Raw genomic sequence first — 130,673 nt, 5'->3', positions numbered from 1 at the left:
CTGAGAAGTAGTGGCATTCCTTCTAGAATCCAGGTCTCCTTTCTTGCCTTGGGCAGCCCTCCTCCTTCTGCTACTTTCTGCCAACTGCTGAGGCTTCCTTCTCGAAACAAATGACTCAAGGTAAATCACTGGTTGGACTTCCCCTTTCTCAAAACACAGGAAGTCTGTGTTGTTTGCAATCCCTGTGGGTGAACAGTTTCAGCTCAGTTATGAAGTAGGCTGGGCCACATAGAGGACTGGGTCCTGCTGGGGCAGGGCTCCAGGCTACTGGGGCTGGCACAGCTGCATTTTTCCTTCCTGAGGGTCATGTCAGTGTGTCTGTCAAGTCAGGTTTGATGTCTTACCCCAAAGAGCCGCTGTACTATTATGAAATTTAGAAAAATGAGCCCAAGAGGGAGGGGCCTCTCAATAATTAATAATGACGACTACTATTATTTCATGTTTATGGCACATTAATCTTCCAATCAGGCACTGTGCTAAGTGGCTGACACGTGAACCCATTTGAGCCCCGTAACAGCCCTAGTGATAAGGTTCTATAGCTTTGGAGCCAAATAACACTAGCTACAAATCACAGAAATGCCACTTTCCAGCTGTGACAACAGGGACATTATTTACATTCAGTGAATAAATACTTTTGAGTGCTTACTATGTGCCACGTTTCAGTGAACAGAACAAAGATCCCAGCTCTCTTGTGATGTTTACATTCTACAAGGTAAAGCAAATTGTAAACATAATAAATAAATAAATTATAAATAAGTATAAATACATTGTGTTAGAAACTGGTAAGGGGGGCCAGGCACGGTGGCTCAAGCCTGTAATCCCAGCACTTTGGGAGGCCGAGACGGGCAGATCACAAGGTCAGGAGATCGAGACCATCCTGGCTAACACAGTGAAACCCCGTCTCTACTAAAAAATACAAAAAAAAACTAGCTGGGTGAGGTGGCGGGGGCACCTGTAGTCCCAGCTACTAGGGAGGCTGAGGCAGGAGAATGGCGTAAAACCGGGAGGCGGAGCTTGCAGCAGTGAGCTGAGATCCGGCCACTGCACTCCAGCCTGGGCGACAGAACGAGAAAAAAAAGAAAGTGGTAAGGGAAAGATACAGTAGAGCAGGGAGGAGACAGGGAGGGCTGATGCAGCATCAGTGCAGGCAAGAGGCAGGATGAGTTGTTAAATAGTGGTGTCAAGGAAGGTCTTGCTGAGAAGGTGCTATGCATACAAAACTTTAAGGAGGTGAGGTTAGCCATGCAGGTAACTGGGGAAACCCTTATTAAGCAGAAGGAACAGCCAAAGCAAACGCCCTAAGCGTGCTTGGTGGTTTCAAAGAGTAGCCAGTGCTGGGTGCAGTGGCTCACGCCTGTAATCCCAGCACTTTGGGAGGCTGAAGCGGGCGGATCACAAAGTCAGGAGTTCATGACCATCCTGGCCAACATGGTGAAACCCATCTCTACTAAAAATACAAAAATTAGCTGGGCATGATGGCACGCCCCTGTAGTCCCAGCTACTCGGGAGGCTGAGGCAGGAAAATCACTTGAACCCGGGAGGCGGAGGCTGCAGAAAGCAGAGATCGTGTCACTGCACTCCACCCTGGTGATAGAGCAAGACTTTGCCTCGAAGACAACAACAACAACAAACAAACAAACAACAAAAAAACAAAGAGCAGCCAGGAGGCTAGTATGGCTGAACAGTGGCCAGGGAGAGAGTCCTCCCTACCCACAATGTTGCCCCAGTCATTCTTTCTTATACCTTGTTCTGTGCTTCCTTCCTTGCTCTTCTCATAATTTCCAAGTATTTAATTTACTTGAGTGTTTGCTTATTTCTTGTTCATTTCCTCCACTAGCCCTAAGTTCCTTAAAGTCAGAGAACACGTTAGTTTTACTTGGTGTTGACCACAGAGCCTGGGACATAGAAAACACTTAAAGTTGAATTAATGAGTAAACCATCCATCCATCCATCCATCCGTCCATCCATCCATCCATCCGTCCATCCATCCATCCATCCGTCTAGTCACAGTTATGACAGAATCTTCCCATAATGTAGAATACTATTTCTCAGGGTAGCACTGGTTACCCTGAGAGTTCTAGTTCAGGACATTAGCAACACAGTTAAACTGCAATGGGTTCCAGTTCTGGTTCTACTGTTTACTAGTTGTGTGATCTCAGGCAAGTTAAGAAAAACCTCTCTGTGCATCATATCTATCAACTGGCAAAACAGTAGTATCATTGTCTAAAGGAGGGTTGTAAGCAGTATAAACAGCACCAGGGGTATAGTGCTTATGTATGTGTTTTCTCTATGCAGTCTAGCCATGAGCGTGAGGAGACCACTTCCTTCCTCCTGTACCAGATCCTAAAAGGGCAGAGAGAAGGGCAAGGGGTGCTATGGTGAGGCTACAGAACATCCCTAATGTGTGCTGCCACATCTGTGCTGTGTGTTGGCAACTGGGATTGGCCCTAGGGTCTTCACTGAAGTGACATTCTGGGGATACTGTTCTTGCTGTGTAGCCCCTGCAGCCTGATCCTCTGGCCTTTTTCTGCTAGACAACCTTTAGTGGAATCTTATTGCTTGCAATTGAGAAAGTTAAATGATACAGATATTAATACTGAATACCTATTTCTTTTTCTTTTTTTCTTTTTGAGATGCAGTCGGGCTCTGTCACCCAGGTTGGAGTGCAATGGCATGATCTCAGCTCACTGCAACCTCCACCTCCCAAGTTCAAGCGATTCTCCTGCCTCAGCCTCCCAAGTAGCTGGGATTACAGGCACCTGCCATCATGCCTGGCTAATTTTTGTATTTTTAGTAGAGACGGGGTTTCACCGTCTTGGCCAGGCTGGTCAGATCCTGACTTCAGGTTATCCGCCTGCCTCAGCCTCCCAAAGTGCTGAGATTGCAAGTGTGAGCCACCACGCGTGGCCCTGAATACCTATTTCTATGCCTGATACCTTACATTTTATTTTATTTTATTTTTTTGAGATGGAGTCTTGCTCTGTCACCCAGGCTGGAGTGCAGTGGCGCGATCTTGGCTCACTGCAAGCTCCGCCTCCCGGGTTCACGCTCTTCTCCTGCCTCAGCCTCCTGTGCAGCTGGGACTACAGGTGCCCGCCACCACACCCGGCTAATTTTTTGTAGTTTTAGTAGAGACGGGGTTTCACCGTATTAGCCAGGATGGTCTCATCTCCTGACCTCGTGATCCGCCTGCCTCGGCCTCCCAAAGTGTTGGGATTACAGGCGTGAGCCACTGAGCCGGGCCTCCATTCATTATTTCATTAACTCTTTACACAGACCTGAGAGGCAGACATTAACCCCATTTTACAGATGAAGGAACCAGCTCAGAGAGGTGGAGTAACTTGATCAAGGTCATGTAGCCAATGACTGGCAGAACCAGGGTTCAGGCCCAGGGTGACTCCTAAATTGCTCTCTCAATGTGATTAAAGGCCCCGCAGGATTTTCTCCTCCAGCACTTGCTGTCAGTGATGACAAAGCACAGCTCAGTTCAGCCGGAAGCGAGGAAATCATGTGAATCTGGTCCCTAAGCAAGAAAGAGAAATGGGTCGGGGCAGCCTGGGAGAGTTCTAGAACCTGGAGGGGAACATAGGCCTTGCCTAGGTAAGTGCTTCAACATGAGGAGTCCTGTCCCTACTGCCCCTAAGACCAGAGACATTTTCTCTGTGAGGTCTGAGCCCAGCTATCGTGGAATGGCCTGATTCTCATGAAAATGTGGAGATAGAAAACATCTGGGGGGGCTGTGGTTGCCAGGCAACAACCAGCCATTCACTCTCTTGCCAGAATCAAGGAGGCTGTCTGATGCTGACAGAGATAGCTGGATCTGAGGCCTGGAGACCTAGATTTTGGTTCTGATTTGCTGTGTGGTCTTGGGCAAGTCCCTGCCTTTCTCTGAGCCTTCGTTTCCCATCTTTTATGTAAAGAGCAGTCAGACTTACAAGTGACAAGATGAACAGGCACCAGGTGGTCAGAATTAGAGTGATAGTATGGCACAGGCAGAGGACCGGGGCAGGTCATGGGTGAGGGAAGACTCAGTTCTCCTTTCCATCCTGCCCTAGGCTATCCTGACTCTGGTTACTAGCTAGGGGCAAGGGACATTTCCTTTCCCACCCTGAGCTAATTCAGGCCACCCAGACTCCATCCCAGGCTCAACCTTGCAGCTCAGAGTCTAGGAATTGTCTTCACACCCACAAATTAGCACAGCCACCACCTACTCGGCCAACTTTTCCCCATGGGGAGTTTCCTCAGTTCCTGCTGAAGTGAAGCCACCCAGCTTTGGGTGTTTCCCTGGACACCCATCAGAGGACCTTCTGACAGTTTGCAGGGATTGCACTGATGGTAAACCCTGAGGGTGGTGTGTTTCGCAGCAATCAGAAGAGTTAACATTTTCTGTTTCACATCCATTACAAAATATGACAGCAGCTGTCATTTGCTGGGCCTGGCACAGCCTCAAATGCTTTATGTCTGTAATCTCATTTAATCCTCATATAATTCAGGGGGATAGGAATGAAGGTCCTATTGTACAGATGAGGAAATGGAGCCTCAGAGAGGAGAAGTGATTTGCCCAAGGTCCCAGTAAATGGTGCAGACAAGACTCCCACTCAGGGCCACAGCCTGGGGTTTAACCACTACAGGTCACTGCTTCCTCACAGTCCCACCAGACAGCATCAGAGCTGGAAGGGTTTCCACCTGCTCCCAACTTTACAGATGGATAAATCAAGGCCCAGAGGGAAAAAGTGACTGGCCCAAGGTCATGTAACAAGTTAATGCTAGAGCAGATTCTAGGACCACTCTGCTCAAAGGCTCACCACACTATTCCAGAAAACAAAAAGTACCCCAGGCAGAAGCAGCGGATAAATCAGAAATCTTATTTTAAGAAATCCATAGCATTTCCTAGGAAGTCAAACAGTGCAGGAGGTTCACAAGACAAGGATCTCACAGAGGTTCTTGAGGTTAGGGCAGAGTCCCAGCATTCCTCTAGGCAGTAAGGGGCCTGTGGGTGTCACTCTTTTGGTCCTACAGATGAAGCTGCAACTGCAGCTACTGGCGGAGGTGATATGTATGTCCAGAATGTCCTCAACTGCCTCGCCTAGCTAATGACTACCTGTCTTCAAGTGTTAGTTCGAGGTTACTTCCTCTGGGAAGGCCTCTGTGAACCCCTATAGATTCTCATGGCCCTCGCTCTTTTCCATAAGAGCACTGACCTCGGTTTGCCCTGTGGACTCATATCAGAGGCACATTTAACTAACACCAGCTTTACAACTTATCCTCCAACCACTGACCTCCAAAGATGCCACCCCAGAATTTGGTATTATCCTCACAAAACCAAACTCATCTTTTAGCATGCGCTAAGCTGATAGATGCTGAATATAGTAACAAATTGGAGTCACCCCTGCAGATACCAGGAGCACTCCTGAATTCTCTGCTCAACCTCAATGCATCCCTAGAGATGGGGTCATTTTCTTAAAGGCAGAGAGGCTTCAATGTCCAGGTATCTCAAGACAGCCTTTCCTTTAGTTACTTATTTTAGCATACAAAAGAATTTGAAGATGGAAGAGGGGACAACCAGCCCAGGAATGCAGCCCAAGAAGCTGGAAAAGTTATGAAAACCAATCCTCATTGAGCACACAAAAGAAGTATTATGCAGTACAGGTAATTTAAGGGCTTTATTTTATTTTATTTTATTTTATTTTTTGAGACAGAGTCTTGCTCTGTTGCCCAGGCTGGAGATGGTGTGCTCTCGGCTCACTGCAACCTCTGCTTCCCAGGTTCAAGCAATTTTCCTGCCTCAGCCTCCCGAGTAGCTGGGATTACAGGCGCCCATCACCATGCCCAGCTAATTTTTGTATTTTTAATAGAGACGGGGTTTCACTGTGTTGACCACGCTGGTCTCGAACTCCTGACTCCAGGTGATCTGCCCACCTCGGCCTCCCAAAATGCTGGGATTACATGTGTGAGCCACTGCACCCAGCCCTAAGAGCTTTAAATGTAGTTTTGGGTATGTCTTTTCTACCTGACTGCTGACTTTAAAACTGAACCCCGTTCAGAGACACCCCCATTATGATTATAAATATGAAAGAGTATTGAATTTCTACACACACATCTCTCCACAGACCCAAAGTCCCATGATAACTTGTTTGGCTCATCTCACTGTAGCCACACCTAGCATCATGCTGGACACAAAGCAGGTACTCAGTAAATGTTTACTGAAGGAACAACTCAAACATGCTTACTTGTGAAAATAAGACCAGAGTGGTTTGTGTGGGTCTAGGTGGCTACAGGTGCTCTCACTCTTCAAGACAAGAAGGCACATAGGCACCACTGTGCACCTGTTCCTCCAAGTACACCAGGCCAGAGGCAGAGTGAAGGTGAATGTGGATTTGTATGTGTTTATTCACTCTACACTATGTGAAAACTGGAGCCAGTTTTCTATAATATTTTTGGCAATTACATCTGTATCAGTTTCACAAATTACCACAAATTTGTGGCTTAAAACAAGACGATTTTATTGTCTTACAGTTCTGGAAGTCAGAAGTCCAAAACGGGTCTTATGGAGGCTAAAATCAAAGTGTCAGCAGGGCTGCATTCCTTCTGGAGGCTCTAGGGGAGAATTGGTTTTCATAACTTTTCCAGCTTCTTGGGCTGCACTCCTTGGCTGGTGGTCCCCTCTTCCATCTTCAAAGCCTGCAACACAGCATCTTTAAATCTCTCTTTGTTCTATCTTCATACATTATCTTCTCTCTTATAAGGACCCTTGTGATTACATCAGGCCCACTAGGATAATCATCCAGGATGATCTCTCCATTTTAAGATCCTTAATGTAACCATATCTGCAAAATCTCTTTACCATCCGAGGTAACCTTCACAGGTTCTGGGGATTAGGACCTGATATCTTTAGGTGGTCATTACTCAGCCTACCGCAGGATATCATATTTTGCTTTGTTGAGCAAGATGCTCAATACATGTTTGGTGAATTGCATCGTAACAGAAAGAAAAAGTACTGCCCCAGCAGAGAGCCCACAACCTGAGTACCCTGGAGCTGTAAGAGCTGAGCAATCATGGGCATAGCATAACCCAAAGCTCTCCCAACATACGGGGGAGGAGCTGAATCACTAAGCTCCCCAACACTCAGGGCATTGCTGTTTCTCTTTCCCTGGATACTGGTCACTCCTGCTCCAACCTCTTCCAGGTATCAAAATTTCTGTTCTTATATCTTGAAGAAATAACTTGCATGTGTTATTGTTATTAAACAATTTAAATCTTTTTTTTTTTTTTTTTTTTTTTTCTAGAGACAGAGTCTAACTCTGTTGCCCAGGCTGGAGCGCAGTGGCGTGATCTCAGCTCACTGCAACCTCCACCTCCCAGGTTCAAGTGATTCTCCTGCCTCAGCCTCCCGAGTAGCTGGGACTACACGACTGGCTAATTTTTTGTATTTTTAGTAAAGACAGGGTTTTACCATGTTGGATGGGTTGGTCTTGAACTCCTGACCTCAGATGATCCGCCCACCTTGGCCTCCCAAAGTGCTGGGATTACAGGCATGAGCCACTGTGCCCTGCCTAGAATCTTTATTTCTATTTATTAATTGAGAAAAGGAACCAACTGTTTTAGTTAAACATGAACTTCAGAGTCAGAAAGATCTGGGTTCAACTTCTTCCCTGAGAAAACACCTAATGGCAGACGACTGGTGCAGAGAGTTGACTCAGACACCCTGGGGGCCCAGGAATGGGAGGTCATAGTGGTTTCCATGGAGGCTTTGGCAGTGGCGATGGGGCCTTGGGGTAGTAGTTGGGGTCAGGGTCTGGGCCATGGAGCTTGCAGAGGCAAGGGTGAAGACAAGGAATGGATGCCTGTCACCAAGTTGGGCTACCTGGTCAGGGACATGAAGATCAAGTCCCTGGAGGAGATCTAGCTCTTCTCCCTGCCCATCGAGGAGTCTGAGATCATTGACATTTTCCTGGGGGCATCTTTCAAGGATGAGGTTTTGAAGACCACGCCTGTGTAAAAACAGACCTGCACTGACCAGCACACCAGGCTCAAGGTGTGTGTTGCCAATGGGAACTACAGTGGCCACATTGGTCTGGGTGTTAAGTGCTCTGAGGAGGTAGCCACTGCCATCCGAGGGGCCATGACCCTGGTCAGGCTCTCCATTGTCCCTGTGCAGAGAAGCCACTGGGGGAATAAGATCAGTTAGCCCCCACACCATCCCTTGCAAGGCTGCCGTGGCTCTGTGCTGGTGCGCCTTATCCCTGCTCCACTGAGGCAATGGCGTCACCTTGGTCTCTGTGCCCAAGATGCTGCTGATGGCTAGTATTGACCAGTGCTCCATCTCAGCCAGGTGTATTCCATCGTAACAGAAAGAAAAAGTACTGCCCCAGCAGAGAGCCCACAATATGAGCACCCTGGAGCTGTTAAGAGCTGAGAAATCGGCTGGACACGGTGGCTCATGCCTGTAATCCCAGCACTTTGGGAGGCCGAGGCGGGCAGATCACAAGGTCAGGAGGTTGAGACCAGCCTGGCCGACATAGTGAAACCCTGTCTCTACTAAAAATAAAACAAATTAGCTGGGTGTGGTGGCATGCGCCTGTAGTCCCAGCTACCTGGGAGGCAGAAGTTGCAGTGAGCCAAGATGGCGCCACTGCACTACAGCCTGGGCAACAGAGACTCCATCTCAAAAAAAAAAAAAAAAAAAAAAAAAGAGCTGAGAAATCATGGGCATAGCATAACCCAAAGCTGCACTGCCACCTGGGCAACTTCACCAAGGCCACCTTTGATGCCATCTCCAAGAATTATAGCTATCTGACCCCCAACCTCTGGAGAGACACCATATTCATCAAGTCTCCCTATCAGGAGTTCACTGACCATCTCATCAAGATCCAGACCAGAGTCTCTGTGCGGAGGACCCAGGTTCCAGCTATGTATACAAGATAGAGTTTTGTTTTGTTTTTTGAGACAGGGTTGCCCGGGCTGGAGTGCAGTGGCATGACCTCCAGGGCTCAAGCAATCCTCCTGCCTCAGCCACTCCCCAACCCTAGTAGCTGGGACTACAAGCATGCACCACCGTCCCCAGCTAATTTTTTGTGTGTTTTTTGTAGAGACAGGGTTTGCCATGGTATCCAGGCTGGTCTGGAATTCCTGGGCTCAAGTGATCCGTATGCCTCGGCCTCCCAAAGTGCTAAGATTACAGGTGTGAATCACTGCCCCTGGTCAACAGAGTTTTTACACAAGAAAAAATAAAATGAATTAAGCCTGCTTAAAAAAAAATCTGGATTCAAAGATCTTGGTTCTACCACTTACTAGCTATAAATAGTAATTTTAACTCTGAGAAGCCTCAGATGATGTTTTTGTTTCATTTTTTTTTTTGACCTGGAAAATAGAGATAACAGAACCTCCATTATAAGGTGGGTGTGACAAATAAATAAGATCATGTATATCAAAGTGTAGTCTCCAGACCAGCTGCATTAACGTCACCTGTGAAGTAGCCCCACTTCTGACATACTGAATCAGAAACCCTGGGCATGGGGCCCAGCAATCTGTGTTACAACACACCCTCCAGGAAATTCTGGTGTAGTTCAAGTTTGAAAACCACTGATATCTATGTAATACACCTAGTACCCAATTGGTACTCAACAAATGATTCTGTCACCACTATTGCTTACTACTGACAGTTCTAGCATATTCCCTCTGAGATGTTAAGTTGGTTATCTTTTCCCCCTCATGTCCTACAAACGCTGTCTGTCTTAATATTTGGGTTGTCTGCTAATGCAGTCTATCACCCACACAGCTGCCCTTTAATATAAGGTAGTCTTCTGGTCTTTCCTTGCGTACTTCCAGTAATAGGTAGCTCACTATTTATCTGGGCAGGGTAAACCCCCTGGTCAAGCCTGTTCATACAGGCATGCCAACTGCGTATGCACTGTAAAGACCTTCCCCTAAAGGCCTCTTCTCCAAGGTCCCTCAGCTGTGCTTAGGTCTCTCTTCAGCTTTAGGGTAGCTCCCCTGTACGTCTGAGCCTCAAATGAAGCTTGATCAGCCCTGAGGAGCAGGGGAGGTTTCCTTCTCAAATCTGGGACCGTGTTTCTACTTGCTTGCCTGGTGTTTTGGCAGCCACTTCACCCCGCTGACTCACTCTGGTTTGAGGTCACCCAAAACCCCCAAGCCTTCTTCTCAGGAACTGCAGGCACTTGCGTCGGCTGGGTCACTCCAGTCCTTGATGTGTGCAATTCATTTCTTAAAAATAACATTACTTTCAAATTATGAAAGACATACTTGATATAGTAAGTTAGGAAAACACAAAGGGGAAAAAAATCTCACTGGTAATGGTCATCCTAAAATTGACATCTGACTTTCAAAAAAAGGATCCTGTATTTTTGTATTCAAGAAAAAAAAAAACAAAACACCCACTTAGGCAATTTCCATTTCTGGGGCAAAGAAAAGAATCAGAGAAAATGAAACTAATGTACCATAGGAATCATTGTGAATTCCAGCATATGTGGACATCTCTTGTCTCATAATTCAAATGTACATCAATGCATAACAATGTAAACTCATCCCCCCAGAGACTACCATTGTTAATCTTTTGGATATAGCCTCCAGTCCTTTGCAGTTACCATCCTGTATTTTTTAACTTAACTCTAGGTCTAAATTTAACACTGAATTTGGAGACAGACAAACCTGGTTCAAATTCTGGCTTTTGTGCTTTTGAGTTATACCACTTTGGAAATTCATTTAACCTCTTGGAGCCTCAATTTCCTCATCTGTAAAAAGGGGCTGATAATATCTGCTTCCCAGGTTTGTTGTAAAGATGGAAATTAATGAGGGCCAGGTGAGGTGGCTCATGTCTGTAATCCCAGCACTTTGGGAGGCTGAGGTGAGAGGATCAGCTGAGGTCAGGAGTTCGAGACCAGCCTGGCCAACACGGTGAAACCCTGTCTCTACTAAAAATACAAAAATTAGCTGGGCATGGGGGCGCATGCCTGTAATCCCAGCTACTCGGGAGGCTGAGGCAGGAGAATCACTTGAACTTGGGAGGCGGAGGATGCATTGAGTGGAGGCCGTGCCACTGCACTCCAGCCTGGGTGACAGAGTGAGAGTTATCTCAAAAAAAAAAAAAAGAAAAAGGAAAAAGAAATTAATGAGAATAAAGCTTCTGGCACACAGTAAATGCCTGCAGAGTTTGTATTGGGGTTGCTACTATTAACTCTTCATCTGGCCAACTACTGCTCCCTTCTTCCTCCAAGGCAGATGCTGTCCTCCTTTGTATCTTTCCCTGCCTTGCTGCTCCCATACATCACACTCCCTCTCTGTCTTGCTGCTGTCCCATGTCTATCTTTGTGTTATAGTATCAGACACATGACACAGTGCCCCTCTACCCTCTAAGCTCCTCCAGGGCAGGACCATGTCCACCTTATTCATTTCTGTGGTCCCAGGGTCCAGCAGAAGGCATGACCCAGTGTGGCTCTCAGGTTAGAAGGGGCTGGATAAGAATTTGCGATGGAGGCCGGGTGTTGTGACTCGTGCCTGTAATCCCAGCACTTTAGGAGGCTGAAGTGGGTGGATCACCTGAGGTCAGGCATTTGAGACCAGCCTGGCCAACATAGCGAAACCCTACCTCTACTAAAAATACACAAAAAAAAAAGAAAAAAGAAAAAAAAATTAGCTGGGCGTGGTGGTACGTGTCTGTAATTCCAGCTACTCAGGAGGCTGAGGCAGGAGAATCGCTTGAACCCACGAGGTGGAGGCTGCAGTGAGCCGAGATAATGCCACTGCACTCCAACCTGGGCAAGAGAGCCAGACTCCATCTCAAAAAACAAACAAAAAGAATGCGTTGAAGGAATGAATAAACTTAGAAGAGATTGAATGCACGAATGAGTCAGTAACAGCAGATATCATCCACCAGCAGAATCCTCTTTCTCCTAAGGATAGAATCCTCCACCTCCCAGACTCCATCTCAAAAAACAAACAAAAGGAACGTGTTGATGGGAGGCCGAGGTGGGCGAATCATGAGGTCAGATCGAGACCATTCTGGCCAACATGGTGAAACCCTGGCTCTACTAAAAATACAAAAATTAGCTGGACGTGGTGGCATATGCCTGTAATCCTAGCTACCTGGGAGGATGAGGCAGGAGAATCACTTGAACCAGGGAGTCAGAGGTTGCAGTGAGCCAGGATCGTGCCACTGCACTCCAGCCTAGCGACAGACAGTGACTCGGTCTCAAAAAAAAATAAAAAAACAAAAAACTGTTGATTGAATGAATAAACTTAGAAGAGACTGAATGCATGAATGAGTCAGTAATAGCAGGTGTCATCCACCAGCAGAATCCTCTTTCTCCTAGAGACAGAATCCTCCACATCCCAAGGTGGGTCCTGCCACGTGTGGGATCAGGGCTTCTGCCTGGCACAGGCTGGGATGAGAGGCTCTGCCCCTCATAGCGAGAGCGTCGCTAGGGGCAGAGCCATCCTGGGTCAGGGGTGAAGGGAGGGGGCAGGGTGGGGCTGGAGTGGTGGGAAACTTGTAGCAAAGGTGGGGGGTGCCCTTGCCTAACTAGGCGGGGCTGGAACCCGAGTACTGATGCAACCAAGATCATTTCCTACTGCAGCCACACTCCGGCTCCCACAGTCTGTCACCCCATCAGTGATGACTGAGGCGTGACCTCCAGGAGGGCCTGGCCTACAGAGCAGAGAAACAGAGGCCTTAGGGATAAAGGGTGGCAGCCTGGCTGGCCGGCCTATGAATCCAGGTCCAAGCTCAGCGGGTACTTCCTGCCGCCAGGTCCAGCACCAGCCAGTTCACCTGCTGTGCAACTTTAGCTAAGACATGTCTCCTCCCCGCTGCCTCAGTTTCCCCATCCTGGGGGACTCTTTCTGCTTTGGCATCATTAGAAGTCTTACCTATTTGCCAGACATCTTCAAAAATTTTTCTGATAGCAAAACAAAAACCAAAACCTGATACTCAATACCGTTTTTGAGTCCACTGAGCAGCCGCTTAAGAGAAGCAGACAGCTCAGAGTCAGGCTGAAAAGCTGTGTCACCCTAAGTTACTTCCCTGTCTTCAGTTTCCTTTTCTGTAAAATGGCCATTGATAATGACTATTTCCATCCCCACAAAACAGCTGTGAGGATTAAGTGAGCTGTTGGATGTAAACTGCTTTGCAGGGGTTGGGAGCATTACTCTTACTCTGAGAGAGGCGGTAGCTCCAGGCCCAACCTTACTGAGGCTAGTCCCCGACACGCCCTCAGCTTGTGGCAGCAGCAGAGATGGTAGGGCCTCCTGGGACATTCCTGAGCCTGGTGTGGCCACAGCTGAAGAAGCAAGTCTGCATGTACTCTGTGGTGAGAGCCTGGCTGGTCTCAGGGCTTGCAGGGAAGGGAGTTTTTAGAGAAGGAAATGGTTGTGGTGAGACAGAATGATGGAGCAACTTCTTGGGGATCTGGGTGGAAAGCCCCCACTCCTGGTGTGTTCTCATGGTGGGATGTGGAGCAGATAATGCAGCCCTGCACCAACCTCAATCACCATCAGAAAGTACCTGGTGTTCACCGACTGCTGGGCTAGAGCAGAAACAGGTTTTAACGTGAAACCTCAGACCACTTGCCATTTCTAGACCTCAGAACCTCCCTCCCTGCAAGCAATTACTAGGGTCATCTGGAGGCTGGTCCCACCAGCCAAGTCTCTATTCCACTACTGTAAGGGATGGGCCAGGAAAACAGCCTTTGGAGTTAGCTCCTGATTTGCTGGTGACATGGGATGTCCTTTCCCCTCTTTGGACCTTGGTACTGGATGTGATGAAGTTGTATCTGGTTTGGCAGTGGCATAACCTTGAACCCAAGATACTGTGGCCATGCCAAGTATTTTGTAAACTCTGGGCTGTTGGACAGTAGAAAGGCCAAGTGCTGCGGAGGAATGAAGAAAACACCCGGGACAATTGAGGGCTTGATCACTTTTCACTGAGCAGCTCGAAGGAGACCCAACCTTCTGTGTTTCCACTTCCTCATCAGCAGAATGGGGACATTTCTTTTTCGTGGTGGTTGTTTGTTTGAGACAAGGTCTCGCTCTGTCATCCAGGCTGAAGTACAGTGGCACGATCATAGCTCACTATAGCCTCCATCTCCCGGGCTCAAGCGATCCTCCAACCTGTGCTTCCTGAGTAGCTGGGACCACATGCATGCGCCACCACGTCTGGCAATTTTTGTTTTTGTAGAGATGGAGTTTTGCCCTATTGACCAGGCTGGTCTTGAACTCCTGGACTCAAGTGATCTGCCCACCTCAGCCTCCCAAAGTGCTGGGATTAACAGGCATGAGCCACCGTGCTTGGCTAGGACATTCCTCTTTAGGTCTCTCCTCCTTTCTCTGTAGAACAGGAAGAATGTGAGCTTCCAGGGTCCTGGGCCCTGTGATTCTGCTTCTCAGCCGTGACCTTGGGCAAGTCACTTCACCTTCACCTCTCTGCATCTTGGTTTCTCCATCTGTCCAATGGGTATTTTCCCCCGCCCCACTCTCACAGTTGCTGAGGTGAAATGGGGTCATGAGCACTAAGGTGTTTTGAACAGGAAAAGTGAAAAGAGATTCTGCAGGGCAGCTCCTTTGAAGCCCCAACCTCCTTGCCCTCACCTGTCCTCCCAAGAAGGTGTAAAGCCTTTTGTGGAGTTCCACCTAAAACAGAGACCCCTGGTTAGCTCCTTCCTCAAGCCCTGCTGGGTTATCTGACAGGCCCATAGCCTAACCTGGCTGGTGTGGTGACTGGCTGCTTCTCTCTAGCTGGCACAACCCTGGAGTCCAGGCTAGGACAGAAGAGGCCTGGGTCTCTGCCCAGTGGCTTCTGCAGCAAAGGGTTTTCTAGTCAGATAGAATGGGGTTTGAGCCCCAGCTATGCCACTTTTTAGCTGTAGTTTTAGCCATTTCACAATTTGATGGTGTCAGTTCGACTGCACCATGGGATACCCAGATAACTTTGGACTTGGACTGGAACTAAACCACTCTCCTGGGTCTCTAGCTTGCAGACTCACTCTGCAGATCTTGGGACTTGCTGGCCCAGCGTGATATATATAGAGCCTATTGGCTCTGTTTCCCTGACTGGTAGAGAGGCCTTGGGCAATTTGCTGCTCCTTCTGAGTCTCTGTTTTGAAATCTGTAAAAAATATAATAATTTCTAGCACAAGGACCACTTCCCTGCTTTAGAATTCCCATTATTGGCCGGGTGCGGTGGCTCATGCCTGTAATCCCAGCACTTTGGGAGGCTGAGGCGGGCAGATCACAAGGTCAGGAGTTCAAGACCAGCCTGACTAACATGGTGAAACCCCATTTCTACTAAAAATACAAAAATTAGCTGGGTGTGGTAGTACCCGCATGTAATCCCAGCTACTCAGGAGGCTGAGGCAGAAGAATCGCTTGAACCTGGGAGGCAGAGATTGCAGTGAGCCGAGATTAGACCACTGCACTCCAGCCTGGGCAACAGAGCGAGACTTTTTTTTTTTTTTTTTTTAAGAATAATTACCATTATTTACCGAAAAGAACTCTAAATCTTCTTTGCAAGTATTTCAAGGCCATGCTCTGCTCTGCCCTGGCCCACGTTGCCAAAACTGATTTTGTCCATCACTGACTAGACACTCTCACTGGACACCATTCCCTTTCCAGCCTCCATGACTTTGTACAAGCTGTTCCCTCCCTTGAAATACACATACTCTTTCGTCTACCTGGTAAACTTTCACATGTCCTCAGGACGCATCTCCAATGTGTGTTCTTCTCAAGGCTTTCCCTGACTCCCCTAGGAGTTGTCTGTGCCCTCACAATGCCTGGCACATCCTTTGGCTATTGCATTATCCATGTCACATTGGGGCTTGGGGTCTGTATGTCTGCCTCCCTCCAAACTGTGACCCCTTGGAAGGCCTGGGTCCAAATCACTCATCTCTATATAAAACAATAGAGTGGTAGTTTCCCCTTCCTCGTGTTCTTTCAACATTTTTCAGTTTCTGGAGCACTTTTAAGATCCTTGATCTCACTGAAACTCACTGCAACTCTGGGAAGGAGACAGAGCCAAGATTAAAGCCCCCAGGCCTTCCTGGCCAGGGCTTTTTCAGAAAGGAGATGTCCAGTGGGGAGTGGGGGTTACTTCTTTGGTATCTAAGGTTTCCAGTTCAGCAGGAGGTTGGGACCTGCAGGTTGGCGGACGGTGCAAGGGCAGATGGAGGCGACAGGAAAGAGTCAGGTCTAGGGTAGGTAGGAAAGGGCTGGATCTGATTTCAGATGTGTATCTCTCTGTGGGGCCTTAGGCAGCACTCATTTCTTCTTTTCCTTTTCTTCTCTCTTCCTCCTCTTTCTTCTTCTTCCCTTCCTGCCTCCCTTCCTTCCTTCTTCCTTCTACTCTTCATTTCTTCCTCCTTTTCCTTCTTTTTTTTTTTGGGACAGGGTCTTGCTCTGTCACCCGGGCTGGAGAGCAGTGGCGCGATCTTGGCTCACTGCAACTTCTGTGTCCCAGGTTCAAGCGATTCTCCTGCCTCAGCCTCCCAAGTAGCTGGGATTACAGGCATGCACCCCCACACCTGGCTAATTTTTGTATTTTTAGTAGAGATGGCATTTCACCATGTTGGCCAGGCTGGTCTCAAACTCCTGACCTCAAGTGATCCACCCACCTTGGCCCCCCAAAGTGCTGGGATTACAGGTGTGAACCACCGCAGCCGGCCTTCTTTTTTATTTTTTTGAGGCAGGGTCTTGCTCTGTCACCCAGGCTGGAGTGCAGTGGCACAATCTCGGCTCATTGCAACCTTGACTTTCAGGGCTCAAGCAATCCTCCCACCTCAGCCTCTCAAGTAGCTAGGACTACAGGTATATGCCACCACACCTGGCTGATTTTTTACTTTTTTGTAGAGATAAGGTCCCACTATGCTGCCCAGGCTGGTCTTGATCTCTTGGGCTCAAGCAATCCTCCTGCTCTGGCCTCTCAAAGTGCTGAGATTACAAGCGTGAGCCACCGTGCCCAGCCTGCAATTTTCATTTCTTTTTTTTTTTTGAGACGGAGTCTTGCTCTGTCGCCCAGGCTGGAGTGCAGTGGCCGGATCTCAGCTCACTGCAAGCTCCGCCTCCTGGGTTCACGCCATTCTCCTGCCTCAGCCTCCCGAGTAGTTGGGACTACAGGCGCCCGCCACCGCGCCCGGCTAGTTTTTTGTATTTTTTAGTAGAGACGGGGTTTCACCGTGTTAGCCAGGATGGTCTTGATCTCCTGACCTCGTGATCCGCCCGTCTCGGCCTCCCAAAGTGCTGGGATTACAGGCTTGAGCCACCGCGCCCAGCCTGCAATTTTCATTTCTATCTTCCATCTCTTGAATTGTTTTTAGCTCCATAAAAGGCAGCTCTGAGGGTCAAAGTGGAATGTATAATATAATCAAAGTGTGAGTGCTCTGGGAATGAAAGGGACTGAAGAAACTATAGACATGGCAAATACATGACCCTAAATATATTCAAACACTTCAACTGCTCCCAGCTTGCTGACGAGTGATCTGTTATTGTTAGAACCCCCTCCCAGGTCCTCTAAAAACTCGTCACCAGAACCCAAGTCTTTTCCTTAAGGGCTTAGAGGCCCTCCCAGTACCACAAAAGCTCTTGAATGGGATCAAGACCCTCTTAGGGCCCAAAGATACCCCCTCCCACTTCAGGGCTTCAGGATGCAGTGTTGAAGGGCTTGGAGCTTCCTATAGCTTACAGGTCTCTGATGGTGGCACCCACATCCCTTAGAGAGATTAGAGGGGCCTGCACTGCTTGCCTGGAATGGGGCTCATGCTCCATTTCATCCAAAAGCAGTTCTGTTTGCAATCTCAAGTGCAGAAATACCATAATTTGCTCTGAATGTCTGCTGTGAGCTCTGGGGACCCTGGGCACCCTCCGGATCAGAACAGGGTTGCTCTCAAGTCGAACATATCTCTCAGGCCACTATGGTATTCCTCCAGGAAGTTGTTTTCCAGGAAAGTCCCTGGGAAACAACTGGGAACATGTGTCTGTCATTCAGGGGTAGCCTGGCTCAGGGCAAGGCTGGGAAAGACAGCAACAATTTTCCTCCATGATCTCACCAGGTTATCCTAGAGCCCAGAGATGTGTGTTCTCATCCTAGTTCTGACCTTGTTGTAACCACGGATGAATCACTTAGACTTCCCAGGTCTGTATGCCTCTGACTAGGGAGAGTGGGCCCTATCTCACAGAGGATCCAGCAATATTAAAGATATGAAAATTCCTTGCTGTTGACATTTGAATAATGGGAGAAAAATACCAGTGGGAGGGAACTGCAAATTAGTGGGCCTTGAGTCAGACAGATCAGAGTTTTGGCCTCAGACCTCCCTTACACTGGCCAGATGACCTGAAACAAGTCATCTCGTACTTGATAACACTCTTTCTGTGCTGCTTCAGGAAGCCGGTCCTCTAGAACCTCATGTTCAAACTCAGGGATACCTTCCCTGTCTGTGCAGGGAGGTCAGCTTATTGGTATGATCACATCTTTAGCATTTGTCTTCCCAGCCAGACTGAGGGCTCCCAGCAAGAATTTTGTCTGACCTGTCCTCCAGAGGCCAACATGGGGCCTGGCCCATAGGTGCTCCCTGTTTCTGTATCACCTGCAAGTTCTTTCAGTCTCGACTGCCTCGCTAGGCTGCTGGAGAAACCCAGAAGGTAGACGATGAGACCCACAAATATGAGGCATATGGAATGCATGGGCTACCCTGTGAAGAACTTTACCTGAGGTTGGAAGGGGGCAGAGTGCCCTGAACAGGAAGGCACAGGGTGGCCTTTGGCCTCCAGGAAAGGGAGGAAGTATGAGACACGGGGAAATGCAAACAGCAGGAGGAACAGTGTTACCAAGCTGGGACTCCAGAGGCTCAAGGCCCTCCCCAGTGCCTGTGAAGCCTGTGTGTGGGCTCTGCTCCTTGTAGCCTTGTAGCCTTGAGCTGTGGCTCAGGAACTTGGTACTCAATCCAGTCCCTGCTGCCTCCCACCTGCCCTGTAGCCCCATCTCCTTGCACTCACACCCTCTCCCTACCATCTGCAACACGGAGCTCACCCTTTCCTCAACGCACCTGGTCTTTTCTGTCTCCAGACCATTGTGCAGGTTGTTCCCTCAATAGGAATGCACATCTCCTTTTCTACCTGGAAGATGCAGTAGCTCCATGTCCTTCCTATAGGGAAGCCATCCAGGACATTGCAGGCAGTCAGCTGCTCTCCCCATGGAGCCCTGCAGCTCCTTGGGCATCCTTCTCGCTACGCAGTGCAGTACTTCCTTCTCTGTATGCAGTGCAGCATTTCCTTCTCTCTATGCAGTGCAGCACTTACCACACTGGGTTGATGGCTCGTTTTCCTGTCTGTCTCGCTCCACCCGCCCCCTACCCCCAACTCCTATCACCCCCTGACAACCAACTGGGAGCTACTTGAAGGCAGGGATCAGCTCAGCTCCTCTCTGTGGCCCCAGTGCCCAGCAGGGTTTGGTACCAAGGAGAGATCCTAAATAACCTGGGGCCTGTGTTCTATGCAGGAGGGACTACTTTGTGGTATCCCAAATGTCCAGCCTCTCATAGATAATATGAGGGAGGAAGGTCACGGACAGGAGCAATCTTATTCAACTGCCTTCCAGGAAACTGAGGCCAATGAAGGGGTAGGGATTTGCCCAAGGTCCCGCAGCACATCAGCCATGAAGTTGGGCCTGGAACTCAGGGGTCCTGGTGCTTGGTCCCCAGCTCTGGCTGCAGCAGCCTTGAACAGTGTCCAGGCATTGAGCCAGGGTGTCTGGAGGCCCCAGGGGCCCACCTATGCAGCTGCTCACTCCACTCTGGCTCAGCCCCTCTGACCTGGCTCTCAGCCAAAGGCAGCACGAGGCTCTGGCTGCCCCTGCCAAAGGTCATGACATCAGCAATTTGAGGAGGTGGCCAGGCCACTTCCCTATGGGCAGCTCAGACACAGCAAGACCTGGAGTAGCGTCTCTATTGGACTGTGGGCTCTGAGGCTGGTCTCCCAGGTGGACAGTGTCCTTGCCAACCTGATTAGAATCTGGTTAAACCCGAGGTAACAATCTGCAGCCCACAGAGCAAAACACAGTATGGAATATGAGTTCGACAAGTGTTCATTAGCATATCATTATTACTGTGACGATGATGAGATCCTACCCAGCACAGTAACTAAAAGCACAGGCCCTGAAGTGCGCCAGTCAGAGTGCAGTCAGGCCCGCCATTTACCAAGTTATGCAAGTTATTTAATTTTTTTATGCCTCAGTTTTTGAACCTTAACGGGAGAATAATAGTATCTGTCTCATAGGGCCCTAGGAGAATGAAATCATTTAAAATGCGTAAGGTGGCTGGGCATGGTGGCTCATGCCTGTAATCCCAGCACTTTGGGAGGCCAAGGTGAGTGGACTGCTTGAGGCCAGGAGTTCGAGACCAGCCCGGCCAACATGGTGAAACCCCATCTTTACTAAAAATATAAAAATTAGCTGGGCATGGTGGTGTGCGCCTACAGTCTCAGTTACTTGGGAGGCTGAGGCATGAGAATCACTTGAACCCAGGAGGTGCAGGTTGCAGTGAGTGGAGATTATGCCACCACACTCCAGCCTGGGCAACATAGTAAGGCTCTATGTCAAAAATATAAAATAAAATAAATGCATAAGGTAATTAGAATGGGGCCTGCAGAGAGTAATCAGAGTTAAGTGTTAACTGTTGTTAATACTATTAAGTGGCCAAAATCCTTGGGCTAACAGAACACCCCTGGCCTCTCTCTCCTACTCCACATTAAAACACAAACTGACTACATCATCCCTTCCCTGCTTGAAAAGCTTCAATAACGGGCTCTAAAATGTGTCCAAACCCTTCGCATGACAGTAAGGTCTGCTCTTCCTTGTCCTCTGCCTGCTTCCCTAGCTGCTTCTCCCACCCACTTCCATTCTTCCCAAGTTCCTTCAGCCATACGCATACTGACCCTGGAACCTGCTGTGCTTTTTCATGCTTCCATGCCTCGTACAAGCTCTAGTGTCTTTCTTTCACCACCTAGCAGATTCCTGCTCAATTTCCTGTGTGCCCAAAGTAGTTGATCTCTCCTGTGTCCCCTTCATGCTCCAGATATCCTTTCATCCCAGCACACATCACCCAGTATTACAATGGACTGTTTACATGTGAGTTTCTCTCTGGACTGTGAATGCTTCCAGGGTTGGATTGTACCCTTTGCTTCCTGAATTCTTTTTGCCTGACTCGATGCCAGCAGGCCTGTGGCAGAACCTCAATGTTTGTGGAAGAAGTGAGACTCCTAACTACCCATCCCTGCATCAGAGATGCAGCCCTGATCAGTCGGTGCTAGGCATGGCAGGGTGGAGACTGGGACCTACTCTTTGTCTTTGAAGGAGCCCCAGTCCCCTGGAGAAGATGAGTCCATGTATTTACAAATAAAAGAGTGCAGAGGCTGCATGAATGGAGTGTGGGCCAATCACATTTCCAGGAGACAAATTAGAGGTTGCCAGGTGGGTGTGGAGAGGAAGGAGACATAGGAGGAGAAACAGGGAGGTACTGATTTCATGGAACTCTAGGTGGTTGTTTTGCGTGAACGTAAAATTAAGAGAAACATGAAGCCAGACAGGCCTTGTGTGGCAAGATGATGAGCCTAGACTTTAGCATGCAGGCAAAACTCTTCCCCGGTCCCTAATTCTAGGAACTCTTGGCCCAGGGAGGGGTTTCTAGGGCATTTCTTTGTTTCCTACAGCAGCAATGCAAGCTGAGGTATGAACCTAGAAGGGAAAGGCAGCCCAATTTATAAAACACATTTAATTTGACACAGCTTATCTGATTCTCACAAAACTCTGCCCTCAGTGGCTGCCTGGCAAACTCCTACTAACCCTTCAAGGTGTGGCTCAGATGTTCCCTACTTTGAGGCCTTCCCAGATCCACTTAAGCTAAGTTGATCACTTCCTGATCTGTTTTCCACTGCTCTCCACAAGTCTCTCCGATTTTATACCCATCTCCTCTGCTAGACTGAGAGGTCCTTGGGGGCAGGCAATGTCTCATTCATCTTTGTTTCTTGGTCTCCCAGGCCCAGCAAAGATAAGGCAAGAGTAAATCTGTTGAATACATGTGGTATTACTGTGTCTATTTTGCAAATAGAGAAACTGAGGCTCAAAGAGTGTGAGTGATACATTCAAGGCCACCTAAGTGAGGAGCAGAACCAGGACCTACACCTGGTCTGAAGAATCCATCTGGTGAGGAGGGAAGGCACAAGGTTTCACATAGTTAAGGTCAGAGTTTGGCAAACTTTCAAAGGAACTGTGCTTTGGTTCTGATCCCTGCTGCCCTGAAATCAGCACAGCTGAGGGAAGAACTTCACATTCTGCACTACCTCTGTGATGACCTGAGGTCAGGCCACTTCCTTCACTAATGCAAACTTCCCAGGTGACCACTGTCTACTTTACCTACCAGCTTCATAGCTCTAGGCACAAGCTTCTCAGCCAGACAGGCTGGGTCCCAGTCTCAACCTCAACACTTGCTATGTGACCCCTGGGTTTCAGTTTCTCATCTGTAAAATGGGGATAATGATGATACCAAACTTGCAGGTCACTGTAAGGGTTAATTGAGATAATGCATACGGAGAATTTTTTTTTTTGAGATGGAGTTTTGCTTTATCGCCCAGGCTGGAGTGCAGTGGCACAATCTTGGCTCACTGCAACCTCTGCCTCCCAGGTTCAGGCAATTCCCCCACCTCAGTCTCCTGAGTAGCTGGGACTAAAGGAGTACACCACCATGCCTGGCTAATTTTTGTATTTTTGTAGAGACGGGGTATCGCCATGTTGGCTAATCTTGTCTCGAACTCCTGACCTCAGGTGATCCACCATGCCTGGCATACAGAGGGTTCAGCATGATGTCTGGCACATGGAAAATGCTCCTTCCTTTCCACCTCCCTACCCCACTGCCCAAATCTTTTATCTCTTCAGGGTTTGGCTCCAGTCTCTCATACTCCTCCATGAAGCCTCCCTGCTCTGACTGCTGCAACCTTCACTCATTGCCCTCTAACTCCTGCAGCCCTTATTTATGCCACACAATTCAGGGTATTCAATCGAGCTGGATTCCTGTTGGTTACATCCTCAGGATCCGGACTGCTTTCCCCTTCCCCAAAGTCTCAGTTCCCAATAGGAATCCATGTAGTTTCAGGGAAGCTGATTCTACTTTCTCCCTCCCCAATCCCCCCAATTATAAGGGCAAGGCACATGATCTAGGCTAAGCCAGTAAACAACCCTTGCCACTAATTGCTGATTCAGAGGTGGGCATGTAATCTTATTCAGTTCAGTGACTCTCAGGACTTTCGCTGGGAATTCTGTGATACAGGGTCTCTGTATTTTCTCTCTTGTTCTGGATGTTGTGGAGTACTGATGTGACGTCTGGAACTGCTGCAGTCATTTTGCTACCATGAGAGAGACAAGCCTGATGATACCAAGGGGGCAGTCATGAGATTGGCACATAAGTGAAATCCTGACCACACCATGCCTGACTGCTGGGCTCCACTAGACTTTCAGTTGCATGAGTCAACAAATGTCCTTTATTAAGCCAGTTTTCTGTTATTTACAACTCAAAGCATTCTGATTTAAACATCTAGTTAAATGATTTTGTTTAGGTCACCAAAAGATGTATATATTCACTTATATGTTGACTAGGTCCCTGCTATATACAAGTACTGTGCTGGATGCTAGGATTTAACAATGAATAGCATTAATGTGGTACTATTCTCATCAGGGAGCCCAAGCATGATGTATAGTATGGCAAAAAGAATTGGAGATTAAAATGCCTGTGTTTAGGGGATGGCTCTGATGTTGTATTTAACTTCCTCAGTATCCATCTTACCTCCTTTGGATAGCAGAACCCTGACTTTTCTTTGAGAAGCCATCTAAAGGCCTGGTCAGTGGACCCAAGACTGGCCAAGAGGCATATTCCATGCACCTGGCCACAGCAACTAATTCAGCGATGGGCATAAAAGTCAGCCCTGAGACTGCAAACTTTAAAAACAGGTCCTGTCCTGCTGGGGTCACTAAACTGGGGAAACATAAGCCTGGGTTTCCTTAAGCTGTAAAAGAGTGCTAAGACTAGTTAATCTCTAAGAGTTGGTAGCAATAAACTCTCTGACTTCACCCATTATTGAACTAGACATTATCAGTGCCTCCTCCCATGCCTGGCCCTGGGCTGCATGATAGGGAAAGAGGGATGAGGCAGACTTATTGCCCTCTTTAGCTGAGTCTTGAAAGGACTCAGCTAAACATACACAGTATAGCCATACAAGTGGTAATCAGAGGGCACCAACTCAGCCTGAGTTGTTAGTTTTGTATTTTAAAAGTATGTGACATGTTAAACACAGAAAAATTAGAAGACATACTAAAAATTTTAAAACAAAAATGTCCCTTAGTTCAACCACTCAGTTATGATCATTGTTAATATTTTCACCTATATGTACCCAGATGCTTTTCTATGTACATAAACTTTTAAATTTAAAAAAAAAAAATACCAAATGCAATGGAGCCTGGATGGAAAAGACATTAGTGGAAAAGCTAGTGAAAACCAAATACTGTCAGTCTAGTAATGTACCAATGTTAATCTCTTAGTTTTGACAAATGTACCATACTCAAGTAAAATGTTAACATTAGGGGAAACTAGGTGAAGTATATACAGAAACTCTCTATACTATTTTTAGAACCTTTCTATAAACTTAAAATTACTCCAAAATACAATGTTTCCTTTTAAAAATAGATCCATTCTTTACCCAGACATGGTGGTGCACAAGACCAGCCTGGACAACATATGGAGATCCTGTCTCCACGAGGAAAAAAAAAAAAGCAAATTCCATTCTGTATTGTTTTAAAACCTTTGTTTATTCACTTAATACATTTATCATAAAATCTTTCTGTCTTAAAATGACTTATTTCGTGATCACATATGATTCCATCCCATGAATGAATCAGCCAATCTCCCCTTTTGTTGGAAATTTAGGTTGTTTCCAATTCTAACCCTGTTATAAAGAATGCTTTCTGCACATACTTAGTCATTTCCTTGGGGTACATGTACAAACTGGAATTGCTGAGCCAGAGCTGCTAGCTAGGAAACACTTACTGAGCACTATGGGCATCACTGTTCTAAAACACCTGATAGACATGAACTCATCCTGTCAACAGCACGAAGAGAGAGGCACTGTTCTCATTCCCTTACCACAGGACAATTTTCAAAAATTTCCAAAACATGAGCCAACATATTCTCACTAAAGACTCTCTCGGCCCACTCCAGCACCTCACTGGTGTTGAACATGTACCCCATCATGATCTTTTGTGCTCCCTCCTATTTTGGCCTCAAGATAGGAGCAGGTACAGCTAGGCCAAGGTATGGTTTCAACAGTTGAAGGTGTGCCCCTCATCTTCAACTACAGAATGTCCTACTCTCAGTAAGCTTTGCGGGTGACAAGACCATCGCTATCTGGTTGGCTGCCGTGTCAGGACCACAATGTCTCCTGCCAGCCTGGAGTAGAATCAGCATCCCTGGGGAAGATAACACTGATTCCCATCTCCACTCAGGGGCACATTTGGTAGCTCAGGAAACACCTCAGTGAAAAGCAACCTGTTCGGGTTTGGTACAGAATTCCAGGGGGATGAGGTGCCACTGAGGAATGGGAATGGGTAAAGATACCTATTCTGAAATAGCTGGTAGCCATGGTAAGGTCCTTTTTTCCTCAGCAAATGGCCTTGGGAAACGACATAGAAAGGATCATTTATTGGGTAGCTGCTATTTCTCAATTCATATGAACTTCACCACTCTTCTAGATGAGTGCTATGACCCTCATTTTACAGATGAGTTCATTGAGGCTTACAGGTTAAGTGTCTCCCTCAAGGCACACAGTAAGCTACTGTCAGGGCCAAGATCTAACCACAGACCATCTTTGTCATCCCCAGAACTCATGCCCACACCACTAGACACATGACTGGAAAAGAGAGCCGACAGTAAAACTGAGGCACTTCCCCCACTTCAGCCCCACAGCAAAGGATTGCCTGATTCACGGTCAAAGCACAGACTGTGGTGTGTTTAGGGGAGGGAGGAAGAGTGGCACATGGGATGAGCTTAAAGCGGCCCATCAAATCTCTATGTACATATCCTTGTCTTTTGCTCTTCTGCATTCTTGACATTATTCATGAGTTGAAAAGCTTCCCTTCTACGGTCACTGTGCTTTGTTTGAAAACTTATCTCTAACCAGATACAGATTTCCCAAGAACTCTGGTAGGGGTTCTCTAGGTCAGCAGTCCCCAACATTTTTGGCACCAGGGACTAGTTTCGTGGAAGACAATTTTTCCACAGACCAGGATGAAACTGTTCCACCTCAGATAATCAGGCATTAATTAGATTCTCACAAGGAGCAGGCAACCTACACATTCCTCGCATGCACAGTTCACAATAGGGTTTGTGCTTCTATGAGAATCTAATGCCACTGCTGATCTGACAGGAGGTGGAGCTCAGGCGGTAATGCTCACTTGCCTGTCGCTCACCTCCTGCTGGTGGTAGTCGTGGCCTGGGAGTTGGGGACCCCTGCTTGAGACCCCCGCTTGAGGTTAAAGCAGCCCAGAGCACCAGTGGCCGCTGTACCTTCCCTTGTGCTGTGCCCTCAGCTGGAATGCTGCCACCCTCTGCATGGAGTCACCCAGATCCCACCTCCTTCACAAAGCTACCTTCTTCTCTGCAGTGTGACCTCCTGTACTGCATAACTAGCCCTTCCTTTACACTCTGCTTCTCTTCCAAAATAGACTCAAGGCAGTTTACAACACACATGAGTACAAAAATGCTAAACACAGAACTAAGATTGGGCTGGCGTTGGAATTTCATTAAGAAACCATGGCTGAGGAATGATTAACAACTGAACACAAGACATAGTTTTGAGTTTCCTCACAGCCAGGGCAAGAAGGAAAACAGTAGAAAATGAAGCATTTCTTTTTTTTTTTTTGAGACGGAGTCTCACCCTGTCGCCTAGGCTGGAGTGCAATGGTACGATCTCAGCTCACTGCAACCTACGCCTCCCGGGTTCAAGCAATTCTCCTGCCTCAAACTCCCGAATAGTTGCTATTACAGGTGCATGCCACCACGCCCAGCTGATTTTTTTGGTATATTTAGTAGAGACAGGGTTTCACCATGTTGGCCAGGGTAGTCTCAAACTCCTGACCTTGTGATCCACATACCCCAGCCTCCCAAAGTGCTGGGATTACAGGCATGAGCTACTGTGCTCGGCCAAAAATGAAGCATTTCTTATCTAGTAGAAGAAAGAAGACCAGCTAAACAGGAAGCATAATGAACTCCTAGCTAAGCTCAGAGGAATTTGTCTGGAAAACCCTTACAGAACACCACACAATCAAATTATTTGCTCCATAGCAACTTTACCCCCAAAATGCAGATCTGTTTGGCTTATTGGCTTGAGGACTATCTGCACAGGATCTAGACCCATGTTGTCTTGCCCTTTGATACTTTGTCTTTCCATTCCCACCTGCTTTCTGCTGGGGGCACCTCAATCTGGACTGGGCACCTGGAAGGGGTCCTCTGTGAGAGCAGCTCATCATCACACTGCCATGGATGACTCTAAAGACAGAGCTGCTGCATTCCCAAGACATCAGAAGCACACTGCTCCCTCTGGAGTTATGAATAATGCAACACCATCAGCCACACAGAGCTGTAGTCTGAGAGAGCTGCCTGTGCCTCAAGAGCCTGCATACACACCCTCCCCTGGCCACCTTTTCCAGAACCAGGAGACAGTCGTGGAGGACAGGGGATGGGAACCAGCTCCTTTCCCCCAACATAACTCGCCCCTCCGGCCTTTCTGGAATATGGGTGATTCTAGGAGCTATGCAAATCCAGCACATTGGAGCTTGAGTACCAACAATAAGGAAACAACAGAGGATGACAAAATAGAAAAAGGTCTTCTTACCTGTGGCAGGTCCTTCACTGTAACACAGCAAACCTACTCGAGTTTCTCCTTTTGTTTAGATCCATGGCTCATAGCCTTTTCTGTATCATGAGTGTCTTTGAGATCATTTCCTCTCTCCCCAGCAAAGTGTCAAAGCAATTGGTACAGTGGTAAGAGGTTGGGGTGTGGAGCCAGACTTGGGCTCATGCTCTGGTTCTGCCATTATCAGATGTCTGAACCTCAAAGTCCACAGACATAAAGATAATAGCAGTACTTACCTCCATGGGGTTATTGAGAAGAATAAATGAGATAATGTATGCAGAACCTCCCACACAGTTAAGCATTTAATACGTTAGACTATTATTAATTATGAAAACACATAAAGAATTCTGCATATAATTTCAGAGGTTTGATTTCTAGGCGATCCTTAGCCTGGTTCCAGATGGTCAGTAAGACAACTTTCATCAATGCCTACATTTTCCCTCTGAATTCCATCTGTGTTTACCAAGCATTTGCTGTGTCCTGGGCAGTCCAACCCACATGAGTATCTTGGTCACTAATGTCATCAGCACCTTTGAGGGATAGGGATCATTCCCATTCTACTGATGAGGTGAGATAACTTGCCCAAGTTCGCATGGTGAAGTTGCTGTTGAAATCTGTCTTCTGACTCGCTCTGTCTTCATCTGAGGGAAGACTTGTGAGGCTTCTGAAGAGGCTGCTTTCCATCCTGCTGTGTTCTATCAGTGACACTTTGTGCACACAGGAGATCCTAAGACACATACCCTAGGCCCTCAGAGCCGGCAGTGACTTCTTTAAAATCAGTTCTGGCAGTGCTGAGTGTCCATGGAAAAGAGCTCTTATTCAGAGCAGCCCTTCCTGTCTGCAGAGCTATGCAAGTAATTAAATCACTTCAGCAACAAGGTCAAGGGGACAGATAAGTGTTAGAGACTGTGTTTCAGTCCTGACTGCCTCTTATGCATGACCTCAGGAATGCCACTTCACCTCTCTGAGTCTGGTTTCCTCACCTATAAAAGTGAAGGACAGTTCTGACTCCACAGGGTGCTGTGTGAGGGTTACCTGAAGTCGAGGGTTACATGAAGCCTTTGCATAGTACCTGGCATAACGTCAGTCTTCTGGGAGTGGTAGGACTAGTCTGCATTCTTGGTTTGCAGATTGGAAGAGGAAACCCAGGCCCAAAGAAGCAAACAAACAATAGTTCACCCAGTCTTCTCTGTTTATTCTTCTCACTACACCATGCTGCTTCGCAGGCTGGTTTGACAAACATTTCCCCGCAATTGGATGCATGATGACCGACGGAGGAAAGAAAATTTTCATAGGGCATTTAAAAAGCTCAGGGAACAAACAGATCAGTGCAAATCAGTAAGGTTGACACCTGAAAATGACTCTGCAGAGGTGAGGAAGTGGAGCAGAAGAAGGAGGGGCTGGTTCAGGGAACAGGATTTAATATGTCAGTGAAGATCCTGCCTCTCTCTGTAACAAGATGCCTAAAGAAGAATAGTGGTGCTTCCAGCCAGCTCCCTCTTGTTTTGGGAACAACAGTCATTTCTCAGAAAACTCACTTGCAAAGGCAGCCCTTCCAAAAGCATAAGAGCTTTAGTTTGGACAAATGATTTAAGCTCACTTTTGCTGGAGAGGAAATGAATTTAAACTAGGACACACAGAGAAGCAACAAAGAGTGCTAAAGAAGCAACTGAAAAGGTAGTCAAAGATCTGGCTTAGGGATTAGAAGCACTGGCTTTCTAGACTATGGACAAGTGCCCATTCAACAATTATCCAGTCTGGCAGGAAGCAGGTATTTTTCTGTGTATATCTGGATCCAACTAACATTTATCCATTGTCTGTTGCGTGCCAGGTACTGAGCAAAAACCTTCTTCCTATAAATTTCATTTAATGCCATTAAGGCCAAGAAGGTGGCATAACCAACTTCCTTTTTCAGCTGAGGAAACAGGAGCAGAATGAATAACTAACTGGCTGGGATTTGTCCTAGGTCCCCTAAACTCCAAGCACAGTGCTAGCTCCACTAGACCAAGCTGCCTTGTCTCTGGGCTCAAGAAAAGCCTGCATAGGAGCTGAAGGTCCAGAGGTTGCAAGCTTATCTTATGTGCACATACTTGGACCTCCCTACCACATAGCTGTCAGTGACCATAAGAAAGGGCTTCTTTTCCTTCCAAGCCAGGTCCAGAATTCAGTATCATTTTTCTAGCTTAGATTATCTTAAAAAATGCCACAACAGGGGATACAAATTTTAACATTTTATTGATTTAGGGGCCAAACAAGGCAGCATTTGGTCAGTTAAGAAAGGCACCTCATTGAAAATAATACATCACAGTGCTGTTGAGTGATCCCAGTCACAGGATTTGATAATGGAAAGGACAATCTTTGGATGACATAGCTTAGGACACTTGCTCATTTATTTAAAAGAGTCCCTTCACACACTGCAGATAAAAGAAGGCAAGAGCATAGGATTGTGGCATGTGCTGTGTAGCTGTGAGAGGTTACTCATGAGAGTAGGTAGCCTAGTAAATCAGTGGTAAGTCAGGGGAAGGGAATCAGCCTCCCTTTCCATTCCATTCCCTTCCCCCTCCCCTTGATTCCAGTATGCTTGATTTGTTGAGCCACCATCCCTATGAATACACCTTACATCTCTTTCAAATGTGGAGACGGTTTTTTGATCTTACAGTGTGTGGAACCAGGGTCAGTAATCAAAGCCTCCCTGTTGCAAGCTATAGACACACAGGACAACAATTTGATTTCCTGTACTCTTGGTCTGGAACCCATGGGGTTCTGAGATAAAAGCTGAGGTCTTAGTGCACTGGCTTTAAAAAATATTTTCACCAGTCCAGAGTAAATGAAAACCCGATTCCTTAGAAATAATACTGTATCTCTCTATTTCTACCCCCACCCTCCAAGCATGGTATTTTTTAAAAAATTAATTTTTCCCTTACACTTTAAAAACTCCCGCCTATGTATAAAAGAAACTGCCACACTACAATAACACTGCTGTTGTTCCAACTATTCCTTTGAGCCCCTCACCAGCCCTCCCTCACCATCCTCACCCTGACCACCCTTCCCTTCTGCCCAGCACCTAAGAGCAGGGATCACGCCGCAGGGTGATGAGCAGTGGTGTAGTCTCGCCTGGCCTTCTGATACTAGGCTGAAATAGAGAGGAAACAAGAGAGAACAAAATGGGTTTTTAAAAACCAAGTACATATCAAAGGAGGCTGGCATGTAAGCCCCAGCAACCAAATGCATTAAACACTGGACATTTCTCTGACAGGTAAAAGCAGAACCTGCTGAGGCTAAGACTCTGGAATTAAACAAAGCAAAAACAGAATTCTAACCATTCTGAGAAGGGTATATGCATTCCCTATGAATCTTCTAGTTCTCATGGGCAGCCCAAATATTACTTGCACATGTTGTATGCACACATGAATCTATGTGGATGGATGACAAATATTTGGGCAAGGATCATGCATATTCAATTAGCAAACATTCAGGGACCTCAACTTTGAGGCCAAGTGCTTACAATTGTCCCTAGTTCAAGGGGAGGAGCTGATTCCAAGATTCATGATGCCACTGTCACCCAGAGAAGGATCCCAGGCCAGGCACACATCGCTGACAGTTTTTGTTTCACTCCTCTTCCTTGCCCATTCCCAGAAGTCATGTGCTTCCCAGAAACACACAAAGCCAGACTGAGTTTCCATTAAGAGTGGGTGGAGTTAGTTTAGAGCCAGGAAGACAAGGCAGGACAGAGGCAGCAGACATTCACTTGGACCAGGCAAAGAGGGAAGCAAGGTGGCCACGTACTCATGCCCAGTTGCTATGTGGACGGCAGATAAGACCTCTGGTAGTCTCACAGATGGCAGGAGAGCTCAGGTCAGAAGGAGGCTGGGCACTTTAGAGCCCACTAAATCGAGTCAGCAGCAGATTATGCTGAGGCAGGCGACATTATTTACTGGATCTGCCACTGACTTTCTAATGGTTTTTCCAGAGGCTGCTGTTTTTGTGGTCCTTCATAGTAGTCTGTTACTTCATCTGTTTGCCACAAATCAAACCAGAGACCAAAAGACATAGCAGGGAACTTAGAAAATGCTCAATAGTTGGGAAGCTAAGGTTATGAATAAAAGCTGGTTACTGTCACAGGTGGTCTTATTTCCGGGTGATCTTTTCTTGGGGAAGTCCATGGCTATAGCCATCATAAAATTAGGGGTGAAGGGTTGGATCTAGAAGGCAGAGGGTTTGGGCTTAAAAAGAACATATCTGATTTCAGTTTTATGTCCTGGAGAGAGACTGGGTTTGAGTAAATACTGATCAAAATAAATCCAAGAATAGATCACACACTGTTTTGTCGACACTTGGAAACAGAGGCAAACATTAAAAATAAAAGCAAATAAACCTACCCTCGTCTCTCTTTGGGGAAGTAGATTTGACTGCTCTCAGATGCTCAGCCTCCATGTTCAGAAGACAATCTGAATTCAAAAGGACCTTTCACCTGGTTTAATTCTCTGGCAACAATTCAGTTTTCAAACCCAATTCCCAAATAATCGCTACTTTTCAGCATCATGATGCAGATCACAAAAACATTCTAATTTGGCCTGGCTCTTTTTATGACGTCTCCCAGTAATTTCTATAACCTGCAACGTAAGCGCCTTTTTCCTTCCACCTAAGGGGAAAAAAATTAATGATCCCTGTTCACATGTTGACTCATGTGGGTTTTCATTATGGGTTAGAAAACAAATGGAATTCTCTGTCCATAATGTACCATCAGGAACTGAGACCCTGCCTGACTTCACATGATCCTGGACTTCTAATCAGCTGCTGGAAATGGAAGAAATACTATGAGGTTTTGGAATTGTGGCCCCTGGAAGATTACCTGGGTTAGTTTATTTTGGTCAAAAAATAAAATCAAAAGTATGGTTAAAGTAAACAGCTGGGCCGGATGTGATGGCTCACATCTGTGATCCTGGCACTTTGGGAGGCCAAGGCGGGTGGATTGCTTAAGCCCAGGAGTTCAAGACCAGCCTTGGCAACTTGGCAAAACCCTGTCTCTGCAAAAAGTACAAAAATTAGCCAGGTGTTATGGCGTGCACCTGTAGTCCCAGCTGCTCAGGAGGCTGAGGCGGGAGAATTGCTTGAGCCCCAGGAGGCAGAGGTTGCTGTGAACCAAGATCACACCACTGCACTCCAGCCTGGGTGGCAGAGTGAAACCCTGTCTCAAAACAACAACAAAAAAGAAGTAAACAGCTGGTAAAGCAACCTAGCCTAAAACTTAGAAAGTAGGAGAGTGAACACATATGTACACACACACACACACAACACACATACACACAGATGAGATGAGAGTAGCACACACGCCAAAGATAAATCAAGCAAGTGCTTTTTTAATCAATACATCAAATGATATTTTTGCTAGCCTGAGGAAGCTTCTCTTTGCCTGTCCTATCATTCCCACCCATTCCCTCACAGAGATAGGAAGAAATTCCTTCTTGGACCCAACATTAGATAAACATAACCAAGTCTTTACATGTGGCTTTGGAGAAGGCTGCTAGGATGCTTGCGAACACGACATCAGGGGTCTGGGATGCATCGATAGCGGAGTGGATCCCCCGTTTCCTGTAGTACTCTATGAGCGGGGTGGTTTGAGTGTGGTAAGCTTGCAGGCGGATTTTCAAGGCCTTCTCATTATCATCTGATCGACGAATCAAGGGTTCCCCAGTGATCTGAGAATAGGAAGACAGCAATGAAAGGCTGGGACTGTTAGCAAGGTTTTCTTATTCCATGCCAGATGCAGATTTGAGATGGGACCATTCTGCCCAGGATGCTGTCTGTTCCCAAAGCCCATCAGAAGCAAAGACAAGCAATCCAGACCCTCTCCAATGAAGAACTTGCTACTCCCAGGAGCAGAGCAGCTGGTGAACAGAAGTCAGAGAGTTTGTCAGAAACACCAACTGTGAGGAAAGGGGCTCATGAGGGGAAGATAGGCAATAACTTTCTCATCTTTGTGCTCAGGTGATCCAGCTTCTAAGATAAACACTTCTAGGGTCAAAAGTAAGGAAGTCAAAGGCCCCTAAGACCAGGAGAATACATCAAAATCAAAGATACATTAGCAGTTGTAATCTTAGTTGCTTAAATATTTAGCATATGTACTAGAGTGTCACCCATCAACATTTTAAAAGTGGCAAGTAAAATGAGAAAGAACTTTGAATGGCAGAATTAGCAGCTTTGCAAAATGTGACTATGTTGCCATAACGGCTCTGGAACCTGTATTTATAGAACCTGGATGACCTAATGAACTTGTTTCATAGGACGAAGGTAAACCCAGGAAATTCTTACTGTTGTCTGCATGCTTTAAAACAGACCATATAGACTCTTTATGGCAAATGGTGCAGTGACCATGTATGAAACCCCAGGACACAGTACAGCCGCAGTAACTATAAAAAGAATATTTTTCTGGAGGACTGGTCATCAAACTTCTCTTCAGTGCCACACTCTTCCCACTCTCCAATTCTAGGCTTTTAAGAAACCTTCTCCTGATTAGCTGATCACTTAGGTGGCCATGATGCCAGAAAGGGGCTGCTCTTGACAGAAGACAGGTACAATCTGGGCACTGCAAAAAGCTGGCACCACTGGTAGCAACCTTGAGGCCAAGCAATAAACCACCTAAGGAGACACTGAACAGATCTGACACAGGCCATGATTTACTTGATAGTGTTATTTTTCATGACTAAGTTAGCAATATTGGTAGAAATAAAAGGAAGATGGAACGAATAAAGGAAAAAGAAAACAGTGAAGAAAGGAGAAGGAAAGAAAAGGAAATTTTTTGTCTGAGTTTACATACGTCATCTTTCATGGGCTCTTTTGGAGGGTTGAACTCCTCATGGTAGGAACGGCCACTCTTGGGGTGAATCAGCCTGAAAGACAGCAAATGAATATGAGTTAGGTTAACTGATAGTACGCGCCTGCACTCCACTCTAGGGGGCTCCGGAATGACAAGCAGAGACAGGGACCCTGGATGCAAGGACCCAGCACCCAACAGAAAATCCAGCTAAATAACTGGGCTTTCAGGAGAGCTTATGCCAGTGGCAGAGTATATTTTCTATTTTGACCAAACATTATCATGAGTATCTGGTTGAAGAGTAAACGGGCTGGCATAACTACCTAATTCAGGACTTGAGAGAAGGAACTCTGGTGCTGGTCTCACACAGCCATCTATTCTATTCACCCATTTACTCGACAAACATTAATAAGTATCCCATTCAAGCCTTAAGCTGAATTCAGAGGCTACAAAGCAATGAGTAATGATCCCTGTTCACAAGTAGTGCTTAGTGGGAGAGACAAATGTGGAAATAAATAACAAACGTGATAATCCTTTAACAGATTTGTACAAAGTGCTATGGGGGACAGAGGACAAATAAATGAACTCTATTTCCTAACCTAGTTTGGTTACAAAACCAGGAAGGTACTAACAGGAAAAATAATTCCCATGGATGCAAACACTGCCAGATAATGCAACACATCTTTTCGATCACACAGATAAAAGATAGGCTAACCCTGATGACTTGAATTTTGGTTGGTACTTGAGACCAATCCCATTTTGAGAACTTGGAGAGTGGGGTTTCTTTCATTTACCAAAAGTGGTATTTGTGAATGGCAAAAGAGCAGTGTGTGGGAGTCATATTTATTGCAGCCTGGCTGCTATGTGCCTGGCTGCTAACCCTAACCCAGGGTTAGCAATATTCAAGTCATCAGGAAAAATGACTTATTAAACAAGTTATGGAATATAGAGTTCAATAAAAGGCATTTATTTGGCACTGAATGTATAGCAGGTAGCTGCATCTCTGCTGAGTCCCCACAGGCAACAAGCCCATGTTCCTGACTGGGAATGGCCACACCACAGGAGCCTAGCAACCTAAGGAAAGGAGGCAGGCCAAGCTCTGCTCAGTAGCCAGGCCTTGCTTCAGTTCTGTGGTTTCTCAATTCTCTGCCAACCAAGTGTTTGTTTGCTTATTTAACTAATGGTTGCTCTTCTCATGAAGGTCTATTAGACTAGAGCTCCCTAATATTTTTCACCATTTGGCAGGCATAGCAATATTTGGGCTGGGCCCAGCAGCTTATGCCTGTGATGCCAACACTTTGGGAGGCCAAGGGGGGCAGATCACCTGAGGTCAGGAGTTTGAGACCAGTCTGACCAACATGGTGAAACTCCGTTTCTACTAAAAATATGAAAAATTTAGCAGGGTGGCAGGCACCTATAATCCCAGCTACTTGGGACGCTGAGGCAGGAGGATCGCTTGAACCTGGCAGTGAACCGAGATCACACCATTGCACTCCAGCCTGAGTGACAGAGCAAGACTTTGTTTCAAAAAAATAAAATAAATAAATAAATAAAAAATCTATTCAATTCTATTTAGGTTATTGAAGTAGCACCTCTGTAAAATGTGCTACTTTCTTTTATGTTAACCACAGCATATTTTGGGGGACAAGATGGTCCATTTATGGCATAAAGTGGCACTGGATTATGGGCAGGAGGGAGGTGACAGTAGAGAAAATAAGCTATACAGTCATCCCTTGGTATCCACGGGGGGATTGTTCCAGGAGCCCCCTCTGTGGATACCAAAATCCACAGATGCTCAAGTCCCTGATATAAAATGGTACAGCATTTCCATATAACCTATGCATATCCTTCTGTGTACTTTATTTATTTTATTTCTATTTTATTTTTGAGACAGACTCTCGCTCTGTCACCCAGGCTGGAGTACAGTGGTGCAGTCTCTGCTCACTGCAAGTTTCGCCTCCCCGGTTCACGCCATTCTCCTGCCTCAGCCTCCCAAGTAGCTGGGACTACAGGCGCCCACCACCAAGCCTGGCTAATTTTTTGTATATTTAGTAGAGACAGGGTTTCACCATGTTAGCCAGGCTGGTCTCGAACTCCTGACCTCGTGATCTACCCACCTCGGCCTACGAAAGTGTTAGGATTACAGGCATGAGCCACCACGCCCAGTCTAATTTTTTTATTTTTTGTAGAGATGAGGTCTCATCATGTTGCCCATGCTGGTTGTCCTGCATACTTTAAATCATCTCTAGATTATTTATACCTAATACAATGTAAATTCCATGTAAATAATTGCTATACTGCATTTTAAAACTTGTATTATTTTTTATTTTCTTCAGCTTTCCCACGTTATATTTATTGGTGGTTATGTTCTGAATTTTTTTTTTTTGAGACGGAATCTCACTCTGTCGCCCAGGCTGGAGTGCAGTGGCGCCATCTCAGCTCACTGCAAGCTCCACCTCCCAGGTTCATGCCATTCTCCTGCCTCAGCCTCCTGAGTAGCTGGGACTACAGGCACCTGCCACCACGCCCACCTAATTTTTTGTATTTTTAGTAGCGACAGGGTTTCACTGTGTTAGCCAGGATGGTCTCGATCTCCTGACCTCGTGATCCACCTGCCTTGGCCTCCCAAAGTGCTGGGATTACAGGTGTGAGCCACCGCACCCAGTCTGGTTCTGAATATTTTTAATTCACAAATGCTTGAATCCATGGATATGGAAGGCCAACTGGACAATGGAGAAAAGGTTCCTGTGACTGCAGTCATGTACTGTGAGGTTGCACTTTCTAGTATTTGAGTGCCTGGAAGGATTCCTCTGACGCATTAATTCAGAAATGGCATCCACTGGGAGACCCACGGAGAGGAGAGAGCAGGCTGCTAGGCTCAGCAGCAGCAACTTTGGGAAGGGCTAGGGGCATGAGATGTGGACCAGGATATTTTTTTTACCTTCTAGAGAGCACAGGGCACATAGCAGCCAGGCTGCAACAAATATGACTCCCATACACTGCTCTTTTGCCATTCACAAATACCACTTTTGGTAAATGAAAGAAACCCCACTCTCCAAGTTCTCAAAATGGGATTGGTCTCAAGTACCAACCAAAATAGCTCCATGGGCCACTGAGTCTGGCTCGGCGGTACCATCAGGGCTGGGAATCTACAATCACTGCTACTGTGAGTATAATACTTTATTTTTATTTTTTTTGAGATAGAGTTTTGCTCTGTCACCCAGGCTGGAGTCCAATGGCCTAATCACGGCTCAGTGCAGCCTCGACCTTCCTAGCTCAAGCAGTCCTCCCACCTCAGCCTCCCAAGTAGTTGGGACCACCAACACAGGTGCATACCACCACACCTGGCTAACTTTCTTTTGCTTTATAGTAGAGACGAGGTCTTGCTATGTTGCTCAAGCTGGTCTCAAATTCCTGGCCTCAAGTAATCCTCCTGTTTAGGCCCCCCCCAAATGCTGTGATCACGGGCATGAACCACTGTGCCCAACATTCAGTGTGACACTTTAAACACCTGTTTTCTCATCCACAAAATTGGGATGGTACCAGGTATTAAGATAATACCAGAGAGCCGACTGGTAGGATAATTAGGATATGAGAGAGACAATATAGAATAAGTTTAAAAACAAAAACAAAAAAACAACCACCAACTATTCATATTCAAGAAACAGAACAATGACTCAAAATTACTAGAAGTGAGGTCAGAACTAATTCAGAAAATTGTTACAATGGGGTCCGTATCATCTCAGACTTGAAAAAGATCCTGTGTGAGGTCTGGGGTTCATTCCCCAGCATCTCCAAACAGCTAACATCTGTGTCCAACCTTGGCAACAGAGTGAGACTCTGTCTCAAAACAAACAAACAACAACAAAAAAAACAAAAATCAAAAAACAAAAACAAGATCTGTATTAAACTGACTAATTCCTGCCTCATTTTCTTCTAACCATCAACATGTTTGACTAGGAGGCAGAAAGCAGGCTTCCAGGGCTAACCCTGCCACTCATCTGCTGGGTAAACTTGGAAAAACACCTTCAGCAGTGACATGCTCTGTGAGGAAGGAGGTCCTTCTCTCCGTGAGGGAGGAAGTTACAGTAACTACCTACTTCCAAATGGAGGGACTGAGTCTTCTCTCTTTTATCCTTTACAGCAACCCTGCTGTTTGTTCTTCAGAATTTCTCTGTTCTCTCCCACCCAACCTCAGTTAGAAACCTCCATCACATCATGTGGATCATAAACAGGCTCCTAGATGGTATCCCTATCTGTTTATCCTTGCCCTAATTTACCTTGTACACCAGGACCAAGCTAATGTTCTTAGAATACTGTTTTTGCCACAACACCCAGTGGCTCGAGAATATCTCGTGAGTCCTGAACTCCATCAAGTCTACCCTCTTTGGTTTGGCAGATCTCCCCAGTAAAGCTCTTCTCAACAGCATTCCTTCTACCATCCTGCCCCCAAGGCCAGTGGGCAGACACATCTGCTACTAGCCTCAGCGAAAGCCTAACCCATACTCATTCTGCCTTCTACTCCCTTCTGGGAAAGTCTCACTGAAATACTCTTCATCCAGGAAGAGTTTGATGTTATCTCTATCCCAGGCAGCCTTTCCTCCCTGTCCCCAGGCTTTCTTCTTGGACTTCCTACTACACTGAACAGTCAAAGTTTCATACACGACTCTCTGAGGTCAGAGATGGGCATCACTATATGGTTATCCTAGAGCCTCTTGTGGTCCTCTGCTCCCAGGGTCTAGTACTGTGCTATGCAGGAAGCAGGTACACAGGAAGCTGGGCCCATAGAATCAAAGGTCCCCAGTGTCACCTGGTTCTGCTAATATGTGCTTGGTGCCTCAGAGACCCCAGGCCTAGTGATGTCTTTACTGTTAACCCTACTGCTTCTTGACCTACATCAACTTTGTCTACTGTGTGCCCAGTAGGGATACAAAGAAACAGAAGTTCCTGCATTAAAGGAGCCTATGGAATAGCCAGAGACATGTAACCTGGACATTTGAAAAGAAAATGAATACAAAGTAGAGCCCACTGTATTTCATATTGCTTTCCAGGATAATAGTGCTAACCTTGTACTGTCTATTCACATGTTTGTCTCTGTCCTTGAAGGTGTGGACTACAAACACATGGAAAAGACATTCAACCTCATTAGGAAATCAAAGTAATAACGTCTGAAATAAGAAAACATTTTTTCCCTAATCCAAAAATTTACATGCATTATGATGGCCATAGTATCATTTTAACAGTGGCTAACTGGAAGAAACACAAATATACAACAATAAGGAAATTAACAAAGTTTTGCCTACTGTGAAATATCACACAGCAATTAAAAGTAATGGTCATGGATGCCTGGTTTAAGATGGTGGGCTGACCACTTTCCTGAGACACCATTAAAATGACAAAGACATAAAAAAGCTACAGCCCATGATAAAGAGGGGAATGGAGGGTCCATTTGCAGTTGAAAGCTTCTGACATACTTATGAAAGGCACAAAGCAGACTGCAGTGATTAGTGAAATAGGGTAAAGAAAACCGTAGCCTAAAGCAGTGTTGGTCTGTCAGAACAAACGAATCCAGAAGCAGAGGCATTTCTGTGTTCAATGCTATTATAGAGAAACAAACATGTTAACACACACACACACACACACACAAAGTGGCTGTACTATAAGCAAATTCTTCCTCCATTTTCTAAACTTTGTACAGATGGTTATATGATTTTTATAATTAATAAAAAGCCAGCAAAGTATCGCAACTCCAGCTGAAATCAGATTTAAGGAGCACTAAAATGGAGGAGATACACATGTAAAGAAATTAACATTTCTTAAGCACCTAATATAGGCAAGGCTTTGAACTATGCATTTCATATTACCTAACACGTGCAATAGCTCCTCAAAGCAGGTGTTATCAACCCCCTTCTACAGATGAGGAAACAGCCTCAGACAGGTTAAGATATGTGCCTAGGGTCACAGTTAAAAAGTGACAAGAGGGAGGGTGCAGTGGTTCACGTCTGTAATCCCAGCACTTTGGGAGGTCAAGACGGGTGGATCTCTTAAGGTCAGAAGTTTTGAGACCAGCATGGCCAACATGGTGAAGCCCTGTCTCTACTAAAAATACAAAAATTAGTCAGGCATGGTGGTGCATGCCTGTAGTCCCAGTTACTTGGGAGGCTGAGACAGGAGAATTACTTGAACTCGGGAGGCAGAGGTTGCAGTGAGCCAAGATTGCGCCACTGCACTCCAGCCTGGGTGACAGAGTGAGAGTCTGTCTCAAAAAAAAGACTAAAAAAAAAAAGGCGACAAGAGCTGGGAGCAGTGGCTCACGCTTGTAATCCTAGCACTTTGGGAGGCCGAGACAGGCGGATCACTTGAGGTCAGTTCAAAACCACCCAGGCCAACATGGTGAAACTCTGTCTCTACTAAAAATACAAAAAAATTAGCCAGCCCTGGTGGCAGACACCTGTAATCCCAGCTACTTGGGAGGTTGAGGTAGGAGAATTGCTTGAACCCAGGAGGCGGAGGTTGCAGTGAGCCGAGATAGCGCCACTGCACTCCAGCCTGGGAGACAGAGTGAGACTCCGTCTAAAAAAAAAAAAAAAATGACAAGAATGAGATGCTGTTTGACTTCAAATCCCTTGCTCTTCTTTCCATATCCCAATCCCATCTCACCACTTCAGTGGATGTCACCAAATAAAATCAATCCGTGTTGAAATGGATATGGCACTAAGCTTCATGGCTGGGATTAAGCACGAGCAATTCTCAGAGTTTGACAAAGCTCTGAGAAGCATGAAAAGGGACCCTCAAGGGACAAATACCTTCCTGTGATTCTTCGGATCAGCAGAGAGTCTGGGATGCTGAATTCAATCACAGAATCAAGCTTCTCTTTCCGCTTCTCCATGAGGTCATCGAGCTGTAAAAGAATGTGTGGCCCACCTAAGTTACCAGAGCTTGGTCAGACCCATCTCTTTCAAAGGAATTAAGAGAAAACAAAGGGCAAGAGTGTGCTCTCATACAGAAGTAATATAAAAACTAAGCTACCCACCATTTCTGCCTGCCTCACAGTCCGAGGGAAGCCATCCAGAAGAAAACCATTTTTGCACAAGGGGGTCTCCAAATTCTTCTCAATGAGTTCCACTACCATTTCATCACTCACCTGGAAGTTAGGAACAAAATAGCCTTGGGTTTAAATCCATTACCTAGGTGACTGACATTAGCCCAACTCCATAGCCAAAAGTTTGTGTATATAACCTTATTACTAAACAGCAAGTTTTCTTGAACCCAAGGAAGCAAAAATAAGAGCAAATGTGAAATGGCTCCATTTGGAAGATCCAGTTTCACAATTTTATCTCTGTGGTTGCCAAATGCACATTCTCGTCTCTTGAAATTCCCCTGTATCCCAAAAAATCTGGGTGAGGGAAGACAGATTCCATTACTTGTTACCTCACCAGGAGAGCTTTGTATCTCAGGTCCTGAAGGCCCCTCCTGCCACTAGAGTCCAGAGTCCAAACTGTCAGATAACAGTTCATCAGCAATCAGTGATCCTCAAGGCACAAGAAATGTGAGGACAAATGGCTGAGAGACCACCTGAGAGAGTGCCAGGAGAGAATGGGGTTGACCAAAACACAGGCATCAGCTTTCCCTGTTTCACAGCTGTCATTAGGCTAACAGTAACGTGACTGATGTGTGTACTTGGTTACACATCTGGGCCATCCTGGACATGAGGAAAAATAGAAGTTCACTGAATTGGCAAGATTGGGTCAGAACCAAGGAACTAAGGAGCCAAGCCAACACTCTTCCCTCTTTTTTTTTTTTTTTTGAGACAGTCTCATTCTGTTGCCCAGGCTGGAGTACAGTGGAACAATCTCCCCTCACTGTAACCTCTGCCTTCCAGGTTCAGATGATTCACGTGCCTCAGCCTCCCAAGCAGCAGGGACTACAGGTGCGCAGGACCATGCCCAGCTAAGTTTTTGTATTTTTAATAGAGACGGGGTTTCATCATGTTGGCCAGGCTGGTCTCGAACTCCTGACCTCAAGTGATCTGCCTACCTCAGTCTCCCAAAGTGTTAGGATTACAGGAGTGAGCCACTGCATCCAGCCCAAAGCCAACACACTTCTGAGTCTCTCTAAAACCCCAATGAGGACCTCTTCCAGTTTTTAGAAACTGGTTTTTCTTTTCTTTTTTTTTGAGACGGAGTCTCGCTCTGTTGCCCAGGCTGGAGTGCAGTGGCGTGATCTTGGCTCACTGCAACCTCTGCCTCCAGGGTTCACTCCATTCTCCTGCCTCAGCCTCCCGAGTAGCTGGGACTACAGGCACCTGCCACCACGCCCGGCTAATATTTTTGTATTTTTAGTAGAGACGGGGTTTCACCATGTTAGCCAGGATGGTCTTGATCTCCTGACCTCGTGATCCACCCGCCTCGGCCTCCCAAAGTGCTGGGATTACAGGCGTGAGCCACTGCGCCCGGCAGAAACTAGTTTTTCTCTTGGGCTGTTATAGAAAGAAAGGTCTCCAGCCTGTAGTGAAACCTGCCCATCTTGGCAGCTAATGGTCTTATTTATTGGTGCTAACTGTGAACTTGGGGACAAAGTACATGCTCTGCAACTAAGTGAAGGTTGGAGATAAGCAATTTCATTGCCACATCTCAATTTTTTCTTAGTACAGAGTCTTCTGTCAAGACTCAAAGTCCAAAATATCTAGCTTTCTGGTTTGACTCAGAGATTCAGTTACATGAAGGGAAAACTAGAGAAATGGGCAGGCAGAGGTATCATTTGATACGGCTACAGAATCTCAAAGCCTAACAGAAGGTAACTTGAGAATTAAAACGCCGGGCGCGGTGGCTCAAGCCTGTAATCCCAGCACTTTGGGAGGCCGAGACGGGCGGATCACGAGGTCAGGAGATCGAGACCATCCTGGCTAACACGGTGAAACCCCGTCTCTATTAAGAAATACAAAAAAAACTAGCCGGGCGAGGTGGCGGGCGCCTGTAGTCCCAGCTACTCGGGAGGCTGAGGCCGGAGAATGGCGTGAACCCGGGAGGCGGAGCTTGCAGTGAGCTGAGATCCGGCCACTGCACTCCAGCCTGGGTGACAGAGCAAGACTCCGTCTCAAAAAAAAAAAAAAAAAAAAAAAAAGAGAATTAAAGCAAAGCCCAGTTCCTTCCCCAACTAACATTCTAAGATAAAAAAAGACCAGAAGACCAAGCACAAAATGACATCTGAAGGTGATTCTCAGAGGCCAAGTTCCAGAATAACTCAGTTATAATTAATCTAGAGATCTTCTTTGATTAGTGCCAGAAAATAATAGATTGTATTTGTCCAATCAGGTCAACTGGCCTAAAGAAAGAGAAAATGTGGCTGGGCATGGCAGCTCACACCTGTAATCCCAGCACTTTGAGAGGCTGGGGCAGGAGGACTGCTCCCGGGTTAAGCTCAGTTTAAAACCAGTGTGGGCAACACAGTGAGACCCCGTCTCTACAACAATAACAAAAAGTAGCAGGGCATGGTAATGTGTGCCTGTAGTTCTAGCTACTCATCAGGCCGAAGTGGGAGGATCACTTGAGCCCAGGAGGTCGAAGTTGTACTGAGCCATGATTGCGCCACTGCATACCAGCCTGGGTCTCAGGAAAAAAAAGAGAGAAAATGCAATTATAATCCCCAAATAGAAAGGATTACCTTTGTCACAACTGCGAAGTAATTGCTTTGGTACAGAAACAGAACACAGAGCCACAAAGCAGGTTAAAAAAACACTTCTGTGACTTCCTAAATCCTCTCTTGAATACATCTCTGAGTTCTGGCCTAGGATAGCAGTTTCATTTCTGGCTCTAAAATTTGGGTATATAACAAAATACATCAGCACAGAAAAACTTCAAGAATACTATGAATGAGTGCCATAAATTCAGAACAAACAAAGTAACTTGCGCTCTAAAAAGTCTTATAAGGCCAAGCGCGGTGGCTCACGCCTGTAATCCCAGCACTTTGGGAGGCCAGGGCAGGTGGATCACCTGAGGTTAGGAGTTTGAGACCAGCCTGGCCAACTTGGTGAAACCCCGTCTCTACTAAAAATACAAAAATATTAGTCGGGTGTGGTGGCGGGCGCCTGTAGTCCCAGCTACTCAGGAGGCTGAGGCAGAAGAATGGAGTGAACCCGGGAGGCAGATGTTGCAGTGAGCCAAGATGGCGCCACTGCACTCCAGCCTGGGTGACAGAGTGAGATTTTGTCTCAAAAAAAATAAATAAATAAAATTCCTATAATCTGCCACTTTGTTAAAACACCCTCTAGCACATGGTTGTCCAAGAGAATTTTGTTTGATGATGGAAAGTTCTGTACCAGTGAAGGCTGGTAAATACTTGAAATATGGCTAGTGCAACTGAGGAATTGATTTTTACATTAATTAAATTTAAATTAATCTAAATAGCCACCTGTGGTTGGTGGCTACCATATTGGACAGTGCAGATCTAGATTCTGAGGAATATCAACACTCATTGGTACCACCAAACCTACCAGTTTCCCAGCATCCATAGTTGCCTTCAGCTTTTTTCCTAGCTCTGAGCCAGAAGCCACCATGGCCCTCAGCATGTCCCCAGTAGCCAAATGGCAGACACAGAAGTTTTCAGCCAATCTGGGTGCCTATGGAGAGGAAGACAAAAAACAAGATTCAGTTACATTACAGGCTGACATTACATGTCAGACTACCTAGGTGTGAACCTGGCCCTGCAACTTACTGGCTATGTAAACTTGGGCAAATGCCTACTTCCTTACCTGTAATGGGGATAAAAGCATCTTATGTTACAATCTAACATACAATGATTATAGGGTTATGGTAAGAATTATATGAAATAATATATGTAAAGCACTTGAAACAGTACAACTAGCACACAGGAAGCAGTCATAAATATTAGCTATTATCACTATTTCCACTCAACACACTAGTGACAAGTAAGTTTCAGTTTCCCTATTATAAATGGGAAGACTTGCCAGGCACGGTGGCTCACACTTGTAACCCTAGCACTTTGGGAGGCTGAGGTGGGCGGATCACGAGGTCAGAAGTTCGAGACCAGCCTGACCAACATGGTGAAACCCCGTCTCTACTAAAAATACACAAATTAGCTGGGTGTGGTGGCATGTGCCTGGAATTACAGCTACTCAGGAGGCTGAGGTAGGAGAATTATTTGAATCCGGAAGGCAGAGGTTGCAGTGAACCGAGATTGCACCACTGCACTCCAGCTCCAGCCTGGGCGACAGTAAGACTCTGTCTCAAGGAAAAGAAAGAAAAAAAAAAAAAAGGGCAGGGGGGTTGGCATTGTGGCTCACGCCTGTAATTCCAGCACTTTGGGAGGCCAAGGCAGGTGGATCACTTGAGGTCGGGAGTTCAAGACCAGACTGGCCAAGATGGTAAAACCCCATCTCTACTAAAAATACAAAAGTAGCCAGGTGCAGTGGCAGGCACCTGTAATCCCAGCTACTTGGGAGGCTGAGGCAGGAGAATCGGTTGAACCTGGGTGGCAGAGGTTGCAGTGAGGCAATATTGCACTACTGCACTCCAGCCTGGGTGACAGAGTGAGACTCCATCTTAAAAAAAAAAACAAAAAAAAAAAACAGGAAGAATAAAAATAGTACCAACACTTCACATGGTTGCTGTGAGGTTTAAATGAAGTCATGTATATAATGTACTCGGCACACTGCCTGGCACATTAACATGTGCTGAATAAACATTTGCAAAGGGATGAATGTGTAACTGCCATGTACTACAGTTACTGGGTCAGGGAGGCAACTACGAGATGTTTGCCCCCAGGCAGAACTGGGTTTTCCCCCTTCCCTGTCACTAAGCAGCTGTATTATCTTGGCCACCTCACTTTTCAGTTTCCTTATCTGTTTAAAATGAAGGCAAAAAAGGCTCCATCTCATAAGGTAGCTGTGAGGATTAGCTGAGATATATACAAGGAGTACTTGGCATATAATAAGCACTTACATACTAGTTTTAGGAGGCATTATAGCATTTTGGTCCAGAGCATAGGCTTGAGAGTTAAACTGCCTGGTTTTCAGACTCCACGTCCACTAACCATTATGTAAAATTGACTTAAGAAGTCACTTCACCTTTCTAAGTTTCAAATTTCCTCTAAGTAAAATGGAGATGGTAATAGTATCTATATCACTGGGTTGATGAGATTATATAGAATTCAGTATTTGCAGGCCCCCGCACATAGTGAGCACTCAGTGGGCACTGGCTGTTACCATAACCCCTGTCCTAATCCTACATTCATTCATAACGAAAGAAAACATTTACTAATGCCTTTTCCAAGAACCCTGTTGGGAGCCTGGGAAACAGATGAATAAAAGGCATAGACTATGTTTTTAAAGAGCTTATATTTGGTGAACTATATATGAGAATGCAGAATTAGAACAGGGAGAGACCCTAGACAGCTCAACACTGGCTTTGCAGTGGGAAAAAAAGAATGCAGAATTCACAAGGAATGAAATCAGTTCAAGGAGCTCAATCTTAGCTTTTTCCGTCCAATTGTTTTATAAACTAAGTAGGTTTAGATCCCGATTCAAACAAATCAGTTCACTGGGAGTTTTCTTTTCTTTTCTTTTCTTTTTTTTTTGAGACAGTTTCACTCTATCACCCAGGCTGGAGTGCAGTGGCACGATCATGGCTCACTGCAGCCACAAACTCCCTGGGCTCAGGTGATTCTCCTGCCTCAGCCTCCCAGTAGCTGGGATTGCAGGCACATGCCACATGCCTGACTAATTTTTATATAATTGGGAGTTTTCTTAGGTGCATGCTTAGGTGCACACAATAAAAGGTACATAGACAGGGTTGGTTTCTGATTCACGGACTGATTCAGTTAAAGCAAAGAAATGACTTCGTAGCAAAATGGAATCTAGAGAGAAGGCATTAAAAACTCTGTACTTTGGGTCAGGTGTGGTGGCTCATGCCTGTAATCCCAGCACTTTGGGAGGCCAAGGCGGGCGGATCACCTGAGGTCAGGAGTTCGAGACTAGCCTGGCCAACATGGTGAAATCCCATCTCTATTAAAAATACAAAAATCAGCTGGGCTTCCTGGCATGTACCTGTAATCCTAGCTACTTGGGAGGCCGAGGCAGGAGAACTGCTTGCACCCAGGAGGTAGAGGTTGCAGTGAGCCGAGATCCAGCCCGGGCGAAGAAGCAAGACTACGTCTCAAAAAAAAAAACCAAAAAAAACAAAACAACACCAAAATTCTGTACTTTGCAAAACCAGTGAACGTCAGGAGCCCTGACAATGAAAAACCAGGCTGGCACTGTGGCCATATATCCAGAGAGTGCTTTCTGCCAATCTTTCTCATTGCTGTTGAAATTAACCTGGGTAAACAATTTGGAGGTCAGGCTTGCTCAAGTGGAAAGGCTGACCAAAACACCAGAGAAGAGCTGTTAGCACAGAACCTGTTCTATTTTTGTCACTCCCAAACTGCAGGACTCTTATGCACTGTTCCAGGTGATTGGATTCTACAGCTGGATGAAAGAATACACACCAATAGGGAAGAAAACTAATTCCTGGCTGCACACAGTGGCTCACGCCTGTAATCCCAGCACTTTGGGAGGCTGAGGCAGGTGGATCACCTGAGGTCAGGAGTTCAAGACCAGCCTGGCCAAGATGGTGAAACCCTGTCTCTACTAAAAATACAAAAATTAGCCGAGTGTGGTGGTGGGCACTTGTAATCCCAGCTACTCAGGAGGCCGTGGCAGAGAACTGCTTGAACCCGTGAGATGGAGGTTGCAGTGAGTCGAGATCATGCCATTGTACTCCAGCCTGGGTGACAGAGCGAGACTCCGTCTCAAAAAAAAAAAAAAAAAAAGAAAAGAAAACTAATTATTTCATTTCCTGCTTGTTGCCTGGGAGTCAGTGTGGTAGGCTGTAAAGAGCATGTATGGGTTTCAAAGTCAGACAGATATTTATACTTGATTCCTAGCTAAGGCACTCAGTAGCTGTGTGATCTTGGGCTCAGTACTTAACTTCTCAGAGTGTCAGTTTCCTCGTCAGTTGAATGGGGATAATGACTACTTCACAGGGTTTTTATGAGGATAAATGAAATAAAGTACCAAAAACATCAGACATGCAGTAGGTATTCAATAAATAAACGGCTCCTTTCCATAGTCTTTCTTCTTTGCATTACTCTTTATTTACAGACTACAGAAACTTAATGAAATAACTTTATTATAGTGCCCTCACACTTCAAACTTATGCTTTAGAGCAGCCATTCACAGATTCTAAATCACTGGAGGAATGTTGTTAAAATGCAGATTCCGGCCGGGCACAGTGGCTCACACCTGTAATCCCAGCACTCTGGGATGCCAAAGCAGGCAGATCATCTGAGGTTGGGAGTTCAAGGACAGCATGACCAACATGGAGAAACCCCATCTCTACTAAAAATACAAAATTAGCCGGGCGTGGTGACACATTCCTGTAATCCCAGTTACTAGGGAGGCTGAGGCAGAACTGCTCGAACCGGGGAGGCAGAGGTTGTGGTGAGCTGAGATTGAGATCGGGTCATTACACTCCAGCCTGGGCAACAAAAGTGAAACTCCGTCTTAAAAAAAAAAAAAAAAAAATGCAGACTCTGGTTCAATAGGGTACGGCCTAAGTACCTGCATTTCAAGCAAACTTCCCGGCCTGGATAAGTGGCTAGGCTCTAAACTACACTTTGAAGAGTAGGGGTCTGAAGTCCACACTCAGTCACAGTCTGTTGCTGTGAGTCAAAGACTGTTGCTGAGCCCAAGAAACAGGCTCATCACCTCTATGAAAACTCTGTGGGGTGGAGGACTCTGGGATAATTGATGGGAATAAAACCACTAGAGAGACAGCATGGTGGGCTGAGTGGTTCTCAAATTTCGGTGTATTATCAATCATCTGGGGCATTTGCTAGGCCCACCTTTAAAGTTTATGATTGAGCGGCTCTCAAGCAGCACCTCAGGTTCTGATGCATATACAGTTTATGAAGCCCTGATATAGTGGCAGAGACTGAGTTTTGTAGTGGTACAGATCTGGGTTAGGAAACGGGCTCTACTGTTTATTCACTGCGTCATCCTGAACAAATTACGTTACCTTTCCTAAGGTCTTGGTTTCTTTATCCATAGAACAGAAAACAGTGTCTATCTGCAGAACTGTTGAGGGGATTTAATAAGATTATATATGCAAAAACATCCAGCATAGGCCTGACAATTAGGAAATAAAGGAAAACTATCAGTCCTAGAGATTTGGTTTAATCCCAAATTCACCTGTCTTCTCATCTTGCAACCATCATCTTTTCCTTAGGTTTTTTTAAGAAATGAGGTCTTGTTATATTGCCCAGGGTGGAGCACAGTGGCTTTACAAGTGTTAGCCCACTACACATCAGCATGGGATTTTTGGCCTGCTCTTTTTCTGACTTGGGCCGATTAACCTCTCCTTAGGCAACTTAGTGGTCTCCTGCTCCTGGGAGGTCAACATATTGATGGTGAACTTTTTTTTTTTTTTTTGAGATGGGGTCTCACTCTATTTCCTGTTGCCCAGGCTAGAGTGCAGTGGCATGTTCATAGTTCACTGTGGCCTCAAACTCCTGGACTCAAGCAATTTTCCTGCTTTAGTCTCCCAGGTAGCTGGGACTACAGGCATGTAGTACCATGCCTGGCTAATTACTGTATTTTTTGTAGAGATGGGGTTTCGTCATGTTGTCCAGGCTGGTCTCCAACTCCTGAGCTCAAGCGAGCTGCCTGCCTCAGCCTCCCAAAGTGCTGGAATTATAGGCGCAAGCCACCGTACCCAGCCTGATGCTGAATTTAGTGCAGATACCTGATCAGCATAGCACACTACAGCCCCAAACTCCTGTGCCCAAGCAATCCTCCCACCACAGCTTCTGGAGTAGTTGGGACTATAGGTGCATACCACTGTGCCTGGCACAATCACCTTTGTGCCTCCAGTCTTTGTCATTCCTGCTGTCAATGTTCCTACACATGCAGCTAGAATCGGAGGATGAATGGGAGACCTTGAGCAAATTGTAGTTCCTGTTCTATCCCTGAACTAACCCAACATTCATCAAAGTCACTCATCTGATATCTTAAAACACTGTTGGATATGCTACCTGCCCCCCAACACATGCACATTCCAAAGCCTTCAACATCTCTGTGGTGCAATAGGGGAAGAGCCCAAATATCTTAGCCTGGCACTCAGCTGTCCTCCACAATCAACTTCTAAAACCTGTCAAGCCCTCCCAACTTACTTCCACAAGTGCCCTGTGTTTACGTACTGCATCACTGCAGACAAACTGCTCTTATGCATGGTTCCCAAATACATAGCATAAATGCCTCTCCAAGGACCTCAACTCAAGCTCCTCGCTCCACAGGAATGCCCTCTCTGCTCCAATATTGGTCTAAGCCTTTTCTGTACTACACTTCTGAGTACACTTCTCCCATCGAAAGCCTAACTGGGCTGGAAGCAGTGGCTCACGTCTGTAATCCCAGCACTCTGGGAGGATCATTTGAGGCCAAAAGTTTGAGACCAGTCCAGGCAACACAGTCATACCCCATTTCTACAATTTTTTTTTTAATTAGCTGGGCATGGTGGCAGGTACTTGTAGTCCAGCTACTTAGGAGGCTGAGTTGGGAGGACCGTTTGAGCCCAGGAGTTCGAGGCTTCAATGAACTATGACTGTGCCATTGCACTCCAGCCTGAGTGACAGAGTGAGACCCTGTCTCTTAAAACAAAAACACCTCCCCAACTACTCCTTCTCCCACTGAGGAATCATATTAACATTAACTTTCAGCATCTGCATCATGCCAAGCAATTTTCCATGCACTGTTTTACGGTACTTAGTATGCATAATACATAACAAACCCATGAGGTAGAAACTATTTTTAACTGCATTTTACAGATGAAATTCAGGGACTAAGTTGCCCAAGATCACAGAGCTAGTAAAAGAACTGGCAACAGGCCAGATCACCAAGCCCTAGCTCTTAGCCATGACACTATAAGGCTTTAAGACAAACAACCCACAGAGCCTTAGTGGCTATCCTCCTGGAAGGGAGCACAAGGAGGACTTCAAAGTGCTGGCAATATTCTGTTTCTTGACAATGGGTGTAAGCTACACAAATGTGTTCACGTTGTAAAATAAATCAAGCTGTTCACTTACGATATTTGCACCTTTTTCTAGGTATCTTATAGCTTGTTTTTTTTTTTTTTTTTTTTTTTAATCCCAGAAACCTGTGTTTGCATTTCAGCTGTCTCTTAACTTATTGGAGAAATCATTACCAGCCTCACTGGGTGAACAGGAGGATGAACAGGAGACCTTCAGCAAATTGTAGTTCTTGTTTTATTCCTGAACTAACCCAACATTCATCAAAGTCACTCATCTGATGCTTCCCACCTGGCACCCTGCATTTGTATGTATTTTTCCATTCATATTCATTTCTGCCTCTGCATCTAGATTACACAGCAACAATGTAAAATTATGACTACTCAAGAGTCAGATAGACATGAGTTCAAATCCTACCTTTGCTACTTACTACATGTGTGTCCTGGGGCAAGATACAGCCTCTGAGCTTCAGTTTCTCTGTCAGTAAAAAGGATCTCTCTCCTAGTGTTATAGGATTAAATGAGATGATGCATGTAAAATCTTTAGCTTGGGGGCCTGTCACATAACTGAGCAATGGGTGACTATGTTGAAATTATTACTCCCTCCTGACATGCATAGGGTAGGAGAAAAATCTAACCTGGGGCAGTAGATAGCAGCAGAAAGAGCAGGAGCTTTGGAGTCATTCAGATGCAAGCTCTGTAAATTACTTGCTATGTAGCCTAGAGAACAAGCCATTCAAACTTCAGTTTCTCCAACTGTAAAAGGGGAAATAAGAGTGTGGGTCTCAGAGTTGTTGCGAGTATCACTGCAAAGACATAATGGATGCGTCTGACCCATAAGACTGCCTAAGCGTGCCTGGCCTCGAAGAATTGGGCATAAGTTTGACACATGGAAGAAATGAGGAGGCGCTGGCAAAAAAGAAAAACAAGAAACATACCTTTGGTTTTGACCACACCGAAGGAACATCCAACCCCAAAAGGGAGGAAAGGAAATAAAGTTATTTAAATAAAACAACAAACCCAGGTATTATAGATGTTTTAAAACATTACATTGATGCATAAGCGGGTAGTTTTGAAATATTTAACTACTTTAGTTAAAAGTAAGGAGTTTTAAAAGGAAACTATTTCAGCCATGCAACATAAAGCATATAAAATACTGAGTTACGCAGGTATAACAAAGTGTAGCAAGAAGAAAACAAACATTACTGAGCAGGCACTAGGCACTAACCCCAGGTTAGGGATTTTTCATGTAAGATTGCAAACATCTGCCAATGGGAGCCAAGCAGGCAATGCAACTGTGTGAAATGAGTCAAATGTAAGCAACAGGCAGTGAAGAGGACAGTGCAGGGGACAGGAAGACACACAGACCATCCAAAGCAGCAATGCCATACAACTGCAAGTGACTGCTGCCACACTGGAATGGAGGCATCACTGCCAGGTCTTCTGGTTTCTCAAGAGAAACTGGAGCTCTGGATTTTTAAGAGAAATTGCATAACTGAAAACGCTCTGTGGTCAACTTACTATTTTGAAAGCTGACAAAGAGAATAAATGAAGCATTTATCCTGACTTTTCTATACCAACCACATCACAGGGTAACCAAACAGTAGATGAGGGGAAGTTTCTGTTTATAGAAATATTTCAGCTAATAAATGACCAGGGAACAATAAAATTATTAGAATACCACCATTTCACCATCCATAATGAATTACTGAACCTAGACACTGAACAGCATGACTACAAACACCACAGAGACAAGCAAATACCATGTGCCTCCTCAGGGAGAGCACAGCACCCATCACCTGTGAAGTAGTTGGGCCAAAAAATTGAACCTGAATTGAATTAAGTATATAGTAATTAAGAATAAACCACCAATTTACAGGAAATAGAGAGGGCAGAGGAAGATGTTAAGTACACCAGAGAAATACAACTGAAAATTTCCAGACAGTGGTATAATACACCCAGGAAAAATAATCCCATTTCTTTGGCAAAACCATAAGAAAAAAGAGAGAAGGGGAACTTATAAATTAAAAGAAAGGATGGGCACAGTGGCACATGCCTGTAGTCCCCGCTACTTGGGTGGCTGAGGGAGGAGCCCAATAGTTCAAGACCAGCTTGAGCAACATGGCAGGACCACCATCTTTAAAACACTAGAAAAGTTAGCCAGCATGGTGGCATGCACCTATAATCCCAGCTATTCAGGAAGCTGAGGTGGGATTGAGGCTGCCATGAGCTATGATTGGGCCACTATACTCCAGCTTGGGCAACTGAGCAAGACCTTGTCTGTAAAAAAATAAATAAACAAAAGAAACGTAAAATGATCACATTGGTAACACAAAAGAAACTCTGAATAAAAATTGTTAATTTTTTAAAGGATATTATGCTTATGTTTTAAAAAATTATCTTTTAGCAATACATACTAAAACATCTACAAATGAAATGTTATGATGCCTGGGAGGTGCTTTATAATAATTTGTTAAGGGAGAATGGCTGGAGAAGCAATGACCACCAGTTAATGGTTGGGGCTGGGTAAGGGCTCATTATACCATCCTGTCTTCTTTTGTGTATTCAACATTCTTCATAATAAAAAGTTAAGGTGTATGGAATGTCTCTGCAGGCTACATGTTATTGTAGGCTACCATTTGCAACCTCTGATTTATGATCTTTTTTTTTGAGACAAGGTCTTACTCTGTTGCCCAGGCTGGAGCACAATGGTGAGATCTCAGCTCACTACAACCTCTGCCTCCAAGGCTCAAGTGATCCTCCCACCTCAGCCTCCTGAATATCTGGGACTACAGGCATGCACTACCATGCCTAGCTAATTTTTGCATTTTTTTGTAGAGATGGGGTTTTGCCACGTTGCCCAGGCTTGAACTTTTTTTAAAACTCCACAAAAATACATACAACCACCAATATTCCTATTGTTCAACTCTGGAAAGTGTACAGAGGTTAAATGACTTGTGTAAATCTTATCCTTTCAACTCCCAGCTCTAATCACATCTCCTCTATTTCTAAAAAGCCTTCTCTGACCAACTCTCACCATCATGCACCCTTATCAATCAACTCATTAATATAATGTTCTTCTAAACTTCCTGATAAATCATGTCTTACACTGAAATACATCCAAGTTGAAGGAGGGGAGGGGAGATGTGTTACTAAGATAAAAGGGAGTCAAAATTTACAGAGTACTTACTGTATAACAGGTTGTCATCTAGGTTGTGGGTGCTTGATACACACACACACACATATATATCATAATCTTCCAGTATCGTTGTGAATGTTTAGTTGATGAGGGCAGGAACTTTATCAGTCTTGCCCGATGCTTTATCTCCAATGTTAGGTGCTCATGAAATGTTGAATGAGCAAGGTAGGTATTATCCCCATTTTTCAGGTAAGAACACTGAGGCTCAGAAGTTACATAGCTTGCTAGATTATAAAACCCTTGTACCAGTACTATATTAGGACAGGTTGTTCATTCCATAATTACTGAAATTATTAACTTCAATATGAGTTAAGGAAAAAAAATCTCAGGGCACAGTGGCTTGTGCCTATAATCCCTGCACTTTGGGAGGCCAAGGCAGGAAGATCACTTGTGTCCAGGAGTTCAAGACCAGCCTGGGCAACATAGCAAGACCCTGTCTCTATAAAAAATTGTTTAAAAATCAGCTGGGCGTGGTGGCATGTGCCTGTAATCCCAGCTACCTGGGAGGCTGAGGTGGGAGGATCGCTTGAGCTCATACCACTGCACTCCAACCTGGGCAACAGAGGGAGACCCTGTCTCAAAAGAAAAGAAAAGAAAAAAGGAAAGAAAAGAAACGAAAAACAACGAAGCATTTGAGCTACTCTGATTATATTTGATCACTCACAGTAAAAGTCTGCAAAGTAAGATTAAACATCCCGAAGCTGCAGATTACCCAATAAATAAGTGTGGCAGCAACGGGAAAGAGATGTCAACAATGCTGAGGATAAAGGATAAAGGGATCAGGTACAGGTAAGCTCCAAAGAAGAATCATCTCAGTCTGTGGAGAGAAAAGAAAATTGTCTTTTCTGACCTAGTGCCCAGGTCACAGGAATGAATGAAGTGTTCCAGAACTTCTTTCCTTAACACCCACATTAATCTGTGACATTCATCCGCTTCCACTAACCCCCCAAGAGACAAGTAATGTGCCACAGGGGGTACCAAGAATGAGTAAGATGGTCTGTTTGCCAAGATTTTTAAAACTTGGCAAGTGCTAGGAGGAGAAAAGCGGGCATAGGCAGTCCCCAGATTCCCTTTCATTTGGGAGCTGACTTCCCTCTTTAGAGCCTAACAACAGGCAAGAGACAGAGGCTTAGGGCCCCAGGGGCCATGCCAGACCCCAAGCAAGAAGGGGACATCGATAATCCAACCTATGGGCTTCCAGATCCTAAATGAGATCATCGATCCCAACCCTAACCTATGGCCCCATTATGTCCCAGATCTAGAAGGGGCCCAGATGCCAAGTGAGGCCCCTGTTGCCTGTTAGGGCAGACGGTAACTTCAGACTCTAACTCCATGGCTCCTGAGGTCTCAGGCTCACGAAACTCATTTCACTAACTTGGGAAAGCCACCTGACCTTTCTGGGCCTGTTTTTTAACCTGTTGATTGATAAAGTTAAAATTTCAAGTTCCCTATAAACAACAACAACAAACAACAACAAAATTTTTTTAAAAAGGAAAAAAAAAAAAAAAAAACCAAAGGGAAAGAAGATATAAACAAACAAAAATAATAAAATAAAAAATAAAAAAAATTCAAGTTCCTTCTCATCTAAAATCATTTGAGTCATCCCAAACGGCTTAGCCTCAGTAGCCTCAGGTCCTAACTCCAAGCCAGGTCCCATGAGCACTCCCAACCCTTATTGTGGACACTACTCAAAGTGCGACTCATGGCTCTCCAGGCTATAAACCAGTTCTACACATTAACCTGCAACTTTCAAACAGGGGGAGCCTTAGGTTTCCTCCCATCTCTATTCAACTGGCTCACACAGCACATGTCAGCTCTCCGCCCCACGTGTTGGAGATGCTCCTCCCCCCCTCCCCCTAAGTCATAAATCATTATCAAAATCTCCCAACCTCCAGTGCCTGGAATGTAACCCTGATTCTGGACAATTCACCTCCAACTCGCAGGGAACCTGGGCCATAAAGCTAATTGCCTCCATTCAGCCTGTAATCTAGATGCTTCGGCCCAGGGCTCACTCTACCCCTCAAACCTTTCCAGTCTCCAGCCCCTTAGTGGAACTAATCGGCCCTTAGATTCCCTAACTCAACACCTCAACACTGAATCCCTCGCTCACTCCAATCCTAACTCAGACTGTCCCGATCTCCAATTTGGACCCTCCCCGAAATGCCTCACCAGAACCGAGACCCCGGCCAGCGTTCCCCGCAGGCCTCAGTGCCCGGCCCGCTCCAGGCAGGTCCAGGGCTTCTGGATCTCTGGCCGCCTTGACCTTGGAGTTGGGCAGGCTCCGCCGCCAAGCCCAGTCCTGCCGCTCACCTGGGTGCCTTTACCGGCCCCGGGAGGCCCCAGCAGCACGGCCCGGATGCCTTTAGGATACTCGGGTTCTGCCGCTGGCACACTGGGAGCCATGTCCGCCGAAGTCTCTCACTGCTGCCAGCTCGCACACCTCACAAGTCCAGTGCTTCCCAGGCCAACGCACGCACGCCACGCACGTCCCACTCGCCGCACACACTGGCCCATCGCCGCGTCCGTCAGCCCGTTCCACCCGCCCCTGGGCACGACGGACACTTCACCTTACCAACTGCACGGCGATACTGAGGAAGTTTGCTTTTGACTGGACAGAATTGGTGCGTGTTAAGGAAGGGGCGGGCCAGCATGGACTGAGGGCGGCGGGTGTGCGGAGTGGGCGGGAAAACGCGAAGGAGGACAGGAGGTCTGGCGGAAAGGTATAGTTCGTCGTTTGACGGTTGATGACACCAGCAACTCCATCGAAATCCTATTAAATTGCGCGTGGGAGTTTAAATGGGTAAAATCACTCTTAGAAGACAAATTGGCAATATGTTTCAAATACTCTTTGGTCCGGCAATTCCACTTCCACGAATTCAATGGGTAAAATCAAGGATACGAGTAAAAGATTCGTGTAACAAAGATGTTAATTGCAACACTTAGCCCAAAAGCCCGAGACAAACCATAAAATAAAGGCAATTAAATAAATTACAACACATTTGTATCCTGGAATACCCCTGTTGTATAAGATAATTGTATCATGCAGGAAAATGTTCGCCAAGCAAGATACAAAATTGCAGTTACAACAAAATCCGAATTTTGGCCAGACACGGTGGCTCACGCCTATAATCCCAGCACTTTGGGAGACCGAGGCAAAAGGATCACCTGAGGTCAGAAGTTTGAGACCAGCCTGACCAACATGATGAAACCCCATCTCTACTAAAAATACAAAATTAGCTGGGAGTGGTGGCGCATGCCTGTAATCCCAGCTACTTGGGAGGCTGAGGCAGGAGAACTGCTTGAACCCGGGAAGTGGAGGTTGCAGTGACCCGAGATTGAACCATTGCACTCCACCCTGGGCAACAGGAGTGAAACTCCGTCCCTCCTCCAAAAAAAAAAAAAAAAAAAAAAAAAAAAAAAAAAAAAATCCCTATTTTGTTTGTTACAAGTGGAGACCGTTGTGTAGTGTGATTAGAGGAGCACCTCTGCTTTGTACATTTTATTTTTAAAAGTTCTATAGTACATTCTTAATAAGTTTAAAACAAGTTTTACCTTTATAATAAGAAAAACGTTAACCTTTTAAAGTCAGGAAAAGATAGTTTTTCTCAAAAGCGATTACCCTCTTGGATAGGGAAATAATTTCTACAGCTTTTTGGTATGTGAAAGTTTCATCCAGCCCCGAGGGCCTCTTTGAACCTTTAGTTAAGAGTGTGTAATGAAACCATATGCTTCCCCACAGGCTCCTAGCAACTCATTTTCTACATCTTAGTGATGAATTTGCTATCCCTTCTGCTGTGGTCTCTCTCTTTTTTTTTTTTTTTGAGTCGGAGCCTCGCTCTGTCGCCCAGGCTGGAGCTCAGTGGCACGATCTCGGCTCACTGCAAGCTCCGCCTCCTGGGTTCACGCCATTCTCCTGCCTCAGCCTTCTGAGTAGCTGGGACTACAGGTGCCCGCCACCACGCCTGGCTAATTTTTAAAATATTTTTAGTAGAGACGGGGTTTCACCGTATTAGTCAGGATGGTCTCGATTCTTCTAAAGAAGAAATTTTACCGGCTTCTTCACCAGACACTCCCTTCAAGGCAAGTTAACCTAATTCCTGGAAAGTTAACAGACACCACGTGTTTCTTTCCTCTTTCTTAACTCTTACACTAGCTACTTGGGAGGCTGAAGTGTTGGAATCACTTGCAGCAGGAGGTTGAGGCTGCAGTAAACTATAATTAGGCCACTACACTCCAGCCCAGGTGACAGAGCAAGACCCTGTCTCTAAAAACAAAACACAAGTAAGATTTCCACCTTTAGAAAACTCTCCACTTTGGGCTGGGCGCGGTGGTTCACACCTGTAATCCCAGCACTTTGGGAGGCCGAGGCAGGCACATCACCTGAGGTCAGGAGTTTGAGACCAGCGTGGTCAACATGGTGAAACCCTATCTCTACTGAAAATACCAAAATTAGCCAGGTGTGGTGGCGCATGCCTGTAATCCAGCTACTCAGGAGGCTGAGGCAGGAGAATCGCTTGAACCTGGGAGGCAGAGGTTGTAGTGAGCTGAGATTGCACCACTGCACTCTAGCCTGGGTGACAGAGCGAGACACCATCTCAAGAAAAAAAGAAAAAGAGAAAGAAAACTCTCCACTTCTACAGAACTTGCAGTCAACGGGGGAAAGAAACAAGACATTGATGGAGGCTGTGCTGGGGAAGGTACAGGCTTCAGTAATAATACAATAGAGGAGCCCCTAGCTCAGATTTGAGGGGAAATGATGTGGAAGTGAGACGAAACCTTAAGAACAAGGAGGATTTGCTTAGAGAAGAGAGGGAAGAAGGGTATTCTAGACAAAGGGAATGGCATGTGCAAAGGTCTGGAGTCAAGAAAGATTAGGACAAGAGGCTAGGCGTGGTGGCTCACGCCTGTAATCTCAACACTTTGGGAGACCGAGGTGGGCAGATCACCTGAGGTCAGGAGTTCAGGACCAGCCTGGCCAACATGGTGAAACCCCATCTCTACTAAAAATACAAAAATTAGCCACGTATGGTGGTGGGCATCTGTAATCCCAGCTACTCGGGAGGCTGAGGCATGAGAATCACTTGAACCTGGGAGGTTGCAGTGAGCTGAGATTGCGCCACTGCACTCCAGCCTGAGGGATAGAGCAAGACCCTGTCTCCGGAGGGGGAAAAAAAAAGAACGAAAGATTATAGAAAGTTGAGGGGAACTGTGATATTCAGCAGAGGAACACCCCTCTTGTGTTGTGGAAACCCTTTACTGCAAGGAACTTGGGGAAAAACAGAGCCACCCTGAAGAAGCTGAAAGGGCAGACTCTTGCCTGCCTTCTTGGCAACAGGGGAGTTAGCACGCGACCAGGCTTGGCCAGTGGGATGTCCTACCCAGGACTTTGACTCTTGAGGGAGAGAGAGGAAGGGACAGGGCCTGTTCTTCGTGGGGAGGTGAGAGTCCAGCCACAGTTGGGGGACCATGGACAGTGGTGGCTGTCCAGGTAGGCTTTTACTGTGCCGTGTCTTTGGCTGTGTTCTTAGCCTAATTACTTTTGGTTCCTACTCATGTTTGGAATTGGTGAGAACCTCACAGTATTCAATAAATGCCTTCGCTGCTTAGGTTTGCCGCCAAGACTTCTGTTTGGTACAGAGTTGAAAGAGGGTCAGTCTGGCTGGAGTTACAACTCAAGAGGGTAAGGAAAGAAAAAAGGGGGAGAGGAGATAGGGTCCTATAGGAAATTCTCTTGGGGGCTTTTGTGGGAGGCTTTGCTTTCCAGGAAAAAGGGATCCACAAGAAGAAAAACCCCCTTCCTGCCTGGCTCAGGGATGATGCAGCACTTAAAATGTAACAGCTATCTTGGGAGCAGGAGGGGAGAGCTGCGAGACTCAGAGGGAAGCTGACCTAGGGTCTGACATCACTGAGCTGCTGAATTAAGCAACTCAGATGTCACCTTCTTCCACACTTCTTGTGATGAGAGATGAACCCCTAATGTTCAAGCCGCATCGATGTAGGTATTCTGATACCCACTGCCCAAAGTACCTTATGTGACACTGCAAGTCACTTAACCCTGCTGGGCCTCAATTTCTCTTCGCAAAATCAGGATGCCAATACCCACTGCACAGGATCACTGTGAGTATCAGATTAGATAACGGATATAAAGTACTTAGCACGGTGCCCTACTCATGGTAAGCACTCAGTAAATGTTAACTATTACTACCTGTGTCAAAGACATAGAGGAGATGAGTTTGTTTTGTGGGAGGGTAGAGAGAAGAGAATGACGACTAAAAGCTGGGAAGCCAATACTTAAGCGGAAAGAAGTCAGAGAATGACTAGAGACTAAAGAAGAAAACCTGAAATTTCATTCTACCCACCACATCCTTTTTTTTTTTTTTTTTTTTTTTTTTTTTTGACACGGAGTCTCACTCTGTTATCCAGGCTGGAGTGCAGTGGTGCCACCTCGGCTCACTGTAACCTCCGCCTCCCAGGTTCAAGCAATTCTCCTACCTCAGCCCCCTGAATAGCAGGGATTACAGGCACCTGCTACCATGCCTGGTTAATTTTTGTATTTTTAGTAGAGGTGGGTTTTCACCATGTTGGCCAGGTTAGTCTTGAACTCCTGACCTCAGATGATCCGCCCACCTTAGCCTCCCAAAGTGCTGGGATTACAGGTGTGAGCCACCACGCATGGCCACCACATTCTTTTTCTTTTCTGAAACGGAGTCTCACTCTGTTGCCCAGCCTGGAGTGCAGTGGCTCGATCTCAGCTCACTGCAACCTCCATCTCCTGGGTTCAAGCGATTCTCCTGCCTTAGCTTCCTGAGTAGCTAGGATTACAGGCACCCACCAACAGACTCGGCTAATTTTTGTATTTTTAGTATAGACGAGTTTCACCATGTTGGCCAGGCTGGTCTTGAAAACCTGACCTCAAGTGATCCACCCACCTTGGCCTCCCAAAGTGCTGGGATTACAAGCATGAGCCAATGCGCTTGTCCCATTCTATCAATTTTTATCTGCCCTGGGTAAGGCCTTTGTTGATCTCTCCTTCCTTCCCAAGCCTGGCCTTTGTCCCATCTCTTCATTTAACTGTGTTAAATGTGGGGTTCATGATATCAGCTTGAAAATCCCAGATTCTTTCATTCAGGAATTCTCTGGACGTGTATCAAATATATCTCTTGGAGACACTCTTATTTCCAGGAGTTCCCAGTTGATATGCAAATTAGGCCTCTATAGTTACTTCCAGACACTTGGAAACTGTGAGTAAAGCTTCTCCAGTCTGCCTTTCCTGTCTGTACTATTAACCACTCTGCTATGTTGTCTCTCATATGTAGTGGGACACTGATTAGTGTTTATTGATTGAAATGATGAAGAAGGAGTGTTACCAAAGCCAAATAAAAAGTTTTAGGGAGTGTATTAGTCAGCTTCAGCTAAGTTATATTGTAGCGACAAATAACCCCAAAATATCAGCTTACAGAAAGGGTTACATGTTAGCTGCAGGTCAGTTATGTCTCTGCTATACACTGGGGATGCAGGCTGAAGGTTCTGTTCTTGGAAGAGAGGAAAAAGGTACACTGGTATGCTGGTATAACTTGCATTAGAGAAAGCTGATAGTGTATATCTCTTGCCAACTTTGTGCTCAATGATGTAACATTGGTAGCTTGAAATCAGTCATGGTGGAAGTACTTATACTACAGCAAGTGGCAAATATTTTCCCCCCAGAAGAGCTGGTTGTTAAATGTTTACCAGCACAGGACTGGAAAAAAGGAAAATGATGGGGATCTCTTGATGACCCTTAAACCTTCTGCCTAGAAATGGCATAGGCCATGGAATTGCTACAGGTCACATGCACTCACACTGTACTTGTCAAAGCAATTCTCATGGACAAGCTGCAGTCAGTGGGGCCAGGGATGTACTTCTTCCACTGGGAGGGACTCCGTAGGGGAGGCAGGGAATATTCATGAACGATAACACAATCTGCCTTCGTGGAGGAGTCAAAGGTGAGGACTGAGAAAAGTCCCTTGGAATTGGCCTCAAGGAGTTTGCCCGTGACTGGGCAACATGAGAGCAGTTTCAGCTGAAGGAAGTGACTTTTATTTTACTCTTGCCTGTGGTGATCAGAGTTCTCCACAGATTAATTTTTAAAAGTTACCATTTACTGAGCAAGGATTGGTACCAAGCTCTGTGATCAGATCTCTACATACAGTCTCACTGAGTCATCACAATACTTTTGCTATGTCAAAACTTTTTTTTTTTTTTTTTTTTTTTGAGATGGAGTCTTGCTCTGTTGCTGAGGCTGGAGTGCAGTGGTGCAATCTTGGCTCACAGCACTCTCCACCTCCCAGGTTCAAGCGATTCCCCTGCCTCAGCCTCCTGAGTAGCTGGGACTACACGCACATGCCACCACACCCGGCTAATTTGTCAGAACTATTATATCCCTATTTGATGCATGGGAAAACTGAGGCTTAACTCAGCATAGTTAATTGGCTTTCTCGAAATCACACAGCTAGTGAAATCTCCCACCACACAGCATTTTCTTTTGTGGCAGACTGTACTGTTTTCCACAAGTATTTGATATCTCTCCCTATGAAAGGATTATTTGTTTCTGTTCTGTTGAACTTGGGTGAGGGCATATGACTTGCACTGGCCAATGAAATGCAAAGAGAAGTATTGTGCATGACAATTCAAGGGAGAAGCTTTTGAGAGCCAGGGCAGGATTCACATGTTCTTTTGGCCTCAGCAGTCATGGCAGACTGTGTTGAGACGGAACCTCCACCAGACTAGGTCCCTGAGAGACAAACCACCTGCAGCAGAGCCCCCTGGTCAATCCAAATGAGCATGTAGCATGAGCAAGGGTTTTATTTATTTTTATTTTTTATTTTTTTGAGATGGAGTCTCGCTCTGTCACCCAGGTTGGAGTGCAGTGGCACTATCTCAGCTCACTGCAACCTCCACCTCCCGGGTTAAAGCAGTTCTCCTGCCTTAGCCTCCCGAGTAGCTGGGATTACAGGCACATGCCACCATGCCTGTCTAGTTTTTGTGTTTTTAGTAGAGACAAGGTTTTGCCATGTTGGCCAGGCTGGTCTCGAACTCCTGACCTCAGATGATCCACCTGCCTTGGCCCCTCAAAGTGCTAGGATTATAGGCGTGAGCCACTGTGCCCAGCCTTATTTTTTTATTTTTTTAGTTTTTATTTTTTTGAGATGGAGTCTCACTCTGCCGCCCAGGCTGGAGTGCAGTGGCAGGATCTCAGCACACTGCAAGCTCTGCCTCCTGGGTTCACGCCATTCTCCTGCCTCAGCCTCCCGAGTAGCTGGGACTACAGGCGCCCGCCACCTCGCCTGGCTAGTTTTTTGTATTTTTTAGTAGAGACGGGATTTCACTGTGTCAGCCAGGATGGTCTCGATCTCCTGACCTCGTGATCCGCCCCTCTCGGCCTCCCAAAGTGCTGGGATTACAGGCTTGAGCCACCGCGCCCAGCCATTTTGTTATTTTTAAGCTACAGAGGTCCAGTAGCTTAAATTTTCCCTAGTTGTTTCTTCTGCAGCAAAACCTTACCCATCCTAACTGTTCTATCCCTCGTGAGGGTCAGACCAAGAGGCTGGACAGGAAGCTCTTGCTGAGTATGGCAAGACCTACTTACCTTGGTCAGTAGAGATGTAGACTGAGTTCCAGGGGGTTTGTGGACTTTAAGTTCCAGTTGCCCACACAGACCAACTCCCTCCCACCTGGCAGAGTGCATCTCTCCTGTGCCTTTTTTGGGCTTCACAAACCCACTTGACCTAGGGCGCCTTCCCAATCTCTGCAACAATCTCTTCCTGTTCCTTTGTCTCCCGAACCACAACCATGAGATGTGGTTTTCTAAAGAACTGGCTAAGCCCAAGCCACCTGAACAAGCAAAGCCTTTCTAATACTGTTTTTAGGTCACTGTGGCCAAATTCTGATTTCCATAAAAGTCATCAGCTTCCAAGAAAAGGCTTATGATATTAACAGCAACAAAAACACCCTCAACTGGGAAATGTTACATATTAGACACGGCCCATGAGGAAATCCTTGTGGAGGGAATCAAAGTGCTGGGAATACAGGTGTGAGCCACCATGCCTGGCCTAAAATTTAATTTATAAATTAGGGCCAGGCATAGTGGCTCGCAGCTGTAATCCCAGCACTTTGGGAGGCTGAGGAGGGAGGATTGCTTGAGGTCAAGAGTTTGAGACTAGCCTGGGCAACATAGTAAAACCACATCTCTACAAAAAACACAAAAATTAGCCAGGCATGGTGGCATGGACCTGTAGTGCTGGCTACTCAGGAGGGTTAAGTGGGAGGATTGCTTGAGCCTAGGGGGTTGAGGCTGCAGTGAGCTGTGATTGTGCCACTGCACTCCATCCTGGGCAACAGAATGAGACCTTATCTCAAAAAGAAAAAAAAATTATAAATTAGGCACAGCAAGAGATTAATAACAATAACTAATAATAAAACAATTATAGCAATACACTATAATTATGTGACTATAATCCCTTTCTCTCTCAAAATATCTTACTGTGCTCTGCTCACCCTTCTTGTGATCTGTTGATCTGATAACTAGGACAGCTACTAAGCTATTAGCTGGTGGGTAGTGTATACAGCATGGATATGCTGGACAAAGGGATGATTCACATCCTGGATGAGATGGCTCCAGATTTCATCATGCTGCTCATAAAAGCATGCAATTTACAACTTATGAGTTGTTTATTTCTGGAATTTTCCCATGTAATATTTTTGGATTGCATTTGTCCTTGGGTAAGTGAAACTGCAGAAAGAGAAACTGGATAATAGGAAACTACTGTGGTTAGGAAACAGGCTCAGCTACTATAACAGAGACTCCAAAATAACAATGACTTAGACAAGATAGGCGTTTACTTCTTGCTTATGTCAAAACCCTGGCAGGCAAGCGGGAGTGGATATGGTGGCTCTACCATCAGGGAACCCTGGCTTTTTCTGTTCTCCTTAGTTTGACATCAACATGCAGCTTCCTTCCTGTGGTCCAAAAGGGCAGCTCCAGCTCCCACCATCACTTCTGCATTTCGGCCAGCAGGAAGGAGTAACAGGGCAGTGGGGGATGTCCCCCTTCCCTCTAAAGGCATAACCTGGAATTGCACCCACTACTTTCATTCTCATGGCACTGGCCGAAACTTAGTTACAAATGCCACAACTAGTGGCCGGGGTGCTGGGAAATGTAGCTTTTATTCTGGACAGACATGTGCCTAGCCAACAAGGTAGAGGCTGTATTACTAAAGGAAGAATAGATGCTGGGGAACAATTAGCTGTGTGCAAAAGAGAGTTTACCTTTTGGAAAGATCTCTTGGGGGAAGGGTAGAGAAACGGCTGGATGGTAGGAGATCAGAGCCAAGGAAATAACCTGAACCAAGGCAGAGACATCCAGGATGGAGAGAAGCGGCAGAAGGCTTAGGAGATATGGAAGTTGAATGGACAGGATGTGTGACTAATTGGCTATACTTCTAATTAACTGTACTTATCATAGCCTGTATTTGTGCGATTAGCTATTTAATATCTCCCTCTCAGGCCGGGCTCACACCTGTAATCCCAGCACTTTGGGAGGCCGAGGTGGGCAGATCACGAGGTCAGGAGACAGAGACCATCCTGGCCAACATGGTGAAACCCCGTTTCCACTAAAAATACAAAAATTAGCTGGGTGTGGTGGTGTGTGCCTGTCATCAGGAGGCTGAGGCTCAAGAATCACTTGAAGCCAGGAGGCGGAGGTTGCAGTGAGCCGAGATCATGCCACTGTACTCCAGCTTGGCGACAGAGCGACTCCATCTCAAAAAAAAAAAGGCTGGGCGCGGTGGCTGACACCTGTAATCCCAACATTTTGGGAGGCCAAGGCGGGCAGATTACAAGGTCAGGAGTTTGAAACCAACCTGGCCAACATGGTGAAACCTCGTCTCTACTAAAAAAATACAAAAAAAATAGCCGGGCGTGGTGGTGGGCACCTTTAATCCCAGCTACTTGGGAGACTGAGGCAAGGAGAATAGCTTGAACCTGGGAGGCGGAAGTTGCAGTGAGCCAAGATTGCGCCACTACATTCCAGCCCAATCAACAGTGCAAGACTCTGTCTCAAAAAACAAAACAAACAAACAAAAATCTCCCTCTCCAAGAGGATTATGAGCTCCATGAAGACAGAGATTGAGTCAGTTTTACTTATCACAGATTCCCAGGGCCAGTGCCAAGCACAGTGCCTGGCATACACTGAGTGCTTATGTGTGAGCGAATGAATGAGGTAAAAGAGGAGCAGCCAAGGACAGTAACAACAATAACTCTGGGGATAAGTTTGATTTAGACAAATCAAAATCTTAAAGTAAATATCAAACAATTTTTTATTTTTTTTTGAGACAGGGTCTTACTCTATTGACCGGGCTAGAGTTTAGTGGCACGATCACAGATCCCTTCAGCCTCGACCTCTCCAAGTAGCTGGGACTATACTACAGGTGGGCACCGCCACCTCCAGCTGATTTTTGTATTTTTCTTTTTCTTTGTTTTTGAGACGGAGTCTTGCTCTGTCACCAGGCTGGATGCTGCAGTGGCTTGATCTTGGTTCACTACAACCTCCCCCTCCCGGGTTCAAGCAATTCTCCTGCCTCAGCCTCCTGAGTAGCTGGGATTACAGGTGTGTGCCACCATGCCCAGCTACTTTTTGTATTTTTAGTAGAGATGGGGTTTTGCCATGTTGGCCAGCCTGGTCTTGAACTCCTGACCTCAGGTGATCCACTCATCTCAGCCTCTCAAAGTGTTGGGATTACAGGCATGAGCCACAGCGCCTGGCCTAACAGTTATTTTTAAAAATAATTTCTACTGACTGTAATCTGTCATCCCCTTTCCTGATGGACATTTGTCCCCCTTGGTGACATCTCCAGCTGGTTCCAAAACTTTTCAGTCATTTTTAGTTATTAATGCAGTCTCTTGTTTTAGCCATTAACTTGGTCTTTCCATTTTCAAAGGTCAGTCTCCTTTGGGACTCACAGTCCAGCAGGCAGGCCTTGTGGCATGGAGAGGAGATAGGTCTGCTCTCTCTTCTCTGCCCTCTGGTGGGGCAAAACAAGAAGGAAAAAAGGGACTTGTTTCCTTAGGTGTCCCCTGCTGGCCCTTGGCTGATCTCCTCTTTGCTTCTTGAGAGGTGTCTGTGTTCCTGTCCTCTCGGACATCATAGCTGCTTAGCTCCTTATCTGTAGACACAGGGGGATGGAGTAGCACGCTGCAAAAGGGCTTGCTGCCAAGTCGCTCTCTTCTGCAGGTGGGCTCTGGCTCACCCTTCACAGTGCACCTCTTTGCCCCCCACAGGCCTGCTCCCCCATCACATCTACCCTCTGCTGCCCCAGCCCTGGGACCTGTGGACAGAGGCCTGTCTCAGAAAAAATCTCAGAATCCATCTTTCTGCCACTCCTTGCCACCTGATCACATCCTTGGCTTTCCCTCTCCATGCCCTTTCCCCTATTTCCATAGCACCAGGGCAGGTTGGCAACTGTAGTCGCTCAGCAAACATCATCAGGGAAGGAGAAGTCAGACGCCCTCTGGTGGCACCCCACGCCTGATGAATGATTCTTTTGGCTCTGTTCCAGTTAGCTACTGTCCTAGTTAGCTCTGTTCGTTAGCTTGTGTAACTGTAACGGATCAGCCTCAACTTCGAGGTATAACACAATCACCATTTCATCATGGTCATGGAATCTGTGGGTCACGAGTTTCACAAGGCACAGTGGGGATGGCTGGTCTCTGCTTATGGTAGGTGACCTCCAAGATGGCTCCCAAAGACCCCTCCCCGCTGGTATTTACCCCCTTGTGTAGTCCCCTTCCACACCATATCAGGTTGGTCTGTGTGACCAACAGAATATGGCAGAAGTGATAGTATGTTGCTTTTGAGGCTAGGTTGTGGAAGATATTGTGAGGCTGGGCGCGGTGTCTTATGCTTATAATCCCAGCACTTGGGGAGGCCAAGGTAGAAGGATCGCTTGAAGCCGGGAGTTTGAGACAAGCCTGGGCAACATAAGGAGACCCTGTTTCTACAAAAAAATTTTTTTTTTCTTTTTTTTTTTGAGACTGAGCCTTGCTCTGTCGCCCAGGCTGGAGTGCAGTGGCACGATCTCAGCTCACTGCAAGCTCCGCCTCCCGGGCTCACGCCATTCTCCTGCCTCAGCCTCCAGAGTAGCTGGGACTACAGGCGCCTGCCACCACGCCCGGAGAATTTTTTTTTTGTATTTTTAGTGGAGACGGGGTTTCACTGTGTTAGCCAGGATGGTCTCAATCTCCTGACCTCGTGATCCGCCCACCTCGGCCTCCCAAAGTGCTGGGATTACAGGCGTGAACCACTGCGCCCAGCCTCTACAAAAAATTTTTAAAAAATTAGCCAGTGCAGAACAAGACTCGGTCTCAAAAAAAAAAAAAAAAAAGAAAGAAAGAAAAGGTAACCAGTGCAGTGCAATGACTCACACCTGTAGTCCCACCTAGTTGGGAGGCTGAGGCAGGATTGCTTGAGCACAGGAGGTAGAGGCTGTAGTGATCTGTGATTGTGCCACTCTGCACTCTAGCCTGGCTGACAGAGCAAGACCCTGTCTCAGAAAAAAAAAAAAAAGATATTGTGGCTTCTGCCTCTCTGTCTCTTGGATCACTCCCTGGGGGAAGCCACGTGCCGGGTTGTGAGGCCAGCTGCCTCTATGGAGAGGCCCACCTGGAGAGGAACTGAGGCTTCCTGCCAATGGTCACATGAATGAGCTTGGAAATGGATCCTGTGGCCCCAGAGAAAGTAGATGACTGCATCCCTGGTCAACAGCTTAACTGCAATTTCATGAGAGACCTCGAATCAGAATCACCCAGATATGTTGCTCTTGGATTCCTGACTATCAGAAACTGTGTGAGATGGTAAATATTTGTTGTTTTAAGCTGTTCCATTCTGGGGGTAACTTGCCATGCAACAGTACATAACTAAACACTGCGTCATGATGTCTGGGACCTTAGCTGGGAAGACTCAAATGGCTGGGGGCTGAAATCACCTGGAGGTTGCTTCACTCACATGACCGGTGCCTGAGCTGGGACTGTCACCTGGAGAACCTAAACATGGCCTCCCCATGTGACTTGGCTTCTCACAGCATAGCACCTGGGTACCAAGAAGGAGTGCCTATAGGTTGAGCTTTCTAAGAGACCAAGGAAGAAGTTACAAAGTTTCTTTTGGCCTAGCCTGAGAAATTGTGCATTGTAACTTCTGCTGCATTCTCTAGGTTAGCAGCAGTCACCAAGGCCAGCCCGTATTCAATGGGAGGAGAATTTGACTGGTCCCCTTGATAAAGTAATAAGGTCATATTGCAGAACCTGTCTTGCGCGGGAATTGCCTGCTCTACCCTGAGGGAGACAGGGACAGGTGGCTTCTTTTCACAAGCCCTGCATAGCTCCAGCACTGTACGTAGTGCTAGTTCTGCTGAAATAGCACTTCCTATCAACCCTTGAGGGGAGCTTCTGAGCTTGGAAGGTGGAGCATTTCTCAGCTTTTGTTCTCACTTGTGGACTCTGGTGTTACTTCTTTTTTTTTTTTTTTTGAGACAGAGTCTTGCTCTGTCACCCAGGCTGGAGTGCAGTGGCGGTGTGATCTTGGCTCACTGCAGCCCCCACCTCCTGGGTTCTAGCAATTCTCCTGCCTTAGCCTCCCAGGTAGCTGGGATCGCAGGCATGCGTCACCATGCCCAGCTAATTTTTGTATTTTTAGTAGAGACGGGGCTTCACCATGTTGGTCAGGGTGGTCTCGAACTCCTGACCTCAGGTGATCCGCCCGCCTTGGCCTCCCAAAGTGCTGGGATTACAGGCATGAGCCACCTCGCCTGGCCCTCTGGTGCTAATTCTACCTTTCTGGAAAAACAGAGAAGGTCTCACAGGCTCCTCCCACCACCAAGTCACCCCATCTTTTCTCAGCCACTGCACTTAGCCCTCTACTTCTGTCAGGTAAGTAGCCCTTTACCTACTCTGCTAGCTGGAATTATGGCCCTGTTTTACAGAGGAGGAAGTAATCTGGCCAAGGTCACACAGACAGAGGGTGATAGAGCAGGAACTCAGTGCCAGCTCTGACCCCTAGGTCCATGCTTTAGGGCTTCTGGGATTCCAGAAAGCCTGCAGGTGTTGGAGCCTCAACCCTCATCTCCTCATGGCCCTGCTGAGGGTGGGGCCAGTGTGAGCAGCATGAAAGGGTGGATCTGGAGGGGTCAGAGGTTTCAAACTCTGCCTGAGGGTTGGATCTAGTTGTCAGGTGCACTCTGGGTGAAAGAGGAAGAGAAGCAAGTGAGAGAAAATAGATTTTTACTTTCTTTTCAGGCCCATCCCCAGTTGGTGAGTTTTCCAGTGGCCGGAAGACGGAGCCCTAGATTAACAGCTGTGGACTTACTGCCCACTCTGTGTTTCATTGGGCTGGAACCCCCTTTCTGTCCTGGAACTTCTGGTTGGAGAGTCCTCTGAGCTCGTGGGGCCCGTGGATGGTGGGTCTTGGAGTGATTTCCAGTCCCAGTGATCAGGTCTCCTTGTCAGTGCCCCTCAACTCCCTGCGGTTCCCTACTTCCCATCACACCAACTCTCAAGTTCCAGGATGTGACAGTTTCCAGGTCTACTGCCTTCCAGGCACTGAGCTCATGTTGGGGACCCAGAAATAAATGAGATACACACAACCTCTGTCCTTGAGCGGGTCACAGTCTAGTAGGTCACAGTCTAGTAGAAGTAGAAATGAAGAGTTAACTGCCAGATGTCATGTTATAGGGCACATTTAATAAGGGTGAGAACCACACAAAGGTGGGAGTGCCTACCCAACAATCAAAAGAAATGAACCATTGATACACAATGACGTAGATGAATCTCAAATCATTATGCGAACAAAAGAAGCTAGACACAAAAGAGTATATACTCTATGACTCCAATGTTATCACATTATAGACCAGGCAAAACTGTGGATTATACAGAAATGGAAATAAGGTCAGTAGTTACTTGGGGTGAGAGGGGATTGACTGGGAAGGGGATGGGAGAACGTTCTGATGTAACGAAAATGTTTGAAACCTTGCTAGGAGTGTGGGTTATATCAGAATATTCAATTGTTGGGCTGGGGCGCGGTGGCTTACGCCTGTAATCCCAGCACTTTGGGAGCCTGAGGTGGGCGGATCACGAGGTCAAGAGTTCGAAACCAGCCTGGCCGACATGGTGAAACCCTGTCTCTAACAAGAATACAAAAATTAGCTGGACGTGGTGGCGCACTCCTGTAATCCCAGCTACTCAGGAGGCTGAGGCAGGAGAATTGCTTGAACCCGGGAGGGGCAGGTTGTAGTGAACCAAGATCAAGTCACTGCACTCCAGCCTGGCAACAGAGCAAGACTCCATCTCGAAAAAAAAAAAAATTTGATTGTAGGCCGGGCGTTGTGGCTCACGCCTGTAATCCCAGCACTTTGGGAGGCCGAGGCGGGCGGATCACGAGGTCAGGAGATCGAAACCATCCTGGCTAACATGGTGAAACCCCGTCTCTACTAAAAATACAAAAAATTAGCCAGGTGTGGTGGTGGGCGCCTGTAGTCCCAGCTACTCGGGAGGCTGAGGCAGGAGAATGGCATGAACCCGGGAGGCAGAGCTTGCAGTGAGCCGAGATCGTGCCACTGCACTCCAGCCTGGGTGACAGAGCGAGACTCCGTCTCAAAAAAAAAAAAAAAAAATTGATTGTTAAAACTGATAAAACTGTACGCCTAAGATCTGTGAATTTCATCATATATGAATTATGTCCATGGCAGGTGGCACTCAAAATATTCCTCAGGCGGGCATGGTGGTTCATACCTGTAATCTCAGCACTTTGGAAGGCCAAGGTGCGTGGACCACATGAGGTCAGGAGTTTGAGACCAGCCTGGCCAACATGGTGAAACCCCGTCTCTACTAAAAATACAAAACAGTTAGCCGGGCATGATGGTGCACACCTGTAGTCCCAGCTACTCAGGAGGCTGAGGCAGGAGAATCGCTTGAACCTGGAAGGTTGCAGTGAGCCGAGATCACACCAGTGCACTCTAGGCTGGGCAACAAAGTGAGACTCTGTCTCAAAACAAACAAAAAATCCCAAAGAGCCCCCAAAGACTCCTGCCTACTGGTGTGCATGCCCTTGTATCATCCCCTCTCACACTGTATCAGGTTGGTCTATTTGGCAGAAGTAATGGGGTGTCACTCCTGAGATTAGTTATAAAAGACACTCACTGCAGGCTGGACACGGTGGCTCACGCCTGTAATCCCAACACTTTGGGAGGCTGAGGCAGGTGGATCACCTGAGGTCAGGAGTTCAAGACTAGCCTGACCAACGTGGTGAAAACCCATCTCTACTAAAACATACAAATAATTAGCCAGGTGTTGTGGTAGGTGCCTATAATCCCAGCTACTCGGGAGGCTGAGGCAGGAGAATTGCTTGAACCTGGGAGGTGGAGGTTGCTGTGAGCTGAGATCGCACCATTACACTCTAGCCTAGGAGAAAAGAGTGAAACTCCATTTCAAAAAAAGGAAAAAAGACACTGCAGTTCTGTCTTGGTCTCAATCTCTCTTTCCCTCGGGTCACTTATTCTGGAGAACCCATGTGTTAGGCATCCCTGTGAAAAAATCCAAGGGGCAAGAAACTAAAGCCTCCCGCCAACAGCTATGTAAGTGAGCTTGCAAGTGGATTCTTCAGCTCCAGCTAAGGCTTTCAGATGTTGGCAGCCCTAGCTGTCTGCTTGACCACAAACTCATGGGAGACCCTGAGCCAGGCCACATGGCTAAGCTGCCTCCTGATTCCTGGCCTTCAGAAACTGGGTGAGGTAATCAATGTTTGTTGTTTTAAATTAGTAAGTTTTGAGGTTGTTATGCAGCAATAAATGATGAATATAATATTTCAATAAAAGAGACATGTAGGGAAAAATATTCTAAGTGCTCCTGGCCCAGATGGCTTTCCCAGGGACTTTCAAGTGCTTTCTATGACTCAGACTTCTGGGCTCAGCCTCTATGCTAGGGAGATGGTGGCCTTAGGGAACTCTGTCTAGACAATAGGACCAAAATAGCCACAGACTCTGCCCACCAAACCAGCCCCACAGCAGCTGTACACAGGGCTCAGGCCCACACTTGCTATGCAGAGAGGACTCCAGAAATGCTCCCTGACCATGTGGTCACAGCTGCAGCAGGAATCCACTCAGAGCTCAGATGCTGCCATGGTTTGAATGTTTGTCCCCTCCAAAACTCGTGTTGAAGGTTAATCTCGAGTGTGGCAATACTGAGAGGTGGGGCCTTTGAGAGGTGATTGGGCCATCAAGCCTCGGCCCTAATGAATGGATTAATTCATTCATGGATTAATGGATTGAGGGAGTAATGGGTTCTCAGGAAATGGAACTGGTGGCTTCATAAGAAGAGGAAGAGAGACCTGAACTGGCTTGCACAGCCCCCTTGTCATGCGATGCCCTGTACCACATTGAGACTCTGCAGAAAGTCCCCACCAGCAGAAAGGTCCTCATCAGATGCAGCTCCTCCACTTTGGACTTAACAGCCTCCATAACTCTAAGAAATAAATTCCTTTTCTTTATAAATTACCCAGGTTCAGGGATTCTGTTATAAGCAACAGAAAATGGATTAAGACAGATGCTAATAACAGCTGCTATTTCTTTCTGTGTCCCAGGTAATAGGCAAAGTGCTTTGCGTGCATCTTTTTATTTACTCCTTCCAACAACCCTCCAGAGAAGATATTATTAAACCTACTTTACAGTGGAGAAAACTGAGACTCAGAAAACTGAAGCAAATTGGTAGGGTCATAGAACTACTAAGTGATGTGGCAGCTTTAGATAGAAATCCAGATTTGTCTAGTTCCCAAACCCAGAGGCAGGGAAGCAGTAACCACAGACTCGAAAACACTTTTTTCATCTATTGTCTGTGATGCTTTTCATGGGAGAATGAGCTACACATTCTGCTATCAGGGAAAAGTCTGCAAATCTCAATCCAGACTCCCTAGGTCAATGTACAAAGAGATTAGACTGGCAGATGCTATCAGAGTCACCAAGAGTCTCAGAGATCGTGGGAATCTCAGAGTGGGGAACTGAGACCCAAAGAGGCAAGTGAATCCTTTCTAAGGACTCCCTGCCCAGTGTCTTCACACCACTTTGCCCTGCCTCTTGCCACATGAGATGGAAATAGTTGCCATGTGGGAGAAACATGAGGGCAAAGAGTGGTTTTGGAGTGGGGAAAGCGGTGAAAAGGGGAAGTCAGGCTGGGCACGGTGGCTTATGCCTGTAATCCCAGCACTTTGGGATGCCGAGGTGGGCAGATCACAAGGTCAGGGGTTCAAGACCAGCGTGGCCAACATGGTGAAACCCTATCTCTACTAAAAAAATACAAAAATTATTAGCCAGGCGTGATGGCATATGCCTGTAATCCCAGCTACTCGGGAGGCTGAGGCAGGAGAATCGCTTGAACCCGGGAGGCAGAGATTTCAGTGAGCCGAGATCACACCAGGGCAACAAGAGCGAAACTCCATCTCAAAAAAAAAAAAAAAAAAAAAAAAGAAAGAAAGAAAAACACCCCCAAAACAAAAATTAGCTGGGCATGGTGGCATGTGCCTGTAATCCCAGCCACTCGGGAGGCTGAGGAAGGAAAATCGCTTGCACCTGGGAGGCGGAGGTCGCAGTGAGCCAAGATCACACCATTGCACTCCAGCCTGGGCAAAAGAGTGAGACTCTGTCTCAAAAAAAAAAAAAAAAAAAAAGAAAAGAAAAAAGAAACGTCAGAGGTAACAATGACAAAATTGAGAGCTCATAATTTTGCTTTGGGTCACCCCCACAATGGCTAGAGGCTACATAAAAAAGTGTCATAGATGGGCCCATTGAGAGCCCAGGCAGCCCCAGAGGATGTCACAGAAGAGCTCTGAAGGCAGTGACTGACCTGTGATAGGTTCAGATGAAAGCACTGTGCCACTCACTCGCTATGACCTTGGGTTACTCCATTTATTCATTCATTCAATAGGTATTTATGAACCATTTGCTGTGTGCCAAGCACTGCATTAGGAGCTTGGGATATATCAGTAAACAAAAAGTTCAAAGATTCCTATCCTTAGGGAACTTAAATTATATACAGATTTAACCTATAAATTTTACAGTATCCTAGAAAGTGAAAGTTGTTGTTGAAGAAGAAAAAGTAGAGAGCAGTAAGAGGATTGAGAGTGACAACAGTGCACAGAAAGGCGGGTTGAAATTTTAAAGGGGTGATTGGGTAGGCCTCCTTGAGAAGGTGACATTTGAACAAAGACTTGCAGGAAGTGAGGGTGTGCTGTGTGCAGAGTGAGCCATGGGAATATCTGGAGGAAACACATTCTAGATAAAATACGCGTGGACGTATTTAGGTGTAAAGTGGCATTATGTCTGCAACTTACTCTTTAACAGTTCAGAAAAAATAAATAATTTATACCTCTATCTGTCTATCCATATCTACCCATCCATGTATTCATACACACACACACACACACACACACACACATATATATTATGTGTATATATATTTTATATATATATATGAATGGAAAGCAAAATTGTTAAAATGTTAACATTTGGGGAATCTGGGTGAAAGATATGTACTATTTTTGGAAAGTTTCTGTATGAGTTTCAAGACAAAACTTTTTTTAAAAACAGGATTTATAGGCCGGGTGCAGTGGCTCATGCCTGTAATCCCAGCACTTTGGGAGACTAAGGCGGGCAGATTGCTTGAGGTCAGGAGTTCAAGACCAGCCTGGACAACATAGTGAAACCCCATCTTTACTAAAAATACAAAAACTAGCTGGGCTTGGTGATGTGAACCTGTAATCCCAACTACTTGGGAGGCTGAGGCATGAGAATTGCTTGAACCTAAGAGACAGAGGTTACAGTGAGCCGAGATCGTGCCACCTTACTCCAGCCTGGGCGATAGAGCAAGACTCCGTCTCAACAACAACAAAAAAAGCAAAAAGGATTTATATTATTATATATTTTTAAAAAGCATTTCAGGCAGAAGGGGTAGCCTGTGCAAAGATCCTAAGGCAAAAGAGTGCCCTGGGGCTGGGTGCAGTGGTAGGGGGATTACTTAAGCCCGGAAGTCCAAGACCAGTCTGGGTAACATAGGGAGACCCTCTTCTCTACAAAAAAAAAAAAAAAAAAAAAAAAAAAATTCGAAAACTAGCTAGGCATGGTGGTGCATGCCCGTAGTCCCAGCTACTCAGGAGGCTAAGGTGGGAGGATCATTAGAGCCTGGGAGATAGAGGGTGGAGTGAGCCGTGATTATGTCAGTGCACTTCAACCGGGGGGACAGAGCAAGACCCTGTCTCAAACAAAAACAAAAAGAAAAAACAACCCCCAAACAACAACAACGACAAAATAAACAAACAATAATAAAAGATGAAAAGAGTGCCCCAGTATGTAAGGGCAACACTCAGGGTGCTGACAAACAGAATAAGCAAATCCATTGGCATTTTTTTCCTGGCTAGAATTCATCCCCCCTTTTCAGGTTACAACACCCCATTTTTCTACTGGAGAACCATACCTTCCCTACTCTCATTCCATATGGTAAGAATGGGCTGATCTCATCTTGGGCAAGGGGCTCAAGCCCCAGGTCTGGCCAATCAGAGATGTGCACATCGAGGAACCTGGCTTAGGAGGCAGTGGCTGGGGTCCAGGGTGGAGTGGAGGATAAGGGTGTGTGTGTGTTGGGGGGGGCGCTGAGAGCCTGCCTGAGGTAGAAGCCCACTCTAAGGAAGGCAGCACTGAGACTTGAAGCAGAACAGATCCCCAATGACATTTTTGAGCTCTTGGATTTAGTCTTTGTGTCAACTTTTATCCCTCAGTGACTTTGTCACATAAGGCAATGAATGCCCTTTTTGCTTGAGACAGTTTGAGTTGGGTTTTCCTCTACTCAAAATGAAGAAATGTATTGAGTGATCCAAATCGTCAGGGATAGTCTCTCTGAGGAAAGGACATTTCAGCCAAGACCTAAAGGATGAGCAGCAGTTGGTCAGATGAAGAGGTGGAAAAAATGGTCCAGAGGAACAGCAAGTGCAGAGGTCCCAGGAAAGGAAGGAGCATGGCAGGTTCAATAAATTGGAAATGCTGGGTGCGGTGGCTTGTGTCCGTAGTCCCAGCTACTTGGCAGGCTGAGAGGGGAGGATCACTGGAGCCCAGGAGTTCGAGACCAGCCTGGGCAACACAGTTAGACTCTCATCACTAAAAAAAATTGCCAGGCATGGTGGCACATGCCTGTAGTCCCAGCTACTTGGAGGCTGAGGTGGAAGGACCCTTCAGCCCAGGAGTCTGAGGCTGCAATGAGTTGTGATTGCACCACTGCCCTCCAGCTTAGGTGTAGGTGAGGGAGAGAGGCCTATCTCAAAGAAGAAGAAGGAGAAAGAGATGAAGAAAAGTAGCACAGCAAGAAGAAGAAAAGGAAGAAGAGAAGAAGAGGAAGAAGAGGAAAAGGAGGAAGAACAAGAGGAAGAGGAAAAAGAGGAAGAGCAAGAGGAAGAAGAGGAAGAAGAAGGAAGAAGAAGAAGGAAGAAGAGGAAGAAGGAAGAAGAGGAAGAAGAAAAGAAAGGAGGAGGAAGAGGAAGAAGGAAGAGGAAAAGGAAGAAGGAAGAGGAAGAAAGAAGAGGAAGAAGAGGAAGAAAAGAAGAAGAAGAAGAAGAAAGAAACAGCAGCAGCAGCTAGAGGAGGGCTGGGAAAATGGTGGCCAGGGAGAGTGTCCGGTAGAGGTGAGGCTCGGGCAGGGTCCCGGATGAAGGGCCTTGTAGGCTTTGTTGAAGATCTGAGACTTTGCCCCAAGAGCAAAGGGAGGTCATTGCAGGGTTTTTAATAGGCAAAATCTTTACTTAATTTGCATTTTGATATCACCTTCATAAGAACACCCTGTCTGCAGTGTTTGGGCTAGATTGGTGGAAGGTTAAGAGCAATACAGGGAAATTATTTAGAAAATTATTGCAGACCTCCAGGCTAGGGATGATGACTTTGACAGGGTAGGGACAGTGGACACATAGACATTGGATGGATTTTATGGCAGCTAGTCTCCAAAAATTAACCGCACCTCCCAATATATGTGCCTTGTGTAGTCCCATCTCACATTGAATCTGGGACAACTCTCTGACCCACTTTAACCAGTAGAATGCAGAGAAAGTGATGCTGAGCCAGTTCTGAACCTGAGATTTTCAGGAGACCTGGCAAGCTCTGCCTTTGAGTTCTTAGGAGTCCTGTTCCACCAGATAAGAGGTCCAGCTCCCCTGCTGTGAGACCAAGTGGAAACCCCATAGTGGGGCCCTGACATACATAAAAAGGGAGAAAGGCCCAGCTATCCCAGTGTCCCAGTTGAGCCTCTAGGTGACTCTAGTTCAGGCTGCCATCTGATTACAACCACATAAGAGTCCTGTCTTAGTCTATTTGTGCTGCTATAACAAAATGCCTGAGGCTGGGTCATTTATAAACAACAGAAATGTATTGCTCACAGCTCTGGAGGATGGGAAATCCAAGATCAACATGCCAGCAGATTTTTTTTTTTTTTTTGATGCAGGGTCTCGCTCAGTTGTCCAGGCTGGAGTCTAGTAGCACAATCATGGCTCACTGCAGCCTTGACTTCCTGGGCTCAGGTGATCCTCCCACCTCAACTTCCCCAGCTTTTTTTTTTTCTGTATTTTTTGTAGAGACAGGGTTTTGCCATATTGCCCAGGATGGTCTTGAACTCCTGGGCTCAAGTGATCCACCCGCCTCTGCCTCTCAAAGTGCTGGGATTACAGGCGTGAGCCACCACACCCCAGCCCGTGCCAGTAGATTTGACGTCTGGTGAGAACTTGCTCTCTCCTTCAAAGATGACACTTTGTGCTGCATGCTTACATGGTGAAAGACTCAAGGACCTCCCTTAATGATTTAATCACCTCTCAATGGCTCCCCCTCTTAATACTATCAAACTGGGTATCAGATTCTAACATATGAATTTGGGGAGGACACCAACATTCAGACTAGAGCACATGGTTACCTCTTTGCTTACCGTATCAACCCCATGAAATAGGCAGTTTTATTATCTCCATCCTACAGATGAGGACAATGAGGCATAGAGAGGCTAGGTAACTTCCCCAGGGTCACATTATTGGATAAATGGTGGAGCCTGGGTTGAAGAGTAGGAAGCATGACTGCTTGTGTCCTGTGGTTGAGGACTCTGCTGTGCTGCCTCTGTGAGGGAGGCTTCCTGAAAGAACTCAGAATCTCTCAGGGACACCAGGAATGGCTGGAAGCCTCAGAGACAGAGGCAAACTCTGGCTCTCTCTCGAGTGGACTCCACTGACCCCAGATCTCACTCTATCACCCGACTCCAGTCGCTGTGTCTCTGATTGGTCCGCTAACTGGAGGCATAGGGATATGGTGCCCAATTATGAGTCCATCAGCAGTAGGGGAGGTGAGCAGAGCATCTGTAGACATGGCTGCCTGGGTCTGCTCTTTCTTGGCGTGAGTGAACAGCTTTCCGAGCGAACATGACTACTATAGCAATTTAGAAAGAGGCCCAGCTTGGGTCCGGCTTGCATGACTCAGTGCTCTGCACATCAACCTCTGCCCCTGTGAAAACGCAAGGGGAAATGGAATTCTACCCCACCCCATACTGTGCTGTCCCACTTCCTGAGCATCTGGGCCCTGCTGGGTGTTTCTCAGCTCACCTCCTAAACCTCCTTATGGGGCTGCTTCTCCCATCCTACCCCTGCTGGGTATGGTGGTGTGCCTGTAATCCCAGCTACCCGGGAGGCTGAGGCATGAGAATCGCTTGAACCTGGGAGGCAGAGGCTGCAGTAAGCCGAGATCGTGACATTGCAGTCCAACCTGGGGTGACTGAACGAGACTCTGTCTAAAAAAAGAAAAAAGGAATGCATTTGCTAGTGTACATGCCAGGCACTAGGCAGGGGATTTTACATGTTCACGAATTTCTTACAGCAGCTCTGGGAAGCAGACAGTCTTATTATGCTCATTTTACAGATGAATAAAGTGAGGCTCACAGAATATAAGTGACTTTGCCAAGGTCACACAGTAAATGAGGTTGCCCCAAGAGATGGATTCAAGCTTATAGACCCCTGAAGTGTGTATTCCTATTTAAAACAATTTTTTTGTTTTAAATTCCTGTGGGTACGTAGTAGGTGTATATATTTATGGATGTGCTCCTATTGTCTAGAGATAGTATAGCCTTCCAGCCCAGGTTGGTTTTTGGCCCACCAGACCTCCTTGCCAGAGAGGGGCTGGGGTAAGGGCTTGATGCCTTCATTCAAAGGTACACAGCTTTGATCTCTTTGCCTGATGTGCTTCAGGTCTATTTAGGTTAGGGCTCTCAAAGTGTGGCTCCTGGACTGGTAGTATCAGCATCACCTGGGAACTTGTCAGAACTATGTATTCTTGGCTGGGCGTGGTGGCTCACACCTGTAATCCCAGCACTTTGGGAGGCTGAGGCTGGTGGGTCACCTGAGGTCAGGAGTTCAAGACCAGCCTGGCCGAGATGGTGAAACCCCATCTCAACTAAAAATACAAAAATTAGCCAGGCGTGGTGGTGCATGCCTGTAATCCAGCTACTTGGGAGGCTGAGGCAGAAGAATTGCTTCAACCTGGGAGGTGGAGGTTGCAGTGAACCAAGACCACGCCATTGCACTCCAACCTAGGCAACAAGAACAAAAACTTTGTCTCAAAAAAAAAAAAGAAATACATATTCTCAGGGCCACCCCAAACCTATTGAATCGGAAACTCTGGAAAAGGGCCTGGCAATGTGTGTTTTCACAAACCCTCCAGGTGATTCTGATGCAGGCCCAAGCCTGAGAACCATCAGAGAATGTGGAACAGAGCTGCAGTCAACAGCCTTGTTTATTCCCCTCCCAGGTGGCTCTGAAGACAGCAGCTGGAGAAAGTGAGAATTTTCAGCTGAGTAATTTTTTTTAAATAGTTGTTTTCTCATCACATTTGTTAGAAATGACTCAGGTCTGGCTTCAGAGAAACTGTATGAATTCCTTAATTGTTACACACTATTATTATTTTGTTTACATTTGTGTGTAGCCTAAAAGAGAATGCAAATAAACACAAATAAATCCAAATACCACATTCAGCCTCTTAGCATCTTGTCTGTCTAGGGAAGGGTTGTGAGTATAATCCCCAATTCAGTCAACACACTTGAGCTTTGTCTTCTCAGTGCTGGGTCCTAGGCTGGGTTCTAAGGTACAGGCAGGGCCTCTGCCTGCCTGTTCCTGTATCAAGGTGACACAGACAGCTCTAACAGTTAGAATTCAGGGTTCGAAGAGCTGGGGCCCCAGGGTTTGCTCTAACATGATCCTCGGCCTCTCCATTTCAAATTCCTCACCAGTGCACAGCCCTGAGTTTGACTCCAGGCTCTGCCACTTACCTGCTGTGTGATCTTAGTCAAATCAGTTGACCTCTCTGGGCCTCAGATTCCTCCATTGTGGAATGAGATAATAGTTCCCACCTTGCAGGCTTGTTGTGAAGATGGGGAAAGTGTATATAGTGCAGTGGTGCCCCTTATTTTCTGTGTGACCTTGAGCAAGTTAGTTAGCCTCTCTATGTGTGTTTCCTCCCTTGCAACGCAGGGTTACTAAACAGCACATACCTCTTAGGGTTATTGAGTTAAAAATTATATAAATCTTTTTTTTTTTTTTTTTTTGGAGATGTATCACTCTGTGACCCAGGCTGGAGTGCAGTGGCGCAATCTTGGCTCACTGCAACCTCTGCCTCCTGCGTTCAAGTGATTCCCCTGCCTCAGCCTCCCCACTAGCTGGGATTACAGGCACCCGCCATCATGCCCAGCTAATTTTTTGTATTTTAGTAGAGACAGGGTTTCACCATGTCGACCAGGATGGTCTCAACCTCCTGACTTCAGGTGATCCGCCTGCCTCGGCCACCCAAAGTGCTGGGATTACAGACATGAGCCACTGTGCCCGGCCCAGAGTTATATAAATCTTAATACAAGGCTGCATGATAGTAACCTCTCTAGGGTTCTTAGCTGTTAGTGCCTAGAGCATAGTAGATGCACAATAGATGGTGGCCACTGTTATGATTCATTTCTATCCTTAATTTGCAAGTAGCTCTGACCTTGCAAAGGCTGCTTTCCTATTTCGGGTTTCTAGTTACTTCAGGGTTTCCATTTCACTGGTGCCTTCAAAGAGTTTGCAGTGGTGACTTTGGGTTGGTGCCTGTTCTGCCAATTTATCTGGTGTCTGAACCTGGGTTCCAGCCACTGCTCAGGTCTTCTGCTGTTTGCTCTTGGCCTGGTGTTGGCATTCTTTGTTCTGAGCTTCATGCCTTATTCTCAGAGCCCATCTCACTGGCATAGTCAGATAGACCAGAGTGAACTTTCCACTCTGATACTCACTAGCTGGGTAACCTTAGACAAAGGATTTAATCCCAATTTTATCACCTGTAAAATGGGGCTAATAATGCCTGTCTTAAAGGCTTATCTAAAGATTAAATGCAGTTATGTGTTTGTACACATTCAGTATGATGTCTGTCACACAATGGGTGTTCAAATAATGTTTGTTTACTTCTCTGTCTACTTCTCCCTGTGGAATAAATTCTATAATCACTCTGAACTGGTGTCTTAGTCCATTTTGTGCTGCTGAAACAGAATACCTGAGTCTGCATAAGTTATAATGAACAGAAAATTGGCTGATGGTTCTAGAGGCTGGGAAGTCCAAGACTGAGGAGCTGCAACTAGTTGAGGTCTTCTTGCTGCATAATTTCATGGTGGAAGGTGGTGGAGAGGGCAAGAGAGAGCAAGAGGTTGAACTCACAGCCTTGAGCCCTTTTATAATTGGCATTAATCCATTTATGGTGGTGGAGCCCTCATGACCTAAACATCTCCCATTAGACCCCACCTCCCAACACTGTTGCATTGGGTGTTAAATTACAACCCAAGCTTTCTGAGAGACACATTAAAACCATCGCAACTGATACACTGATCTTTATTTATTTATTTATTTATTTATTTTTTTAGAGATGGAGTCTTGCTCTGTTGCCCAGACTGGAGTGCAGTGGTGCAATCTTGGCTCCCTGCAACCTCCACCTCCTGGGTTCAAGTGATTCTCCCACCTCAGCCTCCCCACTACCTGGGATTACAGGTGCCCACCACCATGCCCGGCTAATTTTTTGTATTTTTAGTAGAGATGGGGTTTCACTATGTTGGCCAGGCTGGTCTCGAACTCCTGACCTCAAGTGATCCACCTGCCTCAGCCCCCCAAAGTGCTGGAATTATAGGCATGAGCTGCCGCACCCTGTGATATGCTGATCTTTAAAAGGAAGAAATAATCTTCCCTACTAGTTATCACAAAATATCTACTCTCCTTGTCTTCATTAGTATTTTGATTTTATTGGTGGGGTAGGAGGAACAGCAATGTACCCAACTAAAGACTATGTCTTCCCACCTCCCTTGCAACTAGGTGTCATCATGGATCTATAGTTTGGTCAACTGTATAAAAAGAAGTGTTTGGTGGTGTTATGGGTTGAATTGCATCCTTGTAAAAAGTTATTTTTAAGTCCTAACCCCCAGTGCCACAGATTGTGACCTTATTTGGAAACAGGACTTTGCAGAGGTAATCAAATTAAAATGGGGTCATTACAGTGGACCCTAATCCCATATGATAAGCATCCTTATTAAAAGGGGAAATTTGGACCCAGAGACAAACACATAGAGAGGGAAGATCATATGAAGACACACAGGGAGAAGACGGCCATGTGACTGGAGTGATGCATTACGAGCCAAGGAATGCCAAGGATTGCCAGCTAACACCACAGGCTAGACGAAGCAAGGAAAGATTCTCTCCTAGAGCCATCAGAGAGAGCATGGCCCTGCCAACTCCCTGACTCCAGACTCCTAGCTTCCATAACTGGAGACAGTACATTTCTGTTATTTTAAGCTACTCGTTTTTGGTACTTTGTTATGGCATCCCTAAGAAATTAATACTGGTGGAATTTTGGGAAGCCTGAATAAAATGATGAACAGGAAAGTATTTTTCAAACTCTCCAGTTTTATGTACTAATAAGGCATTTTTATTATTGCAACGTTTGTGACTATGATTACTCTTGGTTTATGAAGGATAGATTGACTTGGCTAACATGATTCTGACTAGAGATCAGAAGATTTTTATCCTGCTTCTGCTCCATGTTCTTGAAGGCTCAGCACAGCAATCATAGATGCTAAGACAGAGGTAGCATGAGAGACAAGCAGAAGAGAAGCTACCGGCCTTTGGGTTGGAAGTTGGCAGGATGAGTGTGTAACTTTTGCTGAGCTGGGGCCAGAATTCTCAGCCACTGACTGGCAGTCAAGCATAAAGGTTAAAGGTCAGGATTGGCTTGTATTTAAATCTAGTCTTTACCCTTACTTGCTGTGTGATCCTGAGCAAGTTACTGAACTTTTCTGAGCTTTATATTCCTCATTTGTAAAATGAGAACAAATGTGGCTCCTATGACATAGGGTTGTCATGGAGTTTCAGTGACATCACATAACAATCAGGGAAAAAAGAAAAAGCCACAGCCTATCTGTACTCAGTCCAGGGTGCAGATTTTTCTGCTCTGATTACTTACCCTTGATAGACTCCAAATGGACAGACTGGATTCTGGTTCGTTTCTTCTTACCTCTATTGATTCATTCAGTAAACATATTGAATGTACCTATTATGTGCCTACTAGGTGATGAAAAAAGCCGGTAGGGCAGACCCAGACCATGACATCCAAATGCAGCCAGCTCAAAGAATGATTAAACTAAAAGTAGAGCCAAAGTTATTCAGGTGCTCCTCTCCTCTCAGTCTAATCTTTAAAGGTTTCTGCCACGGCCATCCTAATCTACCCTTCCTGATTGGTAGATACTTGTGCTCATACTGTGTTGCAAATGACTACTAATCTCAAAGAAAGGGCCTACAAATGACTGTCCTATAAAGCTGCCTCCTGAAATGCTGCTCCTATGCATAGAAAACAAGAAGGTTCCAGGCAGAAGGGCCCAGAGAAATCAGTCTGAAACCTCTCAGTTCACAGGGGGAAATCAAGCCAGGCAGAAGTGACCCAGATCCAATTAGGGTGACTCAGCCAAGGACACCCAGCCATTATATGTCCCAGCTGGGTAGGCAGCAGAAAATGGCTCTCCCTGCCTCTGGTCCCTGCCCTGCACCATCGGTGTACTGAGCATGTTCTAACTAGGTTGTGCAGAGTGTCCTAGGGAGACACTAAGGCAGGACAAGAAGTGCCACTGATTAAAAAGAAAGTCACTGGGCACAGTGGCTCACGCCTGTAATCCCAGCACTTTGGGAGGCTGAGGCAGGCAGATTGCTAGAGCTCAGGAGTTTGAAACCAACCTGGGCAACATGGCGAAACCCTGTCTCTACAAAAAATACAAAAATCAGCATGGCATGGTGGCATGCACCTGTAGTCCCAGCTACTTGGGAGGCTGAGGTTGGAGGATCACTTGAGCCTGAGAGGTGGAGGTTTCAGTGAGCTGAGGTCATGTAACTGCACTCCAGCCTGGGTGACACAGCCAAACCTTGTCTCAAAAGAGAAAAAAAAAAAAAAGCCCATAGCCTAGCAGGGGACATGAAGACACGGTAGACCAAAACCCCTTTGGCTTCATTGATTTGAAATGCTGCCTTCATTGTGTACCAATCTCCAATGTATACAGGACTGCTGTAGACTCTGTTGTTTTACCACTGTCTCTTCCTGCTCCAGCACCATACTGTTTTAAAGACTGTAGTTTTGGCCAGGCGCGGTGGCTCACGCCTATAATCCCAGCACTTTGGGAGGCCGAGACGGGTAGATTACTGGAGGTCAGGAGTTCAAGACCACCCTGGCCAACATGGTGAAACCCCATCTCTATTAAAAATACAAAATTAGCTGGGTTTGGTGGCATGCGCCTATAATCCCAGTTACTTGGGAGGCTGAGGCAGGAGAATCGGTCGAACCCAGGAGGCAGAGTTTGCAGTGAGCTGAGATCGCACCATTGCACTCCAGCCTGGGCAAAAAGAGTGAAACTCCATCTCAAAAAAAAAAAAAAAAAAAAAAAAAAAAAAGGACTACAGCATTATTTAAAAATTTTTGATATGATAAAGGAAGCCCTTTTTTTTTTTTTTTATTTTCCAAGAATGTCCTGACTCTTCTTGTATGCTTACATTTCCAGATGAACTTTTGAGTCAGCTTTTGAGTAACAGCTATTGAATCTTCTTCAGCACTCTTGTCTATGCCATGCTCCAGGCACTTGAGTAGGGTATTCAGTCCTTGCCCTTGGGAAATCACAAACTAGGTGCAAAGTGTAACCAACCAAGAAGTGTAAAATAGCAACACGAATCTCACACTATGGGTAACAAGAACTAAATGAGTGAGGGGTCCAGACAGACTAAGTGCTGTGTTCCTTGGGGCCAGGCAGGTCATGGAAGGTTCAACAGAGGTGACATTATACAGGACTTTGATGGGTGAGCAGCAACTTGCCGGTATAAAATAAATGCTTTGAGTTGAGGAAGTCCGGGAAAGCTTCTTGAAGAAGGAGACACATTTCTCTTGAGAGGCGAGTAAGAGTTTGCCGGGTTCAGAGGATGTGATAAAGGGAGGGATTGCCTTGAACTGGGAAAGTCACAAAAAGGTTCTCTGAAGACATTTTAGATGCCTTTTGAGTTGGAGTCGGGAAGATGCCTGGAAGAGACAATTAAATAAAAAGAATTTTATTACAAAAGTAATACAAGGACATGTCATTTGAACCGGGTTTCGAGAGATGAGTGAGCAGTTCCTGCGGCAGACAAGAGCGGTACCACGAAGTAAGTTGAGGCAGACGCAGAAAAGGCTTCCCGGTCCCGCTCACTCTTTAAGACCTAAGATGCAAGGGTGTAAGTGTCCCACCCGTGTGGCTGCGCCCTGTAGTTCCGATTTCCCAGCGTGGGTTAGTCACCGCCAGGTCTCCGAGGGAGAAGACTGCGGCACCGGCGGGCAGAGCTGAGTGCTTTATGTCGGAATCGACCAATGGGATGGCGGCACCCGGTTGCCAGGGCTACGGCCAAGCGGAGGCAGGGCCTCGGCGCCATGGGCGGGGCCTGGCTGGGGTTATATAAGCGCGCTGCGGGCGGAAGGCTGGGCGTGGGGGTCGGTGGCTGCTGGGCGGGCAGGGCGCAGGCCGCGGGACCCGATCCCGGGGGAGCGAGAGAGCGGAGGCGCCGAGGAGCCGATTCACTCGCTGGGGAGACTTATGGGCCGAAGCCGTGTAAATGCGTTTTAAGGCGAGTGCGGAAAGTGGCCTGGGGAGCCTCGGGGAGCGGACGCCCTCCGCTCTGGTGCTGACCTGCCCCCCGGCCCCTTCTGCCTCCTGTCAGCAGGGGCCTCGGCTCCGCAACTGCCACTCCTCCTCGGGGTGTTGCACAAGTTCCGAGGTCACCGGCGACCCCCCCTAGCAGCGCGCCTGGCTCTGGCCCCCGCGAAGGAGGACGGAGCTTGGTAAGGGGCCCTGGGGGATGGGGGGACCTCGGCCCTGCACTCGGTAGGAGTCACTGCACGCGGTAGGAGTCACTCGGACAGAAAAAACCTTGGCCTTCCGTTCAGTCCCAGGAGCTTGCGGCCCCCACCCACCACGTGGCGCCCCCAGGCACGCCTAGAATTCTAGCATGTCAGAATCAGTCCAGCCCCCATTTACAGTTGGGGAAAGTGAGGCTCCGAAGAGGGTCAGAGGGTACCCGAGGTCAAGCAGTAGAGAGCGGACTCGAACTTAAGCTCTTACTCTCAGGCTGAGACTCCTTGGCGTGGCCACCGGCTACCCTCTGGGTGGGCGTGGTCAAGACTGGGGGCGCCCTGGAAACTTCCCCACCCAAGTTTCTCAGATTTTCTGTTCCATCTCTCTTTCACTGTTTCCTGAAATCCAGAATTTCAGAACTGAGAAGGCTCTCCAAAACAATTCATCCATTTTACTGGTGGGGCAACTGACTCGGAGAGGCAGTGACATTTGGACATACAGTGCCTTGTCTCCGTTTGAAATCCGGGATTCTTTATTTTCTCCACCCTTGCCTAATGAACCCCGGGCTTGTGCTGGGGGCGGGTTGTGACGGGATTGGGTTCCCTGGCCTGGGGAGGTGAGTGGGGCAGCGGAGCTGGCCCCCCAGCTGTTCCCTTCATCTCCCCCCGCCCCGCAGTGTGTTGCATACTTTCTAAGGCGGCGGCTGCAGCAGCGGCTCCATCCAGCCCGTCAGCTCCTCCTGCAAGGCATGGCTGGCTACCTGAGTGAATCGGACTTTGTGATGGTGGAGGAGGGCTTCAGTACCCGAGACCTGCTGAAGGAACTCACTCTGGGGGCCTCAGAGGCCACCACGGTGAGGGGCTGGGAATGGGGGTGGGTCCCCGTCCCCTGTACAGATCAGCTGCCTTCTCAGGAAGGGTCCCTAGGGCCCTCATCTTATCCTTTCACTTATTTGGTACGCAATCCTTGCTATTTGCAAGAGAGGGGCTCAATTTATCCCCAATTCTTGGTCCTTGCCCCCAAACCTCCCCTCCTATGTTGCCTTTCTACCCAGTCCTCCAAGGTCAGAAACCGGCGATTCCTGTCCTGCTGCCCCCTCTCCCTCACCGCCCACATCTAGGCATTACCAAGCCCTGTGAATTCTGCCTCCTTAAATAACCCTCCAATGTGCTTATGTGGAACCTCATTTTCTAGCTTAGTCTTCCTCTCTCCAAAGGCCCCCTGATCTCCTCCCTGTCTCATGCCACCCCCTCCAAATGTATCATAGTCCTGTTCAATATCAGAATTTGGCATTTCCCCACTGCCTACAGGATCAAGTCAGAGCTTCCCTGCCTCCATAGCCCCATTCCCAGTTTTCCCCACTCCCAGTTTTCCCCACAGTATATATTATGCTCCTTCAAGCTGAATGACTAATTTTGCGTTTCCCAATGATGCCGTGTGCCCTATTACCATGCCTTTGCCCAGGCTATTCCTTCTGCCTGTAGCATCCTTCTCTCGGCCTTTCCCCTCTTTAGCCCTTTCTAGTCATTCCTTGCTTCTCATCAGTGTTGCCTTTTCCTGATCGCCCCAGGCAGATTTTGTATTTTCTTTCTCCATGCCCCCGCACTGCACCTTGTAGAAACTGCCATCTAACATCTACTGAGTGGACTCGTAAGTACTTAAGGGGTTCCTTTTCTTCCAGACCCAAGCTCCTTCAGAGCAACAGTACTGTTTGGTCATCTCTGTCTCTTAGCATAATGTTTGGCACCAACTGGGCATGAGTAAAAAAGTGTTGCATGAAAGGGAAACTGAGTCTCAGGGAAGGAACTCTGGAAGGGTCCCTTCCACATTTAAGTAATGTGGTCTCACCCACAGCCTCATACATGTTTGGCCTTTAGCACATCTGCAATGAACAGTTGTCCATAGGCATCGGTTGCAGTGTCAGTGGGATGAGCTTAAGGCTTCATCGAACACCTGTGTTTGGAAGGCAATGAGCTGTAGGTCACAGCTTCTGCCTTTAGGGAATTTACCCTTTTCTAGAATGGATGGATGCATATGCAGTTCTGATACCTTGGAAGCACGTGCAAATGCTGTGGGAGCATCTAAAAGCAGAGTTGCCTTATTGGTTTGGGGAAGGTGGCATATGAGTGAAACTTTAAGGATTTTGCCAGACACAGGAGTGGGAATGGTATTCTGCAGAGGTCATGGTGGGAACAAAGGTTTGAACGTGGGAAAATGATCCAACCTACAGCTGGAGTTTTAGCCACATTGAGGGGAGGGGTTGGGGCTAGATCACAGAGCCTTGAATGCCAGACTGAGGAGTTTGCCTTCTGTCGTGTAGGCTTGGGGAGGCCCAGAACACTTTACAGCAGGGTAGCTCTGTGGCCAGAACTGAACCTGGGTCAGGTACTTGGAAGGATCATGGATGGCATGCACAGGATGGGAGCTGGATGGGGTCTCATATTCATCCACTTCTTGTCATTCAGGACGAGGTCGCTGCCTTCTTCGTGGCTGACCTGGGTGCCATAGTGAGGAAGCACTTTTGCTTTCTGAAGTGCCTGCCACGAGTCCGGCCCTTTTACGCTGTCAAGTGCAACAGCAGCCCAGGTGTGCTGAAGGTTCTGGCCCAGCTGGGGCTGGGCTTCAGCTGTGCCAACAAGGTGAGCCCCGCCCCCACGGTGCACTGACCCTCCATGCCCACTCAACACACACATGGCCAGGCTAGTGCAGGTGGGCTCTGGGGAGCAAGAGGTACCTGCAGTTGGTCCTTGCCCTCTGGGAAGACCACCCACTCAGGAGGGGTCTCAAGGGATGAGGGAGGGAGAAACGAGCATGGAATTTGTCAGCCTTGAAGTTCCAGATTGGAATCTTCTGCGTCCCTGGTAGAAAGCTCATCTTTTTAATGGAGATTTGCAAATTTGTTTGGCACAGAGCTATACATGATGTTCTTCTAATTAAAACAAAACCAACATATCTCCATATTGTTGGTTTCTTTTCTTTTTCCTTTTATAATCATAATAATGTGTGATGGTGCATTTTCTTAACTAGTCCTTGTAGTTTTGTTGTTGCCACCAATTCTGTCTTTCTAATTTGATTTCTGCCATTGTCTTCATTCCCTCCTGCTCTCTTTAGATTTATTTTTTTCATTTTTTGAGACGGAGTCTTGCTGTCACCCAGGCTGGAGTGCAGTGGTGCCATCTTGGCTCACTGCAACCTTCACCTCCCGAGTTCAAGCAATTCTCCTGCCCTCAGCCTCCCAAGTAGCTGGGATTACAGGCATGCACCACCACACACGGCTAATTTTTTGGTATTTTCAGTAGAGACTGGCTTTCAGCATGTTGGCCAGGCTGATCTCAAACTCCTGACCTCAGGTGATCCACCTGCCTCGGCCTCCCAAAGTGCTGGGTTTACAGGCGTGAGCCACCGCGCATGGCCACTTTAGATTAACTTTGCTTATCTACTGTCGTTCAGTATCCACTGAACTCCTATAATGTGGTAGTCACTGTGCTAGGCAGGGCTAGCAATACAGAATTGATAGACTGCTGTCCTTGAGTTGAATGCTTAGTTTATTTCCATTCTGTCCTTGCTAGATAAGAGCCTTTAAGCTATAAAGTTTCAACTAAGTAGAGCTTTGAAAGTATCTCATTTATTAATTCAGCAAATATTAATTGGGCATTTCCTCTGAGGCCAAGTGCTATTCTAGGTGGGGATTTGGCAGTGAGCAAAATAAAACAACAAAAGCCCTTCCTTCATGGAGCTTGTTTACAAAAAAAACCAGATTAAATAATGAAAATATGTAGTATTTTAGATGGAAAACGCTGTAGAGAGAAAGCAGGAAAGGGAAGTAAGGAATATTGGGAGAGAGGATTGTACTTTTAGATAGTTTGACCAGGGAAGGGTTCACTGAGACTTGAATACAGACCCAAAAGAGCCAACGGATCAAGCCAGGTGGATAACCAGGGAAAGGGCATTTCAGGCAGCAGGAACAGCAAGCGCAGAGGCCCTGAGGTGGGAGCAAGTCCAGTGGGCACTGGTTTGTGATAGTGTCCTTAGCACCATTTTCTTGGTGGTTAGTAATGGTTGCCTAATATGGCTGGATGTTGTGAGAAGAGTTCTAGAAAGGACTCCTGGAGTCCTGGGCAGGATGACAGGGCTGGAGCGACTCCAGGTTGGGGAGAGGTGTGCATTTGGCGGGGATGGTTAGAACGAGCAGGTTAACCTGTATCAGGGACCGAATGTTAACGCCTTTCATGGTAGATGAGGTGCTTCCCCTTGTCTTTGGTTTAGTTCAAGCTCTGCACACCTCGTTTTGTGCATGTCTTCCATGAAGCTCTGTGAGGCACACAGCGGGAGAGACGGCTGTTCTACAGTTGAGGAAACTGTGGGGCCAGCCGTCTGTGGGTAGCAGAGCCAGGACATGCACGCTTCCCATTTCTTCCTACAGTGCCCTGGGCCTCCACGTGGGATGAGAAGGAGCAGGATCCTTTCAGTCCCTGAGGTCTAGGGTGAACAACAGGACCAAACCCCACTGCCTAGTTTTCTGCTTCAGGAACCCCAGGGGGAGGGGCTCAGTTCTCTAGAAGAAAGGGCAGAGTGGAGTGTTAAGGCTCAGGGAGACCTTGATGACAACAGGGACTGGAGAAGCATCTGCCCTTTGCTGAGTGCGTCTGTTGTGTCAGGCACTTTGCCAACTGTTTTCTGTACATGATCTCATTTTACTCTCGCAACAGCCCTGTGAGGTAATTATTATTTTTTAAATGGGGATTCTGACCGTAGCCTGGTGAGGACACATTTAACGTATAAGGAAATGAGAGATGGAGGTTCCGTACCAGGGTGGTGGCAGCTTGAGTCCTGCTGAGTTGCCTTGGACTCTGTCTTTTCCAAGGTCGCTAAGGAGAGGATAGTTGAGCTGGGATTCAGCCAGCGATGGATGCCCTCAGCCAACTGCAGGGGCAAGGAGAGACCTAAGCCCCCTCCCTGCGATGGGATCACGCAGACCTTTTGGTGCACTTCTGGAGAGGTGGCTCCTGGACTTAACAGCTTTTCTTGGAAGGCCAAGGCTGCCCTCTTCTGGTCGGCCATAGCAGGTGGCCATGCTTAACAGCGTTGTGCCTTAGTGGACACTGACCAAGGGCCTGGCATAAGCTAGGGCTGGATGTGCAGACAGGCACGCATTGGACAGGTGCCGGGGCCACGGCTTGCTCAGGGACTCTGGTCTACCTATGCCACCTGCCCGAGGACCACTGTGTCATCTTCCCTGCCCCCATCCCTTGCCCTCCCTTTCTGTCTCCCTCAGTATCTTCCCATCTTAAAAAGGCTTTGCTGGACACCACATCCTCTTCCAGCCCAATCCCTTGCTCTCTTTTGGTGACCAAACTCGACCGAGTTGTCTGCAGTCACCTGTCCGCCCCCATTTTTTCTTTCCTTCAGCACTCCTTCCTTAAGCCATTGCTTCTCAGCCTCCACTTTCACTACTCCAAAGAATTTTCTCTTACCAACATCCCCAGTGATCCGCAGGATCCAGTGAGCACTTTACTTTAAACATGGATTGTCAACTAATAATACATATCAAATAACACATTGATTCATTCACCCCAAAATAAACTAGGACATCAGCTTTATGTCTCCATAGATAATCACCAGCATGGTTTTGGTGGATATGTAGTATTTTTTTTTTTTTTTTTGAGATGGAGTCTTGCTCTGTCTCTCAGGCTGGAGTGCAGTGGCATGATCTTTGCTCACTGCAACCTCTGCCTCCCAGGTTCAAGCAATTCTCCTGCCTCAGCCTCCCGAGCAGCTGGGATTACAGGTGCCCGCCACCACGCCCAGCTACTTTTTTGTTTCTTTAGTAGAGACGGGGTTTTACCATGTTGGCCAGGCTGGTCTTGAACTCCTGACCTCATGATCCACCTGCCTCGGCCTCCCAAAGTGCTGGGACTACAGGCGTGAGCCACCGCACCTGGCCAGCAAGGTGTTCTTTAAAAAAAAAAAAGACTCAACAGTAACATATGGTCCTACTTTTAAAGGCTTCAGAAGTGTATAAGATGAAAGAGAACACGGCTTCGACCCCACCTCATCAGGCACTTCTTACAGCTGAGACAGCTCCTTCCCATCCAGACACAAGCTGTGAGACAAGATTTGCATTTACAGGAATAGCTTTCTAATCTGCATATTGTTCTTCATCCCCTGGAAACGTTCTCCATCCTCACCTCTGCAGGTCCTGGGCACCATCTCTCCTCGTCTTCTGCCACTCTCTAAATGGTAGCATTCTTCTGAATTCTTAGACCTCCCTGTCTTGTAAACCCTCCTTCTTCTCAGAAGAAGAAGGGTTATCTCCTCCCATGGCTTTAAATACCATCAATATGCCACTGCTTCCCACATTTTAATCTCCAGCTCAGACCTATATATCCAGTTGACTTGATACGAGGAGATGCCTGGAACCTGGCGTGTTCAAATGCACTCCTGATGTCCCCCTTCCCCCTCCTGAAGGGCCCCCTCAGTCTGCTGGGTGTGGGAGTTCCCTCTGACATCCTCCTCCTCACCACCACGTGCAATCTGTCACCCAGCTTGCCAGCCCTGCCTCCAGAACACATCTGCCCGCTTTTCTGGAGCTGGCTCTGTCATCTCCCCCAGGGCGATGGTGATAGCCACTGACCATCACAGTCTATTCCTCCAGAATCCCCTTGGGCCCTCCCTCAGGTAGCCAGATAGGCATTGTAGACGTTGTATTTAAAATGCAAATCTGACATGTCATTTCCCTTCCTAACCCTTTAGACTCTTTCCCATCATATACAGGGTAAAACATGTTTCCTTGGCAGCTCTGCCCCCCTCCCTCTGACCTCATTGTCCTCACTGTGCTAACTTGCTCTGCTCGAGCCACTCCAGCATTCTCTGTTCCTTGATCAGGCTGAAGTGCTCGGCACCGCTTGCCTCAGAACCTCTGCACAGGCCACTTCCTCTGTTGGAAACATTCTTAGATTCTTTCCTTCCCTCTTGGCTTGGCTGAGGCCTCCTGCAGGGCTCAGTTTAAATATCTGAGCCTGAGGTTGTCCTTTGCCCCTCACACCCAGGTCTCTTGCAGCACGTACTTTTTCTTCCCAGCTCTTAACCACTTGTAATTCCATCATTATTTGGTGCTCATTTGGGACTGCCATGCCTGTCTTCCCCACCAGCCTGAAAGCTCCATGGTCTCAGAAAGCCTCTGTGCTTTAGTCACCACTTGTTTTATTAACACCTATCACAGAGCCTGGCAACTCAACAGATGCTCAGAAGATACCCGTCAGTGCAGCATTGAGGTTGCATTTCCCGTTCTAGCAGTGAGGTTAAGAGCTGGTGTGCTAAGGGCTGACAGTTAGAATCCCATCTGTGCCACTTAAAAGCTGTGTGACTTTGGACAAATCACTTAACCTCCCTGAACCTCTGTTCCCTACCTTATAAGATTATTAGTAAGGTTAAATGAGAATGTATATAAAATACTTAATGCAGTGACTGGCACAGGATATGCCTACAGTGAATGACAACACTTATTTAAATATTTATAATTAGGCTGAGTGCCATGGCTCACACCTGTAATCCCAGCACTTTGGGAGGCCAAGGCAGGAGGACTGCTTGAGCCCAGGAGTTGCCCAGCCTGGGCGACGTAGTGAGACCCTGTCTCTATTTAAAACATATATATGTTTTTAAAAATTTAAAGAATTATAATCAAAGCTCAATCACAGGTCCCCAAAGTGCTAACACTGCTTCTTCCTCTCACATCATGTGGTGAGGCAGGGAACAAAAACGCAGGTCCACATCCACTCAGATTCGGGGTGGGCCACATCTGCCCCTGGGAAGCAAGCTGTGGTGGCAGCAAGCCCAGCTCTGGAGCTTGACCTTTGTGTGCCACTCTGCTACTGATTGACTGTGTCACCACAGACAGGTGGACCTCGCTGAACTCAATTTCGTCCTCCATAAAATGTAGCCAGTAAATATTTCATGGCATAGTCGTTGGGATTAAATGAAATAGTGCTTATAAATATCTAGTGCTGAAAAGTTGCTAAATTAAAATTAGACTCTTATTACGAAATGAGAATGGCTAAAAATGACTCTTATGCCTCTCACCATGTTTCAAAACTGGCTCTCTCTTCTCTTGTTTATTCGTGGAGAGTCAGACTTGAATTCGAAAATTCATTCTGCCACCTATTGCTGCATAGCCTTTCTGAGCATCAGTTTCCGTCTCTGTAGATTGGAGCTAATACCCATCTGAATGGGTTCTTTCCAAGGACAGAATAAAAGGGTGAATCCAAAGTAGGGGTTGGCAAACTATGGACAGAGGGCCAAATCCAGCCCCCAACCTGATTTTATGAAGTTTTATTGGCTCACAGCCACATTCATTCAATTATGCTTTGGCTGTGGCTGTTCTGGTGCTACAAAGGCAGTTGAGAAGTTGTGACAGAGACTGTGTGGCTTGCGAAGCCTAAAATATTTACTCTGGTTCTTTATAGAAAAAGTATGCTAACACCCGATGTAAAACATCTAATTCAGGGCCTGCTTGTGGCAGGTGCTGAATGAACACAGTTGCTGTCATCATCATCATGATCTTCATCATCGTCATCATCATCATTTGTTCGTATCATTAATGCAGCAATCAGGTGCACCCATGTTCTGCAAAGGGGATGAGGAGGAGCCCCCAAGAGGAGCAGGGCTGAGCCAGCACACCCTGCACACTCAGCACAGGGCTGTGCACAGAGTAGGCCTTTGGAGTGGGGTGATCTCTGTCCAAAAGACCCTTGGTCTGGTGGACTTCCTAATACACCAGCAACATATTTATTATTTATTAAGTTGACAAATAAAAAATAAAAATGGTACATATTTATGGTGTACAACATGATGTTTTGATATATGTACGTGTTGTGGAATGGTTAACAAGCTAATTAGGCATTCACTCACATACTTACCTTTTTTTGGTGGGGAGAACCCCTAAGGTCTATTCTCTTAGCAATTTCCAAGTGTACCATATGTTGTTATTAACTATAGTCACCACGATGCACATTAGATCTCTTGAGCTTAATTTTCCTGACTAAAACTTTGTATCCTGTGACCAACTTCTTCCCACTGCCCCTTCGCCATCGACCCCAGCCATCGACCCCAACTACCATTCTAGGCTGCTTCTCTGAGTTTGACATTTTTAGATTCCACATATAAGTGAGGTCATACATGTTTGTCTTTCTGTGCCTGGCTTATTTCACTTAACATGATGTCCTTCAGGCTCATCCATATTGCCGTGAATGACAGGATTTCCTGCGTTTTTAAGGTTGAATAATATTCCATTGTGTATGTGGATCACATTTTCTTTATCTGTTCATCTGTGATGGACACTTAGGTGGCTTGCATATCTTGGCGATTTTGGATAATGCTGCACTGAACATGGGAGTGTAGATATCTCCTCTACACATTGATTTCCTTTCCTTTGGATGTATAACCAGTACTGGATTGCTGGATCATACGGTAGTTGGTAATTCTATTTTTTGAGATGGAGTCTGGCTCTGTCACCCAGGCTAGAGTGCAGTGGCGCAATCTTGGCTCACTCCAGCCTCCACCTGCTGGGTTCAAGTGATTCTCCTGCCTCAGCCTCCTGAGTAGCTGGAACTACAGGCATGCACTACCATGCCTGGCTGATTTTTTGTATTTTTAGTAGAGATAGGGTTTCACCATGTTTCCCAGACTGGTCTCAAGCTCCTGGCCTCTAGTGATCTGCCCGCCTTGGCCTCTCAAAGTGTTGGGGTTACAGGCGTGAGCCACTGTGCCCTGTCCTATTTTTAGGTTTTTTTGAGGAACCTCCATACTGTTTTCCAAGTAATATTTAAACATTTAAATTTGCCAGAAAAATGTGTCAGAAGCCTGTTGTCAGGGCTACCATGAGTCCATATAACGCCTTTGTGAAAATTAGAAAACGTACCCTTAAGACACTTAATCGTTATAATAAATATACTGATTTTCTTAGAATGAGATGCTTTACTGCCAGGAAGTTGTAATAAATATACAAATCTACTCTGTATTTATTCTGAATGGGACCGCCCATCCCCCAGGATTGTGCAGTGCACCACCTGCATGGCTGTACATGGCAGCCCCGCTTATCAAAAACGGTGAATCCATGTAACTCCTGATTTCTATGTATCTGTTGTCTTAGAGCAAGACCCACCTGTTACGGGCCTCCCTATGCATAGCTATGACTTTGCCCTCATCTGTGCTTCTTTGGGTTCCATGGGCCAGCAGGCTCTGGTGCCTCCTTACCACCACCTTTGGGGCCCCATAGGCAGAGATGGAGTTGGTCCAGCATATTGGAGTCCCTGCCAGTAAGATCATCTACGCCAACCCCTGTAAGCAAATTGCACAGATCAAATATGCTGCCAAGCATGGGATCCAGCTGCTGAGCTTTGACAATGAGATGGAGCTGGCAAAGGTGGTAAAGAGCCACCCCAGTGCCAAGTAAGCTGAGAACCACTCATGGGGAGGCTGGGCTGTGGGGAAGCTGGGCTGTGGGGAGGCTGGGCTGTGGGGAGGCTGGGCTGGGGAGGCTGGGCCGAGGGGAGGCTGGGCTGTGGGAAGGCTGGGCTGTGGAGTGAGGGTGGGGGTGGGGTGAGGGGGTGGAGCTGGGGCAGGTCACCCTGTCCTGGACCCAGTCACAGTTGCAGGAGGTTGGGGTAGGTTCTCCTGGACTGAACCCAGGATGCTAGGGTCTAGCTGGAACAAAGGCAGAAATAACTGGTTAAAGCCCCAGGTGGAGTGAGACCCATGTGTTATGGAAGCCAAAGTCACAGGCTTGAGAGAGTTGAGGGAGTGGTCAGGAAAGCTTCAAGAAGCAAGTGGCATTTGAAGCGGGCCTTGAGGAATGAATAGAATTTGGAGAGGGCATAAAAGTGAACTGCATAAGCAAATGCACTGAGGTTGGAAACAGCATGGGGCATTTAAGAGTAAGCAGAAACTTAGTGTGGCTGCAGCATGCTATGTGCAGGGGGTGAAGGAGATCCTGGTCGGGGGTGGGGACCCGATGCAAATGGACTTTCGAAGGGGTCAGTGCTGGACGTTTTGCTCTGACTGTGCCTTTTACACGGTTACTGGACACCCTTGGACTTCCCAGGAGGGGCCTTCGGGTGAAAGGTTGGGGGGCAGGTGATGGGCCACTGTAGTCCATCCAAAGCAGCTTCCATCGTGTTAATGGGTCCTCCTTAAGGCTTTGTTTAAAAATGGTTCCTCTCATACATGACAAGTTTGAAAGCTCTGACTGGTGTGGAGACTGATTTGGAGGGACTGGAGCTGCCCCAGGAGAGTTGGTGAGGTCTGGACAAGGGCAGGGGCTGCAGGAATGGGTCCAGGGACATTTAAGGAATGGATTGGATAGGACTTGAAGGTTGATTGGCTGTGTAGGGAGAGGGAGGGGTCAGGGAGCCTGTGGGGTTGGGTGGCTCTGAGCCATGTAGCTCATAGCCCTTGATTGAGAGATGTGGCTGGGGCGGGGTGACAGGGTTTGTCCAGCAGAGGGGCACTGCGTGTCTCATCAGGATGGTTCTGTGCATTGCTACTGATGACTCCCACTCCCTGAGCCGCCTGAGCCTGAAGTTTGGAGTGTCACTGAAATCCTGCAGACACCTGCTTGAAAATGCCAAGAAGAGCCATGTGGAGGTGGTGGGTGTGAGGTGAGCACTGGGAACCCCTGCCATCCCCTCCCACACTAGGCTCCCTGCCTCTTTCCCAGGAATTAATTCTGTAAGAGACCTTCCCCAGGGCCTCCCAGCAGGGCCTGTCCCTGGGCCTGGAATTCTGCCATTTGAGAATTTCCTCTGTTTGAAAAGGAGGTTTGGAATGGTCCCTTCCCCAGCCCCAGGGTCCCCAGAAGGTCTTGTCCTAGGAAGTTCCATCCAGGGACCTGGCTTTGAGGGAGTTTTACCAGCCTGTAGGACAAAGGTTTTGCAGCTGCACTCTTGAGGGGCTCGTTTTCTTTTCTTTTTCTTTTCTTTTTTTTTTTGAGATAGGGTCTCACTCTGTCACCTAGGCAGGCTGGAGTGCAGTGGCATGATCATGGGTTTCTGCAGCCTTGACCTCCTAGGCTCAAGCAATTCTCTCTCCCGCTTCAGCCTCCCAATTAGCTGTGACCACAGGCATGTGTTACCACACCTGACTAATTTTTATTTGTAGAGATGGGGGCTCACTCTATTGCTCAGGCTGGTCTCAAACTCCTGGGCTCAAGCAATCCTCTTGCCTTGGCCTCCAAAAGTTCTGGGATTACAGGTGTGAGCCACTGCACCCAGCTGTGTGCCTCTTTTCTTACAGGGATATGGAAGGGGTAATAATGAACTACCTAATGAACAATGAACTACCTAATATAGGACTTTGTTTATTCTGTACTTAGGATGTGCCAGCTGCTGTGCTAAGTGCTTCATGCACATTATCTCTCAGCTTTGTGTGGTGTGGGTCTTGTCTCCGCATTATAGGTGGGGAAACTAAAACAAAGCTGAGTAAGCTGCCAAGGCCACCCTGCTGACTGGGAGGCACAGCCAGATCTGGTTGACTTGGGGGTCCTGGCTCTCATCCCAGAAGGAGGGATGGGAGGAGCACCAAGTGCCAGGAGACCTTGGATCGAGCCTCCTGTCCACTCCTCCCTTGCCATATGGCCCTTGGCAACTCATTTAACATTTCAGGCCCTTAGTCACTGCATCTGTAAAATGGGCATACTGTCTCATGTGCCTGCCCAACGTCACTCTTGGCTGGGGCTCAGGTGGTGGCACTTGGAGCCCTGCATGTCAGCCGAGGCTCTTCCTCTCTTCCCAGTTTTCACATTGGCAGTGGCTGTCCTGACCCTCAGGCCTATGCTCAGTCCATCGCAGATGTCCGGCTCGTGTTTGAAATGGGCACCGAGCTGGGTCACAAGATGCACGTTCTGGACCTTGGTGGCGGCTTCCCTGGCACAGAAGGGGCCAAAGTGAGATTTGAGGAGGTAACCCTGGAGCTGGGAGTGTCGTGCTGGGCTCTATGGTGGGGGAGGGGGATATGGAGGGATTAGATGATCGGAGGGAGACCACTGTGCGTGGGTCCTATGCACTGCATGCCGTGCTTGGTGCTTACCTGGGTGATCTCACTGCTTATTAACCCTGTGCTACAGTTGAGCAAGCTGAGGCTCACAGAGCTTACATCGCTTTCTAAACCCAAAGCCACCTGGTCGATCTCACTACTTATTAACTCTGTGCTACAGCTGAACAAGCTGAGGCTCACAGAAGTTACATCACTTTCCGAGCCCAAAGCAGAACCTGGTTCTACCTGCCATGCACTTCACCAGCCAATTGGAGGCATAACCAGGACATATTTACATAAGTCATAAGGTTCTTTAAGGGGCGGGATAGGCCTCTTCACCCTCAGGTGGGCTGATGAGAAATCAGGTGGGAAGGCAGGGAAAGGAAAACCAACCTTTGGTCTGCTCCCTGTCCATTCTCCTCCATTCCCTTTTCCTTACCCACTGTGAGGTGAAGCCAAGAAAAATGTGTCCTAGCAGTTCCCACTGCAACCACTAGAGGTCGCCTCTTCTTGGAAGGCGCCTCGTTCAGGAATACCGACATCTAGGAATTGACTTTACAGAAATAATTTGGGATAGTCTCAAAGAATTTGCCTCAAAGATGACAGTTCTAGCTTTGTTCATAACAGAAGTCCAATGGACTTCCCTAGTCCATCTAATGCTCAGGATTGGTTAAATTATGGTACATTCTTTTGATGAAAACATTTACTTAATGTAGGGAGGTCATTCATAGTCTATTAAGTAAAACAGGTTCTAAAAACATATACAGAGTCCTATCATGGTTATAATAAAAAATAGTGTTTGTATAAAAAGTAATTAAAGACACTACTCCAAAAGGTTAACAATAATTAGATTCATCTAGGTGATAGAATTAGGAGTGATTTTTATCTTCTTTTTCCTCTTCCGTATTTTCTGAATTTTCTGTAATCAAGTGTATTACAGTTGACCTTTGAACAATGTAGAGCTTAGGAGCAGCGACCCCTACACACTCAAAAATCTGCATATAATTTTTGATTCCCCCAAAACTTAGCTACTATCGCCTACTGTTGACAAGAAGCCTTAATGATAACATAAACAGCCAATTAACAGATATTTTATGTGATATGTATTACATACTGTATTCTTACAATAAAGTAAGCTACAGAAAAAAAAATGTATATATATATATATATTTTTTGAGACAGGGTCTCACTCTATCACCCAGGCAGGAGTGCAGTGGCATGATCTCGGCTCACTGCAACCTCCGCCTCCCGGGTTCAAGCGATTCTTGTGTCTCAGCCTCCCAAGTAGCTGGGATTACAGGTGCAAGCCACCATGTCAGCTATTTTTTGTATTTTTAGTAGAGACAGGGTTTCACCATGTTGGCCAGGCTGATCTCGAACTGACCTCAAGTGATCTGCCCACCTCAGCCTCCCAAAGGGAGGGAGATTATAGGCATGAGCCACCATGCCTGACCAGAAATAAAATATTATTAAGAAAATCATAAGGAATGGAAAATGTATTTACTATTTATTAAGTGGAAGTGGATCATCATAAAGGTCTTTGTCCTCATTGTCTTCAAGTTGAGTAAGCTGAGGAGGAGGAGGAGGAAGAGGAGGGCTTGGTCTTGCTGTCTCAGGGTGGCAGAGTCAGAAGAAAATCCATGCATAAGTGGACCCACACAGTTCAAACCTGTGTTGTTCAAGGATCAGCTGTATTTAACAAACTGGTTATTTATGAAAGAGATCCACATCAGGGCTTCTGGAATCTGAGTACCAAGTGTGATATGAAGAGTGCCCCTTCCCATCGTGGGGCCATGAAGGAGGGTGATTTACACAAGCATGAGGCTGTCTACCGGAGGGTGATTTACACAAGCATGAGGCTCTCTTCCCAGCTCTGTCCCCCTCCTACCTTCTTGGCCAGCTGTCCACAGTTACCAGCTGGAGCCTTAGCAGTGCCAAATCCTTCTTCCGGAAATCAAAGCAGCTTTCAAGAAATAGACTTGGATCTGTAGCAAGTCTTCAGCATAAAGCCCACATTTCTTTTTTTTTTTGAGACGGAGTCTGTGTCACCCAGGCTGGAGTACGGTGGCTGTAACCTCCACCTCCCGGGTTCAAGTGATTCTCCTGCCTCAGCCTCCCGAGTAACTGGGACTACAGGCATGTGCCAACACGCCCAGCTAATTTTTTTTTTAGTAGAGACGGGGTTTGGGGTTTCACTGTATTAGCCAGGATGATCTCGATCTCCTGATCTCTTGATCCGCCTACCTCAGCCTCCCAAAATGCAGGGATTACAGGCATGAGCCACCGCGCCTGGCCATAAAGCCCACATTTCAAACACATAATTGTCTCCCCATTCTCCTCCTACCAGATTGCTTCTGTGATCAACTCAGCCTTGGACCTGTACTTCCCAGAGGGCTGTGGTGTGGACATCCTTGCTGAGCTGGGGCGCTACTACGTGACCTCGGCCTTCACCGTGGCAGTCAGCATCATTGCCAAGAAGGAGGTTCTGCTGGATCAACCTGGCAAGGAGGGTAGGTGCCAGGTGGGCAGTGGAGCCCTGTTCTCCCCTGAAGCTGGAGACAGTGGTTGGCTGAGCAGGGTCTGGTTTTAGACCCAGTGGCAGAGGATGGGGGAATCTGGAGAATGAATGGGTTCTTGCTTTAGGGAAACTTACAATCAAGTCACCCCACCCCAAGACGTTTATTTAGTATCTTTTTTTCCTAGGCGTGTTCATATTTTGTGAAGATTGAGAGCAAAACAACCTTAGAGAGAATAGATACTCTATTGACCCCATTTTACAGATGAGGAAACTGAGAGCCAAAGAGAATACAAGTGAACAGCTTAATAGCTAGTAAGAGCCTGCATTTGACCCCATGTCTGTCTCCTCTCCAAAGTACAGACTCCTACTCATCCTACTGCTTCTCATAATATAATGAAAATAATTAGTGACAGCTTACATTTGTTTGAGTCCACTTTACAGATGACAACATAGGCAGGGGGAGGCTGAGTCATTAGCCCAAGGTCACATGGCTGATAAGGGGCAGTGCTGGGATTCAAGTTCAGGTTAGGCTGACTCAGAGCTTCTGGGCCCACATCACCAACATCAGTGCTCTTCCCTGCCCTTCCAGATAGGTCAGGGACAGCAGCCTGTGAGTGACAGGTCTCAGGGACTCTCATCTTGAGGCTTTGCCCTCTGCTCTGGGACCCGGGGAGCCTCAGGACCGTGCGCTCCTCCCCAGAGAGAATTCATGTGAAGGGCGGTGGGCTCCAGGCAGAATGTCCTGTGTTCGTGTGTGGCATTCGTCTGGCTTCCTTTATAGACCTGGGGGATTGTCCCATCTGATCCAACCAAGAGACCTGGCTTCTCATTCTGGCTCATCCACTGCCCTATCATGTGCCTCTGAGCAAGTAGCTTAACCTTTTGGGGTCTTGAGTTTGGGTGGGCTGCACTTCTGCCTTTGCTGGGGCATCTAGGGGCTGAGATGCAGGCAGGGGAGTGCGTCCTGGGCAAGGTTGCTTGGCTGCAAGGGTGAGTGTTCCCAACACGGCAGTGAACCCATGTCATTGGGAGGATGACCGCTGATGGCTTGTGTTGTAGGCCCCACCTCATGGTTGAGGAATGGGCAGTCATTTTGCTTTCTTGCTGAGCCCACTGTTGTGCCAGCCCCACTACCACCCCCTCACATTGCTATTTGTGCTGCCCTGACCCCTCCTCTCCTGCAGAGGAAAATGGTTCCACCACCAAGACCGTTGTGTACCACCTTGATGAGGGCGTGTATGGGATCTTCAACTCAGTCCTGTTTGACAACATCTGCCCTACCCCCATCCTGCAGAAGGTGAGCTTACCCCATGTGGGCCTGTTTTCAATTGTGTGTGTGTATTTCAATAACATTTGTTGTGTTTTTATCTAATTTTTAAAAAGCCAAACATATTTATTGTCCATAATAGACAGCAAGGATGACGAAGGTTATCCCACATAATCCTACCACACAGAGAAAGACTCTGAGCATTACATACTTTAAAAAATGCCTTATACTTTTTTCATGACATTGGAATCATGTTGTTTTGTAACCTGCTTTTTCCATTTATATGGGGTGTAGCTCTTTCCATGCCATTAACTGATCTTTGACAACATGATTTTTGATGACTATATAGTATTTTAACCAATCTAACTCTAGTGGTTGGACATTTGGTTTTCTCTTTTTGAGCCTTGTGAATATATGTTGAGGTTACAGCTCTGTGGTAAATTCCTGGAAGTAGAAACACTTCATATACAGTGGGTTTTTCTGTAATAACAGGGGAACAGGAATACATAAAACATTCCTCCTAGCCTGTGGAACCCAGCCCAGGGCCTCCAGCACCTTTAATGGGCATCTTTGAGAAAAGAAAGAAAACCAGACATCATTGTATCTTCCCCTCTCCATTGTGTCTTCCCATCTCTGTCTCTCTTTTTTTTTTTTAAATGGAGTCTTACTTTGTCACCCAGGCTGGAGTGCAGTGGTGCGATCTCAGCTCACTGCAACCTCCGCCTCCTGGGTTCAAGTGATTCTCCTGCCTCAGCCTCCCAAGTAGGTGGGACTACAGGCACCTGCCACCACTCCCGGCTAATTTTTGTATTTTTAGTAGAGGCGGGGTTTCAACCATGTTGTCCAGGTTGGTCTCGAACTCTTGACCTCAAATCATCCACCCACCTTGGTCTCCCAAAGTGCTGGGATTTCAGGCACGAACTACCACGCCCGGACTCTTCCCATCTCTTGATCTTTGTGCAGCCCCTCTTCCTGGAAAGAAACTTTCCTTGCATGCCTTGAAATGCCTAACTAGCACTCAATATGTTTTTCCTTCCCTTCCCATCCTATCCAGTTTTTCTTTTGCTTTTTCTTTTTTTTTGAGACAGAGTGTTGCTCTGTAGCCCAGGCTGGAGTGCAATGGTGCGATCTTGGCTCACTGCTGCCTCTGCCTCCCGGGTCCTGGTTCAAGCAATTCTCCTGCCTCAGCCTCCGAGTAGCTGGGATTACAGGCACATGCCACCATACCCAGCTAATTTTTGTATTTTCAGTAGAGATGGGGTTTCACCATGTTGGCCAGGCTGGTCTTGAACTCCTGACCTTGTGATCCACCCGCCTCGGCCTCCCAAAGTGCTGGGATTACAGGCGTGAGCCACCGTCCCCAGCTCCTATCCAGTTTTTCAAGAGTCAATCAGAGGGGTCTTGAAAATCAACTCCACTTTGTGACTCTTCCTGTCCCTTATCCCTGTGCTGGCCTAGGGAACCCCTCTCTCCCTCCCTCCCTCCCTCCTCCAGGTGCCCAGGCACCCTGGATGTGCTTGATGGAACCTCACTCCATGGTTAAATGTGGTTACATCTGCTGGTCGGAGTAGGCCTCCCCAAGGTCCTGAGGAATGCTGAGCTCTCTACTCTGACGCACTAGCATTGCCTGCATTCTTGTGGCAGCCCACATCCTACTGCATTGAGAAGGGACCAGGCCGGCCAGGTTACAAAGCGGGCAGCCGCTGCGTCCCTGTTACTCTGGCTCTCCAGTCCCTGTCTTCCTGTTGCATGCTGGCTCTCACCCACTCCACTCCCTTCATGGGCTCCTCAGAAGAGGAGATGGTGGTCCCAGCCCACTGCCACGTCCCCCACCAGGATCTTTGCTTTGGCTGATCTCTAGTTGGCATTCCTGACTTGGGCACTGGGATGTTTGACTCTCTTTGTGGTCTGTGCTGTTTCTCCTCTGGACGATGCTGCGGTTTCTTCCTTTAGGCTCTTAACTGCTTTCCAAGTCTGGCCACATGAGCGCCTCCAGAGTGGGGCCCACAGCCTGGCGGTGGAGTCAGACATTGAATAGATGACAATACACATGATAAGTTCACTCCTGTGGTGCTGGGAGTGTGTGTAAGAGGGATTCAGCCTGGTTGGGGGTATCTGTACCTTCTTTCCCAAAGAAGGTCCCCTTACAAGTATAATAGTTTTGGCATCTTTCTTTGCATACCTGCTCTTCCTTCGTAGGGACTTTGTGTTTACACCTCGGTATAAAAAGTTGTATGAGGCCGGGCATGGTGGCTCAAGCCTGTAATCTCAGCACTTTGGGAGGCAGAGGCGGTTGGATGACCTGAGGTCAGGAGTTATGAGACCAGTCTAGCCGACATGGTGAAACCCTGTCTCAACTAAAAATACAAAAATTAGCCGGGCATGATGGCACATGCCTGTGATCCCAGCTACTTGGGAGGCTGAGGCAGAGGTTGCAGTGAGCCGAGATTGCACCATTGCACTCCAGCCTGGGTGACAGAGTAAGACTCTGTCTCAAAAAAAAAAAAAAAAAAAAAAAAAGAAAAAAGGTATATGAAACATAATCCTTGGCTCAGGGTATACTTCTTATCATTGCACCATGCATGTTTCTTTTTTTTTATTTTTATAAATTCAGCAAATAATTCAGTACTCTCAAAGTACTACTCTCAATATTCAAAGCACTGTGCTGAGGTCTGCAGAGGAATTGTCTGTGCTTTGGAAGTACAGTCCTGTTGGATAGAAACACGTGTGTGTGTGTGTGTGTGTGTGTGTGTGTGATTAGTATACAAGCTACAACCATGTATGAGAAAAGTAGAGAACAAATATTATTGGAGCTTTTAAAAAATATTTTAGTACTGTACATGTTTCTAAAAAATAAGGAACTTAAAAAATCACAATTCCATTATGAAATTAAAAAATGAACAGTTCCATACTGTCCCCCATCATCGGTGTTGAGCTATCCTCAACTGTCTCTTAATGGTTTTTATATTGATTTGCTGAAATCAGGAGGCAAAGAAAGTCTGCCTGGTGCATTTGGTTGCCATGTTGCTCTCTCTCTCTCTTTTTTTTTTTTTTGAGACAGTCTCGCTCTGTCACCTAGGCTAGATTTCAGTGGCGCGATCTCAGCTCACTGCAACCTCTGCCTCCTAGGTTCAAGCTTTTCTCCTGCCTCAGCCTTCTGAGTAGCTGGGATTACTGGTGTGTGCCACTATGCCTGGCTAATTTTTGTATTTTTAGTAGAGATGGGGTTTCGCCATGTTGGCCAGGCTTGTCTCGAACTCCTGACCTCAAATGATCCACCTGCCTTGGCCTCCCCAAGTGCTGGGATTACAGGCATGAGCCACTGGGCGGCGCCATATCTCTCTCTTAACCCATTGGTTTCCCCATGCTCTTTTTTTCTTTTTCTTTTTTGTGTAGATGCAATCTCCCTGTGTTGTCTAGGCGGGTTGAGAACTCCTGGCCCCGAGTGATTGTCCAGCCTCACCCTCCCAAAGTGCTGGGATTACAGGTGTTAAACCACTGTTCCTGGCCCCCACCCTCTTTTTAAATGTTTTTTTTTTTTTTTTTTTTTTTGGTATTTTTAAACTGAGTTGTTTTTCCTGTGGCGTTTCCTGCATTCTTGATTTTCCTGATCGGTGAATTTCCTGAATTTCCCCTTGGTGCTTTTGAACATGTTTCTCTGCCTGGTATTTTTTTTTGTTTGTTTTTTGAAATTAGGTAGATTTAGTGGTTCGAATAGCATCTCAATCAGCTTTGGAATAAAAATGCTCCATGGAAGATCTTGTCTTTGTTTTCTTTTGAGCATAATAAGCGTTATTATCATTTAACCTATGTTGCCTTCCATGCAGTCGTCACTATCTTGACTCATGCATTATCATTCTCTGGCTTTCTTTTTCAGTATAGGTTTATCACATCTAAATCTATTCCTCGAGTGTATTTATAATTTATTGTATTTGTTTTTTTGCTTTATAAAAAGGTATTTTGATGCATGTAACCTGTTTGGGCTTTTTCTCCCTTCATATCACAGTCTAAGAGCCACCCACCCTGTGCATGTCTCTAGAGTTCATTCATTTCACTGCTGTGTAGCGCTCTTTTGGTGAGTATGCTGCAGTTTATTTGTCCATTCTCCTCTCAAGGCATTTGGACTGTCTTTGGGTTTTTGCTACTGTGAATACTGCCACTGTGAATTCTTGTTCCTCTCTCTCTGATGAGTGAGCAAGGAGTGGAATGGTTGGGCACAGGGCATGTGAATGCTTGGCTTCAAGAGACAGTGCCAGTTTTCTGAAGTGTTGACTGACAATCCCACCAGCAGTGTGTAAGAGACTCAGTGGCTCTGCGTTTTCCCCAGCACGGGGTATTGCCAGACTGAAAACACTTTCTCAGTGGAATGGATGTAAAATGGTATCTCACTGTGTCTTGATTTGCATTTCCCTCATCACTAGCAAAGCTGGACATCTCTTTGTATATTTACTGGCCAAACGTGTTTCCAGGAACTTCTTCCAGGGACTTTGTAAGTTGGCATTGCCCTTCATGTCTGAATTTCTCCACTGAGTGGTCTGTACCCACTGCCCCTGCTCACTCAGCTCCCTTAGCCCTTCCAACCTCTCCAGTCAGGAACCTGTTCCATGATGCCATGGAAGATGCTCTTGAAAGTCACTTCCATGCTGCTAGCTCTTCCATGTGGCTCTTCTGTCCCAGCAGCTGGTCCTCCTCTGTTTTCATGCTCACCTCTCCTGGCTTCTGTGGCAACATCCTGGGCCTTGGCTACTCTTCTGCTGTTCTCACCTTGTCTCCTTGGCACTTCTTCTGCTCACCCTTTAAGTGTTGACTGTCTCGGGCCTCAGTCCTTGATCTTCTCTGTCTATGTGCACTTCCTAAGTAAATGCTTCCAGACTGAGGCTCTTAGTATCTTCCATACTATCCTCACTGCCACATTTCTATCTCTACCCTGGATCGCACCCCTGAGCTCCAGACTTGTACATCCAGCTACCCACTTGACATTCCTACTGGGATTTCACAGACATCTCAATTCACTTGTTCAGAACTGAACTCTTGATTTCCAACCACAACTTCTCTCGGTAAATAGCACTGCCACTAGCCAACTGCTGAAGCTAAAAACGTTGGCATTATTCTTGATTCTTGCTTTCCCTCTCCTTCCACATGCAGTCCACCTGCAATTCTTGAGTGTAGTTCCAAAATACATTTTGAATTCAGTGAATTCTTTCTCTGTCACCACCCTAATGCAAGCCACCATTGCCTCCTGCTTGAGCTACTGCAGTAACCATTAACTGGTTTTCTGGCCCCTACTCCTACCTGCTTACCACCCATTTTCCACGCTGCAGACAGAATGATCTTTTAAAATCCCAAAGACTATGCCCCTCCTCTGCTTAACACCTTCCCACTGCTCTCAGAATAAAACCTAGACTCTTTACCACAACCAGCAAGGCACCCGCCATCTTCCCAGCCACCTCTTGCCTCACTCCTGTCCCTGTTTTCAGCTCCACTTACCAGCTCCAGCCCCACTCCCCTCCTTTCTGTTTTTGTAACACCTAAGTTGTTTCTGCTCTCAGGGCCTTTGCATTCGCTCTGCCCAGAGTGCTCTTTCACTCGCCCCTGAGACAGCTGCTGTATTCTCTTTCTTATGTCTCAGCTCAGATGTCACCTCGTCAGGGAGGCCTTTCCTGACTGCCCTCTCTAAAGTAGGCTCACCTCCCTCAATCAGATAATTTTGATACCCTGCTTATTTTCTTCACAGCCCATCATAATCTGTTAATTATCATGTTTTTGTTTACTTGCCTATAGTCTGTCTGCTCCATTAGCAGGTAGGCTCTATGAGGGCAGCCACCTTGTCCAATTAGTTTCCTCTGAGTTCCCAGCACTAGACACAGTGCCTGGCACATAGTAGGTGCTCACTAAATATCTGTTGAATGAATTGTGAATGAATGAATCAATCATTCAATAAACTGTGAGACCCTTGAGGGTCTCATATCTGTTCATATCTGTTTCCCTAGTACAGAACTTGGCACACAGCAGGTTTAGTATATGTTGGAATTGAATAGATTTTTTTTTTTTTTTGAGATGGAATCTCACTCTGTCACCCAAGCTGGAGTGCAGTGCTGCAGTCTTGGCTCACTGCAAACTCTGCCTCCCAGGTTCAAGTGATTCTGCTGCCTCAGCTTCCTGAGTAGCTGGGATTACAGGTGCCCGCCACTACGCCTGGCTAATTTCTGTATTTTTAGTAGAGATGGCATTTCCCCATGTTGGTCAGGTTGTTCTTGAACTCTGACCTCAAGTGATCCGCCTGCCTTGGCCTCCCAAAGTGCTGGGATTACAGGAATGAGCCACCGTACCCAGCCATTGTTTCTTTCATTTCTATGTCTTTGACAAGGATAAAGCATTGTGTTTTTGTTTATTGTTTTATTTCTTTTGGTATCAATGCCTCTTTATATCCTCTGTTCACTTAATTTGGGAGGTCTTGAAGTTTTTTCTTGCACATAGAGATGAACTTGCATATGCATGTGTGCATGTATTTAATATGATGTTTGATACAAATATTTTTAACTCTATTGGTTTATTATTTTAGTTTTGTAATTCTTTGTTACTCTTTCATAGAAAGTTTGACACACTACTGTGTTTTAACTAAGTTTGCTGTAATTTTTTTTTTTTTTTGAAACGGAGTCTCACTCTGTCACCAGGCTGGAGCGCAGAGTGCAGTGGCACAATCTTGGCTCACTGCAACCTCCACCTCCTGGGTTCAAGTGATTCTCCTGCCTCAGCCTCCCGAGTAGCTGGGACTACAGGTGCCCATCACGACACCTGGCTAATTTTTTGTATTTTTAGTAGAGATGGGGTTTCACCATGTTGGCCAGGATGATCTCGATCTCTTGACCTCGTGATCCATCTGCATCGGCCTCCCGAAGGGCTGGGATTACAGGCGTGAGCCACTGCGCCCAGCCTGCTGTAATTAATTGTAAGGAAATCTGTTACTTTCTTTTGTGCTCTGCTGTTATAAATTATCTTTATTTTATATATATATATATATATATATATTTGTCTTATAGAAATAGAATGTTTATTAGAAGAAATTTAACACAAATAGTAAAATAAAATGATTCACTAATCCCACCATTCAGAGATGACTGTTGTTAAATGTACTTTGATTTCTACTTTTTTTGGGTTTAATGACAATTTTATTTTATTTAAGACAGGGTCACACTGTGTCACCCTGGCCAGAGTGCAGTGGCACAATCACGCTCACTGTAGCCTCCACCTCCGAGGCTCAAGCCATCCTTCCCACTCCAGCTTCTGAATAGCTGGGACTACAGGCACATGCCACTATGCCTGGCTAATTTTTGTACTTTTTGTAGGGATGGGGTTTTGCCATGTCGCCCAGGCTGTCTCACACTCCTTGTTTTTGTTCAAGCAATCCTTCCATCTTGAGATTACAGGCATGAGCCACCACGCCTGACCTGATAATTTTTTTAAAAAGTTGTCTAGTCTTTTGCTAAGAATAAGCAAAACTTTTTGTTTACTAATGTCATGATTTAACCAATTTTAGCTGCTCTGATGTTAAAAGGTGTTTTCCTTAATATACTTCTAAAATATTGGAAAAAATCAGAGCTGGGTGTGGGGAGAGAACTAAGCCCAAAAGCTCTAATTTAAAATGCTGTAACATTTTGAAAGACCAATCTTGTTTTTGATTTCTACTTTTAAAAGAAGTGTCATAGTGCACTTTGTTTTTCACTTTAAAATTTTAAATATTGTGAGCATATGGTTTTCTTTAAATACTGAGGTGTTAGGTGGACTTTTTAATATATAAACATTTTAAATGTTCATTGAGTGCTCTAAAATGATACATATTTAGTGTGTGTATTAGTTTGTTCTCACACTGCCATAAAGGAATACCTGAGAGTGGGTAATTTATAAAGGAAAGAGGTTTAATTGACACAGTTCTGCATGGCTAGGGAGGCCTCAGGAAACTTACAATCATGGCAGAAGGGGAAGCAGGCACATCTTACATGGCCACAGGAGAGCGAGGTGTGAAGGGGGAACTTCCAAACACTTTTAAAACCATCAGCTCTCATGAGAACTCCCTCACTATCATAAGAACAGCATGGATGAAACTGCCTCCCACGATCCAGTCACCTCCCAACAGGTCCCTCCCTCAATATCTGGGGATTACAATTCAAGATGAGATTTGGGTGGGGACATAAAGCCCAACCATATCAGTGTGTAAAGATGCAGTTCAAAAAATGTGTATCAGCACTTCACAAATGCAAGATATGATTGAGTATAGGGTGGAATTGAGAGGAGGCAAGTATCGTGGGAGTTTTATGAGAATCGTGGGGGGCAAAATTCAGGACAGTTACCCCAGTCCATGCAGAGAGATCCTCCTTTTATTTCTAGGATGGGGCTTTCTTACTTGCCATTCCATTTTCTAGTTTTTTATGCTTTCAAAAGTGTGAATCTGTTTGGAATGTATTGCAATAGCACTTACCAAGAGTGTACCTAGACTAAGAAAAGAGAAGACTCAAAATTATAAATGAAAGAGGAGACATTACAAGATACCACAGAAATTCAAAGGATCATAAGAGACCACTACTAGCATGAATAATTATACACCAACAAATGGATAACCTAGGCAAAATGGATAAATTCCTAGATACATATTACCTACAAAGACTCAATCATGAAGAAAGAGAAAATCTGAATAGACCAATAATGAGTTAGGAGATTGAATCAGTAATCAAAAACCTCCCAACAAAAAAAGCCCAGGACCTGAATGGCTTTACTGGTGAATTCTACCAAACATGTAAAAAAGAATTAATACCAATCCTTCTCAAACTCTTCCACAATACTGAAGCAGAGGGAACACTTCCAAACTCATTTTACAAGGCCACAATTACCTTAACACCAAAGCCAGACAAATATACCATAAGAAAAGAAAATTACAGGCCATGTTCACATAGATGCAAAAATTCTCAACAAAATACTAGCAATCCAAATTAAATAGCACATTAAATGATCACACACCATGATCAAGTGGAATTTATCTCTGGGATGCAAAGATATTTTAATGTGTCTAAATTTATAAATGTGATATACTATAATACCACAAAGAAGTATAAAAATCAGGCCGGGCACGGTGGCTCACGCCTGTAATCCCAGCGCTTTGGGAGGCCGAGGCGGGCGGATCACAAGGTCAGGAGATCGAGACCACGGTGAAACCCCGTCTCTACTAAAAATACAAAAAATTAGCCGGGCGCGGTTGTGGGCGCCTGTAGTCCCAGCTACTCGGGAGGCTGAGGCAGGAGAATGGCGTGAACCCAGGAGGCGGAGCTTGCAGTGAGCCGAGATCGCGCCACTGCACTCCAGCCTGGGCGACAGAGCGAGACTCCGTCTCAAAAAAAAAAAAAAAAAAAAAAACAAAACTTAAAAAAAAAAAAAGAAGTATAAAAATCATATGATCATCTCAGTAGATGGAGACAAGCATTTGACAAAATTCAGCATCCTTTCATGATAAAAACTCTCAACAAATTAGGTACGGAAGGAATGTACCTCAATATGATAAGGGCTATATATGACAAGCTCACAGCTAATGTTATACTCAGCAAAGATTCTAAGGTCAGGAGCAGGACCAGGATGCTCACTCTCACCACTTCTATTTAGTGTAGTACTAGAAGTCCTAGCCAGAGCAATTAGGCAAGAGGAAGAAATAAAAGGCATCCAAATGGGAAAGGGAGATATAAAATTGTCTCTGTTTGCAGATAACATTATCTTATATACAGAAAACTCTAAGGCTGGACGTGGTGGCTCATGCCTGTAATCCTAGCACTTTGGAAGGCCAAGGCTGGTGGATCACTTGAGGTCAGGAGTTCAAGACCACCCTAGCTAATGAGGTGAAACTCTGTCTCTACTAAAAATACAAAATTAGCCAAGCGTGAAGGTGTGTGCCTGTAATCCTAGCTTCTCAGGAGGCTGAGGCACGAGAATTGCTTGAACCTGGGAGGCGGAGGTTGCAGTGAGTCAAGATCATGCCACTGCACTCCAGCCTGGACAACAGAGTAAGACTCCATCTCACACACACAAAGGCTGGCACAGTGGCTTACGCCTGTAATCCCAGCACTTTGGGAGGCTGAGGCAGGCAGATCACTTTAGGTCAGGAGTTCAAGACCAGCCTAGCCAACATGGTGAAACCCTGTCTCTACTAAAAATGCAAAAATTAGCTGGGCATGGTGGTGTGTGCCTGTAATTCCAGCTTTTCAGGAGGCTGAGGCACAAGAATCACTTGAGCCTGGGAGGTGGAGGCTGCAGTGAAGCGAGATGGCGCCACTGCATTCCAGCCTGGCGACAGAGCCAGACTCCATCTCAAAAAAACAAAACAAAACAAACACACACACACACACACACACACAAACAAAAACCTCTAAAGACTTCACTGAAAAACTATTAGACTTAAGAAGTTCAGTAAAGTTAGAAGATATAAAATTAACATATGATGTTTCTATATGCTAACTATCTGAAAAAGAAATCAAGAAAACTATCCCATTTACAATTGCGTCAAAAAATTACTTAGGAAATTTAAGGAGGTAAGAGATCTGTACACTGAAAACTAGAAAACATTGATGAAGGAAATAAAAAAGGATATAAATAAATGGAAAGATATCCCATGTTTGTGAATTGGAAGAATTAATACTGTTAAAATGTTCATACTACCCAAAGTGATCCATAGATTCAATGCAGTCCCTATAAAAATTCCAATGATCTTTTCCCCAGAAGTATAAAAAAATCCTAAGATTTGCATAAAACCACAGAAGATCCTAAATAGCCAAAGTATCTTGGGCAAAAAGAAGAAAGCTGGGGGCATCACATTATCTGATTTCAAAATATATACTAGAAAGCTATAGTAAGCAAAACAGCATGGTACTGGCATAAAAACGAACGTACAGACCAGTGGAATAGAACAGAGAGCCCAGAAATAAATCCATGTATTTACGGTCAATTGATCTTTAACAAACGTGCCAAGGACACACAATGGGAAAGGACAGTCTCTTCCATAAATAGTGTTAGAAAAACTAGATATCCACATACAGAAAAATAAAATTGGACCCTATCTCACACCATATACAAAATGAATTAAAGACTTTCAGATTGACTTTTTTCTTTTCTTTTTTTTTTTTTTTTTGACACAGTCTCACTCTGTTGCCCAGGCTGGAGTGCAGTGGTATGATCTTGGCTCACTGCAGCCTCTGCCTCCTGGGTTCAAGTGATTCTGCTGCCTCAGCCTCCCGAGTAGTTGGGATTACAGACATGTGCCACCATGCCCAGATACTTTTTGTATTTTTAGTAGAGATGGGGTTTCACCATGTTGGCCAAGCTAGTCTCGAACACCTGAACTCAAGTGATTCGCCCACCTCGGCCTCCCAAAGTGCTGGGATTACAGGCATGAACCACCATGGCCCAGATTGGCTTCTTTCACTTAGCAATATGCACTTAAGTTTCCTAAATGTCCTTTCATGGCTTGATAGCTGATTTCTTTTTAGCACTGAATATTCCATTGTCTGGGTGTAGAGCAGTTTATCCATTCACCTACTGAAGGACATCTTGGTTGCTTCCAAGTTTTGGCAATTATGAATAAAGCTATTATAAACACCTATGTGTAAGTTTTTGTGTGACATGCATTTTTAACTCCTTTGGGTAAATGCTAAGGAGTAGAATTGCTGGATCATATGGTAAGAATATGTTTAGTTTTGCAGAAAATTGCCAAACGGTATTTCAAGTGGCTGTACCATTTTGCATTCCCACCAGCAATGAATGGGAGTTCTTGTTGCTCCACATCCACACCAGCATTTGGTGTTGCCAGTGTTCTGAATTTTGGCCATTCTAATAAGGGTGCAGTGGTGTTTGTTGTTTTAATTTATATTTCCCTGATGACATATGTTTATTTGCCATCTGTGTATATTCTCTGGCGAAGTATCTGTTAAATTCCTTTGACCATTATAAACAGAGTTTTAGTTGTTTGTTTTCTAATTTTTGAGTTTTAAGAGTTCTTCATATATTTTGGATAACAGTCCTTTATCAGATGTGTGTTTTGCAACTATTTTCTCCCAGTCTGTGGCTTGTCTTCTCTTAACATTTTTTTTTTGTTTTGTTTTTTGTTTTTGTTTTTGTTTTTTTTTAGATAGAGTCTTGCTCTGTCACCCAGGCTGAAGTGCAGTGATGAGATCTTGGCTCACTGCAACCTTCACCTCCCAGGCTCAAGCGATTCTCCTGCTGCAGCCTCCTGAGTGGCTGGGATTACAGGCGTGCACTACCAAGCCTGGCTAATTTTTGTATTTTTAGTAGAGATGGGATTTCACCATGTTGTCCAGGCTGGTCTCGAACTCCTGGCCTCAAGTGATCCGCCTGCTTCGACCTTCCAAAGTGCTGGGATTACAGGTGTGAGCCACCACACCTGGTGATACTGTCATTTGAAGTGTGGAAATTTTTAATTTTAATGAAGTCCAGTTTATCAATTCTTTCTTTTATGGATTGTGTCTTTGGTGTTGTGTGTTCTTTTCTTTTCTTTTTTTTTTTTTTTTTCAGTAGTGCTTGTTACCTTCTAACATACTATATAATTTTTTTTTTTTTTTTTTTGAGACAGAGTCTTGCTCTGTCACCCAGGCTGGAGTGTAGTGGCACGATCTCGGCTCACTGCAAGCTCCGCCTCCCAGGTTCATGCCATTCTCCTGCCTCAGCCTCCCGAGTAGCTGGGACTACAGGCACCCACCACCACGCTGGGCTATTTTTTTTGTGTGTGAATTTTTAGTAGAGACAGGGTTTCACGTGTTAGCCAGGATGGTCTCGATCTCCTGACCTTGTGATCCGCCCACCACAGCCTCCCAAAGTGCTGGGATTACAAGTGTGAGCCACCGCTCCTGGCCCTAACATACTGTATAATTTACTTGTTTACCTTCCCCTGCTAGACTGTAAACCCCATGAGGACAAGGACCTTTGTGTATTTTGTTCATTAGTGTTTCCCAAGCATACAAAACAGTGATTATCTAAATATGTGCTAAATGGCAACCTAATTCTGAAACTGGATTTTTGTTTTGGAGTGTATGCTGAATCATGGTAGCATTGGCCTTCAATTTTGATATCTGTGTGGGTTCCTAGGGCCTAGTCAAGATGGAGAATCCAATAGGATACCCTTACATAGAGCTGAGAACCCAAAAGAAGTACATCCTTAGTGTAAGGGTCAACTAGAGAAAAGAGCCCATTCTACAGAGAAGGACAGCAGGAAAACTTCCCTGTTTTGATCTTTGTAGTGATTGGAAGAGAGCAAAAAATTGAGATTTTGCAACCACAAGCCAGCCTTCTCTTGGGCTTGTGGCCAGACCATTAACTATGGTCTGAAAAACCTTAAGCCTCAAAATAATTTCATCTGGCAGAAGCAAACAAATTCTCTCTGGAGGAGGAATCTTCAGTTTAGGCTTCTCAGAGATAAGGTTTCAAAGATAAGAATGCTCACAGATAAGATTTCAAAGTACATGAGCTCACAGTCAAAAATCACAACATACAAAGAAACAGGCTGGGCGCAGTGGCTCACGCCTGTAATCCCAGCACTTTGCGAGGCCGAGGCGGGCAGATAATGAGGTCAGGAGATCAAGACCATCCTGGCTGACACGTGAAACCCTATTTCTACTAAAAATTAAAAAAAAAAAAAAAAATAGCCGGGCATGGTGGTGGGCACCTGTAGTCCCAGCTACTTGGGAGGCTGAGGCAGGAGAATGGCATGAACCTGGGAGGCAGAGCTTGCAGTGAGCCGAGATTGTGCCACTGCACTCCAGCCTGGGCGACAGAGCAAGACTCTGTCTCAAAAAAAAAAAAAAAAAAAAAAAAAAGAAACAAGTCACTGTGAGGAAGAACCACAAAAGCAATAGGTAGCAGATCAGACCTGCATTTACTTCATATATTGGAATTATCAGGTGCTAACACTCTTTTACAACGTTTGAAGAAATAAGAAATTGAAAATATGACCAAAGAATAAGTGAATATAAAAATATGTTGCAGCAGATTTTAAAAAGGATTAAATAGAACTTCTAGAAATGAAAAATATGAAAATTGAAATTATGGCCAGGGTAAGCAGCATATTAAAGACAACAGAAGACAGACTGAGAGAATGGATAGAGTTGAAGAAAGTATCCAAATGTAGCACAGAGACAAAAAGATACAGGAAAGGCTAAGGAAATGGTGCATAGAGTGAGAAGGCGTAATGTCCAATCATAGTTTCAGGAAGAGACTGTATCAGGATACAGATGCCACACTAGTAATTTGAACAGGGACATTTTAACATAAAGAATAGTTAATTCTAAAGGTGATTAATTACAATTACTAAGGCTGGGCGTGGTGGCTCATGCCTGTAATCCCAGCACTTTGGGAGGCCGAGGCGGGTGGATCATGAGGTCAGGAGATCGAGACCATCCTGGCTAACACGGTGAAACTCCGCCTCTACTAAAAATACAAAAAATTAGCTGGGCGTGGTGGCGGGCGCCTGTAGTCCCAGCTACTCGGGAGGCTGAGGCAGGAGAATGGCGTGAACCTGGGAGGTGGAGCTTGCAGTGAGCCGAGATCATGCGACTGCACTCCAGTCTGGGAGACACAGCGAGACTCCATCTCAAAAAAAAAAAAAAAATTACAAGTACTAAAAGGAGTAAAACCAGCTACCACTGCTGGTCCTGGGGGAGAATGAACAAGGGAGGAACTTAGAAACACAGAGGACGAGGGCTCCTCCCTCCAAGGCTGATATTGAAATCTTTGAGGAGAGACTGTAGTGTCACAGAAACAGCAGTCTACCAGTGGCAAACTTGTCAGAGGGTGACTACCTCAACAATCCGTGCAGCACAGAAGCAGCCTGCTGCTGAGTGGGGGAGAATCTCACTGGAAGGTGCAGGCCAGGGCTGAACTGTGAAGGCCACTAAGGTGAATGCTACCATGTACTTGCTGGGTAACCTTAGGCAAGTTACTTAATCTTTCTAAGTCTTATTTCTGTAGCGTCTCCAGTTGGAAAATGAGGGGGCTGAACTTTAATTACTAATGTTGCTTCTTGTTTTTGAAGTGAGGCCATTCCAGTGTATCTCCACGAAGTTAGAGTTGGTTCCTTATTGAGACGATCTGTCTTCATTGTGGGGTTTTGTTTTGATTTTTCTGTAGTTTTGATCAAGAATAGATGGTACAGCTATTGAATGCCACATTGAGATGGTAAAATGTAAATGTCTAGAGTAACCACTATAAGAATAGAAATAAGATAATATAACTTCTAACACAGAGGGTAATTAAAATAGTTTAGTTTTGATACCAGCATAAGAAATAGACCAGCTAAGGCAAACTGGGAGGAATATTGAAACACACATATAATTGATAAGAGATTAGTAGACAAAATATATGAAGAATTCTTTTTTTTCTTCCTGAGACGGTGTCTTGTTCTGTAGCCCAGGCTGGAGTGCAGTGGCTCGGCTCACTGCAAACTCTGCCTCCCAGGTCCAAGCAATTCTCCCACCTGAGCCTCCCAAGTAGCTGGGATTACAGGCACATGCCACCATGCCCAGCTAATTTTTGTATTTGTTTTTTTAGTAGAGATGGGGTTTCACCATGTTGGCCAGGCTGGTCTTGAATTCCTGACCTTGTGATCCACCTGCCTCGGCCTCCTAAAGTGCTGGGATTACAGGCGTGAACCACCGCGCCCGGCCTGAAGAATTCTTAAGTAAGAAATAGAGACAGACAAGAATCTCAAGAAAATAAGGAAAAAAGCAACTCAATAGAAATACAGGCAAGATACTTTGCCAGGCAATTCACAGAAGATAAAATGAAAAGGTGCTCAGTGGTAATCAAGGAAATGCAAATAAAAGTGAAAATGAGATACCATTTTATACCAACTAGATTAGAAAAACATTAAAAGCATGATAATGCCAACTGTTGGTGAGGATATGGCGTAGTTGGGTCCTTAGGCACTGCTAGGTGGGAGCTGGTGTATCACTACTTTGGGAAAGAAGTAGGCATTATTCAGATAAATTTAAACATACATATGCCCTACATTACAGCAAGTTCCTAGGCCTATATTGCAAAGAAACTCCTGGCATGTGTGTTTGAGGAGCTATATCAGAACGTATATATCTTTATAATATAAAACATTGGAAACGACCTTAATGTTTGTTGGCAGGGTAGCAGATACATAAATTATGGTGTATTCTGTACAGTGAATTCTATGCAGTGTATTGTGAACTTGTAGAGATTACACACTATAATTTCATTTATATAAATTTTAAAAGTGTGCAAAACTAAACAATACATTGTTTAGGGTTAGGTACACTCATGGAAAACAAAGTAAGGAAATGATGAACATGAAAGTGAGGATGGTGGCTACCTCTGAAGAGGTTAGGAAAGAGGGGACGTCATTGGAGTGGGCACATAGGGAGTTTCAAAGATATTGGAAATTTTATCTTTCTTCAGCTGGGTGGTAAGTATACAGATATTCATTTTATTGTCATTTGTTATATCTTAGACATGATACAAATGTTCTTTTGTATAAATTATTTAACAAAAACTGAGTTTGTCATTTGCTTTATTATTATTCTTTGACAGGCTCACATTTATTCTTTTACCACATTACTTCTAATGTTTAAAAAAACATTCTGGGGATTTCAATTAGTAATAGTTTATTTAATCTAGTTATTAAATTAGGGAGAATTCTCTTTTTTGCTTTACTAAGTTTTTCTAGCTAGGATAGTGTAAACTTTGTATCTTTTATTTCTTCCACGAAGGTTTTGTTATTATTATTTTTTTGAGACGGGGTCTCACTCTGTCGCCCAGGCTGGAGTGCAGTGGTGCACTATCGGCTCACTGCAACCTCCACCTCCCGGGCTCAAGCGATTCTCTTCAGAGGCCTCAGCCTCCCAAGTAGCTGGGACTACAGGCGCCCACCACCTAGCCCGGCTAGTTTTTTGTATTTTTTAGTAGAGACGGGGTTTCACCGCGTTAGCCAGGATGGTCTCGATCTCCTGACCTTGTGATCCGCCCGTCTCGGCCTCCCAAAGTGCTGGGATTACAGGCTTGAGCCACCGCGCCCGGCCAATCTTTTGTATTTTTAGTAGAGATGAGGTTTCACCATGTTAGCCAGGATGGTCTCGATCTCCTGACCTCGTGATCCGCCCGCCTCCCAAAGTGTTAGGATTACAGGCGTGAGCCACCGTGCCCAGCTGGTTTTAATATTTTATTTGAGTAAGTATTACTGTGGCCCAAGTACATCCAATAATGTAATAGCTTAATGCTTTCACTACTATTGTGAGCGAAAACTTTTCCCTGTGTTTTTGAGCTGAGATGCTGGCTTGCATTCTAAAATTCATTGATTTCCTCTAGTAACCATACCCACCCCCTTACGGTTTTCCAGGTGGGCAAATACGTTATCTGCAGTGTAATATTTTATTTCTTCATCTTCTATGTATTATGCTTTTTTGTTTCTTTTATTCTGATAGCTATTGCTGGCATTTCTCATGATATATAAAACAGGAATGATGACATAAAGCTTCAGACTTGGATCAGAAGACATGGGTTCGAGACCTGGCTCTGCCATAGACCAACTGAGTAACCTTAGTCAAAACAAGCTACTTAATCTCTCTGAGCCTTATTTCTCTAGTTTCCCCATTTGGAAAATGACGGGGCTGAACTTTAGTGTGTCTCAATGAAGTCAGAGTTGGATCCTTATTTAAAATAGCCTCTCTTCATTGTGGGGTTTTGTTTTGTCTGTAGTTGTAATAAAGAATAGATGCTACAGGCTACTGAATGGTATGTTGATATGTATTGGGAAAATTAAACTTGAACTGTAGATCTATATTTTCCATGTTATGAAGCCAGTGACCGACTTCTCTCCTATTGTCTGCACCTTTCATTTTAAAGATAAATTATTTAACTGTTGAAGATGACTCTTTGAATATGACTGTGAATTTGGTTAGCTAAGATTTCGTGTCAGGTTTTTGCCTATATATTTATATATTCACAAATGAGATTTTGGCCATAGGTGTTGTGTGTGTGTGTGTGTGTGTGTGTGTGTGTGTGTGTGTGTGTTGTCCTTGTTTATCTCATTGTTGTCTTTTAACATATTTTTGTATGAATTATTGATTTATTTTTATTTTTATTTATTTATTTTTTTGAGATGGAGTTCTGCTCTGTCACCCAGGCTGGAATGCAGTGGTGCGATCTCAGCTCACTGCATCCTCCGCCTCTGGGTTCAAATGATTCACCGGTCTCAGCCTCCCAAGTTGCTGAGGTTACAGGCGCCTGACACCATGCCCGGCTAATTTTTTTGTATTTTTAGTAGAGACAGAGCTTCACCGTGTTGGTCAGGCTGGATGATTTTTTTTTCTTTTCTGGTTTTTTTTTTTTTTTTTTGAGACAGCGTCTTGCTCTGTCACCCAGGCTGGAGTGCAGTGGTGCCATCTCGGCTCACTGCAAGCTCCACTTCCCGGGACTACAAGCTCCCGCCACCACGCCTGGCTAATTTTTTGTATTTTTAGTAGAGACGGGGTTTCACCGTGTTAGCCAGGATGGTCTCGATCTCCTGACCTCGTGATCTGCCCGCCTCGGCCTCCCAAAGTGCTGGGATTACAGGTGTGAGCCACCGTGCCCGGCCTTTTTTGGTTTTCAAGATGGAGTTTTGCTCTTGTCGCCCAGGCTGGAGTGCAGTGGCACGATCTTGGCTCACTGCAACCTCCGCCTCCTGGGTTCAAGTGGTTCTCCCGCCTCAGCCTCCTGAGTAGCTGGGATTACAGGCGCCCACCACCACGCCCAGCTAATTTTTGTATTTTTAGTAGAGACAGGGTTTTGCCATGTTGGCCAGGCTGGTCTCAAACTCCTCACCTCAGGTGATGCACCCACCTCCGCCTCCTAAAGTGCTGGGATTACAGGCATGAGCCACCATGCTTGGCCCATTGATTTATTCTTTAAAAGTTGAAGAATTATTTAGGGATTCCATCAAGGCCATGCACCTTTTTCAATGTTTGACCTTGTTTTTTCTGTGGCTCTGTCAGACATATGTGCCTTTGAAGAAGGCAGCTAGGTGCAGCCAGGAGGCTCCTTGTCTGGGACTGCCCGGAATTCTACTAACTCCCAGTAGAGCCTGGGGCAGGTCACCTTCCCTCTCTGAGTTTTCTCATCTGTAAAATGGGAATGCAATCATGCCATCTGCCTCCCACATAAGGTATGAAATGGTGGTGGTATGTTTTGTAAATGAGGGACCCCCTGCCCTCTCTCACAGAGGGGCCTAGTGGCTGGGAGACTGGGCATCTTGGATTTTTGCAGATGCTTGTCCATTTCCACTCAATTATCAGACTTGTAAAAATAGCTGAGATTTACAAGCTTGTTGCCACAGCTTTTAGAATATTTATTTCACAGATTCCTTTTTTTTTTTTTTAAATAGGCTAGGCGCAGTGGCTCACAACTGCAATCTCAGTACTTTGGGAGGCTGAGGTGGGGGACCACCTGAGTTCAGGAGTTTGAGACCAGCCTGGCCAACATGGCAAAATCCTGTATCTACTAAAAATACAAAATTTAGCTGGGTGTGGTGGCGGGTACCTGTAATCTCAGCTACTCAGGAGGCTGAGACAGGAGGATGGCTTGAACCCAGGAGGCAGAGGTTGCAGTGGGCTGAGATCGCACCACTGCACTCCAGCCTGGAGGACAGAGTGAGACTCTGTCTCAAAAAAAAAAATTAAATAGCTACATAAATAGTAAAAGCATAGCTTTGCATTATTTCATGTAAAGTTTTAAAATCTTTTTTTTTCACTTTTTTTTTTTTTTAATTTACACCACTAATAACAAGTGAGGGAATGCTAACTTCTTTTTTTTTTTTTTTTTGAGACAGAGTCTCACTCAGTCACCCAGGCTGGAGTGCCATGGCTCGATCTCTGCTCACTGCAAGCTCCGCTTCCTGGGTTCACACCATTCTCCTGCCTCAGCCTCCCAAGTAGCTGGGACTACAGGCGCCCGCCACCATGCCCAGCTAATTTTTTGCATTTTTTTAGTAGAGACAGGGTGTCACCGTGTTAGCCAGGATGGTCGCGATCTCCTGACCTCATGATCTGCCTGCCTCAGCCTCCCAAAGTGCTGGGATTACAGGCGTGAGCCACCGCGCCCGGCCGGGAATGCTAACTTCTTATAATCCAAGGGTGCCTTTTCTCTTTACCATGGAAGAATCTTTAAAATTGATTTTCTCAAAGATCCTTGTAGATTCATTTATAGAGCATCTCCTCCACTCATCTTTAAACATTAGCTTAACGTTTTTCAATGAGTGGGGCTAAGGGAAATAATTCAGAGAAATTGAAGTTAATTTTATTCATTAACGAAAAGTTTATAAACAAGAATGTTCAGTTATATGAACAAAGATACAGTATTCCTTTGTCTCCCCTTCTTAGAATGTGAACTTCATGACCACAGGAATTTTATTTTGTGTGTGTGTTTACTGCTGCATTTCCAGCTCCTAGATCACAGCCTGGCAATTAGTAGGTGCTCAATAAGCACTTTTGAATGAATGAATTCCTGAAGATTGGATAGCTATCATTCTTAACTTACATAATGTACATATTTTTCTTTATTAATGGGACTAATAGATTATTAATTAACTTTTTGTCAAATATATGAACATTATTTCTGCTTATGGAAACTGTGACTTTTCTTTCTCAATTTTCCTCATTCCTGCTCTGGCTAAGGTATTGAAATGCCTTTCCTTTTTCTCTGCTGGTTTTCTCTGTTGCTTCTGTCTATGCCCTTTGGATGACTTCTATTCATATCCTTTTTCTCTCCTTTCTCACTCTTTTTCTTTCTCATCACTCATGTGTTCCACGTTCTTTAATTCATTTATTTACAAAATATTATTCGAATAAGCACCTAATGGATGCCAGCCTGCTAGGCATGGAGGAGATGGGGATGACAAGACCTACATGTCTCCTGGGCTCATGGAATCTATAGTCTTCAGGGAAGACAGACCTGAGCAGATATTTCACAAATATTTATGAGTTATGGTAAACACTATGAAAGCAAAGCCTGAGGGAGCATGGAGCTTTAGGAAAGGCTTCCCTGAAGCCATTTTAGCTGGGATCTAAAGGAGAAATAGGAATTTGTAGGTTTGGGGCCTCAGGGAATAGCAAGGAGGCAGGTAGGAGGTATGGGAAGGGAAGTAGGGTTTACCTGGGGAGCCCAGAGCAACTGGAGTAACTGGAGCACAGCAAGTGCAGTGATGGGAGAAGAGGCCCCTCAGAGGGCACAGTCATCACCATCAACATTTCAGCGGTGACTCTAGGACCTGCCTGGCAGGATCCCTGCCGACACCGTGGCAAATGGCATTGATACCTTGGTTGTCCACAGTCTGTTACAAATTTCTGGATTTGGAAATCATTTAAGAAAAAATCTTATGTCATTGGTAGTTGTGTCTTTGGGCAAGTCATTTAAGCTCTCAGAGCCTCAGTTTTTCTGAAATGAGAGTAATTGTGTCTACTCCATGGGGTCCGTGACCTCTGCCAGGTCCCCCTGTGATTGTTGTTGGAAGTCCATCTTGCTCATTAGACTGAGGGCCTGAGGGAGGGTGAGTCTAGCCCACCAGTGTACTGCTGGCTCCTGTTGCTGGGCCTGGCATGGAGTGAGGACATCTGGGAGGGCTTCATAGACAAGGGAGCCCCAGGGCTGGGCTCAGAGGACAGGCTAGATTTGAGGGTCGGGGAAGGGCTGTAGAGGTGTGGACATACCGACGTCTGGAAAGAGGCCAGTGAAGACCGAAGTGCAGAGATGGTAACAACAACAATCACAACAGTAACAGTTACAATTGTGCTGACCTTCCGTGCACCCTCGCCGTGTGCCGGCCACTGTTCTACATGCTCTCCATACACTAACTCATTTATCCTTGCAGGAACCTTATGAGGTAAGTACTGTTGTTATTCCCATTTTACAAATGAGCAAACTGAGACATGGAGAGATTAAGCATTTTGCCCAAGGTCACACAGCTAACAACTGCTGGAACCTGGATTTAAGACCAGGCATTTGTGACTTCAGAGTGTAAGAGGCAACGAATGCAGAGAAGTGGGAAGGGCCTTAAATGCTAAGTTAGGAGGCCCATCTAGACTATCCTGTTGGCTATGGGAGCCATAGAAGGCTTTAGAGGGAGGGAGTGGCAAGGCTGTTGTATGCCCAGGAGAGCTGGCATGGCCATCCCTTCTTCCTACAGAAACCATCCACAGAGCAACCCCTGTACAGCAGCAGCCTGTGGGGCCCGGCGGTTGATGGCTGTGACTGCGTGGCTGAGGGCCTGTGGCTGCCGCAACTACATGTAGGGGACTGGCTGGTCTTTGACAACATGGGTGCCTACACTGTAGGCATGGGTTCCCCTTTTGGGGGGACCCAGGCCTGCCACATCACCTATGCCATGTCCCGGGTGGCCTGGTAAGAGGGCCCTGCTGGAAAATGGGGGTATGGGGAGGAACTGGGCAGAAATGAGGGAAACCTGGGATTTGAGATTCTGCTTCTGTGTAATCCAATTTGACAAATAGCTGTTGGCTGCTGATCCCACGTGAGGCCTGTGCTTGGCACCTGGCTGTGGCCGTGAGTGAGGCTGGGCTTTCCTAGAGGAGCTCATAGCTCTGAGGGAGACACAGAGAAGCAGACAGGCCCTCGTGATAATACTGTGCCCGGTGGAAGCGCAGAGCCCTCCCTGAGGCCCGGGCCTCCCTGAGGAAGTGGGAGTCAACTACAGGAGGGGGTGGTAGGGCTTCCCTGAAGAAAGGAACAGAAAGCAAGTGTGGCGCATTCAAGGCTCTCATGGAGGGTGGCTGTGACTGGAGAGGGAGGCAGGGCTAGATCTGGGAAGGGCTTGAAGGCCGAGTGGCATGCTTTGAGAGCAGCGGGAGGCATGGACCAGTTTGAAGCAGGGGCATAACACGGTCTGAGTTGCACTTTGGAAAGACCACCCTAGTTCCTGTGCAGACTGAAGACAACGGCAGATGCAGAAAGAGCTGACCAGTTGGGTGGCTGCTGTGTGACACAGGAAGGACTTGGTCTGTCTGCTTGCTGAGCCTAGGTCTTTCCATCTACAAAATAGGTGTAACAGTAGTCCTGCCTGCCCCACCAGGCTAGTCCTGGGATCCAGTGAGGCATGCAAGAGGCATGCAAGATGGGGGAGTCACATCCAGTGAACCCTGACTGAGGTCGTACGTTAGGCATCGTATGACTATTTCACCCACACAAAACTGTGTGGGGGTCAGCGTTATCACAGAGGGGTCATTCTTCTGAGGTCACACGGCTAGTCAGTGGTGAAGTCCCTCTTTGGGGGTAGGGAGAGGGCTACAGAAAGCAGGAGCAGTTTGCCCAGGCACATTCAATTCCTCTGCTGTGTCCAGTCTCAGGACTGTCACCAAAGCTGAGACCTGAAGGCTAAGGAGGAATTAGGTGAGGGTTGATGATGCAGGGAGAGAGACAAGCATGGGTCCAGGCGAGGGAGAGGACATGTGTAAGAGCCCAAAAGATGGCCATAGTGGATGGCCCAGGTGTGCGGGCCGGTGTGGCTGGGAGTGTGGCGGGGGAGGCGGGTAGGGCTGGATCTTGCAGGGCCTGAGAGCAGAAGGAAACTGCTGGCAGCTCAAGGGCAAGGATTTACTTTCAGAAAAGATGAGTCTGGGCCCTGGCTGAGAACTGTCTGGAGAGGGCACGAGCTGATCAGGGAGACTGAAGTGGTGTTACCTGTGGGGATGGAGACCACTGGGCACAAGAGGATGTTCAGAAGCTGGGCTCAGCAGGGCCCGACTGGGTGTGGGAACAAGATTGCCAACTGTTTCCAGCTCTGATGGTGGAGCCATTTATCAACATGGGTATGTAGGAGGAGAAGCAGTTTGTGGGATTTTTTGAGAGAATGGGATATGATTTTGTTGTGTTTGAAGTCCTAAGCCTGGGGTATGATGAATGTGGGCTTTGGAGTGAGAGTTGGGTTCAGTCCTAGTTCTACCACCTACTAGGGATGTGATCTTAGGTAGGTCACTTCTCTCTCTGGGGAACTGACTGATTACATCATCAATGCAATGGGGATGGTAATGCCTCCCTCATGGGGTTTTTGGGAAGATACAAATAGATAATATAAGTGCCTGGCATGATGTCTGGCACATAGGAAATGCTCGATACATGTGAATTTCTTTCCCTTGTTGGGGGTGGGGACCACATGGGAGTAGGAAGCAGTTGGGGAGGGGTCAGCAGCCTGTCCTTGCCCCTGCCCTCAGCTGAGCTCGGGCTCAGGTGAGAGCCCTCTGCCCAATCGGGCTGCGTCTCCAGGTACAGGGGCCTGCCAGCCCCATGCTGGCTACTTGCAGCACCCCTTTTTCACCCCTAGGGAAGCGCTGCGAAGGCAGCTGATGGCTGCCGAACAGGAGGATGACGCGGAGGGTGTGTGCAAGCCTCTGTCCTGCGGCTGGGAGATCACAGACACCCTGTGCGTGGGCCCTGTCTTCACCCCGGCGAGCATCATGTGAGCGGGCCTCGTTCCCCCTGGAGAACCCCAGCGGGGCCTCAGAGATGCCTCTGGGAGAGGTGGGGAAGATGGCAGGCAAGGGTACCCTTGACCAGGACTCTGGTGCCCACCCTGCCGCCCCCGTGCTCCACCTGTAGTGTTTCTGCCCTGTAAATAGGACCAGTCTTACACTCGCTGTAGTTCAAGTATGCAACATAAATCCTGTCCCTTCCAGCTGTGTCTGCCTCCTCTGCAGCGCAAGGGGCCTGGTCAGCCAGGTGTGGGGGTTTTCTTGGGGTCTCCTCTGGTCTCCTTCCACCTTTGTAAATATAATGCAATAAATAAATATTTAGGTTTTTTAAAACTGCAGCGGAATCTGGCCATTCGATTCACAAAGCAGCCTGGGCTAGGCCTGGTGCAGGATTTCCCCACCACGCACTGATGAGCCCACACCCTCTGCCTCAGTCCTGAGCCCTGGCTGCAGCATGCGCCTCCTGCACTGGCACTCACCGTCTCTGACTCATCTCTCTCAACCTCATGGGCCTCCAGTCCTGGTGCCATAAAGAAGGGGCTGCTGTCAGGGACTGAGATGGGCAGTTACATAGCTCATAACTGGTGAATGGCCTTTGTGTTAGTCCAACACCCAGCCTAAGGCCTGACCCAGAGTAGGGGCAATGGAGTATTTAACACAGCTGTGGAAATTCATACCGAAGATACAGAGCCAAGAAATGGGTGTGCGGGAGGTTTTGAGTGCACCCTGCACCTTTGCTCTCCCTGCAGGTTGGCAAGGCAGTCAGAGTAAAGCAAACACCTGGTGGTCGGTTTCGCTTCTTTGGGCAGTGCCTGT

The 130,673-nt window shown here is 46.3% G+C and overlaps 2 protein-coding genes and 1 long non-coding RNA gene across 15 annotated transcripts; 1 reads left to right on the top strand and 2 right to left on the bottom strand.

Moving 5' to 3' along the window:
* Nucleotides 1–6,478: 6,478 nt before the first annotated feature.
* On the bottom strand, nt 6,479–19,185 carry LOC114673131 (uncharacterized). Its single transcript, XR_003723759.2, has 2 exons — nt 19,047–19,185; nt 6,479–6,681 (listed from the first exon to the last, which is right to left on the bottom strand). It is a non-coding gene; the product is annotated as an uncharacterized LOC114673131 (long non-coding RNA).
* A 9,940-nt stretch (nt 19,186–29,125) lies between these two features.
* Nucleotides 29,126–57,500, bottom strand: AK2 (adenylate kinase 2). Of its 4 annotated transcripts, none has more exons than XM_015134309.2 (8): nt 57,353–57,500; nt 45,258–45,383; nt 41,799–41,909; nt 41,572–41,666; nt 34,769–34,841; nt 33,455–33,650; nt 32,331–32,399; nt 29,126–31,084 (listed from the first exon to the last, which is right to left on the bottom strand). In XM_015134309.2, the coding sequence occupies exons 1-8, from the start codon at nt 57,443–57,445 to the stop codon at nt 31,080–31,082; spliced, it is 768 nt and encodes a 255-aa protein (XP_014989795.1). In that variant the 5' UTR covers nt 57,446–57,500; the 3' UTR covers nt 29,126–31,079.
* Nucleotides 57,501–88,158: 30,658 nt separating this feature from the next.
* AZIN2 (antizyme inhibitor 2) lies at nt 88,159–130,195 on the top strand. Of its 10 annotated transcripts, none has more exons than XR_013413374.1 (12): nt 88,159–88,298; nt 88,392–88,512; nt 89,202–89,378; nt 90,991–91,164; nt 98,799–98,971; nt 100,045–100,179; nt 101,312–101,477; nt 103,899–104,061; nt 105,254–105,366; nt 109,343–109,411; nt 127,562–127,776; nt 129,710–130,195. XR_013413374.1 is itself a non-coding variant. In XM_015134344.3 (11 exons), exons 3-11 carry the CDS (start codon nt 89,274–89,276, stop codon nt 129,846–129,848), a joined length of 1,383 nt encoding a protein of 460 aa, XP_014989830.3. In that variant the 5' UTR covers nt 88,159–88,298; nt 88,392–88,512; nt 89,202–89,273; the 3' UTR covers nt 129,849–130,195.
* Nucleotides 130,196–130,673: the final 478 nt, after the last annotated feature.

Source organism: Macaca mulatta, chromosome 1 (genome assembly GCF_049350105.2).
Source record: "Macaca mulatta isolate MMU2019108-1 chromosome 1, T2T-MMU8v2.0, whole genome shotgun sequence".
Taxonomy (NCBI): domain Eukaryota; kingdom Metazoa; phylum Chordata; class Mammalia; order Primates; family Cercopithecidae; genus Macaca; species Macaca mulatta.
Note: the sequence above shows the minus strand (reverse complement) of the source record. Positions and strands in the feature narration are given on the sequence as shown.

What these genes read in the sequence shown, in the direction of transcription:
- AK2 (XM_015134309.2), bottom strand. Translation starts at nt 57,445, where the DNA reads ATGGCTCCCAGTGTGCCAGCGGCAGAACCCGAGTATCCTAAAGGCATC. An exon ending in CTGTGAGGCAGGCAGAAATG is followed by an intron (nt 41,667 to 41,798) that starts GTGGGTAGCTTA and finishes ATTCTTTTACAG; the next exon opens with CTCGATGACCTCATGGAGAA. An exon ending in ATCCGAAGAATCACAGGAAG is followed by an intron (nt 34,842 to 41,571) that starts GTATTTGTCCCT and finishes GCTGTCTTTCAG; the next exon opens with GCTGATTCACCCCAAGAGTG.
- AZIN2 (XM_015134344.3), top strand. Translation starts at nt 89,274, where the DNA reads ATGGCTGGCTACCTGAGTGAATCGGACTTTGTGATGGTGGAGGAGGGC. An exon ending in GTGGAGGTGGTGGGTGTGAG is followed by an intron (nt 100,180 to 101,311) that starts GTGAGCACTGGG and finishes CTCTCTTCCCAG; the next exon opens with TTTTCACATTGGCAGTGGCT. An exon ending in CTACCCCCATCCTGCAGAAG is followed by an intron (nt 105,367 to 127,561) that starts GTGAGCTTACCC and finishes TTCTTCCTACAG; the next exon opens with AAACCATCCACAGAGCAACC.